This window comes from Condylostylus longicornis, unplaced genomic scaffold, assembly GCF_029603195.1.
Source record: "Condylostylus longicornis isolate FDR11 unplaced genomic scaffold, ASM2960319v2 ptg000030l, whole genome shotgun sequence".
Taxonomy (NCBI): domain Eukaryota; kingdom Metazoa; phylum Arthropoda; class Insecta; order Diptera; family Dolichopodidae; genus Condylostylus; species Condylostylus longicornis.
This window is the reverse complement of record NW_026577999.1, coordinates 4,191,606-4,310,466: the sequence shown is the minus strand read 5'-3', so window position 1 is coordinate 4,310,466 and position 118,861 is coordinate 4,191,606. Positions and strand designations below refer to the sequence as shown.

Sequence of the window (118,861 nt, the reverse complement as noted above, 5' to 3'; positions counted from 1 at the left end):
TCTTTCTCTCTCTATATTATTTAAGCCGGAAGACCTTTTTTATAATTTTAATTTTAATATTTTTTTTTTTTGGTTTTTTTTTTACTTTGGTTTTTTTTTAACTTTTTTGTCTAAACAGGAAGACCATTTTATGGTAAAATGTCGTCATAAAAATTTTTTTTTTTTTTTTAAATAAGAACAAAAAATAGAAATATGGAAAAAATAAAATAACAAACTTAATGAAAAAATTAAAATGAGTAAAAATGGACAAGGCTTTAAAGAAAATGCCTAAAAAAAATTTAACAAAACCCAAATACTGAGAAATATTATCGTTGGTGTGGAAAAGCGAGGCATCTTAGATCAAAAAAAATGTGGCAAATAATGATGTGGTTGATTATAATACCCATTAAGTAAAAAAAAAACAAAAATAGAAAGCGACAAGGAATAAGAAATCTTAAGCTAAGAATATCGTATTTTTTGAAAATTCATTAAATTTTAAAGCTTCTCCGTTCTGACTAGAAGAAGTGATTTTAATGGGTTCATACAATTCTTTAAGGTTGGTAGATATGTGATTTGTATAAGCACACAAAAATGTTCAACAGATCTCTGTAAGAATGTTCAATAAAGCAAGGAAATCACTGTACTAGAATCTTATTTTATTACCATAACAAAAAATTAAAATAAAAAGCATAGTTATTTGAAAAACTTATGTGCAAGTATAAGACATCATTGATCTTTAGTGTTGCTGTTCATTACACGTAATTCGTTACTGCAATTGTGACAACAGCTGTCATTATCAAATCGACTTAGTATAATTTACCATTTCATTATGGATAAAAAATTCTTTTAAGTTATTGAATTATCAAAATTCATAAATTAATGAAAATGTTGAGAGCAATTAATCTCACGTTTTTCCCTTTTTATTGACTTATTCATTTTGTAAGTGACCCGTTTTCGAATATAATTGGGGATATTCCGATCAAAAACTATTAAAAGGAATGCGTAAAAAAATTAAACTCATAGAAACGTTAAATCTACACATAAATACGATGGGACACTAACATGAAACAATACAAAAATTGTTATAAATTTCTGTAAATTTACAAAATTTCAATATTTTTCTTTGAATTTAAAAACCGAACACCTAACAAATCACCAATTACCTAGTACTAGTACACAAAAAAAATATGGCTAATGATTCTCGGATAAGTTTAATGAAAAATTTTTTAATATTGAATGAAAAAGTATGCGTTTCTCTTTTATCTTTAATTAATAACGTACCTATTATTTAATAATTATTGAATATATTTCAATTTTTTATTTAATTTTTGTTGCTCATTTTTTGTTGTTAATTTTTGCTTTCTTTCCTCATAAAATTTAAGATTCTGTTCACGATTTTTTTTTTATTTTAATTTTTGGCATGTAATTAGTACATTAATTTTAGAAATTTATTCACAAAAAAAAAAGAGTTTTATATTAGGAAAAATGCGTTATTATGAAGAAGGGGTTGTGTTTAATGTTACTCTTTATTATAAGGAATTTCGAAGCAAGATATGTCCGAAGAAAAATATCTATTAAACCTTAAATAAATCTTGGGCTTTATAATGCAATCGGCTTGTAATTTTCATTTTTTAATAAATTTTAAAATAAAACGCGTTCAAAACCGTTTTCCCTTATTTCCGCGACCTTATTTCACATTTTCCAATGTTAGTTCTATTTTTAATATGATTTGATTCTCACAAAAATTAGAACATTTAATTCTAATAATAATTAGTAGGGCAGTTCCGGGACATATTTTTCAAGTTCCAGTATCGTATTCTAAAACAACAAAACGAAAATTTTACCTTGAAATTATTTTTTTCTTTATATAATACTATGTTGAAATTATTTAAAACTTTCTAATAATATAATTAGAATAATAATTAATAATACAATAAAACATAAATATTTACATTAATAATACAAAATGTTGATAAAAATATAGGAAAAAAAAAATAATATAGTTCGAAATTACAAGTCGAGTTTCGAAATTCTATATACAATTTCGAAAAATTAATATTTTAATTTTAAAACTTAATAATTAAGTTTCGATCTTTTTTTCTTTACATAATATTTTAAATTTTTACTTTAAATACTTTTTAGAGTTTATTATTAATTTAATTATTTTTATTTTTGAAAACCGTTATTATGTTTACAACTGTTTACAATGTAAACTTTACATAACAGATTAAGATTATATAATTCTAATTTTAAATATTACACTAAATATCTTAGCATATTATTTTACAAATATGCTTTTACATCTCAAATATTCTTAAGAATCTACACAAAAACTGAATAATATACTTGTAAATTGAGACCATATATATAATAATATATCTATCTCTTTTCTTTATCTTAATTTCCCTTAATATTATTAGCTATCTACTCTCTATCTCTCTTTGCATATTATCATTCCATACTGTATTGGAAATTATAAAAATAGAAATTATGATGATGCCATTAATTTAGCTGCTTGTATAACATTATGTTGATGATGATAACCAGCTAAATCTGTTGCACCATGAACACCAGTTCCGGCAGCAGCTGTTGCAGCACTTAAAGCACCAAATGAACTACCAAAATAACAATTATTAACGTAATCATAACTTGATGTATTAACTGGTGATTCAGTTTTAATTGCACCGGAATATGAATTATGGCCTAAACTGTGATGATGATGATGATGATGTACAGCTGCTGCTGCAGCTGCATGATGTGTTAAATGATGATGATGATGATGTGGTGAATGATGATGATGATAATTTGTACTTCCTGCTGCAGCAGACACTGATGAATTTGAACTACCAGAACTTAAACTATTACTAAGACCAACTGATGCAGCGGCAACCGATGAATTTAATAATTGTTCAGCATATTTCGTTGAATTTGATAATGCTGATAAACTATTTGTATATACTGATGAATTACCATTATTACCACCACCACCACCTCCATTTCCACCCGCACCTGATGATCCATTCATCATTAAAGGAGACGATGTATGTATATGCGATGAATAAAGATTGTTATTGTTACTGTTGTTGTTGTTATTATTATTGTTGTTATTATTATTATTATTTAACGAACCGGTTTGTGTTCTTGATTGTGACATTGATGGTGAGTTTAAATGATGGTTTGTGACACTGCTACCGCTAATAAGTGATGATGGTGTGTGTTTAGGACTAGGTGTGGTGAGTTTTGTTGAAGCCGATAAACTTCTTTCTATTGATAAGGACAGTGATGATGGTTTTATATCTAAAATAAAAAATAAAACAAAATAAGCAAAATAAATTATATTTGAGTTGTAACCAAAATGAACATTTCAATAGGAAAAAGCTGTAATCTTACCATCGAGATCCTTGTCTTTTGAATCACTTGACGATTTTTTCGGTTTTCTTTTCCTCGTTTGAATTCCATCTTTTCGCATTGCTAATGGTCTGTTTACGCCATGTAGTTTAAAATAAAGACCGCAGGCATTGCACACAGGATCACCTTCATTATTTCGTCTCCATAATGTTGTTGTACGTGTTCCGCAATTAGTACAACATAAACCAAGTCGACGAGTAGCAGTCTAAAATAATAAAATTCACAAAATCAGTATTTTTTATATTCAGAAGTGAATTTTTCATTTCTAACGAAAATAAAGAACATACCAATCTTTTGCTGGGTTTTATTAAAGGTCTATTCATTCCATTCATTTTATGATATAAACCACATGCATTGCACAAATAATGACCAGTACCATCTCGTCGCCATAATGGAGTACTGATTGCACCACAATTTACACATTCTCGTCCTTCACCAAATTGAAAATCCATCGGATCACCATATGGTGTTGTCCTTTGAAATCCTGTATCATAAGCTCTCCAGGCTGAACCCATCATAACTGCATTTTGTGCATAAAATTGTGCAGCAGCACCAGGTATTTGAGCTGCAGCTGCTGCAGCACCAAATGTATCTGCAGCTGTCCAAGCATTTGAAACACCTGTTGCACCAGCCGTTGAGCCAAAATGTCCAGTATGACCATATTGTGTATGTGTTAAAGCTCGATTTGATGGAACATAGACAGGAGCACTTGCTGCTGCTGCTACAGCTGCCTGTTGATGATAACTTGATACAGATGCATTTCCACCTCCAGCTCCTGTTATCTCAGAATATGGAGAACCAGAATGAAACATCATTGGTTCTCTTGTTATGAACGGAATTTTGGAAATATTAAATTTTACAATTTTGGGAAATTATGATTTTATTTTATTTTGTTTTTTTTTGTTTTACAGTTGAGTTCTTTTCCAGATCTGAAAATAGTTGAATTATTTGATGTTGTTTTATAGTTGAGTTCTTCCCAGATCTGAAAATAGAAAATTTAGTTTATTAGTATTTTATAAACAAATAGAATTCAATATTTATTAAAAATTTTAAAATTCTCTAATAATTTAAAAAATGTTAAAATATTTTTTATATTAGAATATAAAAATTGTGACGATTTCTAATTTTAACCGAAAATGTAAGATTTTTCCAACCTTCTTAATTCATCCTTAAAAAATTCCAATTAATATTAAAAAGTAAATTTTGTTAGACTCTCTGCTATCAATTTCTTACAAAACCAAATATAATCTAGAGCAGGAAGAACAAGCAACAGGGCTCTTTATTACGATATTCAACAATATTAGTATTGCCGTCGGAAAAATAGAAATTAAGAAAATAGTTTATGTAATATAGTGCCTATCACTACCGAAAATCAAATTTCATAAAATAGCTTTTATGTTGAGATGAAAGCTAAATGAAATTTGTACTGTACAAAAAAAAAAAGATTTGGAATTTTCCATTTTATTTATTATTTCTTTCGTTCATTCAAATTTGATTCCGGAACTTCAATTTTATGAAAATGAAACAAGAAAACAAAAACTCTTTGATTTGATCAACTTATAACATCAAACAAATTCTATTGATATTCTATAATAAATGGCTATCTAAGTATAAGTTAATTGCAAATTTGCAAAGATTAGCTAATAATAATATTTTTATAGCATTTTTATATCTTTTTTCATAGTCTATAAATTAGAATTTAATAAAAATTTCCATATAGATTTCATTTTTTCTTTTCTTTTTTTTGAATTTTTATGGATTTTTAATAATAAGCGATTTTCAGTTTTACTACCCATCTACTTAACTAACAGTATATTTAATTTTAGATAATATTGTATTGTATATTATATACATAATATATATATATATATATATATATATATATATATATATATATATATATATGTATTTTCACACACTTATACCAAAATGTAATAAAATACTTGTAATTGTATGTATATAAATATTTTATACACATAACATATTTAATAAATTCATGTTTCGTTAATTAGCATTATTATCGTATATTATTATCGTATATTGTTATCGTTTTACATATATGAGTATACTGCACATTATATTGAATATATATCAAGAAAAGTGTTAGATCTAAAGTATGTATTTTGCACTATTTTACAGTATTTATTATGATTAGTTAATTATTTAATTATAGAATTTAAGTGAATCATTTTATACTAAAAATAATTAAATAGTATGCGCGTAATTAGACACAGTAATCGAGTTAATTTATTAAGCATAATATAAAATGAATATTGCAATGTAATTTTGAAATTTTAGAATAATTATTGTAGAGTTTATTAGTTCTTGCTGCTGTTTCTACTATTATTCTCATATAAGTAAGTTGCCTACAAAGCAAAGAAATTTTATGCTATTTTAAAACAATATTTGAATCAGAAACTTAAACAAACAGTTAAAGAAAATTGTATTTATTATAAATATCGCCTTTGTAGCGTGAAATTATGAAAATATGAAATAGATATTTATAAAAAATTGAAATTTAAACTTAGTACTTATACTAAGTGGCTTTTTATTAAATTCAAAGTCCTTTTGTATATTCCCAATTTAGTTAAGCAAACCAAATCTGCTTTTAACAATTTTCTCATATAACTTATGATCCAGTATTTTCTTTAAGTAAAAAATGTTAGCAATTAGCATATACATAAAATAAAAAAATAAAGAGAGTGTTATTTTTTTCTCATGTTTGGCACATTTCTCATGTTGACGTAAATATTAATATATACAATCAAGAGAACAATTAGATGTGGAGTTAGAAGGATTTATTAAAATCATACAAAAAACTGCATGGAACAATAAAAAAATGTCAAAATACAAACCGACAGCAAATAGCTATCGTGGAGAAATAACTGATTTAGTAGGTGAAAAGAGAAGGGCCAAACGTAGATGGCAACGTTCGCGTAACCCTGGTGATAAAACTGTTTTAAACAGACAGGCAACATACAAAAATTATATAAAGAACTTGTCAGCTACGCTCCGCCACTGATGAAAGCAAATGGCAGTTGGGCCGAGGAGCAATGTAGAGAAGGCCAAATTGTTTGCTGATCACTTGAAAGCATATTCACTTACTCACTCCATAGCTCCACTTATTCAAATTGCGGAAGACATAAGATCCCTGAAGTTGAAAAAATCGCCAGGTTTTGATCTTATTACTGCGGAAATACTGAGAGCGCTACCAGACGAGGCATTGGAACATCTGACGAAAATCATGAATGCAGCTATGGATTTTGAGTATGTTCTTTCTGCTTGGAAAGTTGCGGAGGTAATAATGGTGCCCAAATCCGGGAAGGAAACAAAGTCTTACAGGCCCATTTCACTGTTACCAATGATGTCTAAGCTTTTTGAAAAGCTGCTATTAAGGAGATTGAAGCCAATAATAGAAAATAGGGTCCTAATACCGAACCATCAATTTGGTTTTAAAAGAAACCATTCTAAAATAGACCAGGTCCATATAATAACGAATATTATAGAAAAAAGCTTGGAATATAAAGAAATCTGCTCTTCTATGTTTCTAGACGTAGCACAGGCATTCGACAAGGTATGGCACAAAGGCCTTACTCTTAAGTTAGGGCAAATGTTACCATCTTTATTTGTAGAAATTTTGAAATCTTACTTAGTTGATAGATTATTTAGAATTAAACAAGATGCTGAATACTCCACGCTAAGAGAAATAAAGGCGGGTGTGCCTCAAGGCAGTATATTAGGTTGTACCGGCTTTACACGAGTGATTTGCCATAAATAGAAAATGCTACGATAGCCATTGACGATACTGCAATATTGGCAGTAGGAGCGAACATTGACGATTCGAAAAAAAAAATTACAGGAGGCAAATAACAAAATAAGCCATTGGAATAGAAAATGTAAAATGAAGTTGAATGAAGCAAAATCGGTTCACATGAACTTCACCAATCGGAAAATAGTGAACCCACCACAAATTCACGTAAATGGAACGAACGTAGCGATCCATAACTCAGCAAAATACCTAGGAATGACTTTAGCTATCAAGCTAAGGTGAAATGAGCATAAAAAGAAGAAACACATAGAATTAGAAAATAAATAAATAAGAAAATTATTGGCTCCTAGGTTGTAAATCCAATTTGGCAATTGATAATAAGATATTAATTTATAACCAAATCATTAAATCAATATGGCGATATGGCATTCAACTGTGGGGTTGTGCCAAGAAGACTCACATTAACAAAATTCAAACCTTCCAGAATAAAGTTCTTCGTATATACGTAACACGGGAACTTAGGAATTCCTTTGGTTGTGGATGAAATTGAGAGTTGTGCTACAAAGCTCGGCTGCTAGACAACGGCGTTATGACAGAAAGACTTAAAGGAACAAGACCATTCGATTTTACACGAAATACCAATTTCCTTATGGAAGGTATTTAATTCATGCACGGAAAAACCAAATTAGCGCCGAGATAACAGTTGGTCTGTAGGACAAGTTTTATCCGTTCAGAGTTTAGGTAATTTTTTAGGGTAGGAGTAGGTTTAGATTACAACTCTAAAATTCACATTTTCTTATAGATTTTCGTGTTATCTAATTAAATGAAATTTTTTGACAGAACTCATTCACTCAATGTTCTGGTACATTTCTATTTGATAAGATAATATGAATAACTTTTATTCAGGAATAGCATAATAAACTGTGAGCTTATGCAATTTCATCCAAACTGCAATTTTTGATATATCTTCATTAGCGTAATCAACATACCCTTGACATATACATACATATACAATAGTAGGCAAAGATAAACAGCATAATGGCTCAATGTGAACTTTCTCTATAAATGATAATTTAAATGTAATCGAGTAATAAAAGTTACTTGAACTCGAACAAATGAAAACTCGCGCTCAAGGAAAACCTACTCAAACTAAAAAAGTTCTAAAACAGGACGAAACCTCCTTAGTTTTAACAGATTTCAGGGCGGTTAAACCCACGATCACACAACATGCAAAATGAAGCCGTACAATATAACTTAATAATTTTCGACTTTCTTATTACTAACACGAAAAAATGTTAATTAAGTAAGCAGCGACAACATCTTCTACATTGTTAAAATTAAATTATCATAGTTAGTTTTTTATAAAATTAACTTAAATAACTTGTAAAATAACTGCACTACTCTAAAATTATATTGTACTTAATTAATTTATTTTCATATAATTTATAATTTTTATTAGAGTTTCATGTTGCACGAAACTCCCTCGCTTATATTCATAATTTACTTGCTTTTCTTCTATTTCTTTTTCTTTCATTTTTGTATTATCAACAAACTATGGAGCAAATTAGAACATGAATGTAAATTTGTATATAAAAAAAATTTTAATTAACTTTATTCTAATTTATAAATAAATTTTTTAAGATTTTCTTTTATTTTTAATGTCTTCTTTTAATATACCAGTATTTATGAATATAAATTATTACAATGCATTTTTAATATTTCATTATGGTTGATTTTTATAGTAATTCATAATTTAATCACAGTTTTTTCTGTAATAATTTTAATTTCAATAATAATTTTCTGAAATTACAATTTAATCATATTATGTGAAATTTTTCTATTAATTTTAGTTGAAACGACATTAAATACTCTTTAATATTTTGGTAAAAAATTAAATTTCTGATAAAAAAAATTATAATTTTTTTTCATTTATGAGTTTAGTGTGATAAAGAGCAAGTAATTGCAGATTTACTTTCGATTTTAATAACAAAATAAATTTGAAATTTGTCATAAAACTGAAAAAAAATGCTTTAGTTTTAAATTGTATGACTCTTTAACATGACATTTACCATTGTTCTACAGATTGTATAGCGCACATTAAAAATTTTTATTATTTAAAAAATTTTGAAGAAAATTTCTTTTCTTTGTTTTGATTTTAAGTACCTACTTGTAATTTGAATGCATAATCAACCCAACCCTATCGTAAATTCCACTCGTAGAAACAAACTCTACGAAATGAATTCCATGAACTTGGCTAAGAGACGTAAACTTTTGAATTATCACAAATTCAATTCGTAGCGAATAAGAATCAGCAATGGCAGCACCATTTTTCGGAGTTTCAATATCTTTGTTTTATTTCAACTGCCAAATGTTTTTTTATATATTTTTTTTGTAGCCATTTGAGTGAATAATATTTTTTATTTAGTGGAAAAAAATGTTTTAGCAAACATGAATAAATTTCCCTTTATGGTGTTAGACGAACTCCAACTCAAACAAAAAATTTGAAATTTTAAACGGACATTATCTAAATTTGTATATAATGGTAAATGTAAACTTTTCCGGCTTATTTTTGCTACGAACGTAATTTTGAATATGCTCTATTACAGATATTCGGAGCAGAATTTTAGTAATTCGGAATTGACAATATGACATTCTTCATTTTTCGAATTTCAGAGCTACGAACGGAATTCATGATAGGACTGAATATAAAAAGTTCGGACGTACTATATCAACTACTCAGGCTATAACCATGGCTCTGTAGTTCATTGCTCATATTTACGAGTCTAATCTAGTATTTAAATATATCCCGGCCCTTAGAATAAATTGTAATCCGTTTTTTCTTTTTTAAACTAAGAACCTATAGAAAATCACTATTTGTATACGCACATATTTATGTTTCATGTGGTATGTACGAGTAGATACAATATTTTTAAAATACTAATAATTAACTACTAAATTACTAAACTAATACTAAAATTCTCTGATAAAAATTGCATTTATTACTTTTTTTTTTAACTAAATGCCATAACACAAAATATTTCGTTAAATATTCAAAATAAAAACTCGAACATATACAACAAAATGGCCGATTTACTTTTTCTTATTTTTTAATATTTTTTTCTTAATTTCATCTTATTTCAACTACATATCTTTCTTCTTAACGCAGAAGAATAAAAAGAGAGTATGGAAAAATTATAAATGAACATATACTATATCTGTATGTATATAATTTACGTATAAACATATTTTGTAAACATGTACATATTCAAAGAAAAGGAGTACATATAATATGTAGGTATGTAAGCGCACTGTGGCTGTGGAAAACGAGTGGAAACAGATCATCATTTTATTATCAATTTCATGCTGATATTAATAAAAAACTAATAAAATATTAAATTTTATTATCAAAATCAATAAAAATTGAGAGACATTAAAAATAAGATTAACGACATCATTCTTATTTATATATACATAATGTATATGCATATGTATATATATGTACGTGAGCTTATACAGATATGGGTGGATAAGTGAATTTTTTGTTTTATTAATATAAATGAGTAAAATATAAAATTATGTAATGTATTATTGAAATGTTCCGACGTCATTAATGTAGTATGAAACGTTAATAAAATAAAATTTACTGCTCACTCGACGGATATTTCACAGCCCTCTTGTGAAAATAGGCTATTACTGATAGAGTTGGAAAAGCTGCGCTTTTACAGACCCATCACTGATATAATTTTTATTCATCAACTTGTTTCAGGGAATGTAGTTTCGCATTTTTGTTTGGGGTGGGTATCTTTTATGGAAAATTTGAATAACATGAGAACGAAAGAGCTTTCCAATAATTCATTAACGCTTGCCGCAGGAATCAACCGATGAGGATGTTGGATGCGACAATTCTAAGTAAAGGTGCTCTTAGGAATTAGGCCAGTACTTTCTAGAATTTTAAATTACGTTTCGCTCCATCTGATAGCTGATTTTTGTACTTCCGAAAAATTATCGTTTTTGCGCAAATTATTCGACTAGACGTAGCGGAACTGTAAAGTTTCTGCACTACACGTGCTATCCTATGACTACAAAGAAAGAAATTATTCAAAAAACCCTGTTGGACTTGTCAGTCAATTTTACATTTTTGTATTAGAACAGGGAACATGTTAATGTTTTGATATTCTGATTCTAATCGAATAAATGTAGCGTATATTCCCTCACGTTTTTAACTAACATTCATAACACACATAGCATCACACTTAATTTTAACGTTTCAAGTAAAATTTAAGCCAAACCTTTCATGTAAAATTTAAGTCAAAATATGCTAAGGCAGTTAATCGATTGGGGAATTTAATAACATAGTATTTATCGAGTTTATCACAGAAAAACTTGTGAAAATATTTTAATTTAAACTTTTATTAGATAAGTCAGTATTATCAAAGACGAATATTTTACATATTATGAAAACAAAAAATTTACAAATATACGTAACACTTACATCAAATACTAGTATTACTTGCGTTAATCTAGCTTAATCTAGTTAATCTAGTATTTAAATTGTATAACTGCAGTAGTAAATGAGCAATTTTTCAATTAAAGTTTCATAATAAATTCTTGTTATTTATTTTGTATAACAAAATGTATAATAATTGTATAATTGTGAATTTGTCACAATCGTGAATCTTAAAATTAACAATTACAACGCTACTGTTTTTAATTCTAATGCAAAATCAAAATGATTATTAATCTTATCAATATTCATGAGTTGCCGTCGTTGTGTTAAAATTAAATTATTAAAATTATATTTAAAATTTTATATACGTATGCACAGACATACATACTATACGCATAAATTAATAAAACTATTAATAATAAAATCAAAATAGAAAAAAAGACAAAAATAAAAATTAAAAGTTTTTTTTTTTTTATTTTATGGTTTTTATTAAAAATTAAATAAATATTTTATAATCAAATAATGAGGAAGTTGAACAAATTTAATGTTAAAAGATTTTAAAATATTTATTTTGACATTTATGACTTAAACTGGATATTTTTTTTTAATAATTTAATTTTAGATCGGGTATGTGCAGCCTTAACAGGACAATTATGGTATGATTGAAAAGTTGGGATATGAGAAATATGAGCTTTCAAACTTAATATTTTGTTAGCTTTGTAATCGAAAATTAAAACATTTACCTACAACGAGCTTTAGTACTAATCTCGCCATCAAAAATAATCTCTTCTGAAAATTGGGTCAGGGCAAGCGGACCTGATTTTATGATGTTTTAAAAAATTTTGACGGAAAAATTTTCTGAATGTACATTGTATTTGGGTGTCTTGAATCTTATTTTATTAAAATTTTAAAATTTTGATTAATACTGTCTAATTATGAAAATAAAAATTACTTGATTTGATCTCATCTTTTCAGGTATGTTCCACATTTAACTTAAAATATTAAATGTAAGTTTGAATATTTTTTAACGTAGGTAAGCGGGAATTAAAAACTTTTTTTAATATAATTCAAAAATTTTTTTTAAATTACAGTATTTCCAATTACTTTCTCATTTACACTATCTGTACGACTTTTTAATAAATCTATGCACATTAGGGCAATAATGCATTAAAAACTTTTATTATGCAATTATTTTATGTTTGACCATTTTTGCAGACCTAGCAAGTAATTTAAAAAATCAAAACTTCTATTAATTTTTGTTCAAACAAACCAAATCGGAAATATAAAAAACTGCAAGTATGTATGCATGTATTTCCACCATTACAGGGCTTTTACTTTGAAATTACAAAATTCCAAGAGATTCTTATGAGATTATTATTAAAATGAATTTTTTTTTTTTTGAAAAAAGAAGAAAGAAAATTATCTTAGAATATAAGAAAATATTTGAATAAATTAAAGATCACATTAAATACTTCAAATATATTTGTATGTAATATTATAAAAAAATGCAATTTACATTCTGTAATATGTGGTATGTACTAGCACATTATATACGAACAAATATGGTACATAAAATTCATCACCAAAATCAAATATAATTCCATATATACAAAGTGTAAGTTGCGCGCAGAAAAAAAAACAAAAACAACAATCAAAAAAATTATATTTTCTTTTTCTTTGGTTTTACTCTTTCGGAAAACAGAAAGAAAATGACCAAAGAAAAGAAAAAATTCAATTGGCGCCTCCGAGATAATAAATTAATGGATAAGTCTCCGTATTGTATCATCATCAAAATCATCATCATCATTATCATCAATATCATCATCACCAACATCAAGATCATCATTAATGATATGATTATCATTATTATTATTCTGTTGACGAATTATTAACATCGCAGTATGATCAGATAAAGCTGTAGACTGTAAAGCATCATCATTATCATCATCAGCATCATCTTTTTGTTATCAATTATAATTAAGATCATCATCATGTTAATCAATATCATCATCATTATCAAATTTATTTAAGTTTTAAATGACTTTTGAATTTGAAATTTAAGAGAACCAAAACAAAGGGGTAAAAAAATAGATTTTCCTGTTTTTTTTTTTGTCAATTCTATTACTCTTTCCGGGAACTATTTTAGCTATAATTCACATACTTATATGCCTACAATAATTTTCATTGGTAGATGGAAAATTTTTTAACATTTCTACACTTAAATAAATGTATATACGTACGTATGTGTCTATGCGTGTAATTTTAGATCTTAAAATGCCGAAAATTTTATACAACAGAGGCATTCCTTAACATATTGTGAGCATCTTTATTAATATCATTGCCATTAAAAATAAAAGAGGAATTAAATTTAAAGTTGTTTTTTTTTTGGTTTTTTTTCTCTTCTTACATTTCCTTTACTTGCATATAAGCGTATGTAATTTGAAAGAGAAACAAAATGATTGAGATTTTTTTTTTTTGTAATCTAAGAAATCGAAAAAGAAATGAATTACATTATTAAATCAAAAACATGTTAAGAATGTTGTTTATAATGGCGACGATAGTAAAGTTCTTCAGCGCAGTCGCACAAGCAACGTAAAGAAAAAAACAAATAAACAAACGAAAATCTCACGTAAACCTCTATGGAACAAAAAAAAATTCATTTTATACTTATGTACATTAGCCAGGTTATGTTTTTTATAAAATTTATTATTCGTATTTTATGCCATTATGTAATAACAAATACAACTACATTGATATACGCGTTTTCAAACACATGTAACCGTACATGTGTTTTTTGTTCTTCTTTGGTTCTTTTATTATTCATTTGGTTTTACGAACTGTTTATATTTAATTTATTAGATGTCATCATGATTGAATTAATTATGAGGTATTTTGAGAATTTATGAGATTATTTCTCTTGTAAATTTTAGATTAATTTCATATAAAAAAAAATGGAAAAAAAATTTGTTTTTTATATGCATGTATTCTGTACTATTAAAAATATTTCACAAAGAATAACCATACTTTAATACACTTTTGATATTTCCACAAATAATGGAAGGCCATAGGCAGAAATAAGCGCTCAAAATACATTGATACACTACAATAATTAATAATTAAATATTATAAATTCACTTTCATTGCAGAACATAAAGAAAAGAGCGGGATTCTAAAGCACATACACACACTTTTTGTCAAGGAGAACCGAATAACTGTGAAGTGTATCGGCAGACACTTAACTATGGATTGCACTGATTCTAAGCCACAGTATGTCAGATGCTTGGCTTATCCTTATTTTCTGCGGCTGTGCTTTGGTATCTCTGATATTTTATGGTATTCTTTTTCTATTTCTAATTCCTTTTACTTTGAAAGTACTTTTATACTTTTCCTGCACACACTAACGTATGTTGTCATTTACGTCGGCCAAAGTTTTCTTTACAAGATGGTTCTTTTATTTATTAATTCTGACGTGTTATTAGATATCCACAACTTTCTCTGTGGATTATTAGGGCCAATAAATTGAACGTTTTACTTCTGAAATTTTGGTCAAAATCAATTTTCTGCGATAACACAAAACTCTTTGTTTTTTATATTTTTAGGTCTTCAGTATACTAAACCACTTCCTAGAATTTATAGCTATGACCGACAATTTGAGTCTTATTTCGCAGCACATTATCTGTTTTTAAGTCCCGACCTGTCCATTATTCTGAAGTTCACTAGCGAGGGTCTCCATTTTTTACTAATGAACATAATCGTAAATCTGGTTGTTTTTTGCACCTTCTGGATATGTTTATAAGCATCCTTTTATGGAAATCATACACCACCACTCTAACAAGATTGCGTGTTCTATACACAATTCCTTTAGCCATTCACCATTGTTATTTAATACATAAAATCCATTTTTCTGCAAAATCGCTCATAAGTATCAGAATATCTATGCGGGGAACCTTGCATATTGCTACTGTTAACTGCTCAAACAGTTAGTTTTTTCGATTTTTGTCAGTCACTTCCGTTGGTGGGGTTGAATGATTGAAATCTTCTTAATTCTTGTGTTTAGTCTAGAGTAATCGGTCTATTTATTAAGAGTTCTCAGTTTAAGAAAGGAAAAATCTTTACTAAATTTATTCAGACTGCTGCTTTCCAGTGTCAGAACAATTAACTTTAGATAAACATGTGAGCCGAATTAAAAATGTAATTGAAATAAAAATTCGCTTCAATGAAGTTCAAACCTACTCGTAACATAATCTCTATAAATTCATGAAATTATTTTTGCTAATGTTTGCACACAGTAAAAGTATTGAATATAGATATGATCATTTTTACCCGTACAGTCATTTATAAAAACTTGAAATTCATAATTAACTATACATACATAATTTCAATAGATTTGGAACAAAAAATCGGGTGTAGACATTTTTACTTCTTATTTTTTTAACTCTGTTACTCTCCTATATATTTTTTTTAAATTTTTTAAGCTGCTGTCCAAAAATTCCATTATAAATGGCGTAATTTCGTTAAAGCCAAAAAAAATGTTTTTCTTTTCTTAAACATAAAACAGAACATGAAATGTCATTAAAATTCATTCTGCTAAAAAAAAAATTCATAATATGAAATGAGTACCACACACGCTATTCACTCATAATATCTAACATGGACATGACCCCTACAGTTATATATTTTACCCAATTTTAATTTTTTACAATAATTGAAAAAAAAAACAAACCAACTATAACGAAAAACACCACACCGAATTCTTTATGCTTCTTATTTATTTCTGTTTATTGTTTCTCATTTTTTCCTCATATTATGCTATTAAGATTTCATAACTTACTTCGTATGTATTAATGTATATATAACCATGACGTCTTTTCCAAAAAAATGTAATATAGTTTTTTAGAGTTATAAGAACGCTCATATTTCTTTTCAATTCCTTCCGAAAAGACGTTATTTAAGAAAAAAAATCACCCCCATTTTACTTGAAAACAATAAAATGACACGTTACCGAAATTTATAATATATTTCTGCCAATTCTTTTGTAACAACATTTTCTGGAACAGAGGCAAATGTTTTCAGAATTCGTAATTGTAAACAGGCTTTTCTTAAAATACAAAAGATTTCTGTGAAAGTTACGGATCTCTCTACCCGTTCGCTCACTTACGGAAGTTCGCTATTCGATTATATACAATTACACTATGGCGAATCTTGGACTTAAATGCACGTGTATGTATATCATAAAATCAATTTTTCATCGGTTATGAATATAATAATATACACATACATACCTTTATATTTCTATTTTAGAAATTAAACAGCGGCCAAATATAAAAAAACATAACCAACATGACTGACAAAAAGAATGAAAAATAACAACAAAATAAAATGAAAAAAAAAAGAAAAAATTGTTAACATAACATTCACTCCCTTTCTTTCTCACTGTTTTTATTCCCCAGTATTGCTCCCTCATTTAATTTTTATATTTTTTGAATTTTTTTTTGTTTTTATTTATGTTTTTTCTTCAACGTTACCTCTCATTCGTTTTCTCTTTCTCACCATATTTTACACGAAATTTTATAGGCTAGGTTGGCGTCATGTCTAAAAATATGGCCGCAAAAGCGCGGTATTCAAGAAACGAATAATAAGAATTTGAAAAAAAAAGTAATAACATTAAAATAAGAACGAAAAGGGGAATTAAAAGAAAATGATATTATAAAATAAAGGGAACAAACAAATAAACATTAAATAAATAATAAATGAAGGAACAAAAACAAACAAATTGATTCCAATTTGGTGGTGGCGCGTTTCATTGTGTATGTGGTATGTATCGTTGCCGTTCTTTTTATTATTGTTATATTATACTTATTTTATATGTTTCGAAGTATATTAGCTCAATGTTACGGACATCTGCTATATATAATATTATGGGTATAATCAAAAAAAGGAAGAAACATATGTAATTAAAAAATAAAAGGAAAACCTATATACTAATATGTTATATAGCTAAACCTATAACTAATATACAAACTTATGACAAGTTCTTTTAACCGTATACAAAACACAGAAAATGATGAATCTGTTTAATGAGTTATGGAGTAGTGGGTAAGTATAACTAAATAATGAAGGCAATTGAACAATTTTAATCCTAGGACTACTACCCGAATCAACTGGTATTGTGTACTTACAAAATGCTACAACTCCCTGAACGAAACAGCTACATATGCCGATGAATAAGTCTCTAATAATCGTTACAATTTACAAATGTAGTAACAGTTAATGAGTGCATACTTCTCCAAAGAAGTTAAATTTTTTAAAAAGCAAAGCCATCTCGATATTATCATTCATTAAAAAAAGATGTATAGAAAGATACCTGAATCTTTTTATGTGTATAGAAAATAGTAATTCGGATACTAGTTTATCAGACATAGGTTAACCTTTATTTTGTATTTATTATATCTAAGGCTACTACATATGCATACAACAGAATTAATAGTTGCCATTCAATTTTAAGTTAAAAGCTCTAGAATTTTGTTTGTATTCTATACACAATTAAAAGGATCAACCAAATTCCTCACGTAATTTTAATCTCAAGAAAAAAAACATACATATTCCTTATGAATTTTAGCGTGGTAGCAAACAAAGAAACTGAAAATGTTTTCTTCGTAAAATTCTTCTCGGTTTTAAAAATTTTATTTAATTTTTTGATCTAAACCGATTTAATCGATTAATGTATTCAATTGTTTGATTTATATTTATTTATTCGATATAGAAAAGAACTAAAAACAAATTAAGAAAAGAAAAATAAGAAAGAAAGAAAAAATAAACGAACAGAAAAGAATTTAGTTTAGAATTAATGGAGTATGGCAATTTCAATTAATTGGGAGGCAAAAATTATATTTGGAATAAAAATAAGACGTTCTAACCGGGGCGAAGATGATTACGTTTTATTTTGGTTTTGATTTCTTTTTCTTTTTTCTCTGGTATTATTCTTAATAGAATTTTCGCTTTTAATTAAAATATTCGATTTATTTAGAAATTTTTATACTTATATATATAAAAAGTTAATTAATTTCAACTTTACTTTATTTATGTTAAGGTTATTTAGCAGCGTATAGTAGCACAATTAAAATAAATTAAATATAAGATTGAGAAACACATAAAAATTTATTTAAAATCAATTAAAATTTAATTTAATTTAAGAGAAAGAAACAGCCATTATTTCAATTAGTTAATTGACTAATTTTTTTAGAAAAATTAATTCTTACCACAGAGTAATTAAAATTCTATCACCATACTAAAACAAAACTTAATACAACACTATACAGCACAGTTTCAAATGTGATTAAAAATTAAAACAGCAGTATCATCAAGCAAAGGAATCACTTATAGCAGCCAACACATATATTGTAGAGCCTGGAATACACAGATGACATCGTTCTGCTGACACACTCAAAATAATTACCAAAATACTCTAACCAAGAAGAGTTATTAATTTTTAAGTAAAATTTTATCAGTTTTGAAAGAATCTAGAAGTGCAGATACTCTTAATAACTTCAGACCTATGGCCATTTCTTCAGTGTTCACTAACATTTTTCAAACTGTTGTTAATAAACAATTACTTACCGAGAATCTATATCTTCCAAATCTCCCAAAAAAACAACAGCACAGCTGCACATAAGCTGCTCTTTTCAATATTATTACTGAGATTCAATCTTCAACTGAGATGCCGCCTTCTTTGATGCACAAAAGGCATTCGATAGTATAGATCGAAAAATATTACTAAAAGAACTGTTTGAGTATGGCATGAGTGAAAAAGAGTATAATTGGTTTCAAAATTACCTCACAAGTAGGTTACAGTATGCAGATTATGAGGGCTTCACTAGCAACATTTAGCCAAAAAAATTCAGAGTTATATACACAAGTTCAATTCACTTCTTTTCTATATATATACATAAACGGTCTAGTTAAGCTTAATCTAAATGGGAAGTCCCATGTGTCCGCTGATGATTTGGTTATAGTATAGATTGGTAATACCTATGAAGAGCTAGAACATAAAGTAAATAATCATCTAGTACTAATTCAAAATTGGCTTGAATTTCATAAGCTTATCATTAACATAGACAAAATAAAGTACATAAACTTTAAAAGAGAAATAACAGATGAACTAAACTTGAGGATTGATTTAGACGAACTGGCAATTGTACATAGTTATAAGTACCAAGATCTAATATTAGACGAAAAAATTACTAGTAAGGAACCAATAAAAGAGCAACTTATGAAAGCTAGAAGAATAGCAGAAACATTTAAATTATAATAAACGATGAATTTTCCATAAAATGAAAGGGTTGCAGTATTTTAATGTTCCCTTCATTCTACCATATCGCATTCATATTTGGGGTAACGCAGTTAATAAAAAAGAAATGCTAATTCGAAGAGCCCAAAATAATGCAATAAAAAATTTTTTTTTGGTATCCTAATAGAACGGCACACGTGAAATTCCGTGAATGTGAAAATACGTAAAGCCGAAATTGGAATATTGTCCATAAGCAGATCTCACATCATACAGCAAAAAGTCCTCTGCTCTTCTATACAATGCTGACTTGAATACTTGTCTACAACAAAGCACTCTATCCTTATTTATGCTTGCAAATTATTTAAATTTCATTAATAATAACATGAAAATAGCAACTTCCTACTGCAATAAAAATATTATTAAAGTAATTGCTTTTAAATGCTTATATAAATTTTTTATTACACTTTATAACTATTCAAATATAATTGATAAAACGTGTCAAAAAATTTAATGATGACAAATTTTAACAATTCATCATAAATTCAATGCAGTCATATGGTCTTAAAAGTTTAATTACCTTGTATATTAATGTAAAAAACTAAAAAACCACCAACACAACATCACTTTCAATTTTTTTAACAATTTTTTAAATACATACTTTATGCATCATTAGTTTAATATTAGCATAGATAATAATTATGTGCATGTTATTATAACTGCTTATAACATAATACGAGTATAAGAAAATTGCAAAATTATTCATATTTATTTCAAATATAATATTTTATTACCGATATACTCTTATTACCGACCGTATTGTGTAAAAAATAGGTAGGTTATGTGATGGCAACAAATTTTGCATATCGAGTTTTCGGTGGGAACGTACTTCTCCATAGTAGGGAAGTGTAAATAAACTATTTTTAGCAACCTGTCGGTCTGTCCGTCCGTCGGTCTGTGTGTGTACGCGTGTATCTCAAGTTCGGCTGAACCGATTTTGATGAAATTTTATATGTAAGTTTGTTTCCACCATGGCACGGATCGATCAACTTTTGGTATATATCAGGCCTCGGGAACTGCACTTTTTAGCGGGCCTGTTTTTGAACATTTTGAAGAAAATATTCAACCGATTTACTTGAAATTTTATATATGACCGTCCGCAAAAATTCGTATGTTTTGGAAGAAATCAGGCATCGGCAACTAGACGTTTACTACGGGCCAAACATACACTTTTGTGTATATAAAGAGAAATAATCAACCGATTTCATTGAAATTTAATATATGAATTTCCCGTATTAAAGCAATGAACATATAACTTTTTTGGAAAGATCATTGCTCGAGAACTGATTTGCGGGCCGATTTTACATTTTTCACCATATCCACAGAACAAATTGATGGAATTTCTTGAAATTTGATATTTGAGTTCTGGTTGTTACCGAAACTAACTGGCGAGCATTTCAGGGAATTCGGGTAGCACAAAGCGAAACTCTACTAAGAGCCAAATTTACATTTTTCTAAGTATGTTAACTATAAGCTTACTAATTTCCTAAAAATTGGAAAGAAGTATTTAACAGTCATTTTTATAATATTCTGTAACACTTTCATTTAACTAGACAATACACAATGCGGTCGGTTATGTGCTGACCAAATCAGATTTTTTTATATACGATCACATTCAATTCAATAACAAATTTTATAGTATTTAAATTTGTACTACTTAAATAAAATTTCAATACACAGAGTGTATTAAAAACAGTCCCATAATTCATAATTTTTGATGTAAATTATTATTAATACAATTTTATACATATAAATATTGTGTATGTCACGAATTCAAAAGTTTTTCTTTAACAAAATTGTTTTTGATTTAATATTTAATATTTTCCAAGTCGGAATCATATCTGAGTTGGTGACACGATATCAAATGATAATATTATTATGGTTGTAACTGCACTGTCAAAAAATAAAACCAGTTCTTTAATGGTATTTTCCTATATATAAATTTTCATAGTAAGTATACTCATTGACAATGTAAATATGAATATATATGTCAGTATGTATGTTGTAGGGATCTATTTTGTACTGCAACCACATATACGTATGAATTAAATTTTTTTTAAGATGTAAAAATATTTTAATAACTTTTGATATAGTAAAAATTTAATCATTACCGTAAAACGAAATTTTATTATCTTTTTGTAATTTTTCAAGTTACAAAATTTTATTCACAACATTTCCACTAATAAACAGCCAACCACTTTTCATTGCACCAAAAAAACATGACAAAAAATAAATGCACAAACTGAGGTTTATACAAAAACGACAAAAAAAAACAAGCAATGAAATTGAAAATCCACTTATGATAAAATTAAAAAAAAAAATAAAAATAACAAAAAAGGAAATTATAATTGACTAATTTTTTTCCCCACCCTTTCTTTTCTATTCAATTTAAAATACTATACATAAAATAGTTTTTCTCTATCTTTTTACTTTCTAAATACTGCAAAGTTCAAACGGTATATAATTGCATTTAATTGTGCGGTATATTTTGTATATATATATATATATAGGATTTTTAAATGGAGACATTCCTGAAGATTATTTTTTGTTTTATAAGTGCGGCGGTGCACATAATTTTTTTCTTTTATTCTTTTTTCAATGGATTTTGACTATCCACCGTGTATTTACATTAACGGCACTATAATAACTCATATACATATTTACATATATACGTAAGCCTAATATTATTATAATAGTATATATAATAGTTTAGACGACAGATTGATTATTTGGATATAGACGGGTGTACATATTGTGTCTTCAGCGGTGTGTTTTAATAATTTTTTTTTAATAATTCAATTTCTAATTTGTTTTCTAAGTATTTTTGTAGTACTTAATTTATGAGTGCTGAACCGTTTTTAGTGTTGTGTTTGTATATACACAAATTTATACACAACCATATGTGTATCCATTTATATTAAATTTCTCTTTACGAATTTTTTCATTTTCCTTTTAATTTGAATACTTAATGTATTGAATTAAATTAAATAGTCTGTCTATAACTGTTTAAAATTTTGTAAATTATTTTTATAACACAGAGTAGAAGGGTTGAAAGACATTTCAAATGTTAACACGTACAGCTTATAAAATTTGTTATATGGCTTTTCCGTATGAATTTGCTACATTATTTTCTGATTCTGACTTTCTTTTTTGTAAGATCCAAGCATTGGAATCTTTATAAGAACATTTCTTAAAAAAATTTCTTCAAAAAAATTTTTCAATGAAAAATTCTATTATTGTCTTTACAATCAAATAAATGTCATTTGTATTTTTAATAGGTAGATATTATCAAACGTTTTTTCATATTCCTTTTTCAATTCTTTACTAATCCTTAAGCTTGTAGGTTACTTTTGCGGATTACTTAATTATAATTGTCGACTTATCTTTGCAGCAACGGTAATAATTATTCGCTAGTTATACACACTGGTATTATGGGTCAAATTTTCCTCCCGGGCCGTATCTAATTGTTATAAAAAGAATTATATGAATTTTGAAAAAAATTCTAAATAAAGGAAATTTAACGCTTGCTTGTCTATACCATACGGAAAATACATACATAAATTTATAAATCAATAAAAACCATTAAAAATTCTTAAAGAAATTCCTAATTTTCTTAATTGTTTTTACTTTATTTTTAAATGACAAATCATCACTTAAAATATCTTTGTGTATACTTAGTAAAATAACATAAAAAAATCTTCATTCCTATTCTTCTATACTCACATACTAATTTAAATATTTCAACTCCACACTTATACTTTCGCCTAAATACAAACAAAAAATTTTTCCAAAATTTGTTTTTCAAACTAGCTACTCTAAATTAGAGCTACCATTATGCTACTTTTTAAAATTAAGATTTTCATTGTGATTGCAATGATTATAAAAAAAAAAGCGAAAGAAATTTTTTAGTCGGCATTTCCTTTATGTCTCACCCTTTTATGTTTTCTTGTTTATATTTTAGTAGATATCCTCTTTTTTATAGTGTTATATTATAATATCCATCAACTAATTTTAAAATTTGTTAATTTAAAATTTTTATATTAAAAGCTAAAATGAGAGACAAAATCAATTAAGCGCGGAGAAATAAAGAAAAGAAATGAAAGGAATCTTAATTTTTTCATTTTTCCATTTATTTTTGTTTTGCTTCTGAGATCACCCCTAATAAAAAAAAGTCGTCCTTATTCTAATTTTGTATTTATATTTTTATTATCTTCAATATTAAAATGCATACTTATACGTTTTTATTTTTTATTTTTGAGGTTTTCTCATAAAACTTAATAATCAAATATAATTTTATATACTTATGATTTGTATGAATGTTTTCCGAAAAGAGAAATAAAATCTGAAATTCATTTAAAAATGAACACATCGTGTTTCAAATTTATATAAAAAAAAAAACCAAGTGGTAAAAAAGAATTTAAAAATGAAAAAAAAAATTTAAAAATTTAAAGAATGTCAAGAATTTTTTTATTGCTTTTAATGAATTTGCAAATGTATTTGTGTGAGAATTCAAAACATATACTTGTATAACAGATATTGAATATTCATCTCTTGAGTTCAGGTACAAAGTTATTTTATAATTTATATATTACGATGACTCATAATAATTCATAATATACCAGTCTTTCATAATTACAAAAGATTTTTTAAAGTTTTTTTTTGTTTTTACATTGACAACTTCCTATATAAATTTTGAGAATGTATTTGATTTTTATTACTCTGTGATTAATTTAAATTCTGTCATCACTATAATAGTATATATATATATATACCATCAAGAATGGTAAATTAAGATAATAAATCAAAAATTAAAAAATAAATAAATAAACCGAGAGTATAATAATTCATTATTAAATCACGTAATTTAAGATGAAATTCGATCACATTGTATTTATAGAGATCACTGAAAGAACTTGTTTTCAGACACAAATATGTGTATGTATGTGTAAGTACACTTGTATTTTTTATGTGAATGCACATACTATATTTTATAAATTAACCAAGAAATACTTGATTAGGCATCTTTTTTTATTTTATTTTATTCTTTGTTTACAAAATTTATTGAAATTTAATCTCAGATTAACACTCTAGCATAAGGATTGTGATATTTAAGAACTTTTTATCTTATTTATTTTTCCTTTTTTTTTTTTGTTACAGTTTTGTAAGTAGCAATGTTTGTTTTTTAAATAGGTCCTTTCATATTTCCAACAAAATTAGAAAAGAAATTTCCTTTTACTTCACTCTGCATGTCCGTTTTCCGCAGATTTCTTCATGCGTGTTTACAATGCTTCTTAGCAATCCAAAGTCCTTAAAAATTCGACTCTTTGAAAATTCATTGTGATGAAACCCCAATCACTTTTCGAAAATAAAAGCAGGAAAACTGCCATTTTCCTCCTCTGCTACGAAACAGTAGACAAAAGTTATATAGTGAGAAAATGTGCGGGAATATCAAATGTTATCTAAAAGTTTTTCAACATTTCTTTTTGTCAATGTCTAAATTTTAGCAACATCTAGTAAAGAATAAAAGCTAAACAATTTTGTCTCAAAATCATTTTTTCTTAGCTGCCACTCCTTCCACAGATATTCGAAATATAGCTAATATAATCAAATATTTTGGACGAGGTGATTAACTGATTTTTCCAAATTGGATCAATTTGTTACGTCTTGTTTTATATTGTTTTCATCCTAAATGTATGCAATATTTGTGACATAAGTTTTCTTAAAAAAATGGTGTTTTCGCTCTTGTACTGCTCTGAAAACAAACCATTGATTTGGTTCAAATTTTAGTTGAAAAGTTAGTATTTCATTGAAAAGTTATTATACGGGAAAAATATACGGGAATTATAAATAACTATTTGGAATAAGCATAATATTTAAATATTTTATAAGCATAATATTTAAAATATGCTTAGATACTACATTATATTTATCACGTTTTTGAAGCCAACCCACGTATACAAAGACGAACATGAAAACTGTTATAGGTATAACACATGCCGTTTATAATATTTGTTATAGTTAACATTAAGACAATTTCTATGATTTTATTTTCATTCAAATCGTTGAAAAAAAATATTACATTTTACCGACGGCATATTTTAAAATTTCAAAATCGCAACTTAAAAATACTTATAGGTGTATGTTGTATGTGTATAAAAAACATATACTTATAATTTAAGTATCGAAAAAATTTGACATATTACATGATTTTACTTTTTATATTGATTAAATTGTGATTTCGAATATCGTTTTCGATTAGCGATCGCATGCATTAACAAAAGTATAACTGAATTATAAATGAATCACCACATTAAAATATTTAAATTGATTTCTATTTTTGGTTGGAACTCATATATTTTAAAAAACAAAAGCTTTTATATTGTAAATAAAATTGTATATGGTCATATTTGGTGAGATAGATTCATAAATATCGTAATATGGTGCAATATCGATTGATTTAGTGCAAAAAAAGTCTGTTTCTTATAATAAGAATTGCGGCAAAAATAATATTGAATGAGTCACAAAAGTATGTCAAAATTAAATGTTTATCATAGTTCTTATTCTCATTACGATTTCATATTTCAATAATTACGATATTGGAATTTAAACTGTTTATAATAATGTGTGGTTAATCAAATATTCCAAATAATCGATTGTTTACAGGTTGATTTTATGATTTGGTACAATATTTACAGTTAGGGTGTTTTTTAAAACAAGATTTATAACTTTCATTTGTCATTGGAAACAAAATTAGGCAATCTGAAGAAATGTTTGACTTTGATCTTAAAAAATGTTTTACTCTTCATTTTCAAATCTTTTTTAATAAGACAAACTCCTTTAATATCACCTTTAATATTTTTTATGTAGAGAAATCAAGATTAAGGATTAAAATGTTTATCAGAACACATGATTAGCTGTTGTTTATTTAGTACAGAGCTGTTGCAAGATAACAAAATAAAATTTTGAGTTAACCAGGAATTAAATAAAGATGCGGGATTGGAAGTACTTCATTATGGGTGCCTGAGCGACCCAATAGAGCAGCATTCAAACAGAACTGTCCACTTTCTCCCCTTTTGTTCAATGTGGTGCTTGATGAAATTAGGAACAAAAGAATAAACACTGCACGAGAAATAAAATGGACCCTCACAGTTAGATTGGAAGATCTGGAATATGCAGATGATAAGTTCTTCTCACACTCACATATAACACGTAAGAAAAACTGAAAAGTCTGAAACATAACGCTGCTGAATTTGGTCTTTGTATAAATATAAGCAAAACAAAATGTTTAAGAGTCAATACAAGAACAATAATCCCTCTGCAAGTAAATAATAAGAACATAGAGGATATCTCCGAATTCTGCTGCCTGGATAGTATAGTTACTACAGATGCGGGTGCTGAAAGGGACATAGAAAACAGGCTCAGGCTACAAGAGGGACCAAAATAAGGTTCTTGGTCGCGTGCGTCAAATCGGTGCTCCTATCAGTAGTAAAACGTGCCTAATAAAGAAGAGCTATACAGATAGGGTGCAGACCTTCATAAACAAATACCTACGAATAATATGCAGAATATTCTGGTCAAGAACCGTAAGTAATAAAGATCTCTAGGAAATAACAGAAAGCTTTGTAGATGCCCTATGCTCCCAAAGGGAGTAGAAAAAGGGAAAAAAAAAACGAGTGACTACTCTGCCGTTATATGGTAATTATTTTAATATTAATTTTTAGACCGGTGCTATAACTAATTCAATATTTTTCAGATGATAATCCAGGAGATATCACAGAGCTAATATAGTGAATTTCATTTATTAATGATTTTCTTATTATTATTTTAATATATTTTTATTAGAACAAAGAAAATCAAAGAAATTGAAGGATTCACAGTATTATTGATTCACAATATTATTTAAGCGTGACTTTTCAACAACTATCTGTACTACGTTCTTGACTACCAGCACTTTGAATATCTTCTTGTACCTTAAAATAACGATTAATTAATATTCCCACATAATAATGGGATAAAAATAATATAAAAAAATATTTTTACTTCCCAACTTTTTATTTTCAATCAAAAATCCGCCTTATACTTCAAATTTTAACCTAAATATAAATTTATTATTAATTTTCATCACCTAATTTAAGGTTTTGTATTCCTTTTTTTTTGTTTTTTTTTTTTTGTACAGCATTTCTGGTTGACAGCTTTCAATAATTATTCAATACAAAAAACAAAAGAAGCCGCTTACCAATTTCATTGAAAACAACAACATATCATCTAAAAATCAAATTGAAAATGTAACGATTGAAAATTGTACTTAATTATGTGGATGTGTACACAATATTCAATCACAAATTGGAAAAAAAATTCAATTTTAATAATTTCTTCTATATTCTTTACCTAAAATTCTATTGATCTTATCCGATTATAACTGCGCGCGCGGTCCTTATTACTCTTTTATTATTAGAATAATTTTTTTATAAAAGTAAAATGCGAATAAAGAGTATCGAATCTATTCACAATAGCCTTGGTTACTATACGTTACTTATAATGCCATAAATTGTGTTTTGTTTTTCTGATGATTTTTAATTCACTTATTATTAAAATAAGAATTCAAAACCCGAAATCTTATTATTGGAAAAAAAACTCCAACAAAACAGATATTATTCCCTAATAAATAAATTAATTTCATTTCATTTGTGTTCCTTATAATGCGATAGTGATGACGACAATTTTATTTTATCTTTTTTTTACTTAATTTTATCATTTTTTATTGTTTTTTTTTCTCTCGAGTTTTTCATTTTACCCTTTACCTATATATACGTAGATATATAGGCACAGGTATAGTTTCAACAATTAATTCTAAATTCTGAGTTCTTAATTCTAGAGCATTTCTTTCTTTCTTTCCGCGTCTTATTTTCTTATAGTGTCTCCTTTCAAAATTTGATTATTTTTTTTTTGTTTTTTTTTGTGAATATCATTGGAATGTGATACGATAGGCCCTCCGCAAACCATCTATTTTATATAGAAATTCCACAAAAAGCTAATGGTGTTACCAAAAAATCAACAAAAAAAAAAAAACTGAGAGCAACACAATTAAATCTCATCCGATCAAAGAAAAAATAAAAGAATTTTCGTCTTTTTTTTTTTTTGGATTTTCTCCCTTTTTGTTCTTGACCGACACAAAAAGTGTCCGCTACTCCACCGCGCACATTCTTAACTCATTCGCACATTTAACATCACATCAGAGATTTTAATTTTATTATAATATTGTTGTGTGTCGTTCTATTTTTATTTTTGTTTGTTTTATTGGTCACAATAAGCACGGCGCCAAAACACTTTTGACCAGAACGATCATTTACATGGATTTCGTATTAATAATAATAAAAATAATAATAAAAAAAAAGGAATACTGATGAAAAACAGTTCCCGAATCCAGAATATGGTGTAGTACCATTATATAGTTGATACCTTTAAGTTTTTGGGGACCTTCTTATAATACTCTTGTGAATATACATTTATGAATACAAGCGCAATCGGTACTTTATTTTAAGTTCAATTTTGGTATCACTTTTTCTTATTATTTTTATGTTTTCTTTTGTAGCTTTCGTTTTATAGGCATTTATATTATACTTTTATTGTGATTCCAAATCATCATAATCATCATCATTTTTGTTACTTATTACAAGCATGTATATGCGTATGTATGTATGTATGTAACGTATATGTAAATTGGTTTCTGCTGGTTACTTATTTTTTTTAATTTAACAATCAATATCAATGTTGTACGCTATGCCGTACGTATAATTATTACACATATATGCACACACCTATAAAGTATGCATGTATGTACATCACTACAATTTTTTACCTTTCACCTTGTTATAATATTCCTCACGTTGATGATGATGATATAAAAAAGGTAAAGAAGCCAAAAAATGGTAATCGGTTGCGATCCATAGTACTTAACAATTTTGTGGAGAAAAAGAACTTGTTTATATTAGTTAATTGTACTGAAAAAATATACATATGTACATATATACATATATCTTGGAGTAATAGACAAGCTTTTTACGCGTATTATACGCATGTGGTCAACTTTAGTGGAAAAAAAATTTAAGTAGGGAAATAAATCTTATAGTCTTAAAAATATTTTATGATGGTTGTGCGTCCGTCATAGAAAAATAAAAATGGTTCTAAATTAAATTTTTTTTTTTCATAATTACACAATATTATTCTTGTTTTCTTTTTTTCTTCTTAACTTACAATACAACAATAATTAATCATTTTTTATGTTCATCTCACGTGACTGACGGTAACTAATTAAATAAGAGTTGATGTAATAAAAGAAAAACTGAAAAACTAAGCATTTTACTTCCGCTTATTTTGAAAATTTAAGAAATTTATTTTTTTTTTATTTGAAATATTTGATACTGTATACACAATTTAAGACAGACGCTTTATAACATAAAAGAAAAAATTAAATAAACATTGTTTAAAAGAAATTAAATTAGAAAATCTTAAGCGTTATACTTAAATGTACTGGGCATACGGTTGTTAAAAATTCCGGATTGCCGCTGTTACATATACCTAAATTGTGTCTCACGATGGTATCCGTTTATTGTTAAACACAAATAAATAGTAGACATTGGTATAAAATGTCAAAAACATTGATTACATTTTTTTAGTTCCAATATCTCACGCTTGCTTGTAGAATTCAGGTCAAATTCTTCAAAAATTAAGAGCTCGTATTATAATCAATAGAAGCCGTTTGAAGTTATTTAGATATTTCGACACCTTTCTAATGTTTTCTGCTTGATTAAATAAAAACGCTGATCTTTGCTATAACAATAGCAACCTATGACGCCTTGGTTGCCACTATTGTTCAAACTGTTCTTCACATATCCTACCATCAACTTTCGAAATATTGCACAAAGTTGGGAGTTTCAAAATTTACTCCGTCTAGAGTACACTTATTATTTTTGTTGAAATTATTATGTGCCTTTCTGTTACATTTTTATTCATAAAGTTTTTTAAAATTTTGCTTTCTTATTCGTTTTCTCACTTAGTTATTCTCATTTCTTAACAAGATATGGAAGCAATATGCTTTGAGTTTTGTGGCATATTTATTAGTTTTTTTTTTTTAATAAATTTTTAAATCCGTTGAATTTATAATTTAAGTTACAAAGATTGATAAAATTCTTACATATCTTCTACAGGGCCATATCGGGCAGGACATGGGGATGCTTCCCGTCCAGCATGTGGCGGATGTATACCATAGTGGTCGTGCCGCTCCTGCCATATGGAGCAGTGGCATGGGCAAGAAGGGTGATTCTTAGTATGGCTACAAAGAACCTGTAACGATTACAGAGACTTGCATGCGTCTGCATCATAGGGGCTATGAGAACGTGGCAATGAAGGTGATTTTGGGACTAACTCCCCTGCATCTCGTTTTTGGAATGACAGCAAAGACTGCCATTCTGAAGGAATTGGAATTGACGAGATGGGGGCAGGAGATCGAGATCCGCTTCTCAGGGAGATAGCGCTCAAGGCGCTTCCTAGGAATGACATGGTAAGAAGGTTCAGCTTCGAGAAAAGGTTTAAATCCCAGATTTTTGAGTCGACCGGCGGGGTCTCACATCATCGCGTGGGTTAAAGACCTACATGGGGACGAAGGCGGGAGTGTTTGGGCCAAGAACCAAATTCTTCGAACCTATGGGAACATTTCTGAGCATGCTTCAGGTTGAGGTGCACGCCATTGAATTGCGTGTGCAATTCAGCCTTGCGAAAGAATCAGATAAGCTTCTGGGAGATTATAAGCAGAACGTTTTAAGAAAATTATGCGAATGGGAAAGAATCAGGTTAGAATCCTCATCGGGCTTTTGTCGGGTCACTGTAGACTGAAGGGGCACCTCAGCAGGCTGAGCCTGCGGTCCTCCACGCCCATAAATTGCTCAAGTACATCAGGGGGGTGAATCTCGGGCGAGTGCAGTACGGCCGCGCCTCGCACGCATGAGGGGAGGCACAATAAATCCTTTACGTGGTCGCAGTCCACTGTTACTCCATGTTTACAATCGACATTCTACATATCTCTTACTTTTATTTGCGTTTTTTGAAATCTAAGTTATATCTAAGAAATATCTAAATAACCTAAATTATATGCTGTAGTTAGTATATATTTTCATGTACGAGTAAGATGTTTTTATTTAATGTCAAGCATCAACTTTATAATTTCATATACTAAAAAAAAACACTTTTATATTGCTAAAACTATCATTGCTATTTAGCATTGATATACATACATACGTACATCCCCATATATAAAACTAATCTTTCTAATTCATTAACTGTACATTATAATGTATGAGACAGACTAATGCTAATATAAAAAAAATAAAATAAGTAATATAAATAAATGTTTTTTTATATAATTATGACAATATACATATATACTCGTACATCGTTATTATTAGATATATGCAATTTAATTCAACATTTTAACAACGTTTAAATGCTATTATGCTAATAATTAAAACACCAATATCTAACATGAAAAAAATATATGAAAAACAAATTAAAATTGAAAACCTGCTATTCGTGTATATGAGTGTTTTGTGCTTCAAGAAAAATTTTTTATAACTTAATGAAATTCATATTACGTTTAATATTTTGTAAAGTAATAATAATAATAATAATAATGAAAATGGAAATTAGAGGCGAATTGTAATGAAAATAAAAAAATTTGTTCATTTAATGCAAAATTTTTTGGTTTAAAGAAGAGGTTTAAGGAGATCTTGAGAAAATGTGGAAAATGTTTATTGAAAAGGAATAATAGTAAAGACGTAAAGCACATTTTATTTGTACCCGTTATTGTATAGATTTTTCCATACATATATATAAGTATAGCCTTTTCTAATATTTAATAATAATCTGCATTCAAATATCTCTTTTTGGAAAAATTAAGCGCAAAATGTTAATACTACAATGAAATACAACAAAAGTGGTGCAAAAACCAAGTTAATAGTTTTTTGTAAAAATTTCGACACTAAGCCTTCAATAACCTTATAGAAAATTCATAAAATAAAATTAAGTAAACAACTTCATCGCAATCCTCTACAACAACACAAATATTTATAATAAAGCGGCAACACATTTTACAAAACCCACTCAAATTATTTTACGTCTAGTATGTACATACAAACTATACAAAATTAGCTAAAATTATTTAGCAATTAAAATAAAAGTAAATTTAAAAGCACAGCAGAAAAAATAACCGAACCGCATTTTAAAAGAAAATGAAATTTATTGCATTTATTTTTATTTTTATTCGTTTTTTTTATCATTATAATAATTATTATTAATTTTTAGAGACTCTTTTAAAAAAAAAAATTTAGCCAAAGTCTAACACTCAAAACAAAATTCCATTCCCAAAAATGTTATTTTTTTCTCAGTTAAATTTTTTTTGCTTTCTTTATATTTGGCCTGTTATAAATTTCCTTTGAGTTTTTAATGGAAAAAATTAATTTGTCACTCAAAAAGGCAACAAAATCAAAAAATATAAAAAATAAATGAATTAAAAAATCAACAAAATAAAATATTAACCAAAAAAAAACACAGGCAAAGGATCAAAAGAATACGAGGTAATAAGCCGCGACATTTTACATATTAGTTTGTTGTGTTGTTTATTGTTTTTATTTTTAAATTTATATTGAACTTTTTCTCTCTCCGCTCCACGCGGCTTAATTCAACTTGATTTGAATTAAAACTTAAAGAATTAAGAAAAACAATTAAAAAAAAAGACAAATTAAAAATTTTTCAAGTTTGACTTAATCGAGAACAAAAACAAAAACCCAGAGAAGAAAAGGTGCAATAAGAGAAACTACGATACAGTGCAACTAAAAGGCATGCTTCCTTAAAATAAAATATAGGTAGATGTTTTTTATGTGTATGAAAAATATGCGTTGCAAACTTAAAAACTACGAACTGTGTTCGAATTGCGGTTATTAAATTTACCCCTCTATTTAACCCAGCGTCAAAGCTTAAAATACTTCAAAAGCCTGTTTTCCGAATGATCCAAAAAATAAAATGAAAGCTTGCATCCTGAACTTCGTCAACTATACTAAATTTATTACAAACCCTGTTCCCAATTTATTCCGATAGATGGCTTTATGATATTTATATAGCAAAATATTTTTGAAATTCGTCTAATGTTTTTTTCAACGATTTATACAATAAGCACCCGAAAAGCGACGAACGGTATTCGAAACGTATTAAATGTAGTCTAACATATTAATTGAATTCAATAATTCAATAAAATCTTTCCGGATCAAATTAAAATTTTAAAAATATTAAAGTATAGAAGCAGAGAGTGGCGCATATATAAATATTTCCACCACAAAAATTATTCTTTGGTTTCTTTTTAGTTTTTTGTTCGTCGTATATGTGATTTTGAAAAATAATCATCATCGCTAGCCAGATGGGTTTTTGGCCTTTTGTCATTATACTTTTTCCTTTTTAATATTTTCAGTTATTGTTTTTCTTTTTTTTTTGACAATAAGTAATGCACTTAACTAAAATTCCATTAAGAATAAAATATGCAAGTGGATTGGGTCTTAAAAAGTAGAAAAAAACGAAAATTTAAAGAAAAAATACGAGAATCTCTTGACTGAATCAATTTGTTAATGCGGTTGTTAAAGTTCTTGATTCTTATGTTACTTCATTTTATCCTTCACTTGTATATTATACAAGTGCTTATACAATGAGTATATATTACATACCTATGTGTGTATACATATGTACGTATGCTTTCATGCATATACACTCATTTATTGTTGTATTACAGATTACATACATGTTCAAAAAATAAATTCATGAATTTTTACATAAGTTTATTGTTGTACTGTTTTGCAAATTTTATTCAATCGTATTGGGTGATCCTTTACCTATACATATGCATTCATATGTGTACATATATTATTGTATTATTAAAGTTTGCATGATGCTCATAAAAGAACAACATTCTTTGTTCAGGTTTTCAAATCAATTTTAATTTTATTCTCAATACTTTGTGTATTTTTTAATTTTTTCAAGATTTATAAGTACATAAGTAGTTGAATATCGTATATTTGGAGTTTGTTTTATTTTATTTGTCACAGAAATTGGTTTTTTTCTTGCTTTCGTTTATTGGGAAAAATTAATCCGGTTATAGGATTCGTTGAAATCGTATTACATAAAAAATTATAGAATAGAATAAAAACAAAAATATGAGGGTCTCTAAAAATTATTACTACATGTATGAAGTACACACATATCTGTATGTTGATAAATAAATAATAATTTACGATATATGAGGTTAGTTTTAAAAATACAACTGAAATTACTAGGCAATTCATCTTAATTTTTTCTTCTTTGTGTGGTAGTGATCATTTTTACAATTATTATGCCTATATGCGCAATAATAATAAGTTTTCCTTATAAGATGCTCCTAGGATTTCTAAAGTATTACGGGTTGTTCTTAGTTTTGGCGACATTTTAATTAAATATGTACATAAGTATAAAAAATATGTACATGAAGGAATTATCACACACACTGCCTTCACTAAATGGTTTTATGTTTCTAAAATGCAAAATACACATTAAAGTTTTAATATTTAAACTTAAAGGTTATTTTGTACTACAGCCGACTCGTATCACTCAGCGAATCACGTCAAACAATCACTAAATTCATAATCGGCCACTTCAATGTATTCCTGGTCTAGAACCCAATAATTAAACACCTTAACTTTAACCTAACAAATGCCTGCATATTGATTTCCTACGTCGAACCAAGCCAACTACAACCACTGAGAATATTGTTACAATTTGATAATTAAATCAAATTACTGCACCAATTTTAGCCAAAGTAATTAATTACAGAAATTAATTTTAATTTTGAAATTAGTTCCTTTATTTTACAGAAAACCTTTTTTACATTCAATATTACAAAAACAAAAAACCTTACATATAAAAGAAATTAATCTTTCCGCCCAATATCTTCACTATTATTTAAGGAATCATCCAATATCAATTATAGAAATCTTCATCACATCACAATGAAAACGTTGTATAACCACAATAACAATGCATAGCTGCAGCTAATGTGAATGTGTGAGGTGAAAGAAAAGGTAATGGCGTAAAGCAATTTGTTATATAATAACAAAGAAAATTATGACCTCTTCAATCACTAAATCATCAAATCATCAAAATATGGTAGCCATTCACTTGATATTGATTCCATTTCTTGTTTTCTTGTTTTATTTTTTTCAACAACCATTAACATTTTTGTTTATTTTCCCTTTTTTAACATATCAATAAAAAAAAGAAAAATCATCATATAATTATATAGTAATGATATTATGGTTTGATGCTAGCTGACAACGAAGTAAATTCAGTAGCAATTTTTGGGCGATTATAATCAGTTTTGTGATGGTTATTCGATATGACCCCATGTGGTTAAGACGAATATGATAATATCATATTGCTGGTTTTTCTTCTCTTCTGTTTTTCTTCTTTTATTTTTTATTAATTAACTTCATATTAAAATAATAAAAAGCAAATCATCAATGCTTCCATTTCAAAATTTCATCTTCTAAATAATGGGTACGTATAATTATCTCACAGCAGGAACTCCCTAAATATGTACATATCATCAGATCAAATATATTATATTATGATAGCCTGTATTAAAAGAAGGGAGATGAGTATAAAGTATCAAAAAAAAAATAATAATAAACAAAAAGAGAGGGAGTTACGTTTTGGAAGTGTTTCACTTTTACGGTTAATAAATTAGGATATCATTACAGTGTTATGCTTGTTGGAGGACCTTTTTAATCTGTTTTTATTGCTTTCAAATATATAGTTGCTTACACAGCATTGTGTCCTATTAAATCTTATCCATATATTTATATTGTATTATAATAATGTATGGTGTTTATAATAATTTATCGAAAATTAATTAGTTAATTTGGTTGAAAAGTGAATAATTATTGTCAAAATATAACACACGCATCCTACTAAACTTGATTAAAATAGAAAATGTATTGACTGGTTGATTAACGTAACCGATGCAAAGGACTAGCCTGGCTCCTCCTAAAGCTGCACATTTGCAGAGACAATTAAAGAAGATCTTCTTTTTGATCATCCTGTCGCCGGTGTGACGCAAGGTTTAGAAGAGTGATCCCAGCGTAACCAAATTTCTTTAAGCTCCTTCGAGACAATCGCCAAAAACCACTCCCGATTTCCTAAGGTTTTATTTTCGCCACATTCCCCTGCCCTATTCTGTAAGCACGGGTTCTCATGTGCTCTCTGTCCTTACGATATTCATGCGAACCAACACCTCCGCCCACGCAATGTCCATGACTGAGCCAGTAACTTATGTCTCCGTTTATTTTTCGCTCGGTTGGCTATCATTGGCTCATCAGTTTCAAGGTGACTTTTGCGTTTTTATGTCCGGCTATCAGTCACCATTACGAAATTACTACCCACAACAAAGAGGTCACCCGAGAATATTACTATGACTATAGAATCTCAACTTTATGTACTCACTTTCCCTGAATTTGACTGCACAGCTCTAAGGGCGACAATACTAAGTTCGTTTAATGCAGACTAGAGTTCTTAAATTATTAACCATTTATAAGGAGGTGTTTAAGGAACATTTCCAGAAACTCTGTAAATAAAAAAATTATGTCGTCATACTACTACGAAAGAGATGATTTTGAGGCGTCGCCAAGAGGGTCTTCAAGGGCCTTTTGAGAGGCCTGTTCTTTAACGAACCACCTAAGAAAATTGCTTTTGGAAGACAGAAATAAGTTCTGCCGACTTCGTCGATTCTGTAAATGTTCACAATTTGCTCACAAATATTAATACGACCTTCACAAATTCCAAAGCTAACATTTCAACCAGAATTTACATATATAAATTTATATATGTATAAGTATATACACTTATAATGTTATTCATTTCAATACAAAGTATCGTGTTAAAAAAAGGAAGATAATTACGTTTCTCACAAGATATTTAACATTGCTTTATACATTAAGTCATAAAAATTATTATTAATTGTGGAAAAAAACTATTTTATAAATCTTTCAAGGCAAGAAAATCCAGAAAATTTTGTTTTAACTGCATAAGAAAGTTGTAATGCGGAAAAAAAATTTAAAGAAGACAAGTTAGTGATATTTGCAAAAATCCCTAAATTGTTTTCATTTACAAAGCAACAGTACAATTTTAAGTAGCTAAATATAAGACAAATTTACGTGACTATAAATTTCCTTTGACCCAACTATACCAGTTTATAATAATTTATCTTTTTTATGTTTAAGACGCATATTTATAGGTGTTTGTAATTTTATTTCAAGTATACGTAAGTGTGTGTAGATATTTAAATTTTAGTAAATTATTTAGAAACCATCTAAGTGATAAAATTACAATAAAGAACAATAGCAAAATTCACTGTAACATTAACAAGACCCAATATCAAAAACCGCATTTTTATGTTACTTTTATTAGTTAATTAAAATATTTATAAGTAGATTGTTGAAACAATACGCCTCAATATAAAAGTTTGAAACAAAAAAAAAAATAAAATACTGATAAACGTCCACCATAGCCTTGTGCGTTTATGCGCAATTTTGATATTGATTAAATTTTGTTTTATTTTTATTTTAAATTTGATAAGCAACACATTTTTCTTGTCATTTCCATTTTCAAAAGTTTAAAATTTACAAAAAAATAAACTCTAAATTGTGATAAGAAGGAAACCTATAAAATTGACTTATTTTTGTATAGTTAAGTATTAAAGCGTAGTTAATAAAATATGCGGGTGAAAAAACACAATTAAGATGGCAGTAAAAAAAAAACTACTTACTAACGTAGTCTAAAAAATTACATCTTTAATCTTATAATAGATAAGTAAAGCGTTGTGATACTTAGAGGGGCCCAAAACCGCACTGTCACCTCCTAGTGGTGGGCCCCGGTAATGGCGGAGGATAAAGGGGTGATTGAAACGATCAAAGTTACGTTCGTGTCGTGGTCATGTCTCGCGGCGAGCCTCTTGCTTTGTGAGTTTCAGCCCTATATCTATACGTCAGCTGACGACAGGCGTCCCAAGTCAAGGTGGAACAGCATATGCCGATGACTGCGTGGCTAAGGGGGAGCTTAGTCGTTAGTATGCGGACTCTGGATACCAGGCGCCCTCCAGTTTAAATGAGCCTTCCCATGGTATGCCGGGCTCTGCCATGGGTGACTTTACTTTCCCGCGCTACTCGTGGGACCAGAAATGGAACATAACAACAACAACAACAAGACAAATAACAACAGTGACAACAACAACAACGACACTAAGGACAACATACAACCACTTAGTGCTCAAGGGTCTTCGGAACCAGAGCTTCTCTTAACTGACGCAGAGGAGGAACTCCTTCTCACGCCAGTGGAGGAAAAGGCGGCGCCTCCGATGGAGACGGATAATCAGGATCCTCTTGGACCTATTATCCAAAAAACTGAGGAGGACCTGAAAAGGTTGGACATCAGGGGAAAAAAACAATATTTCTCTGGTGCATCCAAGCGGCGTATCGCGGCTTATATCAGGGATGGCATGTCCCCAGAGGAAGCTCGCAGATACGAGAAGGAAAGGCTGGAAAAGCTGAAGGCCTGCGGATCGGTTGTTGTGGCCGACCATCCCCAAAAGAGGGAAAGGTCGGAAAGCAACACCCCTGATGCAGGGCCCTCAAAGAAGAGGTCGATGAAGGGCAATGTTGAGGAAAAGGTCCCTGGGAACATTCCTCAACAAAACCCGAAAATGACTTCTTATCGGGATGCAGTAGCACAGGTCAAGGTGGCCATCACTCATAGACTGCATCCAGAGGAAAGGCTATCCGAAGTCCAGATGGGGAAAATCAAAGTAGCCATCATGGATGAAATGGATAGGGTTGTGGACTCTCATCCACAATTCACTGCAGCGTTGCAAAGGGACGGATGGATATCCGTAACATGCAACAATCAAAACACCAGGGAGTGGATAACCAGTGTCTGCAGGAAGATAAAGCCTTGGGACGGTTGCGATGTCGTGGTACTGGATGGCGACAACATGCCCAAACAGCATGTCTGCGTCACCTACGTACCAAAGGACGAGACAACCGTCAGTCTCTCCAGGGACAAATTTCTAAGTAGGATAGGGAAGCAAAATCCCAGCCTCAAGATAAGTTCCTGGAGGGTGCTGAGGATGGATAAGGAAAAGGACGGGGGCTGCTCCATCACCTTTTCCGTGGATGATTCCGGATTGGAAGATCTACGGAAAGCGGAGTTCCGACTTTTCCTGAATTTCTTCCGTGTTACCGTTCGGGTTAAAGGAAGAAAATCCTCTCAAGGTGCTGGCGGCAGGGCAGGACAAAATAAAAAACCAGTGCCCACCGCGACAACGACGAGCACTTCAGGCCAACCAAAAGAGCCAAAACTCATTGGAAAGTCTGAAGTCGCTCCGAAAATGGCGGCAAGGGAAACGGAAGGACCATCGACCAGCACGCCAAATACAAGCGTCCCGGGGGAACCAAAAGGGCTCAAGCCCATTGGGAAGCCCGGAAATGCTTCGGTATTTGCTGTTGGAGGGGCTAGCGTGGCACCTGGGGCGGCAAAAGAGGCTGTGGCAGGGCAGGCGCCCACCAAGATGTGTAAAAAGGCGACAATGGCAGGTAAGGCTCATGTAAAGCCTTTGTCTAAAGGGCCAAAGCCCATAGACAAGAGCCGGAGGAAATAATATGGCTGTGAGGTGCATCCAAATAAATCTACAGCATGCTAGGGCATCTACTGATGTCCTGGCTCATAGATTTATGAAGGATCACCTCGATATCGCCCTTATCCAAGAGCCTTACATAGTGAAGGATCAGGTTAAGGGCCTAACAGGTGAGCTATTGTATGATAATACAATTGGGGGCAGGCCTAGGGCTTGCATCTTGTTTAGTAAAAAGCTAACGTATTTTCCCATTCCAGATTACTGTTCCAAGGATCAGGTAGCTGCGTTGGTGAAGGTGAAGTCCTGCGGGGGCTGGACAGAGTTCATTGTGTGCTCATCCTACCTCCCGGGGGACTGTGCCCACCCGGACGAGCAACTGAAGGATCTAGTGGACTTTTGTGGAAGGAGGAACTTCCAACTTATAATAGGAAGTGATGCCAATGCCCACCACACCGTCTGGGGAAGCAGCAATATAAACAAAAGAGGTGAGTGCCTACTCGAATTTATATATAGCAATAAATTAATGATTATGAATGAAGGCAATAGGCCGACATTCATAAATGCAATTAGGGAAGAGGTCCTTGACATCACCCTTTGCACTGAATTTATCGGTAGTAGGGTTGGTGGATGGCATGTCTCAAATGAGACATCCATGTCCGATCATAGGCAGATTAGGTTTGATATCATGGTCTCCGGAGGCCTGGCAGAAGAAATTTATCGGGTGCCCCAATCCACAGATTGGAGTCAATTCGAAACGCTCCTCATGGATGGGATTAGATCCGTTCCTGCTTCTGTCAGAACGGTGATGGATATCGAACTGGCCAGCGAGGCCCTGACGGCGGCTATTACTAATGCCTATCACGGGAGCTGCCGTGCTAAGCCGAGGCGGAGCAATAGGAAGTGCCCGTGGTGGAATGAGGAGCTTTCAAGGCTTAGACTAAAGACCAGGAAGCTATTCAATAAGGCCAAAGCGTCAGGTTCGTGGGAAGAGTATAAGGACTCACTCACAAAATACAATAAGGAAATTAGGAAAGCGAAGAGAATCTCGTGGAGGGCGTTCTGCAAGGGCATTGATGAACTCCCCAGCAGTGCGCGTCTTCACAGGGTGCTTTCCAAAAAGTATGCTAGCAGGTTGGGCCTAATGGAACGTCCTGATGGCTCCATGACTGAGAACGGAAGGCAGACGTTGGAGCTTATGGCGTCAACGCACTTTCCTGACTCGGAGATTCTTCGGAATCACTCAAATGCAGTCATCGAACCGGGGGCACCCTGGCCCAGGAGGGATGACTGGCAACGATCCCGTCTAGTCTTCACGATGGGCAGGATTAGATGGGCTGTTTTCTCTTTCAGGCCCTTCAAATCTCCAGGTGATGACGGGATATATCGTGAATTTTTGCAGAGGGGTTTCCAACATATCGCTAGAGCACTGTTGGGAATTTTTCGCGCCAGCTATGCGTGGGGTTACATCCCTCAGGCATGGAGGGTGGCTAAAGTGACGTATATTCCGAAGGTGGGTAAGCGACCAAGCAACCACCCAAGGTCTTTCCGTCCGATCAGCCTTACTTCTTTTCTATTGAAAGCAATGGAAAAAGTGATTGATAGATTTATACGGGACGGTGCACTGGGAAGCAATCCCTTGCATGAGTCTCAATACGCCTATCAGTCGGGAAGGTCTACTGTACTCGCTCTGCAGAGTCTGGTGGGGGTCCTTGAAAACTCACTGGAGGTGCGGGAGGTAGCAGTTGGCTGCTTCCTTGATATAGAGGGAGCTTTTGACAACACCCCATATCATGTCATCTGTGAGTCGTTGCACAAACGACGGATTGATGCGACGACTAGCAGATGGGTCAATCGGATGCTACAGGATAGGATTATTAAGTCCACCATAGCTGACGATACACTCTTCATCTCCGCTGCAAAAGGATGTCCGCAGGGCGGGGTTCTTTCGCCCCTCCTGTGGTCCATTGTAGTGGATGATCTAATAGCTGCTCTCAGGGGCTCCGGGGCGCGTGTCTGGGGATACGCTGACGATGTGGCCTTCGTCGTGCGGGGAAAATTTGAGAGCACTATTTCTGATCTTCTACAGCAAAATTTACGTGTTGTGGAAAGGTGGTGCAAAGGCGTTGAGTTAAATATAAATCCAAGCAAGAGCACTTTGGTCGCCTTCACCAGACGCAGAAGCAGGGACAGATTAACGAGCCCAATTCTGTTTGGTGAACGTATTAGTTACTCGGGGGAGGTGAAGTATCTGGGGGTAACCCTGGATGATCGTCTCTCTTGGAATACCCATATCGATAGAGTTATCGGGAGAGCTACGGCGGCCTTGTGGACGTGTAGGAGTTTCATCGGGGGGACCTGGGGAATTAGTCCCAGAATGGCACTGTGGCTATATACGGCCCTTGCTAGGCCCATCGTCACCTATGCGTCGATTGTATGGTGCCGTAAGGCTCAGCAGGCGGGTGTGCGGGCCAAGCTGGAAAAGCTACAGAGGCTGGCCTGCCTGGGAGTGACCGGGGCGATGCGGACGGCTCCCACCGCTGCATTGGAGGTGATGATCGGATTGCCGCCACTGCACCTCCATATATTGAAGGAAGCTCGGCTGGTGACTTACCGACTTCTCTCTGGCGAGGACGGGGCAGGGCTAAAGTTGGCCCACAGAACTCACAGAGACTTCATTGAGGGCGATCCGATTCTAAGGATAACCATGTCAGATACCTGTCTGCCGCGGTACAACTTCGACCACAAGTACAGGGTTCTGTTTCCTGATCGATGGACGTGGGATCGGGGTGGTCCGGTACTTAGGTCGGGTTCGAGCGTGTGGTATGCGGACGGGTCCAAAACGGAGTCGGGGGTGGGCTCGGGCGTATACGGTGTCCGCCCGGACACACGTGTATATGCAACCCTTGACCCGTATTGCACAGTGTTCCAGGCCGAAATACATGCAATAGAAATCTGTCTGAGAATCAATTTGGAAAGGGGGTATAGAAACCGCACCATCTATGTGTTCTCAGACAGCAGGGCTGCACTGCTGGCGCTCCGTTCAGCTCAGGTTACATCCAAGCTGGTCTGGAGCTGCCTTGCTGCACTTATGGAATTGGCATCGGAAAACAGAGTGATGCTCATTTGGGTGCCGGGCCATAGTGGCCATGCGGGCAACGAAGTTGCCGATGAGTTGGCGCGGAGGGGATCTGGGGCTGCCTTTGTGCAGCCGCTGCCTTTCTGTGGTCTGCCTTCTTCCGCCGTGGGGGCCAGGCTTGCCTGTCTACTCGCGGCGGAATGCAGTCGTCACTGGCGGGACACGAAAGGATGCCGTCATGCGAAGGTGTTTGTTCCGGCGTGCTCCGGCGGATTCGCTGCGGAGTTGCTGGGGATGAGCAGGAGCCGGGTTCGCACTATTGCGAATTTCTTCACGGGGCACTGCCCGGTGAAATACCACCTGCACAGGCTGGGGAAGTCGGGCTCCCCCCTGTGCAGATTTTGTGGGGGTGGCGATGAGACCGCCGTGCACATTCTCTGCGACTGTCCGGCACTGGCTGTTCGGCGCCGCAATTGTCTTGGACATGGGTCCCTAAGTGTTCGGGAACTATTGTCCAACTCCCTTAGGGATATCGCCGGCTTTGTGATTGGGACGGGGATATTATAGACGGGAGAGTGGGGTGGCTACAATAAGTCAAAAATGGCTGCGGTGGCTTGGGGGGATGCTCCTGTCCCACTCGGTTCCCTTAGAATCTACGAATCTACGAATCTGTGATACTTAGAATAATTTAGTAGTGCTTTAAAGGCAATACAAAAATTTAAAGGGCTATCAACAAATTTAAATTGGTCTCTTAACTACGAATCATACATTATTCTTGAATGAATATACCAAAAAAAAAAAAACAATAGTCTAATTTTTAACTGCTGCCCATTTTGAGTTCTGAATACTTAGTCCGGAAAGTAAACTAAACGGAATTGAATGCTCTCATTAACCTATAAATAAATCGGTAGTATTATTGGAAGGACATCTCTTGAAATGTTTAACTGTTTGATGAATAACTATAATGTAATTGGATCAACATCATTGGAGTCAATTGGGGTAGTCTGGGCGATATTTACCCTTAAAAAAATGTTATTTACGCATACAACGAATATGAATATTTAGTTATTTTAAGCGACGAATGAATCTGTGTAAAATGATTTTATAGAATAAAAATATTGGATTCTTGTCCTATACCCGGTTAAAACATACTTTAAAACATTGTAATAGGAGATGACACCCTATCGGACCGTTCTCTTTAGCTGAACGGTACTCTTCGGACCGTTCTTTTTAGCTGTATTTCAGTCAATTACATAAATTACATCAACAACCACAAGGGTTACCCATAATTTGATCGGTTTAGACTTTAGACTCGGGATTCATATTCCACCGAAAAGACGATTGGAAATATAAAATCTCTGTTATTAACGCCCTATTTAAATTGAAATTTACTGTCGAATATTTTAATCATATTTGTATACATTTGTGTTGCCGTAAGGTTATAATCTAATATTGTACAAAATTAATTATTTTGATTTCTTTTCTCTCTTAAACATATGTAGTTATAAATAAAAATCAAAAATACTCACCTACATTACACCACTCCTAAAAATCAGGAATGCCAATCATTCTAAATAACTTTGCTCTATGAGCGCTTTTATTTTTAAAAAGTCATTTTTTTATGCTCATATTTTAAAATTTCCATTCATTGATTGTTATAACTTATAACCAACATTTGTATATATTGTACATACATTCAATAAAAGTAATATCGCTTCTCTTTCTATAAAAATGTAACGTGTAAAATGTAAAATTAAAAATACAAAATGTACAATACTGTCTGATGGCGGAAATCATATGCAATTCTTGACTATGATAAAAATTAAAAAAAAAAAAAAACAATATTCGACTTACTTTATATCTTAAATATAAAAAATTGACAAAGAAGAAAGAAAACAAGAATCGAAATAATAATAACAATAAAAATTATACGCGAAAAAAAAATATCTAACTTGACAGGTAAATTCAATTTAATTTTATGAACAAGTTTAACCAGCATAGCATGTAATTTTAACGCTCAAACGCGCTATGCTTTACGTATCTGTTTCTTTACTTTACTTTGTTTTTTTTTTTATTTCTTACCCTGGTGCTGTTATAATTTTATTATTTTTATTATATTATACTGTTGAATATTTTCCACATTTTGTATACCAGACAAAAAGTTGACAACAATAATAATAACAGCAACAATGTAGATAAAATGATAGCGCAGGTGAACTGTAACAATTCATGCAAAAAAAAAATAAAAGAAAATAAAAGAACTGAAAACAAGAGCAAAAATTAAAACAAAATCATTAAGCATAATTAAAAACAGAGCAAAAACAAAAAGCACATACTTAATTTGGTGGAAAAGAGAAGAAAACGAAATTATCGCTAAAGTCAAAAAGGTGTTTTTTGAATGATTTAAAACTTTAAATTAATAATTAATTAATAACTCCAAAAATTAATAAGAAAAAGAAAAAAAAAATTCAAAAATAAGAATGTCAACAATATAAAATAACGGAAAAGTGACAAAAAAGTTGATATTTTACATACTTCACAAAATATTCATAAATTTTTATTATTACTGTAAATTATTTTAATTATAATAATATGACAGTTCTTTAAACACACACATTAAAGTTATTTGAGACGCAAAATTATATTCTTTCGTCGTAACAACACAAATTCACTTGCAATGTTTATGGTATCTGTCCAATCTGACCATCATTTGAAAATTCAAACAGATGGAAGGTGAGAAGGGCACTGTAACCCGTAATTATATGAACTGAAATTCGGCAAGTAACCACTATAAGGTCAACAAAAAGGCAACTATTACTTAAAATCATTCACGTTTGCAACGAATTTTTTATGTAATAACAAAATTTTGCTATGGAAATATTAATTTTGTGTTACGGAAGAGTTGCAGAATTGCACTAAATTAAATATATTAAGAAAAAAGTTAAAAATAAAACTTATTCACCAACTGCTCAAAGAATCGGCTCTTCTCTCAAGAAAATCTTAAGCTCGAAGCAGCTTCTGCAAGAGAAACGGATAATAACACAATCAACATAATTATTACAGGCCGTTTTGCACAATGAACGCGCATATGCGATGAGTTTGAGCTAAAAATTGAATCAGTCAATATTTCGTAAAACCTTTAATATTTTTATAATTTGGATCATTTCTTGGAATTTTGTTATACATAACCATTAAAAACAGCGAAGTCTTCCATCCATAATTAAGCGCAAAAAATAACTTCCCTAATTACTCGTATATTATGCAAAATTTTGCGAACACAAAGTCTTGATCGGAAATAAACTATTCTAGAACACCTTCCAGTTTTTCATTAAATATCTTTTGAATACGCTTACAAAGAAAAGGAATGGTGATTAATGATTTTAAATTAAAATTTGACTAAAGGTCATTTTTATTTAGCAACGTTCTTCTTGTTTTTTCCAACACTTTACTAAATAGTTTAAGATCCGCTTGTTTAGTAAGTGATTAAAATTATTTACAGAACAGAAAGAAAACGTTTAGGAGCAACTTTTTCTTATATTTTCAAATTAATTGAATCAATTTCAAACTATTTATTAAATATACAAAAATTAATTTCATTCATTATTTTAAGGAATAAAAAAAACTGCAAGTGATTTTGTCATTTTAGCAAAAAAAAAAAAAAAATAAAGCCGCTCATTAAATATCTTAAGTTCTTAATTTTAAAAATTCCAATTCATTTCTTTGAAAATTTTATTACTACTATAGTAAAATGAAATCAATGTATTCTTGTGGTTTTCCATTTGGTTTGTTTATCTTTGTTTTCAATTCAACAACAGCTTTAAGTATGAAGAATTGTGAGCAAACGAATAACTTACGTTCATTTGAAATATTAAAAAAAAAGATTATCCCAAAATATCAGTAAAAACAAAATTTATTTGTTTAGGTCAAAAGTCATTAATATCTTAACTAAAAGAAAAATAGGGGTCTAATAATGTAACCACAGAAGTCCTGATCTTTAACTGACTGATGATTAATTAAGTGCCGTCAACAATAAGTTACTTAATAGAGGAAACAAAAAAAAAAGAATTGAATAAATTTTTTGAAGGAAATAAAATGAAAGTGTCGAAAACTGATGAAAACGATAACAGCTGACTAATAACCGACTAATTTTTGTAAAGCAATAAACAAAAAATACAATTGAATAAATTTTACATTTGAAAATAGGAAAAATATGGTGAAAATAGTTGAAATTTCACATTAACTTTAAATTTGAAAATATTTTAAAAAATTATTTTACAAAAATTTCAAAAAAGTGAAAAATCTTTACACTTTAACACAAAAAGATCAAAAAAATAATCTGATGTGGTCGGTAAATAATCTGATTATCTTACACAGGAAATTAGGAAAATGCCTTTAGAACACTTCCTTTCGATTTTTGGAAGAAAATCCACAGTTCAGTTTCCCAGCTCTAATGTTTTCAAAAAACTTACATAAGCTGACATATTTCAAAACCTGATATATGCGTGACATAGCCAAAATAAACTCATGTAAAATCTCATTAAAGTCGGTTCAGTCGAACTTGAGATCTCGATAGACCGACATCTCACTAAAAATTGTATATATACATTTCTCTTCCATGAAGAAGTGTGTTTCCACCGAAAACTCGATATGAAAAATTTGGTGCCATCATGTCACCTTTTTTATTATATGCAATGCGGCCGATAGAAAAATAGAAGATCATATTCAGGCCTTTGACATGAAATTGCTTATAGATTATTCAATGCAATGTAAGGTGATTTAATTTTATAATCGCACTTTATTGTATTGCACTTTATAATTCACATATAAAATGTTCATTTGTTCTTTTACATCTTTATATTTAAGTATAACTTATAAATTTGAGCACTTAAGAAACATTTAATTCAGTAAATTTTTCTCTTCAATAAAATTACAAAAATATGAGCAAGAAATTACAAATGATATTGCGTATATGTTCATAGGCTCCGTTCCGTCCATTGCAGCAAATTATGATTGCAAAGTACGTTTATTCATATCTTCTTGCTATACAGGGTCCAGAAGCAGGATCTTTCCTTATATCATAATTTCATTTGTTTGAGCATATCAAAGAAAATAATCATAGAATTTGCTTTAATATTTTGATTTTGCGTTAGTGAATATGCAGTTGCTTAAGTGCTCACTACATCAGATTAAGGATTAACAAAAGTGCTCCTATTTTTAAGTGAAATTTGTTAGAAACAATATTTATTTAATTCAAAGCTCATCAATTTGCTCAATTGGCATTTAATCTGCTTAAAAATATCAAATATTTGTCTAAAATTCTTTAATCGTTTCTTATATTTTCAAATCTTCTTTCTAATATTTAACACCTTCCTAAGTACTAACAAATTTTACTTAATACGAGTAATAAGAATTATCGTTCAAATGAATAATATCTTTTTTATTTTATATTATCTATCCCATAGTTTTTATTTTACTTCATTTTTATTTATTGTTTTCAGCTAATACTAATATCTTGTGTTTTTCAACTATAAATCACTTAAGTTTATTGGCGTGGACAGGTTTACAACCTGGTGCACTTAACTTGCATGAATATAAAAACAAAATTAATAAAAATTAAAAAATAAATTTCGATTATTTCACTTATATACAATGAAAATGTAACTAAAATCTCCTATTGTCGCTATAAAATACAAAAGAATAAAAAAAAGAGCAGAAAATTTCCTTTCTAATAAACAAATTTATACATACATAAGCATACTATATGCTTATATATAAAAAAAAGAATGGATCCAAATCACCTGAATTACTTCGAAGAATGATCAGAGCTTTTATTGTTTTACAATATTTTAAAATTAAATGATGTTGAGAAATACTAAGTAAGTATACGTACAATAAAAATTTTTATAACAAGACACTTAAGGGTTATAAATTATTTTTATTTTCGTTTTGTAATTTTATTGTTCTCATATTACTTTATGCATACGGATAAAAACGGTCATTAATGTCCTTAATTTCTGGTTGATTACAACAAAAAAATTTTTTTTTTCTTTGTTTAAATGCAATTTATTAGTTCAACTTTCATAAAGCACATACTCGTGCGACTTTTAATTATTGGTAAAAAGATCATGTATATATTTTTTAGATAATTAAACGAACATACTTACTTATTAATACCACTAAAGTAATTTTTTTGTAAGTTTGTTCGTTTATTGGCGTTTATGACATTCACACTATTCATTTACACAACCCAGCTATGATTTATAAAAAATATATTAAGAAATGTTAAGAGAAAAATACTTAAATCTATAGCATTTAGTACTATGCCATAAGACAGTATGTGAAAAAATCAAAAAGAAACATCATTTAACTAGGCACCTCACTGTATGTAGAAAAATATGTAGAAAGGTAACGAAGGAATGATTCGGAAATATAGGTTTGCCGATCTAAGTCACTCTTCTACATATAGGCAACGGATTACTGGGAGTTACAATTGTCATTACTGTCACAGGCTTATTTTTTCTATAATCCGTCTGAAGCAGAGAGAACACTAAGCAATAATGATGTCAGATACTAGCAAAGCAAATAAACCTTAAACATCAGCCAACATTATACACAATTTCAGGCGACACATGTGTCCGCTTATTTTTATCCAGCATTCTTCTATTTAGGAAAATGCAGATACAACTGATCTACTACCCTCAGTACGAATCGTATGCCGTGGAAGAATTTTAAGAAAAATGTCTCCATCCACATATCCATCGCTATGTTTTATTTTTTTCACATTTTTGGATTTGGAAACTTTAGAAATATTCATGGAATATTCAGTCGATTCAAATTGTGTTGTTTTAATTTCTTCAAAAAATTTGTAACCCATTCACGAACAAATAAAATTTAAATTTGGCTCGCTTAAAAAATAAAAAATTTTTCGGCTCGAATAGAGTTCAAAGAAAAACTTGGAGTCGAAGTTTAAAAATTCAAAAACTCAGCGATTATCGCCAAAAATATTTTGGCCTGCACTCAACAACAATTACTTAAAATATTTTAAACATTTCCGAAAAATTTTGTTTTTCTATTTATGTAAAATGCAAAACCAAAATATATAATTCTTAACCCTTATTGCGGTTCTAACAATTATAATACATATTTATTTTCTGCATACTTATATATTCTATAATAAATTTCGCGAAATTCATAAAAAACTTAATAAATTAAAATATATAAAAACCAATCAAAATATAAAAGAACCCTTTTTAAGTGCATCAATTAATAATTCGATGACATTTTTCGTTGACCACAGAATATCATTCCTTAAATTCTGTTTTAAAATTAACACTATTATAAAGAAGAATGCCGATCGGCTAATCATCATAAAAGAAAAAAACACTAAAAAGCAAAAGTTTTTTTCGCGCTTTTTGAAATGTGATCCTTATACGTCTCATTCACATAAAATATAATATTAATTTCCAATATATTCTATTCAAATGACTCCACAATAATTCTAGACTACTAATATAATGAAATATCTGAAAAAATTTTTAAGAAATGATTCACTATAAAAAGTCATATACAAATTCTTATCAATCGAAGGCTATCTTTCACAACTGCTTATCTGTATCCAAGTACAAAATTTTATCATCAATTAATTTTAAATGAATCAATTCAACGCATTGTAGACTAGGAAGAAAAATTACATTTTAAATGCCAAATAGCGTTCAAACAAAATAAAATAAGAATTATAAAATATTTTAAAAATTAGAAGAGAAAGTTGTAATATGCTACATTTCAGTTACACAGTAAGTGGCCGGAAATTTGTCGCCAACATTGCATCAGATATCAAATTTTTACCTTCCTATATAGATTCTTTTCAAAACCAAAATATTTTTATTACCTTCAAAAAAAAAATCAATACCGTAATAGAATATTGAGTACAAACTATTAAAATTACCATTTTGTTAACAATATTTTTATCCTTATATGAAAAAAAGGTAAATCAACATTTAAGGATACTAGAAAAGGACAAAATAAGAAAATAGAAATAATTGAATAAAAAAATATATTGTACCTGAATATTCCACTTAGTTCAATTAGCACTTTAAAGAAAAAAAATAATGCAATTTATCTTATTAATATTGAGGTTAAACTATAACCATATCCTTATAAAAGTACACAAAAATAATATAATTCTTATTATGTCGCCAAACTGCAGCAGAGTCGTGCGCCAGACAGGTAAAAAAAACGTAATATTGCGTAACTTGATAGGATTTAATCCCTTCAGGTCAAGAGCAGTTAATTTTTTTTATTATTATTTTTATTCTCATATTTCTCAAGGGTCACTTTTAAGAAAAAAAAACACACACATTTTTCTTTACATACAAATGAGTCCATTCTTATTTATGACTTAAAAAATTATGAGCCTCTCAGGACGTTAGAAACAGAAGTCTGTTTGAAAAAAAAAAAGCTGAAATATTACAAGATTTTTTTATAAAAGAATTTTTTAGGCGCCGGTTGTAAATCAATTTCACAAGCAACCAAATCTTAGTGACCACAGAGTAAATACATATTATAAGTTACTAAAAAAAAGTTTATATTCAAGTTGAAAAGAACATTTATGTACGTATTGTGTCAATTTTTATCCTCAGTATTTTTGAAAAATAATTAGAGAATCTGCCATCTCCCACTACTTTTATAATAAAACTAATAACTATATTTTTTGGCAAGAAGGCATTTACCGCTAGAAAATCTTTCAACTCCGGAAATACAAGGTGCAGAAACTCAAATCTTACTAATTTCATAGGAAAATAACTGGGAAGAGGAGAGAGATCGAAAACCTTTTTCTAACAAATAAACTATTCAACAGAAAGATAAGTATCTGTACAAGGGTAACACACCATTATAGGCAACTAGATTCATAATTTATCTATTTTAATATAGTCAGCTGGATGAAGCCAGTCGAACGTACAAATTTGCCCCCATAGTGAACTGAAATAAGATCAGTTTTCCTCAATTAGAAAAATTTTCCAATGAGTCTACTTAATTATTGAAATTATTTTTTAACTCATTTCTAACAAATGCCCTATCTTTGAAATTAAATTTTTTAGCAGTTTGATAACAAAATGAAATCAGTTATCAACTTAATATTAATTCACAATTTTTTTTAATGAAAAATGAAAAAATATTTTTGTTTCCAAAGTCTTGATAAGCAGTAAGTAACGCCCACAATTTGATAATTTCTTTGTTCTTACGATATGATATGCAATAAGCATAGTGAGTCAGAAATATTTCAATGTAATTAAGTACGCAATCAACTGTTATCAATAATTTTATATACATTTTAAATGTGCTTTATGTTGGAAAAATCTTATCAACATTTTTTTATGATATAGAGCAGATGCAGCATGTGTTGAATTAATTTTTCGGACATTTGCAACATAAAAAAGTAATTTTTTAGATAGATTTTCTTCATCAATTATTTCAATAATAAATATATTATCAAATAAATTGTATATAATATCAAAATTGTAAAATTATTAAATATGTCATTTAAAATATATATAATATTGGCTAATATTTAATACGTAGTATTAAAACTCCTGCCGCCGGTATAGTAAATTTTATTAATAATACATAATATTAAAATAATTGAGAAGCTCCAAGGGTAATCTAGGAATGCATATACACATTCATTCAATTCGAATTATAATTAAAGTATGGATGTACTGGCGCCCGAACATCGCTGTAATAATACTAATATTTTGCACATATAAAATTATGAATTGCACATATGAAATTGTGAATGGTAAGTAATAAATTTTCATTCTGATTCAGTCAATTGGCCAGCCAGATTGTGCGACCTAACACGCCGAGAATATTTTGTTTATATCAATTTTGGTATGGAGTTTATAACCACTCGAAGAACTGGTCTATAGTATGAACTTATTATATTCTTGCTCAGCGTAAAGTTCTGCATTGATTTAGACATGTATGTATGTCCATCCGATCGCATGATTACTAAAAATTGATAATACTTTTTAAAGTATGGTGTTATATATCCCTAAAATATGTGAGTCTGCTGCATAAATATACTATATATATATTATTCTTTAATTCAAACACAAAAACCGAAACATTGATGAGGAGACCTCGATGAATTGATAACCACTATAGACATTTACCAATCTGTTCACACAGAGAATCAATCTCATTGCATTCGTTTAACATTCTAACGTTTAAGTAAAAGCAATATTCAAAAGGTGTTTTATGATAGTGTTGTAGATTTTCGTAGCACACACAATAGAAATTCTAGACCGAACTTTGGAAAAGAAGTAAATTTTTATATGCTGACATGAGCAAATAACACAAAACTTTGAGAATTTAAACTATTTTTCAATAAAATTTATATATATTAGAAATAAGAGTACTCCCAATTACTATCTTGAGGATCACCATGTGACACATTCAATGAATCAGACAAAATATAATTCAATTTTATTTTTTGCTTTCTTCCACGTAAGTAAGATTCTAACCTTTACTTCTCAACATTTGAAATTCTATAAGATTCTCGTTTTACCCAGCACCTTCGTGAAGTGTTCGATCGCACCATAACTCAAAAACTAGTACTAACTTTCGTTAGTTTTTTTTTTGTGCCAAGGATAAATTATTCTATCGTAACTGGACAAATTTGGTGAAAGGGTTCAGGTAAATGCCATGTAAATCCAAAAGCTAATTTTTTATATTCGGAAAAATAATAAAGTTAGGTTTATGAGATGTTGCAGTCATGTGTCCTATTATAGATCAGACATATTCGTGAAGTTTTTGTGAAATGGTTCGGCAGGTTCAAGTAACTGCATGAAAGCTAATTCTAAATATTTCAAAAACAAATTTGTATACTCCGATTGTAAAGGTGCATGGTATAATTCGATCGGTTTACATCGACTTAAACGTTTTTACTTATTTTCTTATTATAATTGTTCAATCAAGTGTTTCGAATGCTGCTTGCAAATATTGTTACAATTACTTCTTTATCATTGTATTGCAATTTCTCTATTACTATATCGTATTAGTTAGTTCTATATTGAAAAAGTTTTGCAACTCAAAGACATAATTTTAAATATTTCAAAATCTAGTAGAGCTAGCAGCTTGCATGCATAAATTTGACCATAATTCTAATATTTTTTTCATAATATTGAAACTTCAAGTTCATTTTCTCGGTTAAGTTATACTTGATGGTTTTCTTCCTATACACAATAAAAACAATGAACAACTATTTTAAAAAAATTCACATATTCCGACGTAGATATTTATAACAATATTTGAAAATAGTAAAATAATTTTTCATTCAACTTTAATAAATGCGTTTAATAATATTGGATTAGTTTTAAATTGATTCATTAATAAAATTTTAATATGTTACGGTTATTGAACTTGATATTAATATATTTTTGTTTTTTTTTTGTATTTTTAAGTGAATGACATTTTTTTCATATTAAATTTTCAATATATACAAATATGTATTATAAATAAATTAAATTAAAAACACATAAATAAAATGATTAAAATAAAAATAAATTTTCTTATACTCACCAAAAAATCAAAGATGAAATCAAGATCAAAAATTCTCTTTTAATTTTTTTGTGTGTGTCTTAAATTTTAATAAAATGATTAAAACTAATATACATATATATATATGTATATGCATGTATAATATGTTGATTAATAATTATAATAAATAATCCAAAAGGTGATGATGAATAATATATTGAATTTATATTTTATTTATTTCTTATACTTTATTACACACATAATTTTAAATAAATATATTCTCAAAACAAAAGGAAAACACATAATTTAAACACAAATAATTTATGTATTTTTTATATACATGTATATTTAATTTACATATATAATATATAATTTTATATTATAGGTTAGATTATTGATTAATTGATTAAATTATTAACTAAGTCAATTACAAAAAGTCATAAATTATTATTAAAGTTTTTTTCCTTAAAAAATATTGAAATTAATTACATTTATTTGAAAATGTTATAAGATTTTATTTTATATTTAAATTAAAAATATTTAATATAGAATAATATTTTAAAAATCACATTAAATCACTTTTATTTATTTATAATGATTACATATGCATGTATGTATGTATAAATTTTTCTCTTATATTTTAATATTCTGTTATGTATGTACGACCATTTTTTTTTTAAATAAATAATTTATTATTTGTTTTAATTGTATTTTTAATTTGAAAAAAAAAATATACTGTAATTTTTATAAACAACTTAAAATGAATGATGAATTAATTTAATTTTTAATTTTAAAATATTGTGTTTAAATATACGTTATATATGTGTGTATAAATATATTTATGTACTTGTTAATGAACACACAATTTTCTTAAATTTAGTTTTATTAATCAAATATTATTCACTTAAGTAAACAATTAATTAAATATTTTTTATATTGTATTTAAGTAACGCGAATTAATTATTTCATTATCGTTTCTTTTATTAATTTCATAGTTGACGGATTTAATTTGTATACAAAATTAAAAAATTACAAAAAAATATAATAAATTCTTTACTAATTTTATTTATTTTCCAATTTTTATATTATTTCAAATTTGAAAAACAATTCTTATATTGATTTATTGATATTCTTATAAAAATAATCTTTTATATTGCAATTGTATACAAAATATCCTGATTTTTTTCATGAATTTTCGATTTATTAGAACTTGAACGTGTTCATGTATATGTATATGTTTGAATATAGACTCAATAATTTAGTAAATTAAATTATTTAATTAACATATTCCAAATATTTAATTATAAAAAACACTATAAATTAAATGCAATTAATAATTTTTACCTAATTATTCTTGTACATTATATATAAGTATGTATACACCATTTTATTAAATATTATAAAATTATTTATTTATTTTTTTTTTATTTTTCATTATTATTATAAAAAATAAGAAATTATTTTATATTGAAATTCAGTCAGTTCACCCGTTAAAATAATAAACGATGTTCAATAATCCGATACCGAACTCCAACTGGTTCAAATAGATTCTGATTAGTATTTACATTTTGTGCAACAAAAAAATAAAATAATACATATAAATAAATATAGAAAAGAAAAACAAAGAAAATAAGAGATAAAACCGGTGTACCTGAATTGTTTTTATTATTTTTTTTTTCTTATACTAAATATGTGTTAGTGTTTTATTATGATTGTATTATAGCAATACATTTATAGGCATGTGAATGCACAAATATTTTTATAATAAATATTTATTTTTCAGGTTCTTTGGTTTGGCTTCTGGTTTGTTTGTTTTGTTTTCTATATAAGATTTTATATTGTAAAAGAAGAACCTGTGGCAATCATGAAAATTTTAAAAAGATATTTTTAATGTTATTGCTTTGAAAAGCGTTTTATTTCTATTACTTTACAATCTTTTGATATCTACTTCTTCTTTTCAGTATACGTTGGTAACGTTATTGCCTTCTTTATGTTTTTACTGGAATTACACATATACATACATAAAAACTCTTTGATGTATAATAAACAAGTATGTAATACAGATTTTTCTTCAACATTATTTTTTTGTTGTTTGAATTTTTATTTTGAAATTTTCTCCATTTGAAATTTTTATTTTTGATTTTATTATTATTATTTCTCATATATTTTGTTCATATGTCCTGTTCTCGTCCAGTCCAGTCAATGCACCTTTTATGTATAGGTTATTTCATTTATTATTATTATTATTTGTTTTTTTTTTATAAATTGTAAGTTTATAGGTAAAATGAATGTTCTTTTCTTCGCCATACTCTTTACACCCATGTATTTTTTGTTAAATGCACAACAAAGGGAAATCATATTAATTTTTTTTTTTGTTTTTGTAAGTGCTTTGTGTAATCGAATACCTATAATATCTTTTATGATAGGGTACAAGTATATCTTTCAAAAACAAAAAAAAAATTCATAAAATTTAAAAATAAAAATTCATATAAAGTGGGAGTTGACTTAAGATTTTTTGATATGACAAAATGTGAATAAAAATAAATATTGAAAATAAATATTGTAAACTCGATTGATGTGCAATAAGAAAAATTAAAATTATATACAGGATTAGAGTAACATTAAATACAAAAACGAAAAATGATGATAAAAAAATAAAATAGAAAGAAGGTATTTAAGTTCCAACCCCTTTAATAAAGTGTTTATGAATATGGTATTTATAATGAATGTGTTTGTATGTACATATGAATAATTGTATAGATATAAATAAGCAATCTTAAAAGATTTTCATTTGTAATTTATAAAATAAAGGAATTTTACTTTAATATTAATACTGAGTGCTTTCGGGAAAAAAAATTTGATTAATACTTAAAAAGAAGCAGGCCACACAGAATCAAGCGTAATTATTTTTAATAAATTCTTTACGAAAGGCATTGACGGCGCAATATGATGTTCTGATCTGGCAAGTATCTTCTAAAATAAGCCCAACATAATAAATGGCTACATATATAAAAATCCGTCAAATACCTGGAGCACTTCGAGAACGAACCCAAAGTTACAATTACCTTTGTTATAATAAATATATTAATTAAAGACCTGAAATCAAAGCTACAATCGAAAAAAGCACCAACACAATTTATAAAATTGTATTCGATACGGTAAATAGAAATTTATCGAAATTTGGTTCAACTATTCTGTAACTACAACAAACAATTCTCATCAGGGCGCACCATAATTCCAAGCTTAGTGGACGTTGACATCAATATTGACATAATAATTGAATGAGAGAGCCGAAATTATTATTCGCCGGAACAAACATAAGCGACGAAGAAGAATGCGAAGACACCAGACATTTTATATGTGCCATTTGACAATCAATTGTGTTCTTTTGTGATTATTCGTTCAAGTTAAATTTATATCAACAAATTAAAATATTCATATTCCAAAGTCACCCTGTGTATATATGTATATTTTATATACTTATACTTATATGTATAGATTTAGAAGAATAATGAACCACAACAAAATCCTTTATAATAACAACAAATAATTCTACTCCGAGCATACTTCAAATTAAAATATGTTTGTATATGTTCATCATGTATGTACCACTTACTTATGTTTTTTTCTGTTAATCAACTCACAAATGTTTGCACCTATACAATTTGCAAATAAACTCGTGAATTATTTAATTTTGTATACAGAATAAAATAAAATATCGTTTTTAAAGCGTTGTTGTTATACATATGAATTTTATTGTATGTATGTACATACAAACACAATATATAAATTTGTATTTACATGTGTACATATAAAACCACATTATATTTGCAAAATAATTGCTTTTGACTGCCCTGCCAAAGAACTCTTTTAATATTTGTAATACCTAATTTAAAAGAACTAAATATGAAGAATATTAAAATAAAAGAAAATCAACATTTGTTTATGCTTTCCATGTTATGTATGTGTGTATATTAATGCTCTACACTCAAAAAAAATATTTTATATTACGATAAAAAGAAATTACTCTAAGTTTTATCATATGTACATACGTATGTAATTGTATTATACTTACAGTAACTGCTTGTAACTAAACTATGCATATCAAATGTACAAAACCTGTTCCGTATACAATCTGTGACTTTTAATGTGTGCACCTAACTACACCAACCTTATAATAAAAAATATTCACTTACACACTATTAAAATACCAATTTTCTTCTTTTGCTGCGCAATATTCTTATATAGAACATTTTTTTTAAACAAAAATCTATCGCTACTACTTCGTTTACTGCAAAATATACACAAAAGAACAACAAATACAACTAAAAAAACACAACTTCTATATTTAAAATTTGGAACAAATCAAGATAAAAATTGCCGCCACTTAACAAAAAAAAAAAGAAATAAAAACACCAAGAGGAGAAAAAATGAACAAAACAAAACAGAAAATTCTGATAAAATATCACGATATAAAAAGTATTTAAGGCGGAGTTTTAATGTCGATAAGACCCACCTACTTTATTATGTTAAATTGTGTTTTGCTGTTATTGTTGTTTTTATAATTTTTTTATATGATCCCAATTTAGATTTCCAGAAATAAACAAGTTTCCCTTATATTATTTTATTTAAACGGTATGAGATATGCTAAGACATTGCTTATGCTGCCAGTTTATAATAGCAATGGTTTTTCTTTTACAATCAGCAATAATTTTTTTTTTATTTTATATTATTGCCTGTTATTGCTATTTTTTTTTCTCTGTTTATGTTTTTTGTAAAGAATATTTGAATTGGAGAAAAAAGAGCAATGGAGTCTCGCTAATAAAAATAAAGTGTACATAAATAAGTACATGCGTGTTTAAATACATACATACACACATATGGATGTATGTTTACGAAGCTAGCTAAATATTTATGTATGTTATTTACATACGCATGTATGTAATGTAGAAAAAGAATTCGTAATGATTATTAGAAAACAGAAGCTTTTTTGTGGTTATTATGGTTATTAGGACCTAGTATAAAACTTTTATATGCTACTCGTAGCTCTTATTGTATTGTTGTCTTCTATGTGTAAAAAGCTTTCATAAATTATTTTAATTAAAAAAAATACAAAACAAAATGTGTTTTTACCGATCGCTCATACTATAAGAAAGGTTATGGTGGAGGCACCAAAATTTCGGATGTCGGCTTTAAGTGGGAACACACCTGTCCATGATAGATCCACATTACCTATTTTTAGTAACTGTGCATTAACTATTTTGAAAGAGATGTCGATCTATCGGTTTGTGAGTACACGCGTGAATTTCATGGTAAGCTAAACCGATTTTGATGAAATTTTATATGTGAGTTTATTTTGACTATGGCACGGATCGACCAACTTTTAGGATATATGAGCACTCGGAACGTGTATGTTTTTCCGGGCCGATTTTACATTTTTTATTGAAGCTTATTATTTAAATTCGGGGTATTGAAACAATGAACCTATAAATTGTTTGAAAAGAGCAGGGCTCGGAAGCCCAACGAAGGGCCAATTTTATATTTTTTATTATATCTAATTATTAGAATTTCTTGAAATTTAATATTTGAGTTCTGATTGGTAGCGGAATGAACTGACAAACTTTTCAGGCAATCTGGATCGGATTAGGTCGTTTCAGAACCATTTTTAGCAAAACGTAAATGTTATTCCGCTATAACATTAACCTTTTATGAATAGCATGTAGATTCTGCTGACATGATGAGGAAATGGCCATATATATTCTGTGTGGCTACCCTCCTCTGGCCTTCAGAAGGCGCAGATGGTTTGGGCGAGACTTTCGCACTAATGGGTAGCTCACGTCCAAATCCCTGAGGGATATGTTCGAGTATTTGCTTGAGACCAGGGTAGTAGGATATAAGGGGGGGGGGGGAGTTCCTTTGGCCATATCTCTTTTCAATAATCAACAATCTACAATCAACTGATTGTTGTGTTATTTGATTAGGTCGACATCAGTTAATTTTGAAAACTCTTACTGTAGTGCTTTCCCGTAGGTTGAAATTACTTATGATTGAATTTTAAAATTTCTTTCCTATTTAATAAGAAAATTTTTATACACACTTATAAAATGAAAATTTTCCTTTTATTTCAAATACTTACAATGTAATTTTCATTTTTTATGACCATTTTCTTTCTAAATCTTTTTTATTGGGTATTTGAGTTTGAGTTTCGAGATATTAAAAATTTTATACTTTTCCATTTTATTATAATAATACAATTTTTCTTTTATTACTTTAATAGAAATATAACGATTATCGCCCTCGTATATTTTAAATCTGATCATGAAGATTTGTGTTTATGTACTCATTAAGAAAGAATTGCGAAATTTTTGCGATAGAATTAAATTTTATGACTGCCAGTTGTTTCATATTGAAATGTATTGTGTACAATACTATCACGGTCTATAAGTACTATGCTAAAACTGTTTACGACTATCACTATATAATTAGAAAAGAATATTGAATTTGTAAAATTTTAACTTCTTTAATTAAAACATTATTAAGTATGTGGTAAAAGTGGATATCATAAAAGTTTATATCCACTTTAAAGTTCGGTAATAAGATTTTTTTAATGTTCTTTTTTAACATATAGGTATGTGTACTTCAAAATGAAATAAAAATTTCTTATGCCCGAATACACTTTGATTTTTATGATTCTTTTAAAATTATATAGGAAATTTTTCTATAAATATTAAAAATGCAATCATTAAATAAATAAATTTGTAAGAAATAAGAAAATTTAGTAAGCAGAATTTATTTTAACATTTTCAAGCAACCCTAGAGAATCTATAAAGAGTTCGTGACAAATTTTACCACCATCTTAGAATTTTAATTTATATTTGTATCCTAATAATAATACACATGTAATAGAAAAAGCGAATAGAAAAATCATTACATAAAAATAGTTATGTAACTAATAAACAAGTTGCCAGACTGTTGGCTCGCTCATTTTTGCATTATCAAGTTTATTTATAAGCAAAATGACCCGATATGAAGTGAAAATATGATTGTTTTCCTTGATATATCTATATCGCTGGCAGAATTCGAAAAAAGAACCTAAAATTTGAGGAATACAGTGTCACTTTTTAAGATCAGCTATGGTCCCTATATGACGGAAATTATTTTTAAATGCTTATAAAACTGCCAAAGAAAGACAATATTCAATTGTATGCACGAATTGGAGGGTTTATCTCCTCCCAACACAATACATAAAAAAAAGCACAATACACCAACTGTCATGAGCAGAATTGAACCAAAAATAAACAAAGTACTGGGAGAATAACGTGCCGTGTTCTAAAATTCAGAATTATCATTGAACAATGTAATGAGTGAAGCAGTCCTTTCTACGGCACCTTAGTCGATCTCGAGCAAGATTAAACATGAAACCATCTGAAAATGAGGACGTGCTCGGAAAAATTGTAAACAATGTAAGTGTAATGAGGGTTCACGTAATACGGCCATGTAAGAGAATACGGGTTCTAGTGATTTACATGTTGACGAACTAAGTATACCTATTGAAATAACTTCGGGTGTCCTCTGTCATCGTTCCTCTTCATAGTGGTGCTCGATGAGATAATGAAAGCAGTTTAAACGATGACAACGGGTACCGAACGGGAGTGCCTAAGAATAATATTCTGGCCTAGGGCAATAACAAATAATGAACTATGACCAACTACGGTACAGAAGTCTATACATCTGGCTACAAAAGAAAGAAGATGGAAATGGTTAGCACACTTTACGGAGGTCGATTGATATGGCAGACGAGCAGGTATTTGATTGGAACCCACTAGGAAAAAGGAGGTGAGTAGATCCTTGGCACTTGGCGACGAACCACAATCAAAGAAACGGAATCAAATGGAAAAAGCTGGTCAGAAATAAAGTGCTTAATCGACAACAAAGTGCGATTCAGAGGATTTGTTAAAGTCCTACATTCTATCGGCAACGAACAAAGGGGAAAATGCTGTTCAATTTATTAAATAATTTAAATAGCGTATTACGTCTTTGATTTAATATTTGTGTCATCTCATCAGTAGATTGCAGTAGTTAACAAACAAATATGAACTTCCTGCTAACACAATCCTGAGCATAAACTTTCGTTTTTGCAGTGGCTTGTTGTGGCTTCGCTTTTGTAGTATTTTTACACTCCTTTACACAAAAATACTTATTTACATTTAAAATACGCACTATAATTATTAATTTGAAAACTTGAATTTTCTATTAGCTCTCCATTTTGTTTTTTTTTTTTTTTAACCTTTTACTTTTATTTCTAAACTTAATATTTATTTAAGGTTCCATAATAATTATTACCCTAGTTTAACATTTGAATTTTTTAAAATTTAATGAAATTATGCTAAAACTCCGATTTAAAATCAACCAATTTTTAAATGTTAAACAAGTGCATTTAAATAATATAAAAGAATATCATCTAAAAATTTATTATAGATTAAATTCTCCTTATTTACCTGTATAAATTAATTAACTAACTTCATTACAATTTTATAATAACAATGTTATACTACAGTGATTCTCTTTAACTATTGTTATTCTAATATTATATACAAGAATATAAGAGAAACTAAAATAGTTTTTATTAAATCCAAAAATTTCAGTTTCAAATTCATTCTTTTGGAACATTATATTGTGTTTTTATCATTACTTCTGTTTACTAAATTTCCATTTAACTCATATCGTAAACAATTCTTCTTTTAATTTTTATCTTTAATTAAAAATTCAAAACATCATGCTCGTCTTTTTGTCTTGATTAAAATAAAATTCTCTTTATTTTTGACATTAATTACACTATTATTAATGAAATTTTTGATATTTGTAAAAAAAAAATATTGTATACAAAGTGTGTCATTTAATGAAATAGATGTGGTGCTATCTTTTGTTGAAATAACTGGGTACTTTTAAAACTAATAAAAATATTTGAACTTGAGGGTCATTTATCGGTAAATTATTCAGATATTGTTGAAGATTTCTACCCGCATTTGATTCGATGATAATTATTGTACTCGGTAGGGGATGTTGGTATACTACACCTACTTGAATTAAAAAATCTAATCATATTGAAATAAGCGCTTCTACTAACTAGAGTGAATGGAACTATGCAAATACTTGTTATATTAGAAATATGAGAAAGTTATTGAAAATTAGAATTAATAGGATTAATAATTCAATTTGAGCCTACTTAAAGCCATTATCATGAAATTATTATTAACAACAGTATTTGATTCGGATTGCAGAGTGAAACTAATTAATTCCTTAAGAGAAAATTTCCAGTATAAGCAGAAAACTGCGTTTATGAAAAAATTTTATTTTACATGTAAATCTTAATGAGAAAACTTACAGTTTTCCAAATTTAAAAAAAAGTAAGCCCACTTTACTATGCTGTTTCACTCTGTATTGTACCTCCTATTTTTGTTCCTGGAAATTTAAAATTTTTTTTATAGAATAATGGAACATGAGTAAAAAATTATCTATGAACCAAAACGTTTAATAAATTAAAGATAAAATTGTTAAATTTTATTAGAAATTTCTTGAAAATTTTTAATTAAAAAACATTTTGCCATTAATATTCTCAATTTAATTAATTTAAAATAATTATTTTGAATATAATATGTCGGGTTTAAATTTAACCGAATATATTATAGTGTCTATTGCAATGTTATAAATCAGGGGTATTAAAAACTTATTTCTCTATTAAAGAAATTATGCCGTCGCCATTATTCTCCAAAAAAAAAGGTCATAACAGTCATCGCAACAGTCCACATTCAAGCAGCGCAGCAACGGTGTGTTTAAAAAGAGTGCTTGAAGTAAAAATTCTAACTACGTACATTATATTGTGCTTGGCTTATATCTGCTATAGTCAGGATGTTGTATTCAAGGGACATCAACAAACAACATAGGCGACACTAAGTTTATTGTTAATTGCTATTCAACGTTCTTATTTATTTTTGTGAATTAAAAAAATGGCGAAAATTATATTTTAGTCATAAATTTTTAGTCCTTTTTAATGTCATTGAAGAAATTTCATTTACAAATAATTTATACAAAATAAATCACAATAAATCTTTTAAGTTCCAACAAAAAAAAAAAATTTTCACGTAAAACATGCAATTAAACATTTTTAATATATCACTTCGAATAATCTAAATTACGATATGTGTATGTAAAATGTGTGATTTGTTTGAATTTTTATTTCCAAATTTATAACATTCTTTTTTAGATTTAAAACAAATTTGTTGCTTTTCTTGTATTAAATACCGTACATATAACAACATGGCCATTTAAAATTACTTTATAGCTTAAAATTTCCTAGATATATTTTTTAACATTATAATTACTCTAATATATTTACATTACTTTATAATATAAATGTATGAGTGACTGTAGTTATCAAAAATGAAAAAAACAAGGCAAAAACCCCTTGAGTGACAAATTTGAATCGGTATGAATGACCACATATTTCAATTGTCTTAAATAAATAATTCAGTAACAAGTTGATTGCATTCGCAACTCTATCATAGCCACATACAGAAGCAGGAGAACTTAGTTAAAATATAAGTATTTAGTGCCATACCTAAATGGATGCCGATGTGCGGTGTGTGGTTATTATTAGAACGCAATATTAGAATTGCCGTACAACAACCATATTGGACTAAAACAATTATTCCCCAATTCAAATAAAGTAGAATTTGTACAATGTGGCATTCAAGAATTTTTTAAATGTTTCGTAAGTTATTATGATAAATTAGTTCAAATTGAGCAGCTTTTAGATATTAAATGTTCTATTTAAGCCATCATTTAATATATAGTTGTGACTGTGCACTTAAAATAGAAGTGTTTTCAAGAAAATTCCTTCCAATATTAAATGATGGAAAATCAATTTAAGTTTAAGATTAAGTTTCTTAAACTTTTAAGCAATATCTTAAATTAAAAATAAAGGCATTTATTAAAAGTGGCTAACAATATCTTTGTGCGCAATATCATAAACTACTCGACATTAAACTCTGGTTTATTTAAGCTCACTTATTTAATAAACGTGCAGAATATTTTATCTAATATACATTTGTATGTATATGTTTACGACTTACGAGTATATTTTCAAGAAAGATTATTTTTTGCTATTTTTTTTTTATTTCAATTTTAGATTTACTTATGTAAATGAGTATTAGTTTAATCTTAATGGTTTCAAGGTATGAAAAAACAGAATTAGCTATTTTGAGTTTTTAAGAAAAACTCTTCAATATTTTGTAATTGTATAATTGACAGTTTAATACTATTAACTAGTTAGATTGGTCTTCAAATTTAGATTTTTAAGCAAAGGCAGATAAAGATACACAATTGGGTAGATCTAAGTCAATTTTTTTGTAAATTCTGCTACGATAATGTATGACAAGGACTGTTATTCTGCTACGAAATAGTATGACAAGGACTGTGAAACAACTTTCTTTGTACTATCAAAATGTCCGTGGACTAAGTACTAAAACTAACACCGTTCTGTTTAACTCTTCTCTTCTTGACTGTGATATTTATGTTCTAAGAAAACTTGGTTGTCCCCCTCCATCAATAATCTTGAATTATTCGACTCTTCTTTTTCTGTTTTTAGAAAGGGCAGACATGCACTTCTCTTGCAGGGACACACACCAAAGGGAGGTGAGGTATTAATCGCCGTTAAAAACTCGTTATCAGCTAGTATTATTGACATTCAAGACTCCGATGACCTTGAAATCATCGCAGTTAAAATTGAGCTGAAATCCAAAATGCTTTTCGTAGTCAATTGCTATATACCGCCCAACTCAAGTAATGAGTTATATGCGAAATTTTCTTCGGCAATTGATTATTTATGCAATTCTTTTAACCCTGAGTATGAGGTTTTTGTTTTCGGAGATTTTAATCTCCCCAAAATTAGGTGGAAGAATCATGATGAGGAACCATTTTTGATATCAATTGACTGTTCTAGTGAGTTGAAGTTGTCCTTTATAGATACCTTTCATCTAAATAATTTGCAACAAATATCATCAATAACAAACCATCAATCGATTCAACTGGATCTAGTCTTTACTTCCAATTGGTACAATTGTTTACCTAAAACTGTCCCGGATCCATTGGTTAACGTTGATATCTATCATCCTCCGATATCTTTCTCTTATTGCATTCACGACCAACCATCAATTGACGAGCCCCTTTTCTATCGTTTTGATTTTAAAAGGGCGAATTTCGCATTGCTAAATGATTTCTTTTCTACTTACGACTTCTCTTCAGTATTTAACTTAACTGATATTGAGTCTATGACGGGTAAGTTTTACAAAATTATTTTTGCTGCATTTGAATTGTTTATTCCAGTGTTGAAAACTAAAGATACTGGCTCTGGCCCTCCATGGGTTTCACAAAAGTTGAGGGTACTTCGCAACAAAAAGAATAAGCTGTGGCGCAAATATCTCTCCACTAAAGGCGACAGGGACTATGATAATTTCCGATTGTCGTATGATCAATTTAAATTAGCAGCAAAAGAACGTTACGACTACTATATCTATAAAACTTCGGATAACTTAATACGTAATCCCAAAGTCTTTTGGAATTTCATAAACCATAAGAGGAAAAGTGATAGTTATCCAACCTTCTTGAAATTTGACGAGAATACAAGTAATAATTCCCAAATTATTTCTGAATTTTTTCGTAACTTTTTCGCCGAATCTTACTCTTTTTCATCTTTTCAATTAAATGTCGACAACTTTCGGCACATTGATAACTATCCTAAAACTACCTTCACAAATTTTGCCACGAACTCTTTTGCGATTGAAAAATATCTTTCTAATTTAGGTTCTAGTCCTTCCCCTGGACCAGATGGAGTTCCTGAGATTATTTTAAGCAGATGCTTAAGTTAATTTTTTATAAGTCTTATTCTTCGGGTATTTTCCCCGTGTGGAAGGAAGCTTTCATTAGGCCAATCCATAAGAAAAACAATAAATGATGACATGTCAAACTATCGTGCTATAGCCAAACTGTCGGCAATTCCTAAGGTTTTTGAGTCGATGGTATATGACAATATTTATTTCCATTGTATGCCATTCATTAGTGCGCGTCAGCATGGCTTCTTGAAAAAGAAATCCACGGTGCTCAAAAAAATGTTTTTTTTTTTTCAATGGTTGATAATTTTTCTGAAATATAATTTTTTTTTATTAATTGGTGTGAAAATAAAACTTCCTTTTATTCGGAATAAAATACTTTTATTTTTCGCTAATATATTTCGTGCGCTACATACGCACTTTATCAAAGCCGATTTTCTTCAGAAGAAAATCGGTTTATTCAATTAATAAAAAAAATCCACGGTGACTAATCTAGTGGAAGCCACGACAGTTTTCTCAAATAATATGGAAAATGGGTATCAGACGGACGTGATTTACACAGACTTTAACAAAGCTTTTGACATACTACCACATGAAATTATTATTTTAAAATTGAAACTCTTAGGATTCCCTGACAACTTTTAGCATGGATAAAGTCATATCTCTCTGGCAGGACTTACAGAGTCCTCTTTCGTTCAGCAATTTCCTCGCCTCTTTCGTCTAATTCTGGTGTACCCCAGGGTAGTCACTTAGGTCCATTGATGTTCATAATTTCAATTAATGATGTTGTTTCGATGCTAACGCACAGTGAGGTATTAATACGAGTATATGCTGATGACATGAAAATTTAAAAAAAAAATAAGCTCTACAAATGATGCGTTGTGTCTTCAGAATGATCTTAACCGCTTCTACGCCTGGTGCTCAAGTAACAACCTAAAAATCAATGTAAATAAATGTGCACAAATGTGCTACTCTAGGCAAAAACGGCCATTTTTTACAAACTATACTTTGAATGGCCAAGCTCTTAGTCGAGTTGATTCAATAATGGACCTGGGTGTTTGCTTCGATAGCAAGTTATCATTTATAAACCACTACAATCATATCATATGCAGATCAAGCTCGATGTTAGGTTTCATTAAACGCTGGTCAAAGGAGTTTAATGATCCTTATGTCTTAAAATCACTCTACACATGCCTGGTCCGTTCTCATCTTGAATATGCTTCATAAGTATGGTCACCCTATTATGATATACATGTTAATAGGATAGAGTCTATTCAAAAAAATGTTTTTGAGGTTCGCACCATTCTTCCACCTTACGAGCACAGACTCAAATTAATTGACCTACCCACACTGGGTAAAAGACGTGATGTCGCGGATTTGTTATTCATATTTTAGCTTATGAAAACTGACTTAATATCCCCCGACATTTTAAATAAAATTGTGTTTAATTTCAACCTTAGGTTTCGTTCCCCGGATGTTTTCATGGTTCCTTTTCATAGGACTAATTATAGGAAACATGAACCTGTCAGCAAAATGCTGCGTTTATGCAGCAAACACATACACAGACTTGACTGTTCACTGAAGAAAGACACGATGAAAAAGCTTCTATTTACTTATAGTTAAGTATAACCCTTTGGTTTGTTTTAACAAATTCTTGTTTAGCTTTTTATTGTCTATATTCATATTTAATGGAATATTATTACTAATAAGTTTTATTTTTAAATTTGTATAATTTTTAAATTTAATTTTTAAGTCAAAAATTTGTTCTGTCTAAAAAATATGCATCTGTATATTCATTCTTTAATTTTAAGTTATGTGATATGTTTGAGCTTAACATAAATAAATAAATAAATAAATAATAAGGAGACGATCGCACACATTTTATTTGGCTGATATTAGGTTTTAATCAATATCAAGCAATTTTCTACACCTACTTTTTAATTTTTTATTTTGAATTTAATCAGCTTTTTCTTAAATTTTCACTATGTGAATAATTTTGAGATTTTAATTCTGATTTAAATAAAAAGTTGTCCTTAAATAAATAAAATAAGCTTCAATTTTCGTCTTCTTGCAAAAACAAAAGATTTCCTATAAAAATATTTCAATAAAAAACGACTGCATATACTTTTCCCAATGTGTATGAAAAGAATAAACAAAAAATTCTACTAAAAATTTCTAAGAATTTCAATAAAAATTCCAAGAATAAGGGAATCCTCGACACTTAACAGGTATACAATATTTGTGCATATAGAAACGTTCAAATAAGTATGTGTATAGGAATTTAGTCGAAGGGAAATTTTAAAGAATCCGTTCTGTACGCAAATTTCTTATAGGTAAAGGTTTCTCCAAATAAGAAAAAAAAATCCTTTTATTTCCCGATATTAAAAATTATTTCTGATTTTATTTTTTTTTTTTGCTTTTCTTTGTTCTTTTAATATAGACAACAAATTTATATTATTCACCGACAAAGGAACACCAACAAAACAAAGAGCCCGAATATAAGTAAAAAAACAAATCAAGAACAGAAAACAAGCAAAATTAATCTCAAACCTTATCTCAATCAAATATAAAACCAATTTTTTTTCTTCTCATTTTTTATTGTATCATTTTATTCCTTATATCCAAAAATCCAAAGTTAAAATCCGCTAAATATATTGAAAACGAATTCATAAAAATAAAAACCCATTCTCAAAAAAAAAAGAACAAAAATTCACGATTCACCTTTACATGTCCATTTTTTGACGTCATCAGCCTCACATCAAAAAGGAAAGAAACCAAAAAAAAAATCTCTTAAATAAAAATATTCAAAACAAACTTCATCAGTTCTTTAATGATAGTAACAACGGCATAACAATGATAACAGCTGTAAAAACGGCGTCTAGGACTAAAAATACATTAACTTTAAAGTTGATGGCATATAACAGAAAAAAAAATGTGGTCACATAATTTTTCAAACTTTCTTTCTAATGTCCATTACCGTCGCCAAATGAATTTTTAAAGATTTCAAAACAAATTATAAGATGAAAAACGAAATTAATTTTAAAATTTTCTATAAACCTTCTACCTCCCTCTCTAAATGATTGACTCAAACAATTAACAATAAGAAAAAATTTCAATTTAATATCAAAAATTCAGCGTATACACGCATACATTAAAATATTTACCTTAATTTTTTAGGAATAAATTCCAAAAAAAAAAAAAATGTGATTGAGACGATCCCAAAACTAATAAGAAGAAAAAATAAAGAATTTTAGAAATAAATTTTTGGTTTTTTTTTTTTGTTTTTCAAAAAGATGAAGGAGAGTTGCGCGGCTTTATAATATCGATGACGCCTCGTGCCATGTACTCCACTAATGCATTTGAGGACAAAAAGTGTCCATAATTAAGATAAGAAATTTTGTTTTGTTTTCTTTTTGTTTTTTTTTTTTTATAATGTTTGTTATTTACTTTGATTCGGGTGTAATCTAAAATCTAGAAAACAATGATTAGCTGTTAATATTTTATTTATGTACATGTATTCTATAATCATATGTGTATATGTGTGTATTTGATTTTTTAACTATATAGTCAATTGTTAATAATTTCTTAAAAAAGAAAGTACAACAGTTTTATGAAAAATTAGTAGTAATCTATGATGTTATCATAAGATTTGCATGAGATAAGAATAAAGAAATCGGGAACGCAGTCACCGCATAATCAGATTATTTACATATTTCCTTAACTATATTTTTAGATTATGATGAATCTGCCCTTTAATATTTTATACAATTTTAACTAATTTAAAAATTCAAAAAATTTTGTTCAGATACAGGAGTGAGTTGAACTGCAGACCGACGAAATACCAATAGATAGACTTGTATTATATTTCTTTTAACTGTTTTTATCCTTTGCTCATTTTAAAATAAGATTTCCTTAAATCTTGAAAATATCTTAATAATAATAATTTTGTTTTTATTAAATAATTTTTGAATAATGAAATCTACAATCCATTCTCTCTCTCCATTGTCTACTCACTACTGAATGTTAGCGGTCATACTAGTTGGATGTTGCTCTGTTTAAGATGTCCCTATTAGATTCACGATCCATTACTGAATGCACTAAATCAAAAATATTTGATATTTCTGTCCAGTTTTTTATGTTACGTAGCCATGATATTTACTTACGGTCAATACCACTTTTGCGTTGAATTTTACCCTGTACGATTAGCTGTAGAAGTTCGTCCTTTCCACCTCGCATTACATGTCCAAAATATGAAATTTTCCTACGTTTTATAACAGTTTACTATTGTTATTTATTTTTCAAAGAACTTGGTTACTTGTGACATGTTCAACACATGAATCCTTTACTAATTTGCCAAAAAAATTGGTTCCTTTAAAAAAGGAGGCGAGAATTTGCCTCCTTTTCTTAGATAATCTTCTTAGTATATATACAAATATATCAAATTGAATGAAAATCAATATACAAAATGCATTATATGAAAGATAATAAATAATAATGAAAATGCAAGAAACGCAGAAATTGTGAGCATTTAGGCCAAACAACCGCACCTATTGCCTGTAAGTAAATTAAATTGTAATTAATTAAAATTGTAACAAGATAATCTTCTATAGTACTATAATACATACACATATTTTTTCTAAATAAATAATATAAAAAGAAAGTCTTTATATATCAGTTAAGTAGTTGTATAAAAAAAAATTCAATTAAACTAAATTGGTTTTTAATACAATAATTAAGAGCATTAATCATAAAGAGAAATGCGGAAAAAATATTTTGTAGTCATGAGCATTTATTCTATCAAGTTACCACTAAAAAATCATTAATTATAATTGTTGTTCTTAGTTTCTCACCTCAGTTTATACTCAGTTTACTTTGTTATACAATGTATACAAATTCCTACGGGAAATTATTGCAGAGTAAATAGTTTTATATAAATTAATTTTTTTTTTCTCTTAACACCTCTGCTTAGTTTAAATTTTAAAAAATTTTTTTAAATTTGTTTAAACAGTTCATAATTTTGCTAAAAATAAAACTAATTTTGAAATTAAAATGTATTAAAGCACTTTATCGAAATGTTAATGTCATAATAATATCGACTTTTTCTTGGAGAGATTCGGTATGGGAACAACACGGGGGAGTATCTTAATAGCAAGGGTGTTTTCCTTATTGCAATAGAAAATTGTAACATTTTTAAATTCTAAACGGGATTTCTTAAGAGGGTATAAATGAATTCCTGAGTATCTTCTGTGGAATTAAAAATTTCAAATCTTATTTAACAAGTGATGTTCCTTTGTCATTAAGCCAATATTTTAAATACTAGAAGAATTGAATATTTCATATTATTTGTGTTCAGCCAACATATGGAAACAATTTCCAATTTCCCACATTTTCTTATACATATAAAGCATCAGTCTATTACCGCCCATATAACAATTGATTAAAATTTTATCTGTAAAACGTTTATGGTTTTATTGTTTATAGTTTTAATATTCCATTTCTTGCTTTTCACAATCGATTTTCTCTATTTATAAAATTATCATTTTATTCAAAGTCTTTTCGAATCTCAATTATTCTAATTTTTTTTCTTTATTGAATTTATTGATAATCGAGTAATTTTTTTTTTGGATCACATCACATTCCAAAAATACGAAAAAATCCCCATCTTAACTATTTCTCTAACTAACGTCGACTCCTTCTTTTTGAATTTTTGAGAATTTTTTCTTAGCTTTGGATTTTTTTCTCTCTTTTTTTTGTTTTTTTTTTTTTGAACATATTTTAACAATTTACATAAAATTACTAATTAACAACATAAAAAAACATGAAATATAAAATACAAAAAAAAAATGAAAGAAAAAAAATCTTCAAATTTAAAAGAAAATAAGAAAGAAAGGGAAAGAAAGAATTGTAATAACAATGCTAATCAGTAAAAAGGGAACATTTAGTTAAAGGAATGAACAAATGAACGAACACGAAAAATAAAAGTTCAAAAAAAAAAAAACCAAACGCACAAAAATTCTATAGAATGAAGGCGCCACTTAAGATTCCACCGACAATCAAAAAAAAAAAAAAATAAGATAGCAAGCAAATTTAACATTTCATTAGTGTATTTGTGTGTAAGTTCCAATGCTGATATGCAAAAGAAATAATGTAAATATATTCATACACATATAAAAAGCAAAATCAAAGGAAAAGAAAGAAAAACGAATATCAAAGTACAAAAGGGTATAAAAATCAAAAATAAAATAAAAACGCAAAATCAAATTCACCTTTAGTTCGCACTAAATGCTTTAAAAAAATATTTGCATTATAAATATTCCATTAGGATTTTAGGCACAACATAAAAATTGTTATATAATATTTCAAAATTGAATTCGGAATAGATCGTTTATCGAAATGTAGACCTAACGACAACTTAAAATAGCCGTTATAATTTTTTTATACCAAAAACTACTGTTGGGAATTCAAACACAACATGTAAAAAATATTTCAGCATCACTTTTTAAAGCATTTCTTTTTAACATCAAGGGTTCAGGCGGACACATTTTTAGTTCTGGAACTGTTTGATTGCTTATTTGTATTCCATTCGGTTTAAATTCAAGTACATACCCATGCAACTGTATGATCGGATGCAATTAAGCAATCAAACAGTTTGTAATTTTTCTACAAATTAAAAATTTTTTAATTAAGGCAATTGATTTGAATTGACGCAAGAGATTATTTGGTAAGTAGATCTAGATATGCGCGCAACGATTTAAAAAATCAAACAGTAATTGGAAAACTAAAAATTGCATGTCTGCCAAATTGCATGTCTTACAAATTACATATTGAAAATTTTGTTTGAAAACTACAGATTGCTTCAAACACTTCGGTTGATGAACGTTTTTTTAATGAATGTTTAACGCCATTTATATTCTTCTTGCAGCAGACAATTTGTACACACGTTTTACTTATCAAACTTTCATCAGATTTCGATCGAATCAAACAAAACAATGTTTGATAGTGCAAAATAATGTTTGATAGTGATTATAATAATAAAAAATACAAATGTATTTAAATTTGAAAATGGATTACCAACTGTTTGCCTAAAATTCAATGTGATGGAGTTGATACAGCCGAACATATTCTCTGCTATTTTGAAGCAACAAGCCAGAATATGTTCTAATGAATCCACAGAAGCTCTCTGAAACATATGGAAACTGAAGTTATAAGAAAATTTTATAAACAGTGAGATGTTACCACAATTTATGTACAATTTTTCAATAAATCGACCATCTAACCAATGTTAATCAAATTCATCTTGCTAACATTGCATCGCTTCCATGCTTTCTTCCAAGTACTTAAAATTATTACCTTAAATACCTGCTTATACTATTTTAAGCATACAAGTACCCTATTAATACAAATGATTCTCAAGTCATCATATACTTAATTTTAATTTCAATTAAAGATAAAATGTACTTTACTACAAAATATAATTAAAATAGTTGGTATTATAAATTTTATTTTACTACTATAAATGTCAGGATTTTAAATGCAAATATCTAAATTCCTATTTATCCAACTGCTATAGTGATTAATCACAATTTATCAATTTTATTGTATTTTTTTTTTTATATACTCTTCTTGTATATATAGGAACTTTGTATATACATACATGTATACTCGTATATTTTTTCATATATTATCAGAAAAGTACTTGAAAATCTTCCTTATATTAATTTTATCCCAACTTTTATTTTATTGTGTTTCTTTTTCTTTTCATTTTATTGTTGTATTTTTTATCCTCCTTTCTCAATTTCAAATACTTAAGATGACGATATGAAAAAGTTCTCGTAAATCTCACGTTGATAGTTTGTTTGTTTTTTTTTTTTTATTTTGTTTTCATTTTACTGTGCACATCTTTCCTTCTTTTGCATTTATGCATTCTTTTTACTACCATTACTTTACTATTGAAGAATAAAATTTTCTCGTGAATCACAGTACATTTTTTAAAATATAAAAAATTCAAATAAAAAAAGCAAATATTGAAAAAAAAATCATGCACTCTTCTTGTCATTACTAAAGTTCTTTTGTAAGTTGTAAGTAATCTAACAAAATATTTTCGTATCATCTTCAAGTGCAGTCGAGAATCGCCATCACATAAATCTTTGGCACGATCAAACTCTTGTCTTCTTATTGCGTTTCTTTAGGTACATAATATAGCACTCGTATATTATTCAACTCTTGTTTTTTTTTGTGGCAAGATTCCTAAAATGTAAAGAAGAGAAAAAAAATTAAATTAAAATATGTTTAATGCATCTTTTCTTCCACCTTTTCTACTACAAATGAAAAATAAAATAAAAAAAAAAAACCTTCTCGAAAAGAAAATTTATTTAATCGATGAAGAAGAACTGAAAAATAAAAAATTTAAACAGAAAATATATCGGAGCAATACGATTTTAAATATGGAAAAAGGCAAAATTGAAAATTAATTTTTATTTTTGGTGTTTTAAAGAACATCTTGAAAAGGATTAGAAGATTCTTAGTATAAAGTCAGTGATATGCAACCTTCAAATTTATTTAAATAAATTCGATAAATTTTTAAGATTTTAAATTTATTAACGCAATTTTAACGAGTTGCGATTTTATCATGCGAATCATATCCAATTCTCACAAATAGAACAAATATTAAATTTTTGCATATATTTAGGATGAAAAACATTTGAATAAGAATTAACATTATGGTCGAATCTGACGGTTAAGTGATTGAGTTAACCCAAATAATTAAAGTTTTTGATAATATGGCATTTACCGTCAGTTTCTAATTGTTACGGAAATTCGGAAAAGCTTCGGAAAAATTTTTACGGAAGTTTCGGAAATATAAGACGCGAAATAAATTTAAATTTTACTAGTTTCGAGATGCGATAACTTTGGAGGAGGTAGTTATAGAAAAAAAACTTTTCTTCTGATGAAATAAATTGTTTATTAGCGTCTAAACAAGTACAAGACAACGGTCAATTTTAAACAATTTTGTCATACTAAATTTGACTATACTGTATTGTATATGCAGTATTACCATGGGGCTGAGGAAGTCAGTAGCCCCTATTGTACGTTTGGAGAATTTTAAAAAATTTTCCGATATAATAAATAAAATCTTTTTTCCACTGAAATAAGTTACCAGTAAAGATCTATTTTTGTATAAAATTTCGACTTTTTTCTTAAAGGCAAACGAACGGAAAGACGGGTGGCCGGATAAAGTCAATTTACTTGACTGTGCTTTCATTGTTATTTAAAAATCCACTAAACTTTACATGAGATTTCTATAATACTGTTCAAGATCAAATTCAATACGATTTTCCTTTAAGTGTTCCAGTTTTTTACATAAAAATCAATGTAGTTAAAACCTTTCATATTGCTCTCCAATTTTTATAAAAATTTCATAAGATTGCCAAATTCTGTTTATTAAGTTTTTAAATTACTATATAACTGACACTTTTCATATACTGGAAACATTTTTCTTTTCTGGTATTTATCTACATTTTTTTATGCTGTTCTGTTTTTGTTTTTTTTTTCTAAAGTTTTTATATTTATCTCAAATGGACTTTGAAAAGAGACCATTATAAAAGTCTGAGCAATTTAGAATATTCTGATTATATTCACATATTTACATGTTCTTGTATTAGATGAAAAAATAAAATTATTGAAAATTAAAAGCGTTTAAACAGAACCGTGATGATTCAAAAAAAAAAAATTAATTTAATAATTAATGAATATAATAAAAAAAATAATTAAATTAATAATTATTTTTAAAATGGAACCAATACACTCAAACATAGTTGAAAAAAATTATATTGAAAAAATATGGTGTTAATAATACAGAATTTTTTATTGCATGCGTCAAAAAAAATATATCATGACATAAATTATTATTCACGTAATAAATTTAAGTCAAAAAATAACATATATGAAGTCTATATTTGTCGCAAATACGATATACATCTATGTAAATATGTATATAAAATAAAAGAATAATTTCACTCTCAAAATTTAATTTTATAAAGTTAATTTTCAACTTGATAAATCTTATGAAATATATAGCGACCTCTGAGAAAATTGCATATTGTTCAAGTACAAAAGAGCCTTACATAATAATTAAAACTTAAAAAATTTTTTGAGCGCAATAAGCCTTTTTGAGCTTATATTTAATAGACTCATTAAAAATTTGATAATTTAGTTGAATGGTTACTTACGGGCTTAAAAATATATAAATATTGGCATTATATTCATAAATATTCTAGAGGATTTCTGTAATAGTCTTGCATTTCATAGTTAAATAAGTATGTATCTGAATATTGCCTATATTTGGGGGCTGGAAATATGCAAAATTTGGTAATATTAGCGTGATAAAGTAGATTAGCGTAAAAACAGTTCATAATGAACTTTACTTACAATTCATATTATACAAAAATTTTTAAGAAATGCAATAATGATATATAGTGTTAAAAGTTTGGTTTTCTGACACACAACAGATATAAATCGGAATGTACTTAAATTTAATTTGCGGGAAGTTTGATTTGAATTTAATACTACAAATCTTGCCAAAAGATCCCGAACACTGCATTATTAAAGCTTTATTAGTGCTTTAATAACATCAAAATTTTTTTTCGTTTCCATTTTATATTCCGTCCATGTTATTGCTAGTTTAATTAATTAAAAATTAAAATAATTTTTATTTTATTCTTTTATTATTACCTAATAGCTTTGGTATAAAAAAAAAGTCTTATACGTTAAAATAAAAACGATCTTATATAATAAATAATTTTTACATTTCAATTGTTTCAATTTGTTTTTAATTCGGTAACGGGAATGTTTAAAATAAAATTATTACAATGGCTAAAATCGTATATTAAACTTTTTTTAAAAAATTCTAAAACTATAATATTGTATTTTTAATTTCAATTTAACAAATAAAAGAAATTTACATAAAATCTAAAAGTGTTATAAATATTTTATATTATTTGTTTTCATTTCAGGCGTATGCAACATTCTAAACTGCTTACGGGTAATTGAAATTTCGGGTATATACGTAAGGCTATATATTGAAATAAACGTATTTATTTGTTCTCAATTACACCTTCTAATAGACTATTGTAAATAGTAAAAAGTGTTATATACTTGGAACGTTACACACATCAAGTGGTTTCTGGCCTTTAAATGAAAGCAAGCATTGATATGAAAATTTTTATTGCAAACTTATACATGTGGTATATTGACATATAGCTATTATTATTATATTCAAATATATATATAATGAATATCGGAGATGGTTGATCCCCGAACACAAAATACATTTTATATCATAAATTATAAAATTTGACCGGTTAATGGCAAGATTAATTATTAACTAATAATTAATCTCAATTGGAACAACTTTGTTGTAATGCAATAAATTCGAATGAAAGTTATATTCGAAATTTTATATATTTTTTGTTTTCTACATTATTCTAAATTTTCTCATAACAAAATTAAAATCTAAAATTATTTTAAATTTAATTTTACGGGACACTGTGGGGAACTAAATTTACTTATTTTATATTTTTTAATTAATATTATTCTTGAAAACATTTAAGTATTTACAAAAATAACATTTACTTATAAGAAAACAAAAAGAAAAATTTGTCTTTAAATATTTGGCACCATTTTTTTGGCCTTAAATTTCATTAATTTGGCTTTTCTATCAAAAAAAAAAATATTCTAGTATTAAAGTTAATTATTTGTTGAACGATCTGGTATTCCAGTACTTGTTATTACACTTGTAACAATTTCGCCATTTTGAATTGATGTCCGATTACTATCAATTGGTGGAACACTAAAATAATTACAAAATAAAAAACAACAATTACTTTCAATTTTTACAGGCAACTTGAATTTATTAATCAACTGTAGATTTTAACTTACGATTGATTTCCTTGCCTATTCATACTATTGGAATGTGGTGATTGACTTTGAGATGATTGTTCGCTTCCATTACCGCTATTATTATTATTGTTGTTGTTATTGCTTACATTTGAATTAAATTGTTGACTATTCGATTGTTGATGTTGTTGCTGCTGAGGTTGATGTACATTATTATTATGTTGTTGCCCCAATTGATTAGTGTTAGGTGATGAAGATGTAGTTGCACTTGTTGGTATCAATATTGCCCCAGGATGCATAGAAGAAGATGCTGAAGTAACAACAGCACCTGAAGTTGTAACACCTCCAGCCATTGATGATGTTATTGTATGTGCTGTGTGATGCGGATTTAAATGTAATGCTGGTGAATGTTGATGATGACGATGTATTTGTATACCATCACTAGTTACAAAATGTGGACCACTTAAATTCGGTATTGACAAGTCATTATGGTTTCCGTTTATCGGTAAATTAATTTGAGATGGATACATTGGTGAACCATGCATTACCATACCTAAAAAATAAACAACAAAATTAATATTATCGCATTTGTTGTTATAAATTTATATACTTGGCAAGGATTGCCTATTATTAATTGGATGAACTGGTGTGGTGCTTTTTGGTTTACGTTTACGTTTTTGTATTCCTTCCTTTTTCATTGAAAGAGGACGTGGTATATTATGTAGCTTAAAATATAAACCACACGCATTACAAACTGGTTGTCCATCATTATTTCGACGCCATAATGTTGTTTGATTTGTTTTACAATTGGCGCATATTACACCATTCCGGCGATTATTAGCTTGTGTTTGCTGTGCTCTTGGACGTGATTGCCTTTGTGGTGCTCTCTGAAGGTGATGGTGAGAATGGTTTGATGATAGCATTAACCCGATACCACCAGGTCCACCTCCTCCTGCTCCTGCAACTGAGGCTGTAGGTATTCGTGCTTGGGCACAAGAAGTACAATAGACTTCACCATTTTCTTTACGTAATAAGGGTAAAGTACAATAACGACAATATGAGGAGGGTGCCCATGAATAATCATCGCTAATTGGATTAACGCTATACGTTGTTGCAAAATTATTGTTCTAAAAGAAAAAAAATTATGTCAATTGTTTGTATTAGTAAAAAACATATTTAAAATACCATAAATTCAGGTTGATTTGCAGCTGTTGACCAATATTGAGCTTCACTAATTGAAACATTATTTTGACTTTGATCGTAAGAAGGTTGTACTGCTCCAAAATGGCTATTAGGTCTCACTGCTGACGCCAAATTTGGATCATTGTTCAATATCAATGGATTCATAGCATATGATGTTGTCGTTGAATAGTTTGCCGGAAAATAACTTGAATCACTCACATTTTGGATAGTGTTAGATGACGCCAGATTAGCATAAGTTTTCCCTTCAACTGGTTGATCATTAAAGAGAACATATTCACCATTAGCATTAGTAACAAGCCGACCTTCTTCGCTATAACGTTGTAAATCTTGAACACTAATTGTTGTTGTTGTAGTGTGATTTTGTAAAGCTACTGCAGAAGCTGTTAGCGATTGTCTACTTAATCCTGTTGAAGCTGAGGGATGAAGTGATTCTTGAACAATATGTTGATGTCGAATATTTGCATTAATTGGTTCAACATTATCTTTGATATCATTAGCTTCTCCATTAGGACCTGTATAAGAAACTAACTCAGAATTTTCATAATATACAGCTACGCTGCCAGTTTGTGGTGCAACACCATTTCCATTGTTCTGATCTTCTGCACGAGATGTTATTTGACCATAATCATTTGAGTGATATTCTTCAGAATCGATATCTCGTTGATCTGCAATTTCCCTAAAAAAATTTAATTATATTTTCTGCTATTAGTAAAATATGTTTATCAAAATTCTTAATGTCTTCCTTTTTACCTTACAGTTCCAGAAGTAGTCAAAATTCGTCTTTGTTGTGGCGCAGTACGTTGTACAACAACTGCATTAATAATAGTTTGGCCGGAAGAATTCGGAACTACAGTTTGTGATGGCGAATTTGGTGACGAAGTCGTTACAACTTGTTGTGCATCTTGATGATTCGTATCTATTCCGGTTGATGTTGTACTTGCCGTTATTTGTAAATTTTGTGGTGACATTTGAACTCCCGATTGTTGTATATGATTTTGCTGGTCTTGTTGATTTTGTTTTGTATCGTTATTAGCCAAAGGTGATTGAGAACCATTTTCTCTTTTAATACTTCTCATTATCTCGTTTTGCTGATTTGAATTATCTCCACAACCTTCCATCTGTAATATTTAGTAATCTTTATAAGGTATATATACACATTTAAATTTCAATTATGTTGAATATTTAAAAAGAATACTTAATTTAAGCAGTTTCTATTAAAAATTTTGCGAAAATTAGAAAATACAAATACCATGTAAACAGGGGTGTTCGTATATACATAATATGAGTTTTATTGCATTGCGCATAGATTTTTCGATTCAATTAAAACCATAATAATTGTAAAACAACTATTTTAGGCAATTTTACAATGTTTTCAAAAACCTCACTTATAGTCTAGAACGACAGCGGGTATTCATGCTTTTATCAAAGACACCTAGCGTTTTCAACATTTTAATTGAAAAGAAATCATGGGCTTTTCAGTACTTCAACAATTTTCCCTTTTTTTCGAGATATTTTATTTATTTTTGCAAATTTTTTTTTAATTTCATATACATTAGAAACTTTTCATACATTTTATAATTTGTGAGCCAATGATCATTTTAATTAAATTATAAGAAAAAATGACAAATATCTTAATGCAAATTGTAGCAAAACTATAAAACAACATATTAATTTAAAAATTATACAAAATATATAAAAATAAAATGAAAATTGATAAGAAATTGTCATGAGCGACGGTAAAGCTCAATAATACTTTATGCCTCTTGCGATTTGAATTTTCGAAAAAAATTTCGCAGTTTTTGGAATCTTTGTAGTACCGGATTGAGTATTGAATTTTGGAATATCATAAGACTTTCGTATTTGGATCATTTGTTACAATTCATTTTGATTTTTCAATAATTTCTAAATCTCGACTTCAACTTCCTCTACGTTCTAATTTAAGCATTCTTATAGATTAATATTTGGTCTAAATTATTTCGGAGGAGACCAAATTTTTAATCACACTAATCAGTTGGAATAAAATAATAAATTTTAAGTATTTTAAAAGCTATATTTTTAGAACTATTATCGTATAACATAATTAATTTGAATATCTAAAAGCATATCTTGTCATGTCTCTCGTTTACTGTTTACTTAATTTTTATATTATTCTCATATATATATATATATATATATACATACACATGTATAAAATTTATATTTATAATAATATGCAAGTTGTGATTTTTATTTTTATTTCTACAATATAAAAACTATAATATTAATGTAATAATTATTATAGAGCTATAAAACAAAACTACAAAGTCTTTAAAACAAAAACATTTTTTATGACCATTTTTTATTGTTTTTTATTTAAATTAATGGGATTTTTTCGATGTTTTTTTAGCATTTTTTATTAATAAAACTCTATTGACTATTCGTCACTTAAATTTTTTTCTTTTAATAATTTAAATTTTAACTTTTATTCCATTTGTTTTTTTAATCTTATTTTAATTTTTGACAAAAAGGAGCCTAATAAATCTTTGGATAATTTATCAGTAAAAAAAAATCATAAAAAAATTCATAAAATTTTTGCTAAATGAATAAAAAATTTGATTTTAATCATTAATTTACTCAAATCGAATATCAAATTATTCGAAGTAACATTAAAAATAAATTCTTTGAATCTCATTAGATTTGAGTTGGAATATAGACCAAAATAATAATTCAGTAGAAAGTTTTCTTATATATAAAATATTGTGAACACCTCAGGCATACGCTCCGCTTTTTTATATCCTGCTGCTGTAAATAACATTATGTAAATATAGAAAAGGCAACACTATATGGCGCGTACTGTCGAAAACTTATTCAACCTAATGCTTAATTTAGCTTCTAAAGCAACACATTAACTTTACATGTCCTACAATTTCTCAAACTCTGGTTGAATGGAAAATTTTCTTCAATGGAAGATTTGACTTACGCTTCATACGTTTCTAAGGGGAATTTACTCACCGTCGATGATAATTATTTTAAGGTACTGCATTCGGCCGAGGAGAAAGTTTCTATTACCGCACTACTATTCATAAAGTATATGTAAGTACATTAATTTATTTTACTATATTATTTGCAACTATGATGCCTACCATTTGGATCAAAATTGCGGAAGCCTCATACAAACTGCCCTCCCATAATTTAAAATGTAAACAGGGGAGCTTAAAAGTTCAGGTTTTAGAATTTTTTTGTTTTTTATGTTCTAATAAGCTTAATATCAATTGAAAAATTCTAGAAATGACAGAAATCCAAGCCTTGTTATTTAAACAAGTCAACTATTGATATAATATTACGAAAATTTTGTTTTTCTGGGTTAGTTCACGCTCAAAGTATGAGTGTTCAACAATAAAATAATGAAACTCCTACAATAAAATATAAGTAGTGACCTTGCATTTCGTACAGTTTATCTGGGCGGATTCTAAAATCTATACTATAGTGTTAATATTCTTTGTGTTTTTCGTTTATTCAATGCTCATCATTGAATTAATTTTGTCAATTAAAAACTAATCGGCATTTCTACAAAACACAACAAAACAAAAACTAACAAAAAATAGTCAAAACTTTGGAGTTCATTACGATTATTTCGAGTACATTTTTTTTTTGGAAATACGTTCAAGTGGCCGTGTCAAAAACCTAAAAACATTATTCAAATAAGGTTATACCTAATAGTGTAAATGATAATCAAGGCTTGTTTTCATCGTTTCTATTTGTTTTCTTCTTTTTTCATTTTTGTCTTCTCTTTCGAAATCAAAAAAAAAAAATTCTTTTGTTTAATTATGATGCCGGTGATAACTTCCTTCCTGTACGTCTAGCATATGTTATATAGGTTGTAATTGTATCGTATAGTAAGTATAAAATTAAAGAAAATAATGATTTTAAAAGAGTTTTTTAAGAAAGTGCGTTTTAAATAAGCATCAAAACTTATAATTTCACATATTAACACCTACATCTGTAGCAGAGCAATAATGATCCATCAAATCATTCAGAACAGAAAAAAAATAATTTCATTATATTTTTTTTCAAGAGAAAAAATTAAAACAAAAAAAATTTACTGATTTAAAAAGGTAAAAACATGCTCACTTTTAATGTTTACTTAAGGATCGTCTTTAAAAATAGACCGTTTTAAAGCGTACAGAATGTTTCATTAAAAATAGAATACCGTTTTAAATATACAAGGGAAATCTTTTGTCATAAAAGAAAACTAACTCGCTTCATCACTCAAAACGAATTATTTCGCTTCATATTGAAATTATGTAGACAACATGACCCAGAACAGCTTAAAATTAGAGATATCTTGAATAAAAGTCACTTAGTTTTTTTTTTTGATATGCCAATGATATCAGGTTTAAATCCTAAAAAATATTAAATAAAACAAAACCGAAAAATTACGTGAAAATTCAGGAAAATACTTTCATAATTATTGATTCGCACTTAGTGTTTAAAAAAATTTTTCTGCAACAAAAATTTAAATAAAACGACGGTGGAAAGTTTACTTAATATGGCATAGTGGTGCACTCTGTAACTAAACTAAAATTACTTATATTTGATACTCGTACATGCACATAATATTACATTATGCTTTTATTATTTGTGACATGTGGCAATGATTTTCTTCTATTTATATTTGTCCCCTATTACAAATAAGAGTAAATACTTGGAACAGAATGATTAGGACGAGGTATGCACATGCATAGTATTTTATAAAACAATAATTCATAATGAAATAAATAATAAATGGCTTTTAAATATAGGCTTTTCTGCAAGGTAAATGTTATTCAGCAACTAAAATTATGTAGCTTATGTCAGAGTCAAATTGATTTTATATCTGAAATTTTCTTAACAAATTTAAATGTTATCGACGTATGGAAAATATCTTAAAAAGAATAGCGGATCGGAGCATGTGACTTCCGAATCACAGTAGTACTACACCGCTTTATATTCAAATTATACTTTAGCTTATGAGTGTAACTTGCTGAATTATTGATAACACAGTTCTGAATTATGAATATTAATGTAATATTACTTATCCTATAATGTATATTAGTGAATTTCCAATATTAGTAGGTTTTAACGCATAGCAAAATGACAAAAACAGTTACAACAATACAAAACTAGAAAACAAAAGTAGGCTAACAAAAATCGAACCATGAAACCAAACAAATTCTGTAAAGTCTCAAGAAGTCTTTAGTCTTATAAAACAGAAATACATATACGAGTACTACATATTGCTTACAGCTTTTTACAATTTTTACATCCCGACATTTCATTGTTTTCTGTCATAATTGAAAAATTAATTTTCTCAATTCACCCTCGTAAATAATTGATAAAAAAATAAACAAAAAGAAAAAATTGGAAATTTTAACAAACCCATTTTAAAAGTTTTATGTTGACATAACCTAAACTTAAACATGTTTAAGATCACAAAGGCAAAAACAAAATATCAAAAGAAATTAGAACAAAGTTCAAAGTAAATGAAAAAATATCCCGGAAGGAAATTGCGTCAATGAAATTTAACTAATTTTGATTTTAAGCTTTTGTTAAACTTTTACTCTTCTTACCTCAAAAAATATTTTTATTAAACTGACTAATATTAAAGGTAAACTTCACTCCCATCTTATAAACTTCCCGAAATATTGACTAATAATAAATAATAGTTTTTTTGTCTTTGAACACCGTGTATACATGAAACGTCAGAGTTATTACATCAACGTAACATATATTTGTCGTAAAGCTTATGTTTTAACATGGTATGGTAATTGTTAAAGTATTGAATGTATTTTAGAACTAACAATTACAAATTGAGTGCAATCACAAAAAAATTTAAAATTTAATGAAAATAATTGTACATACTCAATAAATTCGAAGTTTTTGAACATCTTTTGATCTGGTTAGCTAATTTAAATCGTTGTTATTCGCATATTTAAATTTAATACTCACTCTATGAGTTTAATTCAGAGAATTGCTTTCATATACAATATATGGCATCTTTTTGTAACATTTAAATTATAACAATAAATAGAAAAATTTTAAACTCATTAATTGATTTGTATTGAGCGACTCTCAAAATTGATTATTAATTCGAGAACAATAATAAATTCCTCAACAAATATTAAAATTTTTTAATGTTTCTCAACCAAATTGTTAATTAATAATCGTAAATTGAGGAAATCGTAATGAAAATTTAAAAAAAAATGTAACATTCTAGGTATCGGAATCTGAAGTAGATTAAAGATGACATTTCAATATATAACAAAACTCAATATTATTGTTTTAATTGTTAATAAATTATAAATTTCTCTCTCTCTTTTTCATCTATTTTCTCTTAATATTAGAATGAGTAAAGTTAGTTATTTATAAACAATAATTTACTCAAATTTCTTTAGAACACATTGGGACAATTTATTAGTCAAAACAAAATTTTCGGATTCTGGCGTACATAAATAATATTCTGACATATGACAAAAACTAACGGCTTACGTTGTATATTTATTTTTCATTCAAAATTTTCAAATTCTTATAAATATACAATCATACATATGTAACATATTGAAATATAAATAATATTTTATGATATATTAGTATGTATGTGTATAGAAATACTTGTCTAGAACAAGATATAATTTATTTAATGATACATATGTATGTACATATATGATTATTATGTATTATTTATGCAAATAATATTCAAGATAAGATTATAAACTTAGTAAGAACAAAAAAAATATATGTAATAAAATTAAAAATTCTTATATACAAAATTCTGTATTCCCATATACATACGAGTATATATGCCTAAAATATACATATGTATGTATTTATGTATATTATATGTACATACTCATAAATATCTAAAATGAAAAAAAAATATGTAACTAAGATTAAGATAAAGATAAAAAAAAATTGTTGTATTCTGGTTTTTTGCTTCATTTTTGATTTTTTATTGCGAAAAAATAGACAGTTATAGGTGCGAATAAGTTGACTGCCACTTATTATTGTTGTTCTTATTATTATTATTAATATTCTCATACATATTTATTTATGTATGAATGAACGTATAGTAGTAGCTTATCTTACGATTAATTTTCCACCTACTTCTGTTTTTTTTTTCCTACTTATATGAATATAAAATGGTAAAAATATTAAAAAGTAATAAAATTATTAAAAATATGAGATTATTATGAATGTATTTGTAAATTTTAAATGGTTTTCTTAATAATACAAAAAAAAATTAAAATGGTTTTCATTATTAATTCAGAATTTCAATACATACATATGTATATAAATATAACATTATTATTCAAATGAAATTAATAATTTTAAATTTAAATTAAAGAAACAAACAATAAATCAAAGTTATTATTATTTGTCTTAAAATTTGTGTTTAACGTGAATGTTGAGTTTTTTTATAAATAATAATTTTTTTATTAAATAAATATGTAAGAAATGAAATACATGCAAGATAATTATCTAAACATCAATCAATCCTACAAGTATATTTTTGGTTTCATTTATCTTAAAAAATAAAACAAAAAATTATTAATTGCCTACACGAAAATATTTTAAAAGAAAAATAATTTTTTTTCTTCTCTTCAAATTTTAATAACTAATTAAATTTAATTATAGTTAATTCTAATTTAAGAATTCTTTAGCACGTTTCCACAAAAAATATTTTGTTTCTATTACGCTCTTAAAGATAGAAAGTCGAAAAACAAATACGGGAAGCATAATGGAAAAAAACAAATTACATGCTTACTCGTTTAAAATGTAATGGTTATTTAAAGCACTAAAAATGTCTTTTTTTATTTAAGCTCTTAAAACTCCATAATTTACTAAAATTGTTTTATTGAAATTACAAACACTTTTTCAAATTCCTTAAATACAGTAACAATTGACAGTATTGTTAAATCTGCCGTGAACTGTAGACAACTGCTAGTAAATGGCTACAGAAATTAATTATCATTTTGAACTTTCGTCAACCCTCCCTGGTATAACCGTAATGATGATATACACAGAGATCCCAGGATCCCTAGTATCAAAGACGAAATTAAAAAGCAAGCAACCAACTATAAAATTCGTTTATCCCATCCTAAGATGTCAACGTCGAGGCGGCTCATCTGGTTGACAATCAAAACTTTATTAGAAAACTTAAACAAACGAGACCTCTCGAGTTGGCTTAATATTTTTTATCTGGAATAACAAGTACCTAGTACGACGTTGTGGCAGATCACCAAAATTAACGTTTAGTCGTTTTCGACTAGTCTTATTGATTAAATGTGGTAGGTGTTTTTACTGGGTTAGAGTGTCACACTACTACTCTTTCGTCTAGCATCGTCTTTCGAGATTTTCGTCCGCCGCACAGTAAAAAAAAAATTTTTTTTTTAAACTCTTATTAGAGTCATATTTGCCTTAGTTTTACAGAAGCCATCAGCAACTGTTAGACTATAATAATAATAATCAATTACATCTCTATTCTTTTTTTCGGTTTTTGTTTTCCTCCCTAAAGTATACAATTACACTATTATTATAAGAAAAGCATGCCACATTTGTTTTCTGAAAGAAAGTCTTTTAATTTTTTCAAGTGATATGTACTAATTTTTAAGATGTTGTAATTTAAACTAAAAATAAAATAAAAGAACTTAAATAACTGTTTATTAGACCCAAATATACCTGCGAGTATTTTCGGTATAATTAGTATACATTTTTTTTAAAGCATATTTCTAAAATAACTCATCATTTTCTTACTAATTGAGTAATTGAAGAGCATGTAATTGATAATGTTTGTAGTGTAGTAACTTCACATTCTTATAACATACATAATGTTTATTCAAGGCCACACCCCATTTATGAGAAAAGTTATTATGTATATTTTTATTCGACAAACACGTGTGTTCCTTTAAATGTAAAACAAGGACATTAACAAATATTTTGCATATAACATTTTTAATTATTTCTTAAAATATTTCGTTAAACTTTAAGAATAATATTTTGTTTCTTTTTTTACATATTGTACAAACTTTGAAGTAATATTGCATGGCAACCAGAAGAGTAGCAGTTACCTACGATAGACTTGAAAGCTGTGAGTACTCTGGAACGAATCTCTATCAAGTACGATACTGGGCATGCTCCCGTCACAAAAAATTACTTCTGGATATTATACGGATTCCGATAAGACTATACGTCCACGGTTCTTTGTTCGTAAAAAAACACTTCATCACAAAATCTATTCAAAATGGCGCCAAAATTCAACATTTACAAATAAATGCATTAAAAATTCATTATCATCAGCTGGCAATACCACGAATCACATTATATTGTGTTATCAAAATAAAACTTTAGGGAAATTCTCACTGATTATATGACGAATTTTTAATCTTAAATATAAACTTTTTTTTTAAATCATTACAACAAAAAAAAAAAACGATCTATCTTATCCAATTGAAATGAAAATATTTCTGATAGATACAAACATATCTGTATGTAAATTTAGTTAAGATATGATATTTTTTTACTAATCGTAAATGGTGTACATATTGTAGATACCATTAATATCAGCTGGTTATAGAAAGATATGATAAAATAATCTTAAATAATTATAAAAATTATCTTAACTAAAAATAAAAAAATTCACTAAAGAATATCTTAAACAAAATAATTTTGCTAGGTTATGAAGATAGGAAGGTATAGGTATATATACCACAATGAAATTATAATGATAACCTCCGCCAACTGATTATAAGTAATGATTTTGATTTAATGGTAAAACGTGATTATTGCAGTCACGCTTCTCTCTTCTTACATTTGGTTTTATTTTCTTATTTTATTTTTGGAAAATTTCGTTTTGAAGGAGTGACTGCGTGTATAACAAAAGACTTTTCTTTTGATTAGATATTAGATGTTTAATTGGCGCTTGATTAAAATTTATCGACTTACCTATTACTTAATAATAAAAAAAAAAAAAAACAAATTTTTTTTGGGTAAAAATTAAACAAGAAATTTATTTTAGTGAAAGTGTCTGCAATATTACAAAAATATAAGAAAGTTTTTTAGTTTTAATTTAAATCTGTAATCAATATGCGAAAAAGGCACATTAATGTTGTTAATTACAATGAAATCTTATCATCTTTTATAGCGCTCTTACAATGCAGAGGTCATCAATTCTCAACACAATTCCTATTTATATTAAAGCTTTCTATGAGTAAAGCATACAACGAATTTCAATTCAATAATATTTAAATGACTAACATTCAATTTTGAAAAAACTAAATAACAAGTTTATAACTTTAAACCTTACCACACTTTGTAAAATAAATTTTGTAGATTTTGTAACCCTTTAAATTAATTAACAATTTCAAATATAAATTTCCTCGTTTTGTAAAATTTTTAAATTTAATCCTTTACAACCCTTTCTAAAGGAAGTGTGAATTTCATGTGGTTTAATTGATTTTATGATTTAATTGAAATCTTCTAGAAATCTTTAAAAATTATTAAAATTAATATTATTTTTTAAAGAAAAATTTGAGACCATCACCATAGTGGTAAAACAAAAACTCCTTAAACAAGAATTTTTTAAGGGAACAAAAACTATAATAAATATACAAAATAGTTCTAAAAAATTGGCGGGAAATCAAAATCATAACCTTACACAAAATAAAACAAACAATAAACACAAAATTTTAGATTAAATTAACAAAAAAAACAAAAAATACAGAAAAAATACGAAAGAAACAATATAAAAAATATCTAAAAACCAGAAATTTTTTTTTTTTTTTTTTTGCAGGATAAGATACATTATCATTATTGTATTTGTTTTGTTAAATATTCTATAGATATCTCAAATTTACTTTTTTTTTTGAGATAATTTTTTTTTTTTTTGATATCTATATTTGATGATTGGAAGTTATCTTAACTAATGTGCATTCCAGAAAACCCCCAACAGAAATGATTATTATGTGATAATGATTAAAAAAAAAAATTAATTTGTATAAGAACGTGATTTTCACGTTATACTCAGAGATAATCTATATTATCTTTCATATTTAATAATTAGAAAAATATTAGATTTCAAAATGAGTAAATTATGTGAAAATTTTATAATAAGAGGGAAATAAGTGTAAAATAAAAAATTAAAAAAGTTATATCGTAAATTTAATAACACAATTAATTATTTAATAGGGTTTACGTTAATAATGTTAAACAGCATGGTGTAAAAAAATTTTGAAGACTATACGATTAAAACAAGTAATAATAAATTTCAATCAAAGGACACAGCTATGCCCCAAAAACAGTATAACAACGGAAACTAAATTTTCAGTAATTTAGTAATTTTAATGTACTAGTCATTTTCCTATAATAATCAACATTACATAGTCAACATTCCATGTGCAATATAAAAATTACAATTTGCGTATGACATTCCCCTAAATTGTAAATAAATACCCGAATTACCCGAATTATCATAATTTATAAAATCCAAATCATATCATAATCGAGAAAAATATCCGAACAACGTGACCTAGTGATAACCGGTACAATATTCCCACATATCATAATCATATCATAATCGAGAAAAATATCCTAACAACGTAACCTAGTGATAACCGGTACAATATTCCCACACAAAGAAATACATAAATATATACATGGGTATCTCCGGATCGCAGAACAAAAAATCAAATAATTCATATATGCTTAGCTCGAAGATAGGTGAAATTAATAAAGGATATGAGTACTTAGAGGGATATGAGTACATGCTCATAAATGCGACAATAAAAATAAAATTAGTAGCCAAAAGACACAAATAATAACAGGCTAAGACGGCATGACACTCGTAAGCTTAAATCACAAGATTCAAAGCAAGAATTTATATATCACATATACAACAGGAGTTCGATAGACATCTGAACAGAAATCAAGAATAAACGCAAAGTGTCTCTCTTCAAGGCGGTGAAGCAGTCTTGGAAACCATCAGACATGATATGATATAGAATGGATTTCAAATGAAACATTGGCTATTATTAAACTAAGAAAGAATATTAAAAAACAATTGTAAAATATGTAAAATTTAATGGACAACAATGCGAACTGATTAATATGTAAAAGAATTAAAAAAATGGCAAGAAGTGATAAGAGAAAATTACTACAATATTTAAACAAAAACAAAGAAGCTCAAATAGCCGCAGAACAAAACACCGTCCGGCTACTAGCTATCAACAACAAATCATCTTAATTTGACAAGCAATTATTTTCACGTTTTATATAGATTTATCAACTCGGTCGCTAAAATTATGTAGCTTAATGCTTGTATATTATTTTCTCTGCGAAATCTGACAAAGTACAAAGTTATTCATTACAACATGTTATTATGCTCATGTCGTATGTACTCGTATGCTTGCTTTTTCTCTTATGAGATGCTTAGAAACTCTATGTGAGAATTATTTTCAAAAATTAATTAAAATCGCATTTATTTACATATTACAACATTCGTTCAGCATTTGCGTATAGTGTTCGTGTAATTTGAGTAATAATCGAACCATTTGTAGCAAAAAATTGGGAATTCTTTGCGATATACAGAAATATTGTTAACAAATTGCATAGCGTAGCATTCACATATTGCGCACATATAGAGGATATAAAAAATTTTAAGCAGCATATGACTTGAAAAATATTTCTGACACACAAATAATTTATAAAATGGTTTAGTCTTAAGGTTATCGTTATCAAGAAATTAATTCTTCTAAAAATATATAAAATAATTTTTTTTTTTTTTAATAGAATTATTCGAATGAATTCTTATCATGACAGCATATGCCTAGGTAGCAAAGCAAAATAAAATTAAAACCACCACTTCAACGTTATTTTTGTTTTTTTTTTTTTTTTTATTAGAAATCATAAAAACAATAATTAACAATCATTGCAACATTTTGTTATAATAAAAGAGGAACAGAAAAAAAAAATTAAAGGAGCAGCAAAAACCAAAAACACAAAACAAAAAATTATACGATGGCGCGAAAATAAAAAATATTTTATGAAAAATAACTGTACATATAGGTACTAAATTAAAATAAAAAGAAAAATAAATAAATAAATTGCGCAATTAATACAGCCATGCCTACATACAAACATTCAATATGAACAATTAAGAATGTACATACAAAGCTTTATACATATACATACACAAACATGTTTTTTTTTTGTTCAAAAATATCTGCAAGTGTATTTTTTGTAAAAAAAAAGTAAAATTTCATCATTACTTCAATTTATAAGAAAAAAAAAATAAAAAAAAAAAAGAAAATATTAAGTGAATTTTTGAAGTGCCATTGTTTCATTGATTTTGGAAAAAAAAAATAAATCTAAAATGGCGTACACGAACAAAGAGAAAAAAAACGAGGGAAAATATATGTGTACATACATTCATATTTATATACACAAGAACAATTTTAAATAATTTTCACAATAATATTTTTTATATTTGTTATAAAAAATAAAGAAAAAAAGTGAAAACAAGTGAATCATTGCCCTATAATTAAAGCAATAAATAAACTTTTAAACTCTTCATCAGAAATTGAATAAATTCTATCAGGTATTTTCAGAAAATATGAGAAAAAAAAAATTTAAATTAATTTTATAAATTATTAATTTTGAATTATTTGCATTATTTCTGGATGAAATTTTAATTTTAATTCTAGTAAATAAATGTCGTCTACAAATCTAATCTATTTAAAAAAGTAAATGTTTTGAATATTGTCTAAAACTCAGAAACTATTAAAATAATGTAAAAATATAAAAATTAACACAAATCACTAAATTACAAATAGTACTCTTTTCTGAACCGTATTTCCGTAAATGTGAAGAATTTCTTGTACTATATAGGCACTTCCCGCTGTTGCAAAGAATTCTATAAGGAGAATATTTCTGTCATTAGAATCAAAGAACTTCCGACAGGTTGAAAAATTTTTTGACGAAAAGTCGATTTTTTGTTGATTGAGATCATGCTAAATAGTTCAATATGAATGAAACCTGTACTGCATTACTAATTAACTTGTTAATTACAGTGATTTGTGTAATAGCTACAGTTGAAATCGTTGTTCCAAATTCTATAATATAGTGGTATAGGTTTGAAATTACTGGCATTGCTGATATTTCCACTTTTATAAATTGGTATTATTAATTTACTTTGTGCTAGCTCATGTAGAAATTCTTCATTATACTTTGTTCTATATTAATTTGCTTCCAAAGTTAGAAGAGGACTTCCCAAAAATTGTTATTATAAAGTTTTACATTTAACCCCTCAATTATTTATTGATATTCACATAAAACAAAAATTTTCAATAAACACATTAATATAAATTTTTTTTTTAAATAAAACATGGTCTACTTAAAAAACATTGTCTAGAAAAAATTCTCCATTTTTTTTTGTCTTTATTTAAAAAAACCCCTAATTTTGTTCAAATTTTCAATAATTTCTACAAAAAAGCATAAAATTTCTCCCTTCCTTGTAATATTATGCCTACAAATTTCTAATTCAAAACAAAAAGAAACGAAAACTCATCAAAAATAAAATTATACTAAAATCTATAAACACAAATTAAAACCTCTGTTCTGTTCTAATTATAGGCGCGTGTCTTAATTTAAAAAAGTCAAAAAAAAAAAAAACACTATTTTTTTCCTTTTTCTAATTGAAATTTCAGTGGCGCTTTACATCTTTGTTTTTTCTTTTTGTTTCTTTTACTCTTCCTACAACCTAAATATTTTTATTCTAAATTCTATTCGTTTAATATTTCGTTCTCTTTTACTCTTTCCAATTTTTTCACTTAATTTTTTTTTTGCGTTCTAAAAGGACAATTTTCCAATAAATATTTAAGGATAAAAGATAACAGAAACTATTATTTTTAATTTAATCAATAACTATATCTAATTTAATGACGGTGACGCGATATTAAGAAAAGATATTGTGTATGCGTCTATGTTGGTAATAATGAACCATATAAAGCGAGAAGAACTCACATGTAAAATAAAAATAACAAAAATATTAATGAAATTCCATTCAAAAAAAAAAATATTACTATTCTAGTTTTTTACGTTTTTAGGGCTCATGAAATTTTATATTAGGATTCTTAACTACAAAAAAAAGGAATGTCATAGCTAGGCTGTGTATGAAGAAACTATTTAAGGTCAGATAGACTATTTGATAAAAAAAAATTCAAAATATTCACAATCATTCTGTTTTAAAAAAAAAAAAATAAAAAGTAAAAAGGTACAAAATATTAAAAAACAAAAACTTAATATGAATTTGTCAATGAATTTTATAGAAACGTTTTTTGGGGGCATAAAATTCATAACAACAATATAAATAGAAAAATGCCATAGTTTTACATTTATATTACACTCAAAAACAAAAAAAAACAAAAGAAGAGGAAAAATTTTTATTTTTTTGTCACAAAGATTTCAAGATTGAATCGATAAAAAAAGGAAGAGATGTACAACAATAAGGCCACATCTTAAAATCCAAAAAAGAAGTAGAAGAAATGAGATAGTTGATAAAATTTATTAGTCTCGAATAAAATAAAAGAAAAACATAATAAAAAAGAAAAGAAGAGTCACAAAATATTGCCGTCCGTATGCGTGTAAATTACATGTAGGTATTTAAAATATTTTTTAACCCAAAAGAAGAAGAGTCCAGCCTCAAATTGACGCCATGGCTCTTCCTTTCTTTTTTTCATTTTTATTATTTTAATTATTTTTATTGTTTTTTTTTTCACATATATATACATATGTATGTGGATTTTTTTTTGAATGGGAATTAAATTGTTAATATATAATACTGACATGCATTCATATACAAGTAAGTATTATATAATTAAAATGTATAGCATTTATTGTTAAAGGGTCTTTTTATATATACCCATTTTTAGTGTCCATATAAAATTTTGTTTTTATATTGAAATTCTTTAAAAATGATTCATAAGTATTAGAAACTTTGTTTTAATTACGAGTATTCAAAAACATAATGTAAATTTTGTATAATTGGCATATTTTTTTTTTATTCCTACTTCGCACCTGGAAGAAGAATAAGGCTAGCGCACGATATTGTAGAATCATGAACACCAGTTTCTTACGTCATTGAGTTTAGGACTTTGAACCCGAGACTCTTCTGTTAAAGGACCAATGCAATAATTACTACACCATCGGTCAGGTTATAATTGATATATAGAATCAGGATATTTATTATTTTCACATATTATTTTTTCCAATTTGATATTTGAATAATATGCACATGAAATATAAAATACTTTAATTGATTACACATGCGAGTAAAATATTAAATCCTAATTTGATTATTAAACTTTGGCACAATATATTTTTTTTAATATTAAGACATAAGTTTTTTACTAGTAAAATCAAAAATATTCTAAAACTACTAAATATATTTAAAAGGTTTATTTAAAGCTTATAATAATTTGAAATTGTTCTGATTAAACTAATTGAGCTTATGATAAGTTTAAACAGAGCATTAAATCAAATCAGTTCTAAAGACTACACTACACTCAGAAAAACTATTATGTGATATATACATACTTATTTATGTAACATAATTATAAAATAATTAAAATTAGGATTTAAAAATTTTTACTCATGTACGAAATATTCTCTACTACGATCGGATGGAAATCAATCAAAAATTAATTACCATTTAACGGGTTTAACATGAACTTATTAAAGTTGTTCAACTATCAGTATTTGTAAAACTAATCATATTTATACACCACTTTCGAAAGTCGGTTGCCGTATCCTAACTTGAATAACATAATTTTTTTAAAACTTGCGATGAAGGTTGTGATAATAATTACTTCATAGATATTTTCATTCAAATATAGTCCGTAAATTTGATTTTTAGTTAAATTAACTATAAAATTGGCTGTATTACAGAACGTTTACGTTCTATAATTATAAAAACGAACATTTGCAAGAAAGTAAGTGGTTTAACCCAATATGGTCAAATTGGATTGTACTATACAATATTATAATACGCAAAAATTCTATAAAATAAATATTATTTAATTATATATTTTATTCAAAATAACTTACATTTTTCATTTATAAAAAATTAATGTTTATTTAATTAATAATTGTTTTAAAAAATATAATATTGCACAATTATTTGAAGTTGTAATAATTATATTTTAAATTCAAGTTATTTTTAATTCAAAAATTTTTTTTAATAATTAATCTCTTAATAATGAATAAAATTAAATATTCTTTTCATACCAATTAAAAAAAATAAATATTTAAATTTATTATTAAATTTCTATTTAATTTTAATTTGAACTGCAGTCATTAAGTAATATAGCACATTTAAATAATTCACACTAAATTTTAATTTTTACACTATATTTTAATTATTATTTTAAAAAGAGTAGTATTTAATTTTTTACGATATTAATTTTTTACGATATTAATTTTTTACGATATTAAATTTTTACGATTAAAATAGCACATTTATTTAATATAAAATATATTTTTAAAAAATTAATTTCATTAATAATATTGTATAAGATTAAAATAAAATTAAATATTTTATGTTCAATCATAAATTAAATTAGTATAGAATAATTAAATATTTTAATTCAATTAATTAGCAGTTTAAGTATATTGCACTTATTATTCTTATTTTTTAAAATAAGTATTTATTTATGTTAGAAAAATAATTAAATATAATAATTTTATATGTATAATTCCAAGTAATATAGCTATATATAGTATAATTGATCGAAAATTTAAGGAAATTTTTAAATATAGAACTTTTCTATTGAATGGTAAAATATAGTATGAGGTCTGAACTCTTTAAAGCTTATTTTGTTCCCCCCATATACACACGTAATAAGGTCTAGTTGAAGTATGTGTTTTTAACTCTTTCTTTTACTATAAAGCTTCATTTAATTTTATTTTATTTTTTATCTTATCAGTTACGATCACATATAATCATCACCTTTATAATTTCCCATATGCACTTCTACAATAGCATAATTTTATCTTATAACATCTTTTTAGCAATGTATTTTTCGTACTTATACACACATACTAAGTTAACGATAAGTGACAAGAAGAAAATGTACATAAAATGTCACACATTAAAAATAATAATTTTTTTTTTCTACATTTAAAAGTAATCAATAGCAAAGGTGTAAGCGTACTTAGAATACGAATTATTGTGATTTATTTTCCCTTAAATACATACGTAGCATAATTATCCAAAAACCTTATATATATGTATAAGTATTGTGCATACATTTTTATTAAGTTTTGTAGAAATTGGGTTCAGGTGTTAGTGCAAAACTAAGTTAAACGAATTCAAACGTTAAAATATTTGTCTGCTTTGTTTGCCCCAAAACTATAGTGTAGAGTATAAAGGTAAATTTTATTTTTATTGTACTAAAATATTATTTTGTATGCGTATTTGAAAATATGGGAATACTAGAACTAATATGGGAAATTTTTAGAACTTTTGAAATCTATTGTGAAAAAAATTATTCGTATGTATGTAATGTATGTATATTAGATTATAAAGTCTAAAAAGTCTATATAATATTGATCACATGTTCATCAATTTTAAATGTGTCATCGCATCAAAATCATGCTGATTTTTATATAAGTAATTTTGAAGATAATTTTGTAAATTAAAATAACTAACTATGTGTATAAAATTAATAATTAAATATAGAAAGAGTAATTGGAGAGTAGAATTCCAAGAATAGGCGTAAACAAACTATATGCCATTATTGGAAACTATAATAAAATATTCATTAACTTATTTTTTGTGATTTACACAGATTTACAATTAATTAAAAACTCCACACTTAATTTCTACCCTTCATCCTGGAGAAAGAGATGATGATTCTTCTTCATTAAAAATGATGCCGATTTTGCTTGGCAGTCTGATTTGTCGCATTTTTGCTACTAAATGACAATTTTTTCTGCTCTTTCGTGTAATATTTATTTGCATAATAACCCCAGATCCTAGATTATTTAAAATCATTTCATGTACAATATTAACAAAACACGCAAGAATTTTTAATAATTAAAATTTTAGAAAACAAATTGATTTCTTATTTCAATCCAATTTCCACGGAAGTTTCTTAAAATTACAAAAATTCTTGATATAATAATCCTTTGTTTTCATTATTTTGATCATCAAAATAAATAGCAAAGGCGAGTAACAAACTCCAAATTTCTTAATCAATCAAAATTTAATAATAAATTTATTTTAATAATAATAATAATTATAAACACAAAGCCATTTCTGTATTTTATGAAGATAAGATAACAAAAACAACCTGATGGTTGATTGCAACTTGTCATTTTTTTTTTATAACTCAATATTATATTATAAGCATTGCACAAATATTTAATTAAATTTCCATAATAATAACAATAATCAGAATATCAAAAATTTTATAGGGTAAAAGAACCAATTATAGGTCTTTTAACTCATTTTTCCTCTTGAAAATTCTGTTTTCATGTAGAAAAAATTGTTAATTATTAAAGCAAATTAAACTTATAACGTTGCCCCCGGGTTAAATTGCACGAAATAAATTTCGATCACTATTCATATATGCAATTTCTTTAGGTGCACTCCACTTCATTTCAAAACCGGAAGCTTAAATTAAACTTTTTCGGGGAACTGTAATTTATTTTTTTTTATAAAGCACTAAGAAACATCCAAAAATCTGGCTTAAATCAGTCAGCCCGGCTGATTTTATTGAAAATAATTTGAAATATTATTGAAAATAATTTTTTCGTAATTGCAGGATAAATGAGCAGGACAGTGAGGAAATATTAAAATTTACCCTATAAAACCAACAATGAAAATATATTTTAAAAAATGTAAAATCGATTATTTTAAGTAAGTTAAAAAATTTCAAAAAAAAAATACTTTTTTTCGTAGAAACTCAAAAATTTTTAAGGTTTATTAAAAAAAAATAATTTTAAAGAAAATTTTATTAGAAATATTTGAATAAATGTAATAAAAATTACATACTAGATTATTATTTATATTAATATTAATAATTTTTATTTCTATTAATAAAAATTACTAGATTTTTAAGTAAGAAATTCATACGAAAAAAAAGTTGTAAGTCTCCCCATAGAACATTAGAAATACGCTACTGAACTTATTGAAGGTTCACTTATTTTGCGATTACGAGTATATGATTTAATTAAAAATATATCAATTACTCATTTTAATTTAACAATATATTCGTCATATTCCTCATATTTTATATTAGTATCCCGAATTTCTGTTCTACACACTTAATATCAAACATAAATCTTAGGAAAAGCAAAAAAAAGCCAACACTATATACTTAAAATCCTTTATTAAATATCAAGTATAATTTAAAATAATCATAAAAAGTAAATCAAAATTTCTTTATAAATTAACAATAATTTTTTCAAAAATAATTAATGATTTTTCATAAACCACCAATTAATATCCATTCAAATGATTAAAATTAAAATTTAGAAAGAAAAGGAAAAAAGAAATCGTTTAAACTTTAAAATAATAGCCAAGATTTCTCATAATGCTTTTTTATATTTATTGAGGAATACGGGAACCAATGGCATTATAATATTTTTCTTCTCAATTTGTGAGCACTTTTCAACTGTGTATACAGTAGGTAAAATTTCGAGTATTTTTCAAATCATTTATTAAATTTTCCTAACCATTTTTTTTTTCTAATCTCGCATAATTCCGCATTCTTTTTATAATTTTTCGCTGGACATATTTGCGTGTTCATAATAATTATTTTTGCAATACTAGAAGTAATATTTAAAGTTTATTTCTCTCTGGTCGTCGTATTCACTCATTTATTCATAAGCACAAACACGAAAAATACAATTTTCTTTCTCTTCTATTATGTACAAATAAAACCGACATTCCATAATCATAAAATATTGTACGAAATGATTATGATTAGCAAAATGCTTAATTCATGTTTCTTAAATATATGTACATTAATATGAAAACGAAAAAGAACAAAAAAAAAACGAACAAAAACGAAAATTTTCAAATAAATTTCCCGAAACAATCAAAAATTTAAAAATACGAATGTGATGGCATCGCTTAACCTAAATTTTCTATACGCGTACATTTGTACAAACCGGCTATAATTTTTTATGCTTACCTTTACCTTTACCATATATACATAAAATATAATAAATTTTTTTATTTTATTATTTAAATATGTATATATAAAGTTGTTGCTCTTTCATTTCTTTAAATTCGTCTAAACGCGAACAACAGATGATTAATGATAGCAGTTGTTAATTTTGATGGAAGACTTTAAGGTATAAAATTTATTTAAAGATAAGCCAGCGCCCAACGCAAAAGTGTACATAATAATAAACAAAATAAAATTGTATTTTACTCTTAATGCAAAAAAATATATATATATGAAAAACTGTACTGCCTTCAACAACCCTTGACTCCTCACCCCTCTCAATTAAACATACTGTATACATTAAAAAATCATATTGTAAAAAGCATAGCTCACGGCATTTTAATAATTTGAATTGTTGTGTGTTATGCTTTCTGTCATAATATTTTGTTTCTATTCATAATTCTTCGGTTTTTTTTAACGGAACCCATAACATTAAAACTGTTATTAAATTATTATAGACGATAGAAAATGAAATATTAAATTGAAAAGCGAAAAAAAAAAATAAAATGTTCCACGTAGAAAAGGTAGTAGGATCTTAATACAGTAGAATAATAAATATAAAATTAAAATTACTTTACCCTGTTTGACTCATAATATTTTCTTATTGAAAAAAATCAACAATAATCAATTGCCATGTACAGGGTTATTATGAAAAATAATTTATAATTTTTTTTATATAAGCGGTAATACAAATAGTATGTCGAAGAACAGGTTATTTTTCAAATATGAAGCCTAAGCCTTTGATCCGAAATGCACATTTGGACACATGCTCTAAAATATATATGAATAAGTTTCACTATTAAAATAAATCCGGTCTTTTCAAAAACAGGAGAATGCCATAACAAAAATTTTACAAAATTAAACTTCGCAGAATGCAAAAAAAATGGTACTAACGTTACCTAGCTTTGTAATATATCTTTCTATCTCATATTGTTCAAGTGTGTACTTTGAATATCTCTTTGAATATTTATAAATTAGCAATACCCCTGCAATAAGGCAACACCGACCGCAGTGACCGCACAAATCATTTATTTCTATCTGTATAGTTATTTTTTGGGGTTCTTGGGATTGGGAATTGGGATTCTAGATGTGGAAACACCCTGTAATTAAAAAAAGAAGTATTTTATCAAAAAAGTTTGTGTTGTGTGTGTGTGTTTCTATACGTTGAAATGTAAGTATGTGCATATCTAAAATTTACTTATAAGCTCACATACATCAAAATATTTTTCTTTTTGCTTAATTCATATATCAAACATTATTAATTTTTTACAAAGTAAAACAGTAAGCGAAAATTATTTTTTGCACCACTAGAATAATACTCCGAAAATTACAAAATTTCAGTTTTCAAATTTCAAATTCAAAAATTTACTAATATTTTGTTTAAAATATGTAAAAAAAAAATGCCGAATCAATTGGAATGATAACAACTTTTAAAAACTTAATCCATTTCCGTCGAAACATTCATAATACTCGTAAATTCTACGAATAAAAGTTAATTCAACCAATTAATTTACTGTCATAAAAACGACTATACCTTATAATAAGTAAGATGAAAGCACCCACTTAAATTTTCAACACATTTCATATTGTGTTAGTGTTCTTTTAGGGGTGTAAAATTAGTAAAATTGCCATATGAAAATTTTTATTAATTTTTCTCTTCTACATTTAAAGATAAGAGCTTCCAGATTACGCAAAATAATTATTAGAAACGTTTATAAAAAAAGTAATAATAAATAAATTGAATATTGTTATTGACAATTTTTTGGTCATTTTTTATTACTTACATATAAAAAAAATCTGATGTGGTCAGCACATAACCGACCGCATTGTGTATTGTTAAATAAAAGTGTTACAGAATATTATAAAAATGTCTGTTAAATACTTCTTTCCAATTTTTAGGACATTAGTAAGCTTATAGTTAGAAAAATGTAAATTTGGCTCTTAGTAGAGTTTCGCTTTGTGCTACCCGAATTCCCTGAAATGCTCGCCAGTTAGTTTCGGTAACAACCAGAACTCAAATATCAAATTTCAAGATATTCCATCAATTTGTTTGATATGGTGAAAAGTGTAAAATCGGCCCGCAAATCCGTTTTCGAGCCCTGATCTTTCCAAAAAATTTATATGTTCATTGTTTTAATACGAGGAGTTCATATATTAAATTTCAATGAAATCGGTTGATTATTTCTCTTTATATACACAAAAATGTATATTTGGCCCGTAGTAAACGTCTAGTTGCCGATGCCTGATTTCTTCCAAAACATACGAATTTTTGCGAACGGTTGAGCTGAGCTTATATATAAAATTTCAAGTAAATCGGTTGAATATTTTGTTCAAAATGTTCAAAAATGTAAAACAGGCCCGCTAAAAAGTGCAGTTCCCGAGGCCTGATATATACCAAAAGTTGATCGATCCGTGCCATGGTGGAAACAAACTTACATATAAAATTTCATCAAAATCGGTTCAGCCGAACTTGAGATACACGCGTGCACACACAGACCGACAGACCGACAGGTTGCTAAAAATAGTTTATTTACACTTCCCTACTATGGAGAAGTACGTTCCCACCAAAAACTCGATATGCAAAATTTGTTGCCATCACATAACCTACCTATTGTTTACACAATACGGTCGGTAAAAATCCTATACATCAGTCCTAGCTTTTGGAAAATAATAATTTACACTTTATGTATAAATTTCTTTAATTCAATCAAAACCTTATTGATTTAATATCAAAAATTTTGAAAAGAAATTTTGAATTATTTACCCTTTGCACCATTATTGGAGCATATTTTAAGATCTGATTGGAAAACAGTTGAAATCTATGAGAAATTTCAAAAAAAATTGTGTATAAAATCTGTGTTTTAGTGGAATAATGGAACAGCACTATATTGCAGCGTTATCCAAGATAAAAAAAAAGGCGAATTTTTCTCATTTTTTGAGCAACTCTCTTTATACAACAATTTGTTCAGATTTTTGTAAACTCAGGCAGTTCTATTTCAATTAAATACCAGAAACTTAAAATTTCACCATATTTTACAACTACAATAATTTATTCTTGTATTCTATTCAAATTTTTTAGCTGTTTCATCAGAAATGTCAGAAAATAATAATTACCAATATTATTCATAATGACAATTAATCAAATTTTCTATCAAAAATCTTTGACAAAATATAAAAAAGCAAAAATTTAAGAAATATTTACTTTATTTTTTTTTTGTCCTCTATTATAACAGCTCAAAGTTTCTTTTTATGAAAAAATATTTTTTGATTAATTATTTGCAATGATATACTTAAAAAGTTTTGATTACTATTATAATGCCACCCAAGTTGAAATTAATGAAGGTTAACAAAAAATATTATCAAAAATTTAGAGCAATATGCGAGTAGAAATATGTGTAATTGCCTGTACCTCCAGGTATACATATGTATATAGACATAGCCATATATACAAAACATATGTGAATGTAATAAAATTAATTTTATTAGCATTATTTTTTGATAAATTTTTAATAGGAACACATTTGTATTAAATTATAGGTAGTTTACTGTGTCACTATATAGTCATATTGTGTATGACTAAAATATAGTAAAACAATATCACGGCAAAATCAATTTATACATAAATATATATATGAGTACATACTTGTATTTTAATTCTTGTCCAAATTTGTTAACAGTTTGTATCACGTATAATATATAAGGCAATGGCGTATAGTCAGCCCATTATTATTAAGACACTTATAAAAAATTAAGTTAATTATTTTGCCTTCAGAAATAAATGTAACAGAAACACATATGTATATACATTAATAAACAGAACAAAAAAACTTTAAGTTATTTTCAAATTAGTTTTCAAGCTACGCTTTAAAAAAAAATAATCGTTTGCTGTGGGAATAAAGCAATGAATGCCTTGTATAAATTGACACTTTTCCCTTGAATCAAGCTAAAAAAGCTCAAGAACAACAAAGCAGGATGCTTCAGCCCATACTGCAAAATATGTGGGAGAGTGAAAGAATCCTGGAAGCAAGGAATAATATTATCAAAATTTCGAAGAAGAGCGACCTCAGGGAGTGCGGGAATTGGAGAGGTATAACTATCCTGAACACAGCCAACAAGGCGATACGAAAATTGAAGAAACTATGCGGGAAGAGCAAGCTGGGTTCAGGAAACAAAGAGGATGCATTGACCACTCAAACACCCTGAGATTAATTGTGGAGCAGTCGATTGAATGGAAATCCCCACTATACATAACATTCGTCGTCTTTGAGAGAGCATTCGAAACAGTAAAGCGTGAGGCCATATGGAGGGTATTAAGTAGTAGAGAAATACCACAAAAAATAACGAACCTCATACGAGCTCTATACAAAAATGCCGAAGTTAGAGTCCTCCATAATGGTAAACACTACGCAGCGAAGCAGGTGTAAGACAGGATGTCCACTCTCTCCGCTACTATTCAGCATAGCCCTAGACGAAATAATGCGGAAGTCAACAACCACTCCAAGGGGCATACAATGGTGTTTAACGAGCCGCCTGGAGGATTTGGAATACGCAGATGACATCGCTCTGCTGTCCCACACACATTCAGATATGCAAGCAAAATTGAACGAGCTGCATACAAAAACAGCGGCGGTCGGTCTGAAAATAAATACGAGAAAAACCAAATCACTCCGAATCAACGCGGCAAACACTATCACCTTCGTCATAAATACAGCCTCTATACAAGTTGTTGAACAATTCAACTACCTTGGCAGTATAATATCGACAACGGGAGGGCTCAAAGAAGACGTTGAAAATAGACTAAAACTTGCCAAGGCGGCATTCGGCAGATTATGGACCATATGGAAATCCTCACACTTATCCAGGAATACAAAACTGAGAATATTCAACATGTGTGAAGCTGGTCCTGTTGTATGGCTCCGAAACATGGTTAGTGAAAAATTAATACACAAATAAAATGCAGGTATTCATGAATAGGAGCCTAATGATCATCTGCCTTGTATTCTGGCCCAGACGAATCAGCAACACAGACCTCTGGGCTTTAACCCACCAAGAACCAATCGCAAGGGTTATAAAGAAGACAAAATGGGGATGGATAGGCCATACATTGCGACGCCCGTCCGAAACCCTCGCAAAACAGGTATTGAAATAAAATCCGCAGGGTAGAAAAAGTTTTGGACGGCCAAAAATACGTGGCAAAGAACAATAAAGAAAGAAATCGCCACGGCTAACATGACATGGGCAGAAGTAAAAAGAATGGCCCCTAACAGAGTTCGTTGGAAGCTTTGTGGAAAAATAACATGCTTCGGATATTTTATGAGAAACTCTATATATCCTCTATTGCAATTCTTAATACATGGAAAAATGCAAGGAAAGAAAGGCATCGGTAGAAAAAAAATTTCATGGCTGAGGAACATTAGAAAATGAATCAGTTCTAATGGAATCTTCTAGACAATAAAAAAGGTGAAGAAATTGTCAATAACATAATCTAAATAATATAGGTATGAAGATCTCCAAAATTCGAAAACGAAGACGCAGATAAATGCCTCGTTGTCTTACATGTTAATTGCAGAAATCTCATATCAAAATTCCAATTCCAGCAAATTTCAAATTATGTGAAACCATTTCAAAATTCATACAATGAATCTTTAATGTGTTCCGTGTAATATTTTCCAAAATAACTTTTTTTGAAACTCTACATTGGTACAAAAGAAACGATTATCTTTCATAAAAAATTTTAAAAACACCAATATATCAAATTTAAATTGATTATTCAAAAAATGAAAATGAAAACTTTTTCAAATTATTTTGACTCCATTTTTATCAAATTTTTTTTTTTTCATTGGTTAAAAAATTACCATTTAAATTTTTTTAAACGTAAAAGTTTAAGCTTTAACATATTTTGTAATTTTTCTTTATTTCTTCACTACTTATAAAAAGATAAATATCTTAAGACACTATAAATATGTATATAATTAAATATAAACTCATAAATTATTTGTTTAAAAACAAAAAAAAAAGCTAAACAGTTAAAAATCCCGCGAAATAGTCATAAAAATTAATCGCCGTTTATTTTAGTAAAGAAAAAAAATCTTTTACATATAAATATACAAAAAAATTTCTATTAAATTTAAGTAAGAAATTTTATTAAAGATTTGGTCGGGCCATCATTAAAGTGCACGTCCGTATTATAAAAAGTGAACACACTTAAATTTTTATGCAAAATTCAAAAATTTTTAAAAATTTAATAATTAGCACAATAATTTTAATAAATTCTGTTCATTCCATTGTACATATACAAAAACATTGTCCAAAATATACAAACATCAATCAAACCAGATCGCAAAATTGCAAAGAAGAGAAATACGAACTTGTTATATTTTATGCATAATGGCAAACATATTAAGTTTAATGGCAAAGGAAGGAGAACTACTTTGTGCACAGCCATACTTCATTGTACTGAATTTTATTTTTATCAATTAACGGATGAAACGTGCATCCAATTAAGTTTCTTTAATTAACGAAATTTGCATTTTAATTAATAAGAATTATAGCATAAACTTAAATATAATTCTGAAATTAAAACAATTTGCAAAAATAATCGAAAAAATTACTGGAAACACGAATAATAATAAAATATTTGCCTTTTATTTAGCTTCAATTTGGAAATTTACATATAAAATAAATAAAAACTCGTGAAATTGGTCTTAAAAACTTACTGTTTTCTCAAACATTAACAGAAAAAATCCTCCCATCGTATTACGGCATCTGACTATATGATTTTTAGCTAACGTATATAACCTATATAATGGGCAAAATACTAAGGAAAAAGAAAGTCAAATAACAGAAACCTTTAACCTTTAAAGCTATACATTTTATTTACTTATTTATTAAGATCTATAAGTTTTTCAATTGAAATGTTCGGAGAATTTTAATAAAGTGCCCAACATCACAAATTTCACCCAAATACTAGTGCCTATATTTTTAGTAAAGTTGTTCCAAAAAAAAAAAAAAAATTCCTTATAAACTAAAAGAAAAATTTTTACTATCACTCCTAACTGCCCATCTGTTTTAAACAGTAAATGTATAAAGTATACAATATCGGTTATACACACATATATATATATATAATATAATATCAAAATGGTGGAAGATAATAACAACAAAGTTTATCCATATATACATACATCATAAAGGGTTATTTAAGATATTAATCTAGAATAGAAAGTGCTACTTATTATATATGCAGACATAAGTATTACCATTTTGTATCGTTTATACTGACATACTGTTATATAAAAATAAATATTTAATATATATCAACATATGTACATATATTATATATTTATAAATTATTTTATGTTAAATTGTATTATAGTTAAAAGAAAATTTGTCTCTTAGATATTATTTTTGACATTCAAACATCACAACAAATGTATATACTCTTATACACAACACACGTATAATTAAATATAATATAACAGTTTTGATATTCTCTTCTTCTTTTCATAAAAAAAAAAACATTTTCCATGTGATAAAAGAAATAATGATGGATACCTGATGAATTTAGAAGATGGGTTTGGTTATGATTTAAGAAAATATAAAATGAACACAAATAATATATGATTGTATGTATATATGGACAAACACTAAAATATTTGAGAACATATTCGTTTACATACATACCAGAGTATATAATGTCTACAGAAGCAATATATAGTAATAGTAAAAATATATTTAATCAATTTTTAAATGACAAAACAGAAAAAAAGTAAAAATGCATTAGACCAGTAGGAATGTTGGAGAAGATTAAAATTATGATGATGATGATGATTGTGATGATGGCATATTTGATGATTAAACTGAAATTAATTATAAAAAAAAATCAAGAAAATATTATATAGAGAATAAATTATTAATTGATTGCCTATAGATATTTAGATGATGGTGTAACAGAAGCTTGTCGTCAATATTATCATTTTGAAAAAAAAAAAGTTCCCATCCCTCTTCTTCCCCCATTTCATTATAAGATAAAGTGAAATCTACTAGTTACACTCATATATACACGTTCGAATTTTTCTTATTTTCCTTTTGTTTTGGATTTCATTTCAAAAAAACAATAATGGAAATTTTAAGTTAAAAAGAAAAAGATTTCGAATTTGACAAGGGAGATTTTCTTTTGATATTCCGTATGTAAGTATAACAAACGGGTACCTACTATATTTGTATACATATAAAATTTACAATTATTGTTGAAAATGATGAATTGAAATCATTCAATCCGCATTATGATGAAAGAAACATCAATCTCTCTTGTTCTTTTTTTGTTGTCCCCTTGAAGCATGAGCAAACGGCTTACATTTAAGTGCACTTACTTTTACATTTTTTGTTTTTGTTTTATTAAAAATTTTGTACAAAATTAATTGGAAAGTTTTACTTGATTTCAAATATTGATGGGACAAATTATATATATTTTTTTTTCTTATGCTTTTTTTTTTTATTATATTAATCGATTATTTGTGTTATAAAAATTTCAAAATTATAAGATTACGGGGATGCTCGTTTGTTATTTTTTTGGTTTTCGAATAAAGGGCAATATCTTGTTGCAATGATTAGGTAGCTGATTATTTGAAAATCCCATTTTTATCAAAATTAAATTTAATAATAATTAATTTGGAAATTTTTTTTTTTCAATAAATTTTTTTTTATAAATTACAAATGAAATTAGTATGTAAGCAATTAATTTAAGATTTTTTTTTTATTCATTGAAATTCACATCCTGCAGCTCATTAATTACTATAGATTAGATTTTACCATTATACTAAATTTTTTGATGATTTATTTTATTAGTAAACTCAGTAGTAGTTTAGGTTAGGTTAGGTCGCAATGGCTTCCCGAACTATAAAACATTTGTATTTTGCTTTGATTCATTGTAGTTTACCAAAAAATCTTTATGATACTCCATCCGCTATTCGAACTAGATTTAACTCTCTAGAAAATATTGAAAACTAAATTCTTTAAAAATGGCAGGAGGTGAAATATTTAAGAAATTATTAAATTATTACAAACAAAATACTTTACACAACCACAAATCAGGTTCTCGATATGGAAATTAAGCATGCACATATTAAGTATATATTTATGCATATATTAAAATCCTTAAAAAAAATTTTGAAATTACTTGAACTTTGAATTAATAATTTTGAAAATTTCAACAATTAATAAAACATTGTCAATTTCATTATGTAATATTTTCGATATGCAGTTACGATCTAATTTTTATCATCATATAATTTTGTTATTATTCGTACTTAATAATATTTGTTCTATATGCACAATAATTAAAATACTCTTGAACATTCAACTATTAATACAAATAAATAGGTACATACAAATATCCATATACGTATGTATATACAAAAATTTATTTATTTGAAATCAATATAACCATAAATTTTTATTATTGTTCATGGAAACAATATACCACTTTAAAAAGGGAAAAAAAAAACTTATTATCGATATTAGATACCATAAAAGTACAAAAATAAACAATATTATAAAAATATTAAAGAAAAAATTATTTGACTCATAACTTTTATAATAACCTACATAAAAATTTACAAGTACACTTGATGAGCATGCATTCAATTATTAAATTTTTTTTTTATTAAGATGGCCGATCAAATATTGTTATAATATATGAGAAATAATATTTGCGCTTATTGAAAATAAATAAATAAAGTTTTAATAAAAAAAATAAATAAAATTAATTCTTGTTTAATGTTTATCTAAAATTATTAATTGAATTGTGGGTACATAATTGTATAATAATTACGTCAACCGTGACTCATTATATAACTACGTTAGCTATAAGACATTTTACACTAATTTAGTTTTGTAATTACAAAAAATTGTAAATTTTTTTTAAAGTTGGTGTTTTTTTCAATGATGTTGTATTAGTCCAACTCTCATTCTAAGTTTAGCTATTATTTTTAAACATAACTGAGTAAGCCAGACTATACGAGTATAAGAGCATAGACTATATAAGAACAAGGCTTGTGCAAAAATTAACAATCATTATGAGAAAAATTTGCTAAAAATAACTTTGAATTCAATTTCGATTGTAAATAAATTTATAATTTTAATCAGATAAATTTCAATATTAACATTATCGAGTTAATTATTTAATTTAATACAAACTGAAGTAAACGCCTAATTATATGCAATTTTTAGAATTATGTTTATTTATATTTTAATTTTCTATTTTTAAACGTGTGGTAGTAAAGGGAACGAATAGACAAACGAACACTGTAAAACGATTATCATATATATTTCACAAACAAGAATTTAGTAGATTCACCACAATTAACTTTGAACAATGCTATAGAGTACAACAAAATAACTTGGAATGACATTGAATGCCAAGCTCAGATAGAACGAATATGCCAAGAAGAAAGAAATGGAAATAGAAAAATTGAAAAAATCCGTTGACTACGAATAGGTTGTAAACCTAAATTAACAATATACAACAGAGTGTTGATATATAACCAAATAATAAAATCTTTATAGACAAATGATATACAACTATGCGGTTGTGCCAAACAAGAACAAATTTCCCAGAACAAAGCCTTTGAAATATTGTGAGTGCTCTGTGGTATACAACACGCATTAGTGAAATTTATTTGATTTGAGTGTTCCTGAATTAAGCGATGAAATAAAGAACTGTTCCATGAAACAGAGGGTGCTTTTACAGCAGCATATAAATATGAAACCTTTCAACTTATAGAGGAGGGGGTCAGTACAGAAACCCTGAAAAGAACGATATCTTTCTGAAACAGAACTTTCGTACCTTCCTTCACGGTATATTAACACAAAAACAAGATAAAACAAAACTGATCGTTAATCAGTTTGCCTAGTTTTAACAAGTTATGACCATCCAAGCGCCATTTGGGTTGGTTTAAAGTGTCACACTATTAATAAGTCTTATATAAGATTAGATATACTCGTATTATTTACATTTATTTACAATCAACAGCACAATATAAATTTTATTTATAAAAAGTGTAACTATTAATATTAATATTTTAGCAATTTTTGATATCCTTTTAATGTCCTTTTTTATAGTGATTTCATTTAACTGTTATCTGAAGTAATTTCTTAAAAGCTACTAAATTAGTAATAATTTTATATAATATAAAATTTATAAATCATCATGAATAAAAATGTTGAATCCATGTATTTTATAATAGAACTGCAATAAAACAATGTTGAAAAGAAATTGGTATTAATCTCTTCCTACACCTGTGCCCCAATTAGCTCGTTTGAGAGAAGGTAGTATAACTCAGTCATCCGATTCGAAGTCACTTTCAGGAGAACAACATTTTTGATTTGGTCCTCACGTCCAAGTCATATATATCGTACGTATATATTCCTTCCTCATTCACGTTTGGAGTAATTTCTATTTCTTTAGTCCTTTTAATAAATTTTGTATATTTAAAAGCATAATTAATTTATTTCATATTATTAAATTATCGTAATAAATTTATCATTCTCACATTAGCATTATTAAATATACTAGTATGCACATATATACAATTATATATGTATATATAGCTATTAAGAATTAATGTATACATTATAGTTGTACAAAATTATCTAATTTAATATTTGAAGATTGCAATGAGATAAATTTTAATATCTCTGGTTTTTATTCCTTTTTTTTAGATTCTTTGTAAATTTTTGTTGTGATTATTATTGTTGTTGGTATTTCTTAATATAAAATCATATAGGTATCCCAAAATCTAATCTAAAATAAATGAAATATTCAAATATTGTTCCGATTTCGTATCTGTAATTTTTTTTCTGAGATATAGGTTAGGTTTATACATAGGTTTTTGTATATATAACAATAAAAGAACAACAACAATAACAGCACAATAATAATAATAATAGTTGAAAATAGTAAATATGTAATATAATTTGTATATATATACATATTATGCATTTATATGTAGGTACGCATGAATATATAGACTTTATCTGAAAACGTATTCCTTATCCTATATTTAGGTATGAAGGTTCATTCATTCGTTTTGTTAATTTTTAATATATATGAAATATGCATGAATATTATATATATATACAAAAAAAAAAATATTTTCTTCATTATCAAATTACAGTTAAGTTATCTTATTTAAACTCAAAAGATAAAAAAAACAACAATATAACAGAAAATCGTTTAATTTTTTTTTTCATTTTTTTGTTACCATTTTGTCCATAAATATAAAAGTGAAAAAGTATTAACTTCTAAATTGTGCTGAAGTTTCAATTGATTCATATATGTATATATATGTAATTATTATTTACATATTATGTACATTAATATCCTTTAATATAATATAATAATAATAAAATATTTAAAAAATTTTAATAAATTTTCCAATGTAAATTTTTTAAAATTAAATTTACTTTAGAAAAACGATAATTGAATACAAGAACCAAAAAAAGGATATTCTTCATTCATATTACAACAAAAATAACAACAAAAATTAAAATTATAAAAAATTATTTATAAAAATTAAATTTTCTTATAATTAAATTGAAAAATTTCTAAATTTTAAAATTTTCATATTTTATTACTAAAAAACATCCATTAAAAGACAAAAAAAAATGTGAAAAAAAAAATAGGCGCCAGTGCAAAAAAAAAATTGTTCAACACTTTTAATAAGAGTTTTAATTAAAAAAGAAAATCTCATTTGAAAAAAGAGAAAAAAATGACATCATCGCCGACATTTTTAAAAAAAAATTTTTTTTTTGTCTTGAAAATTTTAAATTGTAGATGATTGCACAACAATGTTAGCAAAGTGTCGACAAAAAAAAAAACAAAATTAAAAAATATAAAATGAAGGAAAAAAATTTGTGGTATAAAAGAAATTTACGTGCCTATATGTGAAGTAAAAGTGAAAATTCCAAGAGAAAATATTAAAGAAATTTTCAAATGTGTAAGTGTGAATTTAAAAATTTTTTAAAAATTTCAAATTAAAATTTTTATAATTTTTTTATTTCTAATATAAAAAAATATATTACTTATGTACGTCTGTATATATTTAAATAGTTTCCGAATATAAGTGACACTTGATTGTATTCAATTAAAAACAATTTGGATATCAGGACCAATTTAAAAAATATTTTAATCTCTCGAAAATTTTCGATATTTTTCAAATCTAATAAAAATTTTCAGCATTTCACTCCGAAAACCATTCCGGAGGACTGTAAATTTATATTGTTCCAATTGCCCATCTATATTTATATGTACAGTTATTTATTACAAAATGAAGTATTTAAACAACAAGAATAAAAAAAACATGAAAAAAATTACTATAGAAAAATAAATACTTAATTAAGAAAAATAAAAAAAAAAATAAAATTGAAAAACAAATTATACGATACTTAAATTGTCAAGATAAGAAAATTCATAATTATTAAAAAAAACAATAATAATAAACAATAATCAAAATATTAGAAAATTCAAAATGGAACCTAACATATTATATAGGTACAGTTAACAAAATTGTTATACCTGTTAATACCAGTTATTTATATAATAAATAAATATTTTCGATATTTTCGATTGAATCTCTGGACACAATGTATAGGATTAGAGAATTATTTGAAAATTTTGGTATTTGAACATGCACTCTGCGCAAAAACAAAGTTCGTAATATGAATGAATTTCAAAAAAAAATTCAAATAGACTAATTGCAAGTAACTAAAAATTTTCTAATTTTACGAATTTGATTATTAATTTGCTATTAATTAAATATTTAGTTTTTCATTTTTAATTTAATTATTTTAATCGAAATTCAAATGCAATATTCACATTACAATTAAGAAGTGTTCTGTTCCATATGAAAATGTTGTTTTGCAATTAAATTGATTAAAGAAATTATTTAAACAAATTAATCGCAACAAATATAGCCTTAATGAGTGAAATTACGGGATGCATTCAAAAAAACTCGGATGTATACAAAAAAAATCTAAGATTAAATCTATGCCAAAATCTGATGACTGTTTGCATACCAGACTGGAATTTTATCTGACATAGCTCAGACTTTGCGTCAAAATTTAGTAATTTCGCTACAAATTTAGTAATTAAGCAATTTTACTAAAATTTTAACCAAAATAAATGTTTGCTAAGTGTTGTTCTAAAATATCCGCAATTGACACCATTTTATTTGTGGCATTAAATCTAATGAGAATGGAATATAGTTTCTATATTAATTGCCGTCCGACAAAGTGTGATGGAATACAATGTGTACATATTAAACGACTTTTATCAGCCTCCAGAATATTTTTATTAGATTTTTAGAGTCTTAGAAGATTATGTTCGAAACTAAATATGAAAAATTTTTTTCTAAAATTTCTATAATAATTATTTACTTTTATATTAATTATTATACAAAATAATGCTGTACATTGTAATAATTCTGTAAAACTCTGTAAAAATATTATCAGACGTACACAAACAATTTTTGACACAATATCAGGCACACATACAATTTTAATTATTAATTTTTAATAAGTAAAAATTTAATTTTGGAAATAACAATTTTTGGCAAATTTTGGCTCAGACAAATTCAAATATTTTATTAAAACTCAATTCCTTATTAGATAATTATCATAATTTTAAAAACACCTTGTGTAATGCCATACATATGACGCACTTTTGAAGAACACGTTTTATTTTTTAATTAAATTACTCTTGAAGTTTAAAGATTTCTCCTACCTTTCTATGAATTTTCCTTAAATTACAAAAATTAATTTCCACTCTATGATTTTTATTGTAATTTTCAAATTAAATTTTTATTGTTTTTATTAATAATTTATTTAATTACAAAAAAAAAATACAATAATTTTCTCTTTATTTAATTTAAACTTAATTAAAACAAAAAATCACAATTAAAAAATAATAAAAACAATACGAAAAAAAAAAATTTAATAATTTCGTGGCCTCAGATACGCAACTCTCATATCTGACTATAAAATAATGATAAGAAAATTTTATATTTGAATTTTGTTTTTTTTTTTTTCTATTTTTTTTTTCCAACCATATTATCACTTTCATATCAAATATTATCACGTTTATATGCCTTTGTGGTAGTAAATATAAAAATGAACTTATTTCAGTCTATTTGTAAATTTATTATCATAGGTGAGAATTCTTTATCACATCCTTAATAGTAGATTCTAATATTGTAAAATATATCCAATCGATATTCAAATAATCGAATTTTACTCAAATAGATATTGGTTTAATTCAAAACAAGAAGAAAACTTCCAGAATAATATGCTTTAAAAATATGGTATTCTAAATCAATTTCAACAAAAAGACTGAAATCTATAAAAAATAATGAAAATGTGAAGATAGAATGTAAGCGCTAAAGTACAGAGTATAAATAAATCAAAATTTCACTCGTGGCAATAAATTTTCGCGGACACTATTTTGAATAATTAATAGCCTCATTCTGTGCAGGCACCTCACTTTTTCAATCACTTTTTTTGAGTTACTGTTTAATTAGAATTTTTATTAAGGCCCCTCCCGCCACTCTTTACCCACACTCAATTTAGAATTTTCTCACTTTTTCAAAATATACCATGTGAAATGTCGCATTTTTTAAAACAAAGACCCCAAATTTTGTTCATACTAATATTTTTAGAAAAAGCCGAGATACCTTATAGATAGCACGGAAATTATTCTTTCTCACTATGAAAATTATATTTTCCAGGCATGTACACAATTTTTTACTCACTTTCTTCTTACACTCAATGTTTGAGGTGCAAAAAGTGAGATATAACATGCGGTCTCAAATTCAAATTTTGCTTCTACTTAATTTTTATTTAAATCTTATTTTGTGGGTGTTAAGAGAATAGTTCCCATGACAAGAAACAAAAAATTTAAAATTGTGTAAAATTTTTTAATATTTATTTTCCGAACTCATACAAATGTAAGAGGAAAAAAAAAAAACATGAATTATTTTGATTCTTTATGGTTCAAAGGTTCTCAAAAATTATGATTTTTTTTTCGAGAGTAAAATGCAGAGCACCACAAATCATATAGTTACTTTGTATTCATTATGAATACGAGAAAAAAAAATAGTCCAGGTGAACGTTTCTTTGTAGTTGTTATCAGTGAAATAATGTGAACATTAATTTTTTTTATTTTTTTTTTTCAAATTTTTTTTCTCCTCCAAATAAATATTGTACGTGCACACATCATTTTGTTTTTTTTTAATATTATAAGGTGACGCAAATATTCTTT

At 27.5% G+C, this 118,861-nt stretch overlaps 3 protein-coding genes across 3 annotated transcripts; 1 reads left to right on the top strand and 2 right to left on the bottom strand.

Moving 5' to 3' along the window:
• Nucleotides 1-2,332: 2,332 nt before the first annotated feature.
• Nucleotides 2,333-55,477, bottom strand: LOC129607885 (GATA-binding factor A). The gene is made up of 4 exons (XM_055519122.1): nt 55,359-55,477; nt 3,675-4,369; nt 3,370-3,592; nt 2,333-3,276 (listed from the first exon to the last, which is right to left on the bottom strand). Exons 2-4 carry the CDS (start codon nt 4,200-4,202, stop codon nt 2,468-2,470), a joined length of 1,560 nt encoding a protein of 519 aa, XP_055375097.1. The 5' UTR covers nt 4,203-4,369; nt 55,359-55,477; the 3' UTR covers nt 2,333-2,467.
• Nucleotides 17,665-71,959, top strand: LOC129608107 (uncharacterized). Its single transcript, XM_055519430.1, has 4 exons — nt 17,665-17,699; nt 66,964-67,652; nt 67,701-68,237; nt 71,937-71,959. Exons 1-4 carry the CDS (start codon nt 17,665-17,667, stop codon nt 71,957-71,959), a joined length of 1,284 nt encoding a protein of 427 aa, XP_055375405.1.
• Nucleotides 71,960-79,746: 7,787 nt separating this feature from the next.
• Nucleotides 79,747-98,522, bottom strand: LOC129608039 (box A-binding factor). The gene is made up of 6 exons (XM_055519344.1): nt 98,417-98,522; nt 82,052-82,419; nt 81,284-81,977; nt 80,709-81,225; nt 80,141-80,651; nt 79,747-80,051 (listed from the first exon to the last, which is right to left on the bottom strand). The coding sequence occupies exons 1-6, from the start codon at nt 98,423-98,425 to the stop codon at nt 79,949-79,951; spliced, it is 2,202 nt and encodes a 733-aa protein (XP_055375319.1). The 5' UTR covers nt 98,426-98,522; the 3' UTR covers nt 79,747-79,948.
• Between the last annotated feature and the right edge of the window lie 20,339 nt (nt 98,523-118,861).

Excerpts from the sequence above, each read along its gene's own strand:
- LOC129607885 (XM_055519122.1), bottom strand. The coding sequence starts at position 4,202 with ATGATGTTTCATTCTGGTTCTCCATATTCTGAGATAACAGGAGCTGGA. Across the intron at positions 3,593-3,674 it reads TAAAACCCAGCAAAAGATTG|ACTGCTACTCGTCGACTTGG; the intron begins GTATGTTCTTTA and ends TTATTATTTTAG. Across the intron at positions 3,277-3,369 it reads AAAAGACAAGGATCTCGATG|ATATAAAACCATCATCACTG; the intron begins GTAAGATTACAG and ends TTTTTATTTTAG.
- LOC129608107 (XM_055519430.1), top strand. The coding sequence starts at position 17,665 with ATGATGAATCTGTTTAATGAGTTATGGAGTAGTGG. Across the intron at positions 17,700-66,963 it reads AATGAGTTATGGAGTAGTGG|AAAGGGCAGACATGCACTTC; the intron begins GTAAGTATAACT and ends TTCTGTTTTTAG. Across the intron at positions 68,238-71,936 it reads TATTTTAAGCAGATGCTTAA|ATTATGATGAATCTGCCCTT; the intron begins GTTAATTTTTTA and ends CTATATTTTTAG.
- LOC129608039 (XM_055519344.1), bottom strand. Across the intron at positions 81,226-81,283 it reads CAAATCAACCTGAATTTATG|AACAATAATTTTGCAACAAC; the intron begins GTATTTTAAATA and ends TTTTTCTTTTAG. Across the intron at positions 80,052-80,140 it reads AATAGGCAAGGAAATCAATC|TGTTCCACCAATTGATAGTA; the intron begins GTAAGTTAAAAT and ends TAATTATTTTAG.